This window comes from Taurulus bubalis (genome assembly GCF_910589615.1).
Source record: "Taurulus bubalis genome assembly, chromosome: 17".
NCBI lineage: Eukaryota > Metazoa > Chordata > Actinopteri > Perciformes > Cottidae > Taurulus > Taurulus bubalis.
This window is the reverse complement of record NC_136605.1, coordinates 17,247,892-17,392,070: the sequence shown is the minus strand read 5'-3', so window position 1 is coordinate 17,392,070 and position 144,179 is coordinate 17,247,892. Positions and strand designations below refer to the sequence as shown.

General features: G+C 42.3%; 4 protein-coding genes and 1 long non-coding RNA gene across 6 annotated transcripts in view; 4 read left to right on the top strand and 1 right to left on the bottom strand.

Moving 5' to 3' along the window:
- Positions 1–22,879: 22,879 nt before the first annotated feature.
- On the top strand, positions 22,880–67,010 carry shank1 (SH3 and multiple ankyrin repeat domains 1; the record flags this gene model as incomplete). The annotated part of the gene is made up of 26 exons (XM_079233095.1): positions 22,880–23,395; positions 33,857–34,060; positions 34,667–34,738; positions 34,990–35,098; positions 37,176–37,330; positions 38,109–38,276; positions 39,662–39,778; positions 40,334–40,411; positions 41,128–41,194; positions 41,482–41,651; positions 42,690–42,811; positions 43,412–43,560; positions 44,935–45,048; positions 46,065–46,140; positions 54,750–54,832; positions 54,958–55,082; positions 55,553–55,688; positions 55,806–55,886; positions 59,081–59,107; positions 59,212–59,268; positions 59,450–59,565; positions 60,409–60,532; positions 61,190–64,688; positions 64,930–64,941; positions 65,202–66,092; positions 66,923–67,010. The coding sequence occupies 26 exons, from the start codon at positions 22,880–22,882 to the stop codon at positions 67,008–67,010; spliced, it is 7,356 nt and encodes a 2,451-aa protein (XP_079089221.1).
- A 5,439-nt stretch (positions 67,011–72,449) lies between these two features.
- LOC306749925 lies at positions 72,450–74,261 on the bottom strand. Its single transcript, XR_013771188.1, has 4 exons — positions 74,196–74,261; positions 73,366–73,400; positions 72,778–72,824; positions 72,450–72,569 (listed from the first exon to the last, which is right to left on the bottom strand). It is a non-coding gene; the product is annotated as an uncharacterized lncRNA (long non-coding RNA).
- Positions 74,262–77,269: 3,008 nt separating this feature from the next.
- LOC306749473 (protein kinase C and casein kinase substrate in neurons protein 3) lies at positions 77,270–90,227 on the top strand. Of its 2 annotated transcripts, none has more exons than XM_079232774.1 (10): positions 77,270–77,797; positions 79,938–80,005; positions 83,976–84,132; positions 84,325–84,560; positions 85,413–85,568; positions 86,235–86,410; positions 87,158–87,278; positions 87,405–87,475; positions 87,567–87,646; positions 88,081–90,227. In XM_079232774.1, exons 2-10 carry the CDS (start codon positions 79,946–79,948, stop codon positions 88,188–88,190), a joined length of 1,167 nt encoding a protein of 388 aa, XP_079088900.1. In that variant the 5' UTR covers positions 77,270–77,797; positions 79,938–79,945; the 3' UTR covers positions 88,191–90,227. The 2 variants fall into 2 exon arrangements, with proteins under 2 accessions (XP_079088900.1, XP_079088901.1); XM_079232775.1 differs by lacking the exon at positions 77,270–77,797 and adding an exon at positions 78,160–78,270.
- Positions 90,228–111,114: 20,887 nt separating this feature from the next.
- syt3 (synaptotagmin III) lies at positions 111,115–132,077 on the top strand (the record flags this gene model as incomplete). The annotated part of the gene is made up of 10 exons (XM_079233497.1): positions 111,115–111,265; positions 116,453–116,839; positions 118,012–118,120; positions 118,887–119,063; positions 122,801–122,927; positions 126,164–126,382; positions 128,448–128,568; positions 129,937–130,108; positions 130,847–130,976; positions 131,988–132,077. The coding sequence occupies 10 exons, from the start codon at positions 111,115–111,117 to the stop codon at positions 132,075–132,077; spliced, it is 1,683 nt and encodes a 560-aa protein (XP_079089623.1).
- A 10,606-nt stretch (positions 132,078–142,683) lies between these two features.
- Positions 142,684–144,179, top strand: part of med25 (mediator complex subunit 25) — a gene marked incomplete at its 5' end in the record, with an annotated part of 16,986 nt that continues 15,490 nt past the window's right edge. Inside the window, 4 exons of the mRNA XM_079232991.1 lie at positions 142,684–142,808; positions 142,907–142,952; positions 143,085–143,209; positions 143,337–143,435. Coding sequence (XP_079089117.1) covers positions 142,684–142,808; positions 142,907–142,952; positions 143,085–143,209; positions 143,337–143,435 — 395 coding nt within the window. The remainder of the gene's footprint in view (positions 142,809–142,906; positions 142,953–143,084; positions 143,210–143,336; positions 143,436–144,179) is intronic.

Genomic DNA, 144,179 nt, shown 5'->3' with positions numbered 1-144,179 from the left:
TTGAAGCAATTATGAAAACACGACTTCTTCAGCTGTACTTCCTTTTCAGCAGTGGTGGAAGAGACACCGGGTGCTGGTTGTGCAGTAAAAGGTCCCCTGTGACTGATAAGTTATTATATTCGATATAATTAAATTGTTAAAACTGATGCTTCATTGTGTAAGCAGGATTTTACTGTTGTAGCTTGTCAACGTGGAGGAATGTGGAGCTTTACTACTCCCTCTGAAGAGCCACCTGATCAATCTGAGGAGTCATGAGATGATTAATGAGGAGGAAAATAAATAAACATTTATGCTACACAAATTAATATTCATACATTTTTGTTTTTAGACAAATACCCTTTTCAGAAATATTGGGGAATTCGGCCTCTTCGAGTCTCCCAGACTCTTCAGGGAAATAATTGTTCCATAGGGTTCCACCCCAAGAGCTGTGGTTCTACCCAGAACGATTTGCTTCTGAAGAACCCTTTCACTAGCAAGGACCACCCCACAACAATATGTTGTATGTCATGTGTTTTCTTGCAGTAAAGTCTTTGTAACATAATTAACAGCTGTCAAATAAATGTACTGTTCCCCCACTGCTTTACACCTTGTCTGCTCCATGCAGCGTTGCTTTATAAAAAAAAATACAGTAGATGTACATTTTGTGCCACATGAAATATCTTAGAGTCATTTTAACTCCCATGTTTTTGATTATTCCCTGCCGAGTAGCCTGACTTGCTCCCCATCTTGTGTACATTGCAATTCCATTAAACTCTAACTGCGTGCATGTAGCACATGTTCTTCAACATGTTCAGGACTCCGGGATCATAAGCTGTCGTATGAGCGTTGCACGGCAGCAGTAGCCTGTGAAATGGCTGACTGCGTTGCTGTTGTCGAGTGCTTGGACCACCGTCAGCAGTACAGCAGTCGTCCTTGTGGCGAAGGAGCAAGGAGACACACACAGAATGTAGCCTTGAAGAAGCAAGCTTCAGCTGGGAGGAGAGAGGAAACACATTGGGAGGAGAGAGCCTCAGAAAGGTGTACATTATTTCCCATGTGACAGATGACAGAGGCTCCAGATGACTGGCGACTGGCTGAGGTGTCAGTGCATTAGTGTAAATTATGACTGTAACAAAACCCTGTGTGTCTGACAGAGGGGGCTGAATAAATATGTCAGCTGCACAAGCAGGGATATTGCTCTTATGATTATTATGGCAATCTTTCTTTATTAAGTCTGACTGTCTCCTATTAAGGCAACTCCCCCATCTCCTTGTAAAAACCACAGTTGCTTGTGTGGTTTTGATGAAGCCCGGCAATCCTTTTTAGCTTTCTGCAAGTGCTTGCTGACTCTCATCTAATTAATACTGTGGGTCCTACTTGAGCCTGATGAACAAAACTAGTTAAACCCACCCTCCGCTACGTACAGACTCAATCAGTCAGAGAAACAGTGCTGGCAAATGCAGGCGGACTAATCAATGCAAACCCAATTGAAAGAAACCAATAGATCAGATGGTGTAATACTTTTGATACTGTGTGAGAAAGTTACCTCCGCATGAGTCATTGGCTGAATGAATGCAGAGGTGGACAGCCCCCGCTGTGGAGGTTTAATTTAATTCACATGAGTTTCTAAATGCCCAGCTCGCAGCTGATGGATGTAATGTTAATGAGAGACAATAACGTGATGGATGGTGATAACACTATAATTATTAATACCACTTTCAAGAGCGGAGATGTCAGGGTTTGTCACTGTGACCTTTGAGTTGTAGACAGACTGGCACGCCACACCGGAGATATGAAGCCATGGCTTTTGCTTTACTCATGTTAAAAGTGTGAAACATGCAGCCACCATTGGTATTTGTGAGCAATGTTTTTTTTAATCCAGGTGCAGAGGAAAGCAGATGATATCTCGAGCTGCAACGATTAGTCAATAGATCAATTAGTCGATTGACAGATAATTAATCTGCTACATTTTTCCTAATTCATTAACCACTCCAGTGATTTTTCAAGCAAAAATGCAAAACACCCAGCTTCTCGATTTGTGATATTTCTTTGTCCTACAATTTGGTAAATGTAATATGTTTATGGATGAAGTAATACTTTTGATGACACCACCTTGGGCTCTTGGATACATTTTTTTATTTTGTATTTATTTAACCAGGAAAAGCCTTTACAAGAGTGTCCTGGCCAAGACAGCAGTAGCACATTAAAACAAAGTTTCAGTCATACAACATAAAACAGTGACAGAACATTTGATCAATTAATTAATGAATCAAGAAAAAAGTCAAATTGATCAATACAGATAAATGTTAGCTGCAGCCCTGAATTATAATTATTACTGTATAATAATTATAGCTTGTGCAAGTTTATTGGACTCAAACGCAACATTTCAACCTCATCACGGTCTTTGTCAGGAAAATAGAAAACACCACGACAAAAGGTGCAAAAACACAAAACAAGGCACCACAGCTTGAGCTCTATAGATCCCCAACTCCCTAGACATAGTGTTTCTCGAGAAGAGAGAAAAATCCCCAAACTGAAAAAAACGTCACTATTATATCACAGTGGAAGACTTGCAAGATCAAATAGACCAGCATAATTATGGAAATTCTTCAGCAGAATATACATAAAATATGGCAAGATTTATAAGACGTGCTTCTCAGAATGCACAGGGAAAATAAATCCCTGTTGCAGTGTCATCAGGGATTCCCAAAAGGTTTGTGTTGGAGAAGCCTTCATGTTTCAACCTTGTGATACAACCAGGAGCTGGAGAGCATCCTATTCATGACTGGATTCAGTTATATCTCGTCAATATTTGACATGCAGCGAAGCACTCGTCAACATCAACTAACCAGACAGTTTTCCGCCAGGGAGAAAATCCAGCAGATGGTTTTCTTTTCGGCAGGTCTTTTCACTTTAAGGTCCACCAGAGTGTCGAGCTGGCCAGCTCAGACTTTATAGTTCAGCAACAAGAGGGTGATTGTAACTGCTGAAAACACGTCTTCTCTGTGATCATTGTTACATTGATACATGATGCTCCTCCCCGCTCTCTTCCTCCTCAACCCCAACATTTAAAAGGGTTTTAGCCCATCAAAGTCGTGAGTCGAGTTTGACATGCTTCACTCATCCCTGATTGGTATAATGGAGTTGATTTCTACTTGCTATTCAGTTCAGCTCGTCAGTAGAAGGCTCCCTCTCCACCCACAGTCCTCCCCTCCCTCACCCCTCTCTATGGTAATAAGCATTGCAGCAGTGGCTTCCCTCATCCTGTTATACACATCTCTTTCATTCCTAATTCATATTTCTCTCTCTATGTGTGTGAGAGAGAGAGAGAGAATACCCATGTTGGCTGCACTACTGCAGATTGAGCTGTTCTGTATCTTTGCTTTGGAAATATGTTTTGGTTTATGGATGGAATATTTAAAAACAAGAAATGTTACTCAAATTGACGTGTGTGGTTTTGTTGTTTTTGAAAATTATTGGACAATCATTTATGTGTGCGTGTTTGGTGTGTGCATCTCTGCACCGCTGGGTGGATCCCACTGTGTTCTATGGTGCTCTCAGTTCTGTGAGAAGGAGAAAAAAAACAGAGTTTTTCACAGCTAAGAGACTAACTCCAAAACATCAAAGACACAGAGAGAGAGAGAGAGAGAGAGAGAGAGAGAGAGAGAGAGAGAGAGGGGGAGAGGGAGAGAAACAGAGAGACAGAGAATGGGAGGGAGGGGTATGCCCTGTATCCGGGTAATGATGGAGGAGAAGGAGATGGAGGGAGGATGGGGGACATCGAGAGAGCGAGAGGTATGGGAGGGGTGAGGGAGAAAAACCAACCAACCAGTTTACAGGGAGAGAGAGAGAGAGGAAAAGAGAGAGGGAGGAAAAGAGAGAGAGAGAGAGAAAGAGAGAGAGAGAGAGGGACTCTGAACATGCTGAAGGGAGGGAGGAGGGGAGGATAGCGAGTGAGGGATGGGGAGATTTCCGAGCGGATAGAAGTGTTACTACAGAGCTGCTGCTGCTGCTGGAGGACGGGCTGGGAGCCGAGGATAATGCTCCATTCCTCAGCGTACAGCGGCATGCCGGACACCTTGTGATTTCTCGTGGCGGCGGCGGCTGTTGAGGAGGAAGGTCTTCATTGTTGCAGCAGTGACTGTCTTTTCTTTTCTTTCCCCCCTCCTTTTAACCACAGCCTTCTTCATCATCTTCCTGCTCGCCCCTCCTCACTCCTTATTCCTCTGCAACTGGCAACCGCTGGGCTCCCCCTCCTCTTTTTTCTACTTCTGTCCCCTTTTTTTCCAGAGGAGGGATTTCTGTATTTCATCAGGGATTGTAGAAGACAGTAAGAATGTTTTCTGTCTTTTTCCGCTTTTCAGTTTTCTCTTCCTTCAAGGAGACATGCATGGTGGACAGAGGGATGTGCATGGCAAAGCAGAGGAGAATACAATGAAATGTTTGTGGAGAGATAGTGTTGGTGTCAAAAGGATGCATGTGTGTGTGTGTGTGTGTGTGTGTGTGTGTGTGTGTGTGTGTGTGTGTGTGTGTGTGTGTGTGTGTGTGTGTGCAGAAGAGGGTGGGAGGGGGGTTTTGCATGTTCAAGTTTACTGCATTGATGTAGCACATTAACTCTTCTCTCACATGGCGGTAATATCCCAGCTTTAAACTAAGATGTACAGCAGTTGCACAAAATAAACAATTGAAATGAAAATCAAGACAGCTCTGAATGGATTTGCGACGCACAGGTACAAGGAAGGCAAATCAAGCAGTGTTTGCCGGTGGATTCCTCCTTAATGCCAGCAGATGAATACTCTTTCCCAGCTGTACAGGGAGGCAGAAGAAGAGGGGACAAGAGAGAAAGTGGGAGAGGAAGCAGCTGTGGTGAGGGACACAGATTTGTAGACGAGGCACGACAAGTCAAGACAAGACAGGGAATCAGCACCATCAATAAAATCATAGACATGTAGAAGTATGAGTGATGATGCTTGTCAGTGCTTGGTTTTATCGTGGTGTCAAACTGATAATCCCTCCCACATACATTTCTGATGGTCTGCTGAACGGCTCACCGCACAGTGTTCACATTAAAAGGGTAACCAGTGCATACAATCACCCAGTAAATCATACTTTATTGAATGTAGCATGTAAGGCAGAGCATGCATGGACAACCATGGACATAGATGCACCATAGCATTAAAAATGGTGTTGAACGATGCACTCAGCAGATAAGTGTTCTGCCACACGTTAAACAGCAGATGAGTCTGATGTTCAAACTGCTGTCTTCTCGCTTGAGCAGCTGCCTCAACAGGAAAAGGGTCACCCTGCCAGCAGGGAACATGTGTTTGGTCTGCCCCCGTCATTATCTCTCCACCTGAGTTTAGGCTATCCACAGATGTTTTTGTCTCCATTGAACACAGCCCATAGGAAGGGGACGGCTGGTCACTTTACAGGGCGCACAACATTACACACAAGCTTCTGTAGTGCAATGTTGCACAGAGCGGCAAAGGAGGATTCCAGCATAATGTGGCAGAATTTAAAGTTAAACTGTGAATAACTTGTTGTCTGAGGTGCAAGAGATGTGACCGTGTGCTCAGCTTCGGTTTCACATCACCCCCCCGCCCCCCACACACACACACAGTCATAGTGACTCGCACATGCTATTCATGCTCTGTATGTGTCGCCTCAGGCACATGGAGGTAGAGGATGGCAGAGCAGATCATCAGAGAGGACAGCCAACATTACACACCATGAGGGCAATTTGTAACAGTGAAAACATTACCACCAGTCCATTAGTGGTGGATTTGGAGAAGCGTACCGTCTATATTGAAGTGCTTTTGACAATGTGTAGTGATTATTCTGTTCGGTGCTGGTGTGCAACATACATGACTCAGTCTTTGCTTTGAGTGAGGCTCTAAGTTCAAACACACTCTTCACACACTGATGTCAAGCCGTTGCTTCAACTTATTGCAGCACAGCTCTCCAGATCAGTTTCAGTGGCACTTCCTTTGCTCATATTTAACTGCCAAACTCATTGATGTTGGATAAAAACCAGCTGCACTCCGTTTCACATGTATTTGACCATTCTGCAGTTTCTAAGGCTGAGTGATGGGTGATGGAGGCTGGAATGCAGGTCCCACTAATCACATGTGATTTGACTGATTTATATGATAATTATCTGCTTTGTGATAGAGGACAAGACCAATGTTATTTACATCTTGTCTAAATGTTCCAAGGGACTTTAAAGATTTCCATTGCGTTGTAGTAACGATCATATATTGGCCTTGTTAATGTCGCCTTGTTTTTAGCTGCAGGCTTACCCTTGTTTACTCCATTTTATGAGCCTCAGTAGCCAGTCCAGTTACACATGGATAACAATATAGTAGTTTTTTAAATGAAAAGTAGTAAAATAGGAAGTTTGACTTTTGTAGTCCAGCAATAATCTACAACTGGGATTGGATGCCACATTCATTAGATCTCGCTCCCTAGAGGGTGCTGTTGAGAAACTGCTGACATTTTCAGAATAGGGGTCAAAGGTCACCGTGTGTTATTTCAGGAATAAAACGCTTGAGATTAAGGTGAGAGGACTTTTAGTGTCTTTCATCTCAAAATGGAAATATCCGGCTCCTCCGTGTTTCTCTTCGAGGCTTTTGGGTTTATAATGAAACACTTATTACCATTAAAAAGTATGACGGGGGAGCTAGAAAGTCTTAACGAGGCAACATGTGGTTGTCAGCTTAGTCGCTAGCAAACATTCCCAGTTGGTGATGCTTGTCACCTTCTCTCAGTTGCTTGTCATGCGAAAAGGAAATGAGGATGACTTCAGTATTATTGTTTTTGTATTGTTCTCCATATGTTAAATATGGATTAAAAAAGGCACTTATATGATATGACGGATGTGGAAATGTATTTCCCTGTTAAAATAACATAGACAACCAACCCCATAGTGTGTTGCTACCAATCCCGCAATAAGGATGATTGTCTGGGCATCAGGATGGTCCGATTTATACGAAGTTTGATGCTTTTGAACGATGGGAGAAACAGACACAACTTATAGCATTAAACTGTAGTCTGTTGGTCCAGGGGTTCGGCCCAGTTTGGCTGAGTCCAGCACAGTTGTGTTCGACTCCCTGGGAGCTCAATTCATTTGGAGTTGATCAGGTTCAACGGGCTGATGCAGCCGCTGTTGAGAGTTGATTAACTGATTGTCATGTCGTTTTGTACTTCAGATGCTGTGTGGCACAAAGAAATCAAGTCAAGGTCCAGCAAACAGCCATGATTTGCCACCCGAGCAGATGAATTAAAATTCAGCCCACGTTAGCAGGGAAATACCATTAATTCTTTCTTGATCGTTAAGTGGTGTGGAACACCACACTTCAGTTCCACGACACACACAGTTGACATTTCCATCCGTGCAGTTTCCTCTTCAGGAATCTCTGCTTGCTTCTCATTCAGTTCAAAAAGTGAGGATTTATCAGGATACTGCCCTTACCTGTCTGGAAGAGGAACAGCAAGCCTAGACGAAGATACATGTTGATTTGGGAATTATGAACTAATGGTTTTATTTCAAGCCGTGTATATTCAAGATCCTTTTCCACAGGGCCAAAGAGAGAAAGACAGTAAATGTTGGGTCTTATGGACTGATGTTCAGTTGCTACTTGTCAACGTCTTATTGTCAGAGCCTTATTTTCTCTGAGTTGTTGAGCCTTTATAGTTTTCCTGTTATATTTGCCCAAGTGCAGGGAGTGGAGCTTAACTTTCTTTCAATATTTGCTACGCTGCTCAGGGGGAGATGTAGATCATAACTCCAGATTTAGCCATCTCGCTAATGCTCTCACTCCTTTCTCTCTCTTTTTTTGTCACTCATTCCTTCTCCCTCTTACTTGCCGGCGGTATAGACCGCGGATCTGGGACAGACAGGCCTCCCCTGCGCTCTGTCCTACTTCAACGTTGTCCTCTCTCTTGTTTCTCCTTGTTTCTTTTCCTCTGTCGTTTACCTCCATCCACCTATCTCTTATGAGTTGCTCTGTTTACCTTGCTATTAATCATTACACTGTCTGCGACTATTCATACCAGAGTGATGGTTCTGTCTGGTGTTAATAGGCTGTCAGGGTGTTTGGGAGACAGAGGCGGCGTCAACAACAGGACATTTTTCTCTACCTGGTGTGATCTAGAAAATGAATGCCATTAACATGTCTCCTTTGATTTGTAGTGCTCAAACTGCTCCGTTAAATGAGGTCAAAGTCCCCCATAGCCCATGGTTATCTGTGAGGGTTTGTATACTTTTACATTTTAATTCATACTGTGATGTGTTTTGTTTGGATTGTCTTGGAGTGTTTGTGGGTGCTGATCTTTCTATAGATCAAATGATAGCGTCCACTTCCCTTCAAACTAGAGCAAACTATGCAGTATTGGAAGCCAGAATTATGCTTTCATATTATCACAGGTATATTTGTATATGTTGGCAGATAGGCAAATAGCAACGGCAGCACACAAATGTTTTATGCTTCAATTATATTCATTATTGGATGCTATTTGTTAACGTCAACATCCATTATGGCATTTGTGGTTTGTATTCATATTTTCATAATAGTTATTATCTATAATATTTTCATTTTGAGTGATGTTTACTCAGATATGTACTATTATTAGTAATTATTTTATACTATTTGATGGTAAAAGAATAGTTGTACTGTAAAATATCCTGCTGTTTGACTGATTCTGTGAGGTTGTACTTGCGTTGAGCTAAATGCTACATCTGCATGCTAACATGCGCAAAGTGACAATGCTAGCATGCTGTTAGCATTCTAGCCAATGCTATGTAGCACTGAAAACAAAGTCATAGTTGTGCAGGTATTTAGTCGTAAACCAAAGAATGACCTTATGAGAGTGAGTTATTATAATTCAAAATGCAGTGTATCTGACAGTTGTGGGGTTGTTTCACGCTGGACCACAAATGTCAACCTCATGGAGGTACGAGGGGAAAAGTCAGGGTATCACTCAAGTCATACTTACTGAACTGAATGACACACAACAATTGCTTCACTTTCTGTGTACCCAAACACGTGTCAACACTACTATCAGGAGCTGGAAGTAAACAGTAATGCGGTGCTGCGTTGTGATCATGAAGTAGCAGAACAGCCATTTTACCCTAAAGGCAATTTTTGAAAACTATTTTGAATGATAGCTCAATGACAACTTACTTAAAAATAAATTGTGGTTACTATGGTGGATGATGTGTTTTTCAGGGTATTTTCTATAAGAGCACAGATCCGTGCTCACCTCAAAGTGTTTTGGTTGTGTATCTCTGTAAGTGTGTGTATCTGTCTCTGTGTAGTCGATGCCCATCCAGGCTTTGGTTCCCAAGAGAATACCCCCCCCCTCACAAACACACTCACACGCTCACTTTCTCTCTCTTTCTCTCTCACTGTATCTGTAATGCTATGTTGTGCTCTCTCTCTCACTTTCTCCTCATAAACAGATCACATCTGTCCCGTTGCAAAGACCCCATTCATGGTAATTAGGAGGAGGGGGGGCAGACTCCTCCATGCATTATGAACTTACTCTCAGTTTATTAGGGCTAATTGCAGCATTGAGAGGCGGAGAAGGGGGGTTGAGTGGGGTTTTTGAATTCTCCCTACAGTCACCGCTGCATCATCAAAGTGGAAATGCTATATTTAGCAGCAGCAGATGCATGGCAGCAGCGGAGCAGTGCTGGCCCAGGATGATGATCAGAGTGTAGGGCGGGGTATGATTTGTGTGTGTGTGTGTGTGTGTGTGTGTGTCCGTGCATGATTGGAGGCAGTAGCATAAGCATCATACCCAGGATCTAATGCTGCATTCAGGTCCTGTGGGAAAGACAGTCGATGTGAACTTCTTACCTGAAAGCACATCTTTCAGCTGGTAAATATCACTTGGAAATAAAGGGATTGGATATATTTGTATATACAGTTGACGGTAAAGAGTGAAATTGGATGTTGTTTTCATCACTTAAAAAGACAACAAATGATTTTAAGAGTATAAGCTATTGTGGTGCAATAATCAATTGGCTATATAAAGTTGAACTTCAATAAAAAAAAGCCAGATAACCTCAATTGTGATTCTCTATGTGACCAAGTACATTTGCTGGAAATCCTTAATTTGTGAGAGCAGCACTACAATCTGATGTGAGCAGCGTTACAAGAGTATCTATCTAAAACAAGTGTTTCATGTTCTTTTATCTGTGAGGGGCTTACTTGATTAAACCAAACAGTGATACGCTGATTATGCCATAGATTGAAGTCAAATAATTTTTCATCATGTGATTTCATTTGGCAGTTTCAAATAGACATGCAGATTCTTGCAAATCAAAGCCTCTCTGTCCTGCTCCATATAAGTGTATGATGTTTCAGTGAGTAGTTAAAGCTGTCCATATGCTAACATTAATGTAAAATAGCTTGTCAGAACAATCCAGGACCTGGGTGGTGTTGTTGAGATTTCTGCTGACGTTGCTGTCACTGTGTGTGACTCGCCGTTTTGTGCACAATCAAATTGGTGTCAGCTTTGCTACTTGTGATTGAAAGGTGTCAAGCAGCATGTCTTTGTTTTCGTCAACCCTGACGGTAAACAGCTGCAGCTGATGAAAAATGCCATCTGCCTGCTTTTGACTCCACAGTTTTCTAATGTGATTAGCTTCGACATTACAAAAACAGTTTATTAGTTCTCCCCCCCTCTCTCTATCTCTGCAACCTTTTTAAACAACAGTATTACATCTCAATTTGTTACTGCATCTCAGCAAAAAAGAAAAAAAAAAAAGACTAATTCAATTCACCTCCTCTGAGCTACAGCCCTCTGCATCCATATTGCATTGCAGTCTTTTTCAAACAGTAACTGATCTGTCATCAAGATGCAATGCGTTATTTTGGGTTTTCATGCCCATTCTCCCTCATCGCTTGCCTCCTCCTCCACCAATGAACTTGTCATGGACAGAAGTGTGTGTTGGTGTGTGAGCATGCACCTTATCTGCCTGTTTATATGTGTCATTTTGCACCAGCAGTAGGCAGCAGTGGGTGTTTTAAAGTTCATGGGAGATGATGAATCGGCGATGTTCGGGCCAGGGAAGGTTTGGGCTTCTTGCTGCATTAATAATGGAAGCACAGCTGGCAGTATTTATAGTAACAGTGGAAGGGGGCCGTGGTGGCGTGAATGCTGGTGATATATGAGATACAGTACATCCTGCCAGCTCGCCTGGGCATCAGACAGTGTGAGTTCCCACACAGTAAGGCAGAGCTGGATGTGACATGCCGGACAGAGAGTGAGGGGTCTGATGGTGACATGTGCACAGATACACACACATACACATTCACGGCATGCTCAGACTGACATGCATACGTTTGCAGCCAATACAACACGCGTCAGCTTCTGATATCTGCAAAGTTTCATCAGAGGAGGAGAAGAAAAAGAAGAAGCTTCTTATGAACAGAAATTTGTTGAGTTTGACGGTCCAAGCTATAAGAGGAGAATTAGTAGAAGAAGACACAAGCTGGAAAATGGAGAGAGGAAAGCATGGAAAGTAACAAGGAAGATATAGTCCATAGGAGACATTTGATGTGGAGCCATATTGATTGGCCTGTATAGCTTAGATTAAAACAGTGAACATGTGATGGTTTTCCCCCTCTGAGGCTGGAGTTTACATAGTCTGATTGAATCTCTGGCTGGCAGTCGTTGGGCTCCTTCGGCTTCTTTTGTTACTTATCTGTCACTTTCAGGGCAGATAACAAGAAACACAGGCGACAGTCACACATCAAAAACGGCCAAGTCCGCAGTGGATTATTCAAATGAAGGACAAGGAGGTGGACCTGTTTTTTGTACACGACAGCAGGGATGTGGGGAGATATCATGCATTAGCTTAACTGTGTTTCAGTAAAGATAGCAATACCCCAATGTAAAAATACTAATGAAAGCCCGACACTCAAACGGTATTATAAACAGACTACGCCAAATATCAAGCCAATAACATGTGATTGTCCTGTGAATGTTACTTATGAGAGTAGAAATGTCTGCTACATTGTGCCAAATCTTGACTGAAATGCATGTTTCATTGTTAACTCAGTGTTGACGATTAACTGCCATTTGTTTAGTCTGTAAAGAAGAATCCCATCCCCTTTGCTAAGCACAGAGTGGGAGAAAGAAGCATTTAAGTGATGTGTCTATTTGGGATGGTGTATCTGTCGGAGGAAATAGATTTTCCATTCAAAAGCCTTAAAACGTGAAACCACAGACCCTCCTGGAAGAAGTGCTGATTCAGCTGCTGCTGAACCGCAGGGAGCTAAAAAAAAAAACTCCCCCTTTACTCGGTCAAACAAGGCTTTCTAAAACCATGACAGCTCTGTCCGGCTTTTTGGCCCTTTGCTCACTCCTCACTACCTCATTTTGTTAGACATGAGAGTTTGAATCACAGCTCTCATGGTGTCTCCTTGTTCAAGGTGTTTAATACCAACCACCATTTTTTTTTAGCTGCATGCTCATCACAACCCCAGTTTTGGTCAACTCCCAGCGGGTCATGATCAAAACCTCCATTGCTACACCGATTCTGCTGACGGTTGGTGTTTTCTGACAGGACTTCAAAGGTTGTTCTGAGGAGAGATGCAAAACAGAAATCCAGCAGGCTCCTGTGCACGTGAACCAGTGAGACATGTGAAGTTGGACGAATTATTTGCTTCCTGTAGAAAACACAAAGGGACGACCTGGAGGTTGCCACACTGTCAGGCCCCCATTTGGCACCTGCAGCCGTGAAACAGCATCCACCTTTAATATTTCACAGCCCCTCGTATGTTCAGGCCGTCTCCCCTACAGCTACTCCCATTGTGGCTTGTTTATTCATGAGCTCCCCATGCGCTGCCAACTCATAGTCCCAACTTGGCCCTCGGTGCGGCCCCAGATATCAGCAAGTGGGTCCTGCCACTCAGAGCCGAGCCACCACTTCAGCTCTTCAGCCAGACAAGAGAGATGAGTCTGTTTTATTTCGGATATTACTCAGTGCTCTGAAACAGGCAGCATATGTAGCTGTAAGCAGAAAACAAACACAGATTCTGAGCAGTTCCACTGAGATTTAGTGGCGATGACGAATAAAGTTGATTAATTAGCAGGCTATTTAAATGGGATCTCGGCTCTGTGGCTCCCCAGCTGATTGACTGTCTTCGTCTCCTCTGCGGAGAATTAAGAGGCTTTAACAAACACTGTGGCCTCTTACATGCATGCAGAGAAATACTGTTTGTGCTGATACAAGACTGCTTTATTGTGAGTAGCGCTGAAACAATTAGTAAATTAATCAAGTCATCAATTGACTGAAAAACATTTTAATCTTCTTTTACACTTAATTTGCATCCGGGAGAAGAATAGATGTTCAGGTTTATGCTGAACATGTAGGGATTTCTAGATCATGTATAACAATACAACTTGTACTTCCTGTTCAAATAGCAACCTCAGAGACTTTTCTATACATGCATGCCTCTTGCACAAAGATACAACATCATAGTGATTTGGTAACTAACCAAGCCTACACTGTGACTTTAAAGCAAAGGATAAGAGGGCTAAATTCAGTGTAGATGCACGTCCTTTTTTTAATCTCTTGCAGTTAAAAACAAAACTAGAATATCCTTTACAGTATATTATACTATTGCTGCCAAAGCGTTTCAAAATAACAGTTGAATCTTGTTGCTCAGTCAAACAAGGGTTGCTTTGTGTGTAGTTCTGACATTCATCTGCTGTCAAGATTTGACAGCTCCTCGTAAACAACTCGACCTCTGTTTGATCAATAGCTAAGCAAATGAGCTATCCTCTGGAGAAACGTTGTCGTAGCATTTGTATACAAATTAATATTGCAGGTGACCTATGCAGTCCACAAAAGGAAGAGAATAGAAGCTTGAAGGCAGCAAAGAATGGAAAATATGTGTACATTTCTGGTGCTGATTTTTCTGATTTATCTGGTCATGCTTTAAGCCAACATTTATTAAACTGAGTTTAGTTGTCTGTAAAACATGATGTGGACCGGAAAATACCCTATTAGTCACAGTGTTGTGAGGCAAGGTTCGGTAGCCTTAAGAAACACCATTTTGATCCACAGGGAAATAGGCTACGAGGTCACTCTTCCCCCTCAGGAAGAACTTGCGCGCTCATTTCTTTCTTGTGTCTTTATGTAGCTTCAGACACCCACTCACATCTTCACTATAATTTAATGTTGTCTATATATAGGGAGCCCTCTGGGAATTTGTTTTATTGCTTTTCCCCAACATGTCTCTAAATCCTCGTCCTGTACTACAGTACTGTTTCTTTTGATGCTCAAACGTCAGAGAAGCAGCATTGGTTAGATGTCTTCAGGCTTATTGTCAGCATGAAAGCTCTTTGATTTTTTGTAAGCATAAATGTGTTGGTGAGTGTTTTTCAAATGGAGTGTTTTGCCTTTGTTTACATTACAATATGGGTTTAAGCCACTTTACAGTCTCAGAGTAGGATGCTTGAGTATAGGGGGCCAGATGTTTATAATACATTGGGGTTTGTATGAAGGCCAAAGCTGCTCTGTCCACTACTTTGGTCTATTCAGTGCAATGAGATTTGCTCGTCTGGCACATTCGCCCAAAAATGTCTAGCTTCCGGTTTACTTCTGGGGTTATGTAGCCCACTGAGCGTTAATCCCATCATACCTCTGGGTCAGCTGGGCCAATGAAGCAATGAGAATGAGCGAAAATACTTTTCTGGGCTTTGGAAAATTTAAAGATTTCACCCACATTTCTTACAAATATACAACACAAAGGGTGATAATGGATCATGTTTGTTGCTAAAGGTGTGCTATCAATAATTCTACAGACTATTGTACAATAATGATCTATGGGGAAAATAATTTTTGGGCAGCAGGGATTTGTTGTTGCAATATCACACGTGGTCACTGGAGAAAATAGGAAGCATTAAGGCTCAGCAAAGGCGCCGTATTCAGTTATTATATTAGATGGTTAAAACATTCATGGTTTCCAGGGGATGAATCCTATTTGTAACAACTTAGAAATCCCTTGACTTTATCCCTAGCGCCATCTTCAGGTCAATGGTTGGTTTATGACCAAATATCTGCTAAAAAAATAACATTCATGTCAGCTGTACTTTGTAGTTCGCGCTAGTTAGTAAATGTTATCAGGCTACATGCTAAACTAAACATTATCATTGTTAGCATGCAGGTGTTTGCATTTAGCTGTATAAGCACAGTATCACAGAGCTGCTAGCATGGCTATTTGTGCTCCTGTTGGCATGATGAGTGTTTGATGAGGTGGGTGAGTATCGGGTGCACAGAAGGGAGATTCTGGGACACAAAATGTGTTGGTCTTCTTTTCATAGTTGTCTTGGGCCTAATTCTGCAAAATCTGCCACTATGAGAACATCAGTGATGCTGTGGTGCACCCCGCCCTTTCCTCTCAAACTCAAACCAGGTTCCTCCACCGGTGCTCACCCTAGTTTAAAGCACAAGGGATGGTTACATCAGAACATGCGTAGAACAAGTGGCAGAACAAGTGGCTTCATTCTCCTTTGCTCTATCCCTCCTGGGTACCTGCAGTTTAGATTGATATTTTCTGTGACGTACAGCCCCCACGTGGACGCTTTAGTGCTGGAGGATGAGAGGGTCAAAATTTACACGGACATTATTAGCTTTTACCCATCTGTATGCACAGCTTCATGGGAGGTTTTTGTCCATTTGTGTGCATCAGAGTGCCAGTTTGTGTGTAGATGTCAAACAAGGAGGAAAGGAAATTGGCCGTTCCAGTTTAGTGGCAGGAAAGTGGGGCGATCTGTTCTTTGGAAGTTTCCCAGTGATATTTCCTGGGGACCAAGACACTGGAAATATCTATCTTTATACACGCAATGTCCTACATACTGTGAAAGAGAGGGTGAGCCAGAGAGGAAGAGAGAGAGAGTAAGAGATGGAGTGAGAGAGCACATGATGATGTGTGTTTGGGAGAGATAAAAAAAGAGAGAGGGAAGGAGGTTAAATGTTACGATGCTGGTGGGATATCAGTCTTTTGATTGCATCACGCAGATAGATGGATTGAAGCTTAGGAGAACTAGGTCAAGACTCTAGCAAGTCACCTAACAAAGTTACCTCATTCTCCCTCTCACTTCTGTGACATGAAACCTCTCAAGTAGAAGTGGAAATGCTGCCTCATTACCCCGTTTCATTTTCCTCATCATCTTCTGCCACCAATGGGTTCAAGTGCTGCGTGATGGTGCATATGAAACAGGATGTGTTTGGATAACATTTACACCTGGCAACTATGTCTTTAGTTAACAAACAGAGATCAAATCCATCTTTCCCTTGCCAAAACACAGATTTGCTAAACATGTCACTTCCCCCCGTGAGCTTTCCGTCTTTTTAAACAGATGTTAAATGTCTCATCTCGTTCCCCATCCATGAATATCTTAACATTTCCTTTCTGACAAGTGTGTTACCACCCAAGCCACCAGCCACCTGTTTCATTTGTTGATTTGAGTGCATATTGGGTACATTTGTAATTGAGCTCACAATTTACTACAAACAATTATAATTCAACTATAAAAGGGAGAAAAATAGCAGAAACCATTTTATGGCGAAAAACCTGTTGTCTTTCTTTTTTAGGTCAGTTTAAATACCAGGATGAATCAGTGAGCATCAGGTGTCTATAGGGACACGCATAAAACATATCATGAAAACTATGGGAAATATATCTACTATGTGATTTATTACAGCCAAAAGATCAACAATGAATGACCAAAATGTTGTGTCACATGCTGTAAAGGGCTACCAGTAGATGGGTACGGTTCAGAAATAACTTTACTGTGCACACAACAGAGCAGCATTTCTACGCATCATCAAAAGTAAAAATGACATAGCCTGTGGGTGCATAAAACGCTGCTGTGCCTTATATCTGAGACTCAACAACAAACACTATTGAAAGCGACACTGCAGACAGAACAGATCAATGTAAAAGCTGTCAGATGTTTGCATGTTTATAGTAAATGTGCCAAGGCAGGGGTAAAATACAAATGTGTACATCTCTGAGTGGCCATTACTACCTTTTATATCTTAGCATGAATATTAAGTTTAGGATATTTACCCTGTCCTCATCGAAAGGAATAGTTTTAGGAAATAAGCTTATGAAGCTACTGCCATTAGCGGTTTAGCTTATCTTAGCATTAAGACTGGAAACTGAAGGGAACAGCTAGCCTGGTTCTGTCCAAAGTTAATAAAATACATATATCGGCAGCTCAGTCAAGTCATGGCTTATTTAAAGTGAATTACGACATGGAAGTGTTTGATTTATGAATACAAACCTCAATTGTCCTATGTAGTCTAGACTGCAAGTGCATCTGATGTGTTTTTCACTCACAAGTCTCCTTCAACAGATGCACTCTTTCTTTAATCTATGCAGCTATCTGCACTGGCTCAGCACAGCTCATCTGCAGTTCACTGTGTAGCGCTTCATGTTGATCTAACACTTTCTCAAACAGTCAGTCCTGCTGTGTGTTTATTTACATTAGCGGTTAGCTCTGTTAGCAGTATTAGACCAGTTCTACAAGCTGCCATTAGCCAACATTAGCTAACAGCCAACTAGCTCTCATCTTACCGGCATGAGAAGATGCACGTTGTATTCGTACATACATATACAAACATAGGCTACATGCAATTATGTAGGCGTACAAATCAAGAGAGGAACAATCTGTAAAGTTCTGAAATGTGAATCACTGCAACCCTGAGAGGCCCTTGAGCAAACAGTGATAAATCAGCACAAAGTATATGGACCCGTACAGCGCTTTTCTAGTCTTCCGACCACTCAAAGTGCTTTAACACTACATAACATCATTCACCCATTCACACACATGAGAGGGGCTACCATGCAAGGTGCCACATCAGGATTATCAACCATTCATACACCGTAGGCGCAGCTGCAGGAGCAATTTAGGGTTAAGTGTTTTGCTCAAGGATACGTCGACATGGGCTAGCGGAGCCGGGGATCGAACCGTCAATCCTCTGATTGAAGGACGACCCTGCTCAGCACTGAGCCACAGTATATGCTTCCGATCCAGTATGCAAGATTAGCCATGGACAAACAGATGGACAGACACAGAGATTCACACACATGACTAAATACATAATCTTATGGCAGAGATAATATCAGAAGAAATAATATACAGTACAATTTAATAGAAACAATGTCACGTAACGTGCTATAACTCGTAAAAACATATCCTGTTAAATGTTTTAACAGGATATGTCCTTGTGTTAACTTCTCTGATTGCTTGAGGAGGCGAGGGTTAGCAGGGTTAATAATATAGTTTTAAGTTGCCGAGCTCAGTGAAAGTGTTAATGATGTGACCTCAAACTGAAACAGCTCTCCAAGGAGAATGACAGAGAATAAACGAGAGATAAAGATGTATGACATCAAGATATGAAGAGTAGGAGATGATTATCACTTGTTGACATTGGGCAATATCTAATCGCTCCATCGCCCTCTTCATCTTCACTCAGATAGACACACATAAGCTCACACACACACACACACACAGAACATTCATTATGACGGTCTTTTATGTGTGAGTCATGACTTTTCTCTCAAGAACTGATTATCACTTTCTCTCTCATAATTTTCCCTCTGTCCAAAAGTTTGGATTCAGCCTTCTTTTCTTTGCTGCGTCCATCAGGATCGCACAATATCTAATATTGCGTTCATATTTTTTTCAGCCTTGAAAAAAATATTGACGCAACTAAGAATGCATGACAAACAGGTCTGTCACGCAGCCACTTTCAGAGGGCTTATGATCACTGTGTGGTGTGGGTGGATTTTATTCACCAGCCTCAAGGTGTCATCCTGTAAAACCTGCAATGAAACGTACCTTTGCCTGCTTTAAGGAGCGTAAAAAACATTTAATTATGTCTTTCAGTGGAGCCTTTGAGCAGCCTGTGAGAGTCTTTTCTACAAATTCCACAAAAAACAGGAACTCCTTTAAATTTTTTGGCATGAAAATGAGGATAGAGGCCAAATCTAAATACAATGAATATCAATACTAGCTCTGTTTCTTTTGGCAACTTCTACCAAAAAAGCTTTGGTGATGGTCTCACGGTGAGCCCACATTCCTCCTCTCTGGCTTCCTCCTCTTTGCTCTTCATCATCCATCCCTGCAAGTTCAGGCCTCTGATTTCACAGCAACCTCTCATACTCAAGTCTTTTTCTCGTTGTTCTCCATCAATGTTCCTTTGTTTCCCTGTTTCGTCCCAATATCTAAATAAAAAAAATGCAGTTTTTTGTTCTTTTATATCCTCCCTCTCTTTTCTCAAATTATTACTCTCTCCTCCATGTGCCATTGTCTTGTCTCTCTGGCACCTTTTCACTTTCGATGTGCTCTTTTATCCCCTTATTTAATCCCCTTCATATTTTTAGCCATACTTGCGGTGTGGATTTATGGATGTCAAGGTCAGTCGGTTTGTCAGCTCTCCTTCAGTCTGTTCCTGATTGAAATATCTCAAAAACCTTTGGATGATTTGACATGAAATTTTGTACAGACATTCGTGGTACCAGGAAGACACATCCTACTTTTCCTTCAGCGTCACCATTGGGTTGACTTTTGGGGTTCAGGGGGAAATATCTTGACATCTATTTAATACGTTTGTTTTTCGACGATCACATATTCGTTTACAATCAAAGTGCGTGAATGGGGAGGACGAAGTGATGGATGGAGTCAAGCAAACACATACAATCTGGAGACCGATGTTTAACGTGGCTGTAACTTCAGTTACATAACAATTGTACTTTTTTAAAGCCAAACATTAACCACGTGTTTAAAACTGCAAAAGTAATCGTAAATGTAGAGGACATTTTTTCCCTTCGAAAAGTAATGTAGAATTCTGTTTACTTGTAGTACTTACTTTTACTTTTTTATGAGACAGGGTTGGTTTTTCCCTCCTCTTGGTCTCTCTTACTGTTTCCTTTTCTCTCTCTAATCACACCCCTCTTACCGGACTGCTTCCCCCTATGTCCTCTTCCCTGTCCTTCCTTCCCCTATCTTTGATTGCTCAGCACTATGCAAAAATATGGATTGTTCACTTCCATTCATTATCATATCTGCTCGAGGTAGCCCTCCCTGGTTGGTGAGCTTTCTGACAAGACTGAACCAACGTTGCTATTTCTCCCGCTCCTCCCCATCTTTGTCTCTTTGCCCTTGTTTCTTTTATTCATCATTTCCCTCCAACAATTTAGTTTCCAGCCCTCTTCTCTTCCCCTGTCGTCTATTCCCTCTTTTTAAATATTCTCACAAGCTTGCTTTAATTTTTATCGTTTTTTCCATTTTTCCAGCCATCCTCTACATTTTCAGAAACAGCTTTCAGTAAGAGTCCTCATTAATTTATATCTACATTTAAGGGATGCTTTCAAACCTTTTACAAAGCTTTATACATGCAATACAGCTGTAGCAACTTTATAACAAGAGCCCAGTTCATACTGAGTTATGCTCATATACTGTAATATATTTTTAGGTACTTCCATGTCAATCAACTTTATACTTGACATACTGCATCGTTTGCTCCACTACATTTATCGTATGGCTGTGGTTAGTAGACATACATATTTCACATGTAAAACACAGGACAAGATCATAAAATAAGGTTTAATAACCCAAAAGTGCATGTTTAGTAGTCATATTTATATATTTATAATATTTAAAAGGCTAATGCATCAACAATGATTAATTCTTTGTCCTTGGTTGTCAAGTGTTACAAGTCTCCTCTCAGGTTCTTGTCTATTTTAGTGAGTGATAGTCTGAATGTCTGTTAAACTTCTACAGTTTGCTCCACACTCGTCTGCCATCTCATTCCTCATAACTGCGAACAGAAGATTGCCGGCTATATGCTTTCAAAAGTTGGAGACTGAATCGCTGCCAGAGATTCAGTATTTGTCACAACTGTACTCAGTGTGTTTGTGTGAGAAGTGAGGAGAAGTAGAGGAATTGAAAGAGAGAGGCGACTGACATATAATCTTTAAAAAAAACTCAAATTGAACAACTTGCTTCACATTCAGGCTCGAGTGAAGGATTGTGGCAAGAATTTCAATTTCTGTAAAGCAGTTTTATTTATTTTAGGTATTGCCTCCACACGGCACAAACTTTAGATGCATGAAACTGGCATCAAATCAATAATACCTGATGGTTGCATCATAGAAAGTTGTACAAATCTCCCCTGACTCCCATGAATAAGATCTGAGACATAAAAGGAGCATTGCTTGCCACATGCTAGGTCCTGTTGTCCACCCTTTCCTTTTCATTTTCTTGTGGCGCTTCTTCATTTCTTATTCTTCCTTCCTGTTTCTTGTCGAGCTGGACAGCTGGTAGTTTTATCTCATGAGGAGACACTTTTTTCCCCTTCACAACATGGCTTTGATTCCCTGTGTCTGTCAGCTGCCTCATCACAAGCAACACACACAAACTCAACTCATGTAGCCTCATTATTCTGTACTTATAAAGATGAAAACAAACAACAACTTGGTACCGTTTATTTTATTCCAGATGAATGTTTAGATGAAATATTGTCATTTGAAATTTTGTTTTGTACAATATTTTTTTTTTCACCGAACACTGTTTCAATCAGCCTTCAAATGCTTTTATTTATCTAAATCTATCTAAAAAATACATATTTTCTGTCAGTAGAACAAAAAAATTGTACTTAAGCTTAACTTGGTTACTTTCAGATCAGGTGTTTATTTGGGGTATTCTTCAAATCTCTCTGCTGATTGGTCAGTCCTCTGAAGCTTATGTTTAACATCCTGCTGTTTGGTTCTGTGTGGAGCTGTCCACAATGTAGTGGTGCTGAAAATCCTGAAACTGCGCACAGAGCCAACCAGGAGCCACCAGGGACAGATCTGTTACCTTGCTCAGCTTGTACTTGAATACTGCGCTGCATCTCCGATGCTCTGAAGTGGCTTCTCGGCTCTCTCAGGGGTGATGGCAAGAGTACGAGTGTATAGTTTATCACATAAAGAGGTGTTGTCCATTTCAAATGTCTATAAGATGTGCAGTGATGAATAGTTGCCGTTTAGAGTTCCACCAATATATTCGTTTACTGAGGTGGATGTTGGATTTCTCACACAGCTTTAAATTAACTAAAACAGTCTCTGCAGCTTCAGTGTAACGAGACTTAAATCTGACATCTTTGTTGATTACAACCGACAATACAAAATACCCACCCAGTAATTGCTTCAAATTGTGGATGTACAAGATGAAAAGAAAGACCAGTTGATGTCATTATCATGGGGTCGCCCTGCTACAACGACAAAAAATTGAACATCAACGTCTTTTATATCTCCTTTCTCTTTCAAAGGTTTAATTCTCAAGGTTATGATGTGAATAGACCTCTATAATTCTTCTTTACAGTTAATACAAAGTGCTAACTTGTGCAGTAGTTCCCTCTAACGCAGTACGTGTCACAGCAGTGCTTTCTGTATGAGCATATTCCAATATAGTATAATGTTACCCGCCATAGTGCTATCGCTCACAGTGAAATACTGATACGTTTCAAGCGTCTGAAGGTTCAGTCATCTGCAGGCAAATCTTGAGTGTAACAGTGCAGCAGGATGTCTGAATGAGTAGCGAGAGCCTGCAAGCTGGAAATTAACAGCATAAGTGAGTTAATTTATCCATGAGGTGTGAATAGTATGTCATCGTGCATTGAGGGTTGGAAGGAGTGTATGTCTGCTCCAGAAACCAGAGTTTGTCAGAGTGATGGAGGCCTGGATGCAGCTGGGAAAGAAACTTTGTACAAACTTCTTCTGTAGTTTGTCTTTGTCTCTGTTTTCATCACGTCTTTCCTCTTCTCCCCTCGTTGCAGTGTCTCTCTTGGAATGATGGTGTTGCCACAAGTGCCGCCCTCTCTGTCGCCATGACGATGCCGTTCAGCCCCCTGTCCAGCGACGAGGAGCAACAAAGGATGCTGGGAAATAATCGACATCTCTATCCAGGGGCAGAGGACGAGGAGGAGGAGGAGGAAGAGGAGGAGGAGGAAATGGAAGAAGATGAGCGTCACGAGGGCCAGGAGGAGGAGGAGAACGGCGAGCTGGAAGAGGAGGAGGAAGACGATGAGGAGGAGATGGTGGAGGAGGTCAGGCGAGGTGGCCTGTCGCGGGTGGGCAGGGGCGAGGGACACAGGCAGCCAGGTAAACTGGCCGGAAGACCCGCCGGGGACAGACCGAATCGGTCAGGGAACCCGGGACACGCCACAAACCCCTATTCGGCCAATCCGGGACCTACGCACCAACAGCCAGCCAATCACGTACAGCAGCCGCCGCAGCAGCAGCAAAGGAGGCTGAAGGAGCGCAGCACCGGCACAGGGTCATCTGAGGACACCCACGTTGCTATGATGGTGTTCCGCATCGGCATCCCAGACATAAAGCAAACGGTCAGTGCTGTCACCGCACACTTCACACACATCACGGCAGCGACTGATATGTTCACAAACACAGCGGGCCACGTCCCATTAGTTAAACACACTTTTTTTTTTTATTAACACTTTATTATCAATTTCACCACTCAAAGAATGAAAGCTTGTTGTATTTCATATTGGTGCATACATTCCTGTATACTTTACAGGAATGTTTAGTTTTTTTAGTCCAGTTTTTTCTGTTTTTCATTATCAACATGTATGCATCGAAATTCACATCAGTTTATGAGGTCTTTAACATTTGGGGACTTTTTTGCACTCTCTGAGTAAGATTAGAAGGTTTTAAGGCCAAAATCAGCATCCGGCCAAGCCTTGTTTAGCACAGAGAGTGAAAACAGGGGGAACCATATTCTCTACCAAAGTTACACAAGCTGAAACTTATTAACTCACACATTATTTCTTGTTCGTTTAAAAGTATAAAAACAATAATTCTCTGTTTTACGGGGGGTTATGTCCTGGAATGTGTCTTGGCTGCAGAGCTCAGCCAGCTGTTTCCTCCTGCCTCCAGTCTTTGAGCTAAGCAAAGCTACCTGCTGCTGTCTGTAGCTTCATATTTACAATAGCGATATGTGAGTGATGTCGATCCTCTATTCCAACTCTGTGAAGAGAGACAACAAAAGTCCCTAAATATCGAACTATTCCTTAACATAAATTGTGTGAATAAATACCTGAAGTTCTCAGAGGCATCTGCTTGACATCATTTCTGTGACCCTGCACATGATGAGTGGGGGTGAGAACTGGGTGAGTGGATGGATTTCTGTGTCTGTGCCATGGGGCCCATCATTTCATAATCTGACCATGACAGCATGTGTGGTCAGTTCAGTCAAATCCTGCAATGGGCAGTGCTCCAGAAACACTGCACATCTCAGAGGATTGGATGTATTACATCGATTAGATTCTCTTCCTTTGTCTCTTTCTCTTGGTCTCACTGCATCACCAGCAGAAAACTGAGGAAAGTGCAAATACTCAACAGCAGAGTGAAAGATCTGAAAGGGTGAGAGAGACTTTCAAGGTGACCCAGCTCCAGAGAAAAAGAGAGGGAGAGACGGAGCCAAAAACCCATGCAAGAGCGATCACAATGAGAACATGCAGGCAATAATTTGAATAAAAAACCCCACCAGAAGACTGAAAGGATTCAGAGAGTCAAAGAGAGGGAAGTTGAGTTGAAGAGAGGAAGCTAAAATAGGGGGAAGCGTTGCCTCCGGCTTAATGTCGCCAAAGAGCTTCTAAATGGTGCGATAAAGCCTGCCGTGAAAAGCCCTTTTTCGGTGTGACTGGTTTTAAGAGAGCTGTCCAGAATCATGATGGACCGATCTGCCATCCCGCTCCATTTCTCTGATGCGGTCTTACATCACATCAGTGCAAAAACTTCCATCAGAAGTGTGTCGTAATCGGCCTCACGGGCTGGAGACGTAGCTGCCTCCATGCACAGTACGCCATTCTCCCATTCTTGAGAAATTAGGCATTAGATGCCAGACACCCAGTCATTTTTTCCTCCTCTGTGCTTTTTCTGATGAGCGATCCCTTAAAGTGAATCATCTCAATTGTACCGATAATTGAATTATGAAGAAGCAAAGGAATGCGAGGGGCTAAAGCTGCATCCAAGTGTGTGTTCTTGTGCAGAAGAGAAGAAGAAGAAAAACAGACGAAGAGGAAGAGGAGGGAGGAACGGGGATAGAGGAGAGAGTGTGCGTCTTTGCTCATTGCCAGATTAAAGCTGAACCAGACTGCCTTTGTGTTCGACAAACAGGAGGCCGGTTTCCACAGACATTAGCGGTTCGTCCTCTTTCTCTTCTCTATCAAGCGATCGGGGCTTCTGTGATGTGTCGGCTTTATACATCATCAGCAAGAATTAAACTGCAAATGAAATAAATGCATCTGTGAGTGCCTGTGTGTATGCGTGTCTATATTGTATATTTACCATCCCAGTGCACTATAAATGCCTCGCTCAATGCTTCTTCCTCCCTCTTGCTGCCGTGTGATTTATTATTGATCTATGCATGGGTGTTTTCAACAGTGTGTGTGTGTGTGTGGATACCCAAGTGTGCTTGATTCAGTGTTTTTAAAACCACATTAATAATTCACCACTCCCTATTTATTCAAACAAATCGGCATCAAAGTTTAATTGTGAAAAGATGGATAAATGGGATTGCTTGGGATGAGAATGCTCACTTAAGCCTGGGGTCAAATACTCAGATATCGCCTGATGGTCACATGAAGACATGGAGAGATAGAATGGGGCACACACACACACACACACACACACACACACACACACACACACACACACACACACACACACACACACACACACACACACACGGGTGTTTGGAAGAGGAGGCAGAAAGAGGCTGAGGCAGAGTAGATAAAAGCACAAAGACGAGGATAGCGATAAAGGTAAACGGAGGTAGACACAGATAGAAGCAGATCAAAGTAGATTGATGTAGAAACAAGGTATCTGAGGAAAGGCAGGAGAAAGAGATAAAAGTAGATTGAAAAAGACAGAGTTAGATAGAGAGAGATTCAGGTGGATAAAGTGAAGCAGACAGAAATAAATAAAGGTGGAATGAGATTGAAGTACATAGGAATTGGAATAGCGAGTACAGAAATTGTTAGGTTGCTTGATATTGACTTTTTAAGATGACTTAAAGCACTATTTTTTGTTGATTTCCTGTAACTTAACATTGATAATATTTTCAGTTTTACAATAAGTGTCTTCTAATCTGTGCTCTGCTCAAAATTAATCCAAATTAATTTGAGAAGAAATACTTTTGTTTTAACACAAATTCTGACCTGATCTTACACATTACACCTTTAAAATAAATGTGTAACATCTGTCAAACTTTCTCAAACTAATCTACTTCCTCCTGGTCTACCCCTGCTGTTTAGGATCATTTAACAAAATCAAATACAAATATAACACTGAAGTAAATTCTAAACATTTTTAACTATACTCTTCATTCTCAAGATTGACAATCACATTAATTAGACTAGCTGGCCGACTTGGAGGACACATGTTTTACAAAGAAGGGCCATGATGTTCCCATGATGTTCCCATGATGGTCCACATGTGTGTTGAGTAACTACTTACGCTCGCACTCAGAGATAAATATTAACATATGAACGCACTAAAACATGACCTTAAAGACTTCATGCCAAGATGTACTGACTCAGTACGTACTTTGTTACTCCGCAAGGTCATGAGAGTTATAACCCACCATCACTCTGACATTTTATTGTCTCGCTCACTCACTCTTCTGTCCTGACTCAACCTCTTCAGGTCATTCTTCACTCCGTCTCTTATTCACATCCCGAACATTCAGAATAAAAACCCTCTGATCTTTTTTTCCCCCACTGGTTCATTTCCTCCTCCTCATCCTCCTCCTCTTCCTTCACTCTCTGGTGTTGGGTAATATCACGTTACACTCCCAGTACATTAGGTTTGTTCTACATGTCAGCTAATTCACCCTCAATAAAATCTAATTGATTGTTAATTGTGTTGTAATGAGACGAGGGAGTGACTCGAGAACGCAAATGCAAATGTTATGAATAGAAGGGGGAGGATTTTGAGTGACGTAAGTGACTCATGCAGTAATGCTGAGATGACACGTAAACACACAAACACTGGTAATTAGTGATATATCTATATATTTGTTGGCAGAATATATAGCTATACAGCTCTATGTCAGATGTTTGCTAATAAGGCTTGTGCATCCCTGAAACGATCCAATTTGATGCCCTTTCATTACAGAGTTACCATCGAAAATTGACTTTGATATGTCAATTTATGTCAATGTTCCAGTCGTACTACTGCTCACCAGGCTACATTCATACCATTAACTATATATTTGGACTGATATTGAAAACATTATTCGAAATAAAGATGATATTATAGCAGCTATATTCGTTTTGGACGAACACTATTGTCACTACAATGAACAGCTACTCAAAAGCCGTTTTCTTGTATATTCATGGTTTTCATACCACCACAGTGTTCTCAGTGTGTGCCTGGCCGGCCAGTCCTTCTATAGTAGAAGCACGTAGATATAATTACCTATTATTCCTATTATTATTCACTATAATAATACTATTTTTGTAACTTTCTTGAAAATACTATATGCAGTAAATGTTTTGGGCTGTAAGCCAAATGATTTGTGTTATTAGAATACAACTTGCAGTTTCTGTGACAAAAGTTCTTGACAATATTTTTCAGTTATTGAGCAGATTTGCTATCTTTACTGCATTCATTACGTTTTATGCGTATTGCAGAATATGTTTGGACATGACAAATGCCCTCTGACCTTTGACAAGAGGTCAGTGTTTGTTAATCTCTCCTGAAACGTTTCCACGGAGCCCTCAGAGGAAGCATCTGGTGGGCTTTACCCAGTGGCGGGCCATGGATGTTCTAACAGGGCCTTTAGTGGATCAGCTGTTCGCGCCTTTGCTGCTTTAAAACTCGCTGAACAAATCCGTACACGCCTACTGGGGCGACCTCTCTCAAGGTACTGTCAATCAAGATGGCACTGCTGGTGCACTGACAGAGACCGCTACTGATCTGTTTGTACTACCAGTCTGCTACATTTGTCAAGAGGAGAATTGGGCCATTGCTACATGTGGAATGAATCCAGGGTTTAGTAGTCAGTCTTTTTAGGTCAAGCTCAAATGTGGTTGGATGGATTCTATCGTCTTATGCCGGAGACAGAGACAGATCGGGGTGATATGTAGAAAGTTATTTTGCAAAGTTGATGTCTTGTCCCATTTTATCTGCTGAAGGTCGGGGAACATCTGGCAAACCGAAACTGTGTTGAAGAAAACTCATTGTACAACCCCTCAGTGTACCCAGGAGGCACCTTTTGATGATTTGCAGGTCAAACGACATCTAGAAATGGAGCTTCATTTGGTCACAAACTGTTTGTATGTGACATATTACAGTTTTTTTTACAGCATTTTGCATGACTGTATTAATGCAGGGACCCGTTTTGCATTGCAATATCACCCTTAAACTGTAGTTTTAAACACATCACTAACTCAGTGATTCACGTATGAGTCATTTCAGTCGGTGCTTGAATGATTCATTGTTAGACTGAACTACCAAAAGGCATGTGAAGTATGTTTTACTGTTAAACTCAGTGATGGAAATTAGCCAAGTCTCTTCACTAAAATGCTGTGCTAACTTACAATTTAGAGGTACTTGTACTAGTATTTCCATTTTATGTCACTTTATACTTCTCCAAAATATTTCAAAGGGAAATATTGTACTTTTTAACGCCACAATATTTATTTGACAGCCATAGTTACTTTGCAGGTGATGATTTGACTTCTCTGAATTAGCTCTGTTAGTGGATCTGCATGCTCCTCACTGATCCTTCCTCTTCCACTGGTGGCTGATGAAAAAGGCACTGGTCCATTAACTGTGCACTCAGTGACAGTCAGATATGTGTTTCACAAGAGGTTGATATGATCCTGCCACAGCAGGATGTCGAGGCAGTTTTGTTTGAAGGTTTATTAGATTGTCAAACTTGCATATATGCAGTCAAGTTGGCGTTTGCGTGCCGAGCGCATTAAACAGCATGGAACAAATTATGTTTTCTCCACAGTTTGATTCGTGCAAACTCTGAAGTATAAGCAGCAGCCCCTCAGGCAGGAATTGCTCTCACAAACAGTTTGGAAACACACACTCACACACACACACACACACACACACACACACACACACACACACACACACACACACACACACACACACTCACACAGACAAACATTTATCAGCGCCTGCTTAAGATACGTGATATTTTCAGACTCCGAGATGGTGTCCACCATGCCTCTCAACTGTGAAGAGGTTGTATGTTAATGACAGGGTGAGCTCCAAGGTGAACAGAGGGGCAGAGATAATAGAGAGGAAAGTATGGGGGGGAGGAGAGGAGGGAGTGCAGCATGAGTGAGTGAAAGTGAGAGAAAGACAATGGAGCGAGAACACTGCAGAGTGGGGATGACAGGACTGCTTTAAAGAAATTAATTTGCTTTCTTGAACTGCTGTAGGGGTTGTTTAAAAGCGAGGAAGAGAGTGAGATATGGAGAGGAAGTGGACTTAAATGGTGACATGGCGGACGTGTGTGTATGTGTGTTTAGTGGGGGGTTATTATTTCCCCATAGATCTCATTAAAGGCTTCTAGTCCCACTGCACTTGCCCTGCAGGAAAAGACCAGAGGGACAGAGATAGAGAGAGACGGGAGCGACTCTTATTTCTGCATATAAGTGACAGAGCTGTTCCAGAGAGAGAGAGAGAGAGAGAGAGAGAGAGAGAGAGAGAGAGAGAGAGAGAGAGAGAGGGGGGAGAATATGATAGAGAGAGAGATAGGCAGGGAAGATGAAGAGCAGCATGGACAGAGTGAGTGGGTGTATGTGAGTGGGAAAGTGTGATCACAGCTTCAGGAGACAAGACTGAGAATTTTGGTCTGCATAATAATACAACCACAAGAGAAACAGAAGGGTATAAAGCTGCATTAATGTACTGGAATTAATTTAGAGATTTATAATATAAAAGCTGTAGCATTAGTGTTTGTCTTCCTTTTGTTTAACAGACCCTTTTACAACCGACGTCAACAGAAATATGCTTGTGTTGGCGTTTTTCATCCATGCCATCCAGATGAGTTAGCAAGCTATTAACAATAAATTAAAACTGTTACCAGTATGTTTTGTTGATTGGTTATTTAATTGTCAGAATCAATATTCCAATAGCAGAATTCCAACAGGGAGACAACCGTTTCTGTTAGAGTTTACAAGTTAACTGGAGACTTTAAGCTGTGTCCTCATAAAAGCCTACAATTAAGGATTTTTTACAACATATTTATCTGTTCATTATACGTGAATTGAATATTGTGGAATGTAACACCTTATCCAGACTTCCTTTGCCACGTGTGCATGTGCATCATCAACTCAACTTAGTAGCAGTTAGACAAAACAAAAATATGATGACGCATGATGTTATGATGATAAACACACTGAAATAAATAGAAGGTCTAATTGAATATATATTGTGTATTTGCATCACAAATGATCAGATGGAGAAGCTGAATATATACAATATTTTACATGAAAAGGAAATGCTAGAAAAACGTGAAAGAAATCGCATAATATTCTATAATAGGCTAATAATATATGCATATAATATATTACCTAGGATTGTGAATGGAGAACTTTTACTTGGGCCTTTTTGTAACTTTGCAACTAAGCCCTGATCAGCCAGAATATGAGCACGAACAAGCTTGAATTTAAAGTTAAAAACACATTCTGCGTTTGTGCTTTTATATTTAGTTACTGGAACAATATTGTCATTGTACAGAGACAACATAAACTGATATTAATTTAGACTTACTAAACTCTCTGAACAGTAGAAAGCACCACAAACACTCAACTATTGTGCAACATTTGAGGTTTAGAACAAGTTGCGAGGCTGTATGTGACTATAGGCTTGATTTTTAATAAAGCATAGTTTATACTATTGCATTACTAGTAGGAAAACAGGGTGAAACTGGGAAAACTGGCCAGAACCATGAAGCATTCTGAAGAACCTTGTAGGGATGAATCTGCGATGAGCCCTAATTGGCTGGCCGGTTAGAAGCTGTAGGATCAATCATATTCCTGGAGGTATACAGATCAATAAGCATGGCTGCCTCAGTAAAACCTCCAACTACCTGAAGCTTCTTATAAAACGAAAGCAAAGTCATTACACAAATTTAAATCTCAATTATTTTGTGATAATTATCAGTGTTGATGATTGCTCAGGTTGAGTGTGGGAACGCACGATAACTGAATCCTTAACCTTCTTTCTGTCCTGCTGTGATTGTGATTAATTTTAGATCGTTTGCCTGCATCCTTTATGGGGACTGTAAGTGCAGTGTGTAGGCTAGTGTGTGCGTCTGTGTGTGTGTGTGTTGTTGTGAAACATAATCTAATACCAACAGACAGACACACCTTTTCATCCTCTTTTGCTGTCATAGTCAAAGTCTTAGACATTTGCCTCCCTTTTACTCCACTGTATTTCACCACACACACACACACACACACACACACACACACACACACACACACACACACACACACACACACACACACACACACACACACACACACACACACACACACACACGTCCATTCAAACTGATGAACACTCATACACAAACACATGCACACCCTTCCAGTACCCCATCTCCTAGGGAACACAGGAATGTCTCTATGGCAACAAGCTGCTTGCTCCACTAATGAACCGGTTGCCTTGGTAACCGGGTTGGCTGTGCGCGAATGGAGACACTGAATAAAATAGAGGGAGAAAATGTTATGTTACTCCTCTGCAAAAAAAACAACAATGCAGGTTTTTTTATCTCTTCATTGTGCACACACGCACACACACGCACGCACACACGCACACACACACGTGTGTCTATTATGTGTTTGCATGAAAAATATTAAGAGAGAGCGAATGTTCTGGGAGAGAAGAGCCGGTGCAGTAATGCAGTAAGAGGCAGCCGGCTGTCCTCTGCATCGGCCAATCATCCTGCTGTTGCCTCAAGGTCAGAGAATAACCCGACTCCACTCTGGGCAATGAGAGGAAGAGAGATGAGGAGGGAGGGAGGGAGGAGTAGGAAAGAGGTGCCAAAAACCTTCTGTCAGTAACGTCCCACTTTGTTGACTGAGCCTCTGAGCTGTTGAGCATTTGGCCATTCACGACCCCAGCGGAGACATTTACAGCTGCACCAAATTGCCATTCAAGTCCTTTATGCAGACTGTGGACCCTGGGAATCACCAACTTTACTCCGAGGCTGTCTCCCCCTGCTGGCTCACAGGAGGAACTGCAGTCATAAAGGTTCGAGCCACGGGGTTGTCTCTGGGACAGTCGAGACCTCTACAAGGAGTGCAAAGATAAACTTTGGTCACAAAGTGATTCATGGGACAGGACTTAAGAAAGATCGTACTGATGCACACGATGTATAATCTTTTTTTCCCAGACTTATCGGGAACAGTCAGTGTTTGTTTTAGTTTAACCCAGTCATGCTTCTACCAATCATTCAAATGAAACAAGTGGTGGAAGAACTAGTCAGATGTTTTACTTAAAGGTTCTCTATCGGATATTCTAATCAATTGGTGACAGCTCCTTTTTAATCCACAGATGAGACACAGAGGTCATGAGACAGGGCTCAGTTTAAACACTACATGTACTTTCGGAATAATTGTGGATTTTCCACAATTTTGTGTCCTTTCCTTTCCCTTTAAGTTCTGCTTCCTAACAGCTGTTTCTTCAGGTTGTTTCTATTATGGCCTCTAGTCTGGCTTCTGCATCTTCATCGTCCTTAAGATCAGTTCTTAAAACTCAGTCTCACTGATTGCTTTTAATTATTTAATACTTGTCGTTGACTTTGCTTTTGCTGTCTTTTCATAGTTGTAACATGTAAACTTTTAAGCCCCGCGCCCCCTATATAGGTTGAATTTGACACATGATAGTTAAACTGTGTAAAACATTACAATAATCATGAGCAAATATATTGATGCTACACATCAAATTAAACAAGAGAACCTGGGCTACAATAATTAGTCAGCCATTTCAACACAACTCAAACACCAACTAAAATAATTATTAAAATATCATAATCATAATTTTGTCACGAGTCAGCCCACTCAGCATGTTTCCGGAACTAGCAACCGGTGCTCGGTGCTATCAGAAAAGAAAAAAGATTGCAAAAAGCAAGACAATTCCACACAGATTCCAAATCTGCTCCAAAGCATCACTGAGATATGAACCAAAGAACACAGCAACATGAATCACTTTATCGCTTTACAGTCAGCAAATGCTGCCTACCTTTGTTGATTAGAAGAAGAAAAACGCATTTTCCCCAGTTAATCCACACTGATATAAGTGTATTGAACACCATAAGTAATATACAAGGGAAATATAAGGTTTGGTACATGAGAAAATTCAAACGGCACAGATGGCACAGATTTTGGAGACCTCGCCTGAATTCTCTCTGTCCTAAACCCTCTCTAACGTTGTTCTGCTTCACTCAAACTTTGCAGAGAGACTGTTCACATATTGTGCTATGATTTGGGAGAGCTTTAGACCTTAGTGAGGCATCATTTCAAAGAGATAATCATCCTGAAAGTGCTTTTTTTAGGCGGACCTGAAACTTCTATTTTTGCTGTGTTTCAATCTTTATTTACTCTTAACCAGAAACATATATACTAATATTTACACATCTGAACAAAAGCTCACATGGGTTGCCTTTATTATAACACCAGGATTATTCAAATAGCCCTTGTGGTTGCAAGAGTTTGTATTCCTTGAATCATTCCTTTATACATTTAGAGTATCCCAGTCAACCAATGCTCTCTGAACTTAAAGCTGAGCTCCTTCTGTCTTTCCTGTAGAAATGTTTGCGGTTCAACCCAGATGCCACGGTGTGGAAGGCCAAGCAGCAGGTACTGTGCTCCCTGACCGAATCTCTGCGGGACGTCCTGAACTATGGTCTGTTCCAGCCCGCCACGGACGGCCATGATGCCATGTTCCTGGAGGAGGAGAGGCTGCTCCGAGAGTACCCACAGTCCTTTGAGAAAGGGGTACCATATTTAGAGGTACTATTCCAGTCTTGTATATACAGTTTTACAGCATTATCAGTAGATCTGGTTCAACTTTGTGCATCCCATCATGTGACCAAGGTTTACTCTCCATCTTTTCGTATTTTGAAGGATCCTGGATGGCTGAAGTAAAAAACTGCATTATTTTAAGGCAGCGAGACGACATACTGTAAATGTTCCGCGTGTCATCTAAGCTGATAAAAACCCTGGTTTATGAATTAAGTTTCATGCACGTTTCTTAGAGGAATGTCACGGAACTGTTCAGCTTTACTGCTCTGTTTAGTGCAACTGCTGCAAACTGCTGCTAATCTCTTATCCAGTCTGTATAGTCATCTTCTTTCATGCTACATTATGACCCAGTGGAGGCTTTAAAGCGCCTTTAAACTGCTGTAAAGCGAGACCATTTCTCTCACAGTTCTTGTCTACAGTGAAGTAGAAGAGGGGGTTTGTATAGCGAACCACATAAAGCTTCTCTGTACAATAAATCTGCAGACCCCATTTTGTGGATCTAGGCCAAAAGGAGAAAATCAGAATTAAGGACAAATGCCCTCTGTGTTAGGATTAACTCTCTGTTTCCTTTCCCTTCTCCTCTCTCGAGTTTAGTTTCGATACAAAACCAGGGTGTACAAACAGACCAATCTGGATGAGAAGCAACTGGCCAAACTGCACACTAAGGTATGCAACCCATCTGTCCTGAAGTAGGATCTCTGAAGGGTTTCAACTGCATTTTAAACCATATAAACGAGTCCATTTAAATCAATACAGTATGCATGTCAGTCTATCTGTGCACGTGTATCTTTTCCCTTTGTTAATGAATCTATACTGTACAACGCTTTAATGTGATCTACTGCACTGTACCTTGCTTGCACATACAATATTAAAAGGAGTTCCCTATAATACAGCAGCACGTTTATCTCCGCATGCAGGCTAGCCTGAAGAAATTCATGGATTATATTCAAACCAGCGCTGTGGACAAGATGACCAAGTTCTTAGACAAAGGTCTCGATCCCAACTACCAGGATGCTGACACCGGCGGTATGAAGTGCCTCACTTTCCTACTGTCTATCATCTATCTATCCATCCATACATGACAATTACAGACGATTGTATTGCAGTCAATTGAAAGTTAAAATGGCTTAAAACAAGAATGATGAAAGAGGGTTGACGTTGATGCTGATTTCCCTTGCTACAGCTCTTTTTATCCATACATACATCTAAACACCCACATATTGCTGGTGGCCAGCAGCTTTGTCTCCTCCTTTCTCTCCCTCCGTTTTCTGCCCTCAGCTCTGCAGTATGTTGGTCTCACACTTTGTCAAGGATCTGGGCCAGTGCTGTTTGCAATTTGGTGTCTTTTCTCGGATCCTGTTGGTGCTTAGGGGGCGCAGCAGACGGCTCATTTACAGTCTGGGTGTGCTGCTCTGTGTGGCTCCAGCCGCTGTGGGAGCAACGTGTCACAACACAAAACACAGCCTGCCATCATGGGTGTGAGACACACTTCCACTTCAGAACACCGGGGGGCAACAGAGAGCTCCGATGAACCCACTCATCACGTGGGAAAGACTCCGCATACACACTTTACACCTGAAAATGATACTTGAGGTGGTTATTGCTTTGGATATCAGGGTTTGATTTTGAAGGGTAGAAAATGAATTGATCATTTTAAATCAATACATTTAATTTTGAATTATTCTGCAACAACCTTTAATTAAAACAGCTCAGGTTTAGTGTAAAACTCACTCAGTCTACATGTTTAAAATAGCTGTTCAATCAAAATGTCACAGCTTCACATGGTTTCCTACTTTCTTGTCTGTGAGGCTGTGTCAAGGTGTTCTGACAGTTAGTCCATGAACTATTATTTATTCGCTCAAAAGACAGCTGGAGACCCTTTTTTTTCATTTGACCTGCCTGTCACTGACACGTTTCTTCCTGCTTTTCCACCCAGCCTCCCACTGAGTGCCTTTTAATAGGACATAAAATGACATAAAATGACTCCACAATATTCAGAGTGGCTGCTGTCAGCAGGCGCTCACTTCCATCTCTGCCAAGGGAACTGTTTAATGGGCATTCCCCGAGTCGTCCCGACATGGCAACTTCAGAGGAGGTGCAGTCAAAACATTCCCCCAAATTGTTTGTACCTGAGCTCCACAGAAGCTGTTTGAGGATAAAAGCCCTCAGTCGTTTCCCTCTTTGCCAACAACTCTCCTGTCGCCATGGCAGCCTGTTTTTTACTGGGAACACTTTCAATGCTTGTATTCTTCTTCGTGCTATTGAACCCTTTTCAAGTTCAACTGTGTTTAGTGAGGTTAAAAGTGTTGTGACACAGCATTGGTTTCATTTGGAAATAATCTTATTGAGCTTCTTTGCTGCTTTATTTGATGCCAGCATAATTGGCAAAGTGTGGCAAGCATCAGTGGGAAAACATTTTTTCACAGGTACATTCGTAGAGAAGCTTGTATTTTGCATTACATTTTAGCAGGGGTGAATTTGAACAATTGCGGGAAACTTTACAGTTGGCTAAATTGTCTCAGGGTGTGTTGTGTAACCTGGAAATGATTAATAGTAAGATCTAATTCCTAATGTCCACCTTTATAGGTGATGATGTTTGCATGGAGTGAGTCTTCTTTATACTTTCTGTCAGAACTGGGATTCTCCTAAATTGTTGCAGCAATTTGTGTTTAAATCCATGCTGTAACGCAATAAAAAACGTCTGATATTTGGAGATATCCGCAAGAATTACATTTTTCGGTGATTGGATGGCGAGCATTTCTCTTCTGCCCAGAAACTCCCTTATTATCACAATTTGCCATACACCGTCTAAATGCCCCGGGTCTCTAATTTGTGGCTATAAAGTTGTTTTTTGTGACATTTAATATGTTTTTTTTGTCTAACCTGCAAGGTCAAAGCTGCAGGGGTTCAAGAGTATAACCTCAAAGCAGGTAGAAGAAGAGTTTGAGGGCAAACAGTAGAACTGTATACAAGCGACCCCCTGGGAGCAAACAATCTGGGCCAGTGTCGTCCAAATGGTTTGACTTCCAAACCAATCCTTCTGACCATTAAAAACTCTATTTGAATCTGTGTGTGTGTGCGTGTGTGTGTGTGTGTCCGCCAGAGACTGCTCTTTCCTTGGCGGTGCAGTGTGAGCCGGGTGGAGGTGAGACTATCCGGGTCCTGGTGGATGGAGGCGCTCACATTGACTTCCGCGCCAAAGATGGACTCACACCCGTACACAAAGCTGTGCGAGGCCACCGCCATACAGCCCTTCTGGTAAACATGCACACATCGTTTTCCTTTTATAAAAAATGGTGTTTACAGGTAATGAGTTGTCATTGTCATGCTAGAAAAGGCAAAAAAAAACTACACCAGCGTAAGTAGCTGCAAGATGAATACTTGCCCTGAAACCCATGCAGTATTATCTCCATTTGTGTTACTGTACAAGCAAACAAGCTGAAGACAGAATATACAGACCCTCCCTCCCAAGCAGCAATCAACACCCAACCAAACTATATTATTCTACTCAGCCAAAGAGAAAAAAAAGGACATTCAAATTCAGATTGCCTGGTTTAAAGGTGTGTAGCACATTTGCATTTTAGGAGTTTGTCCAGAACTTTAGCTCCCATATCGTCAAGAAGACAGACACCTGTAGAGGGAAAACTCATTCAGAGGGAGATAATTGCATTTGTTATATTGCCAGTCCATGTTTTCCACAAAGGAAAGAAACAGCTTTAAAGATTTACTGCAGACTGTGATTTAATACTTAATGCTGTCTAGCCTGAGGAGCTACATGACCCCTCTGAACCCCCGGCTATGTGTTCCCTTTCTGATTAAATATTTCATGAATATTCTTCAGCTTGAAGTTGGAAACCACCGTAAAATATTTTTCCATGATGCCTTTTTATTTTTTTTATAATGTGAGCTCATAAAAGTCATCATTATTTTATTGCATTGTAATGCTTGCATACTTTGCTATTCTGCCTTATTGTTATCATTGCTGCCAGCTTTGGAGAACAGCAGGAGGTTGACCTCCTCTGCTGTCTTTCTGCAGGTCCTGCTGTCTCTGGGTGCGTCTCCGGACTATAAGGACCGGCGAGGGCTGACGCCGCTCTACCACACTGTGCTGACAGGGGGCGACACCTCCTGCTGCGAAACACTGCTTTACCACCACGCCAAACTAGGCATCAGGGACGAGAACGGCTGGGACGAGACACATCAGGTGTGCATTGTTTGGCGTCTTTAAAAAGGGATTTTCTAAATCAATTTAAGAGAATATGAATGGAAATACAGAACGTATTTAATCAGGTTTAATGTTGTTCTTGCTGTGTGTACAGTTCATTCTAAACTAAATTAACAGTAAAACTTTTGTGAGAGGACGCTTGAGGCAAAACCTTTAAATCTAATGCAGTCAGGGGCCTAATTGGTGTCTATTTGGGGCTTGTGATTTGAAAGCACCGAAAAGAAAAGTGCCTTGGGGTGTTTGGGTTTTCAGTTTCCGTTGTTTGTATTGCACAAGTGTGCATGTAGCCTATTTGTAATGTACCCGTGTACTCTGTGTTCCAGTGTCTGTGTATGTACAGCCTCTGTGTCAAAACACATTCATGCCATGAAACACTACACCTCTCTTCATTTATCTCGGACCCCTTTCACCCTTCATCCCACCCGCCTTGCTTCTGTGGCCTCATATTGCAGCAGTGAAGTGGACAGGACAAATCAAGGTATCGGCCTCTTCCTCTCAGTATGATCCCCCACACTTCATCAGCGTCTGTCTCTTCAGCTCTCCTCGCCACTCGTGGCCTCCATCTTATTCTGTCTCTGCGTGGTGTGTTGAGTGGGATTTGACTCATACGTTTAGCATTGACATTGATAATTTAAGCCTTTTTGAGTTGAGCTTTTTCAGTTTCATTTGGATAAACTGTATGTAACACTGAAGCAACCAGTAAAGCCCAGTGATATTGCACTTTGAGGTTTCTCTAGGAAAGAAAATAATCGATGAGATGTTTTCTTATAAATGTTTTTCTTACAATGCCAAATAATACACCATTAAACAGAAGCAGTCTTGCTATGATTAGCTGGAGTTTCATATTTGTTCCCCACATATTGATCCATTACATCCAGTTATTGACTTAAAATAAGTTCAAAGTGTCCTGATGTGTGATTGCAATGGGGAGCTCCCAGCCACTCTGATAGGAGTATTGCATATGGCCACGGCATAAATGATACATGAACATACATTTTAATAATCATAACAAGTATCCAGTTTTGATTTCCACTGTAAGATGTTGCTGTGTGTGTGTGTGTCCATTTGATGATGGTTGTACCATTGTTGTCACTTTTGTTCTCGCTCTGTTTTCTCGCCCTCTGAGTTTGGAGGTGGTGTTAATTAAATGTGGTGTCACGTAATAACTGTCACCTTGTTCCTCTCTCTTTGTCACTGCCTGTTCTTCATCCTTGTTTGCTTCTCTGCCTATTTGTTCTCAAACAACCACATACATCCTTCCTTTTTGTTACTCTTTGCTACATTTTATTTTTCCCTCCTTCACAAACTATTTGTATTTTCCATGTGTACCTCTCCCCCTCTCTTTCCTGTTCATCCTCTCTCAGGCCTGTCAGCATGGTAACTCTCAGCATCTGGAGCACCTCCTCTTCTATGGGGCAGATTCTTCCTCCCAGAATGCCTCTGGAAACACTGCCTTGCACATCTGTGCTTTGTACAACAAGGTAGACACACCTTTCATGCAGATCAAATGTCAGCTACGATAGAGTTGGGATAATGGAACACATTAAATCGTTGAGTGTTCAGTGCAACAAAGTGAAAGCTATGAATGCTCCTTATCTTTGTTATATAATTGATGCATCTTTTTAGGTTCGGCAAAATACGTATCTTCCCAGCAAAAACAATTAGATCAGAGAACATTTATATAGATATTAAAGAATACTAAACCCACCAAATGACCATTTGTTTGTCAATTACTCACCCTGTGTTACCTTGAATTCTTGAAGAAAACATACTTTCTGTAAAGCCAAGTCTTTATTTTAATTCATCAAGAAAAACAAAAGGAATTTAAGGTAACAGAGGGTCAGTAATTTAAATAAAAATGCTCAATTTGGGGTAATTTATAACATCATAGCACGCCTATAATGTAGAAAGAAGGCAACACTGCTTTCTAAAGCCACTGCACACATGTGAACACATTACATGCATTTCTACATTAAGCAGCAATTATACAATTGATATTGTGTATAATGTACACTAATCAGTGCTGTTTGTTGCAGGAAAGCTGTTCACGAATTCTGCTCTATCGCGGAGCAAATAAAGACACAAAGAACAACAATGGGCAGACCCCCTTTCAGGTAACATCTGAGTGCCTGGCTGGGTAATTACGCATGTTGGGTGGTTGTGTGGTTTAGTGTCTTATTAAGTTAACGTAGCAGAAAGTGCCAGGGCCTAATTTCCCTTTAAACCATTATTGTGCTGTGATGCACACAGAGGTCCCAGGTGGCAGGATTGTGTGTGACCCCCGTAATCTAAATATATTAACTCTGTCAGTGCAGAAAAAGCTGCAGCTGAGGCGATCTGTTGTGTTGTGTGTGTGTGTGTGTGTGTGTGTGTGTGTGTGTGTGTGTGTGTGTGTGTGTGTGTGTGTGTGTGTGAGAGGAGACAACAGGGAGAAACCATTGGAATTTGCCGGATTGTGTGCTGACCTATAGTTTCTAAAACAAAAACATCAAAAGTATTTGTGCAATGTTGGAAAGAACACAGAAATATGGTCTCACACAAGAGTACTTATATGTGGTTGCTGTATTATAATTTTTCAAGCAAAAAAAGCCCATGTAAATATAATTGTAAACATGCCACCAAGGCCATGAATCTGGTTTTCATCTCTTGTTAAATTGCCCTTAAAGGTGAGAAGTTTACAGCATGTTGAAACTACAGAAGTTATTAAAAGCACCCATATAAATGCCTACTGTAATTACAAGAGGACTAGTCAACAGTTTGTTCCACCATTACATTTTGTGCATTCAGTTGCCATGTGACTGTATCCAAAAAAGATGTGTGTTTTTATCAGGTGGCTGTTATGTCCGGCCATTTTGAGCTGGGAGAAATTATCAAAAACCACCGGGATACAGATGTGGGTAAGTAACGGAGGCCTGGATATGTGTAGTGTCCTGTAATGTTCGACATTTTATTCATCTAAAATGATACATTGGATCTTCACAAGCGGAATTAGGTTTTGAATCATCAGGTTAAAGGGAGCAGCAATGAAAAATAGAATTTAAGGAATATAGTCGAGCATCACTGGAATTCTAAAGAAAAAATAGATTATGAAGCGGTGCAAAACCGCTAAAAGTAGTAAAAAAGAAAAGAAAAAAATCTGAAATAATGTTCACCTCACTCTTTCCTGTCTCCACTCATATTCCAGTTCCCTTTGTGGAGTCTCCAAAGTACGCCCCCCAGAGGCGGGAGAGCACCCGGACTCTGACAATACCCCACCCGCATCCTTTCCTCCGGGCCAACAGTGACAGCAGCATGAACTTGCCAGACTGGATGGCAGTGCCCAACGCCCCAGGGACCAACATCGTCTCCGTGCAGGTGTGTGTGTGTGTGTGTGTATGTGTGTGTGTATGTGTGTGTGTGTGTGCAGGTTCAATCAGATGCAATCTCACCTCATATGGCTCACACGGTCGTCATCAGCAGGCTGGGTTTGCTTTAACTGTCGATATTTAAACCTTCTTCTAAATATTCTGGAGCCTTTGACCTCAAAAAATAATTTGGAGCTACTCCCCAATGAACACCTTTAAACATTTACTGATTGGGTTATTATTACAAAAATAATGTTATGGATATTAATTAACTCTCAAGTACAAACTGCTCCTGGGTTTGATTGACTTCAGAAGGCTTTTAAAAAGGTATTGTATGTAATTGCCTAACTATCCATTGCATTATCCAATTTGAAGGGACATCATACAAAGTAATGGATGGTTTTTATCAACATCTAGTGGTAAACAAGACTCATTGCAGCCACTCATACCCAGCTTTATTGCATAAGCTATGCGTGTACATATATTTTAGTTATGGCCAATGTAGCAGATAAGTAATCATGCTGAGTAATAGCCCATAAACATACGCCATGGAATAAAAGTACATCATTTATATGGTATTACATTGCATACATTTGATTGTATTTACCATTTTGTGGTTGTTGATCTTATTATATGTAAACATTATCAGCTTTTGAAGGCAGAGTCAGTGGCATTAGGAGAGTTTTTATAGATAATCATAGATATGGAAGTCATAAAAAACGTTAAGTTGTCAGAGTGATAGAAAAGAAGATACTGTAATAGAAAAATTTAAAATGCACTGAAGTTAGTTTAAGTCATCAAATTGAATGTATTTAAATAATACAGAAATGTTGAAATAAAAACATAAACAATATAAAGAAATCAGCTCCATTAATCACAACGTAATAAATAATATATATGTGCGCCTACTTTGTAAAGAATTTCCAAAATTGTAACTGTGATTGAATATCATACAGCATGCAGCTGCAATCAGTTGATTTGAAGTCATACTGTGAACATCCTTCATTATATATGATTCTCCCTTCCTCTCCCTGCCGGTCCCTCTCAGGGCTACAAGCACACAGGAACCCTGCGGAGCTCCAGCAGTCCCAGAGGGGCGAGGACGCGCTCTCCATCCCGAGGAAGGATCGGAGACAAGGAGGACCGGAGCAGGCAGAGTCGGAGACAGGGGTGAGTTGCAAAACATGACATCGAAGAAATATAACCTCTCTTCTACTTTTCTGACTTTGGATATCGTAGGTTCATCTCGGCTGATTACAGTGATAGTACATATATTTTTTTAGTGGTGTTGTATGAAGTACTCCTGCCTGCTTCTCCAAACTGGGGTTTGCTGACCGCCATGCACTGACTATGAAGAAGTATCTTATACAATCCCCTTCAAAGTACCTTTGAGACTTTCCATTTAATTTTCTGCAGGTCTCAAAGGAGCCCTTAAAGTTTTAGTTTAAAATCTGGTTTCTCCTTTGTTCTTCCAATGTTTTTGTTTGTGGTGCAATCAATCGATAGGGGTAACAGAAATCTCAGGCTGACTTTGTAAAGTTTGTATTATAGTATTACTATTGTTCAGGGGAATTCAATATCTGTTAAGTGAGTTTGAGTACACAAAGTTCATAAATTAAAAAACACTGAAATGTGACCTGCTAGAGAATCCTTACTGTTCAGGCACATTTTGGGTGAATCCTAAAATCCTCATTCTGAAGTAGCCAGTTACCTTTCTCTCTCTCAAAAAAAGAAGAAGTATTGCATTCATCCTGCCTCCTACCCCCCCAGGCCTGCTCCTGCCAGCACAGCTGGACAGACTGCAGGTCAGCGGAGACGCCTCTACAGCGCTGTCCCGGGACGAGTCTTTGTAGCTACTCGATCTCACTCTGCCCAGGGAGAGCGCGAAATCAGCTTTAGTAAGGGAGACAGGGTCAAAGGTGAGTACGTGCATTTTCATGTCATGATACACTATGTCTCTCGTGTGTGTGTGTGTGTGTGTGTGTGTGTGTGTGTGTGTGTGTGTGTGTGTGTGTGTGTGTGTGTGTGTGTGTGTGTGTGTGTGTGTGTGTGCTGTAGCATAATATTGCATTTTGTCTTCCATGTGAGTCCAAAGTGATTTTGTAGGCAGTGTTCGTGAGGCTGTTTACACCTGCTAAACTACTAATCTCCACATGAATCAGACAGACAGCTTTGACGTCCACACACTTGTAAGAGCTAATTTAATGCGCATTTAGAAACATGCAAAGCAACATCACAGACACTTTTTTAAAGCTTTTCATGTAACAAAAGGTTTCATGTGCAGAATCCCCCTCTGTAGACAATGGCATGGCCCCATAAAGGTCCTGATATACAGTAAGAGCTGCTGACTGCAGAGTTGAGATTTAATTAGCAGCTAACGTAGCTAAAGTATTTTGGACGCAAAGTGAGAGGCAGCATTCATTTAGTAATCCACTGACCACAGTACCATAGCAACACCATAGTGTAGATAATACTATCATCCAAAACAAACACATCACAGTTGTACCATTGGTTTATTATTATGGTATGAATAGCATCTTACCAAACAAATGCTTGTTTATACAGCTAGCCTTTTGAGCATCCCATTGACGTTTTATTTGTACCTGACTAATATAAGTCAGATATTCAGTCACCTTTAAACTCTGGTTCAGCTTTTCTGCATTTTGTCATACGTTGTATAGAGACACGGTTGATCACAATTCACCCATTTGGGACGAGTTCAGAAAGCCACAACCTGCCATTTTACATTGTTTACACTTGGTTTCCGTCGTTAAGCTAAGCTAACCGGTGGCTAGCTATGACTTTATATTTAACAGACAGACAGATATGACTCTCAGCAACAAAGCGAAAAAACATATTTCACAAAATGTCAAACTAAATACACCAAAGATATTACTTGTAAAATGTTAATGACATAAATGCTTGTTCAGGAGATACATGAGTCTCAGACACAGACCAGTACCCAGGTCAGATCTAGGTGTCTTCACATGAGTTTGTAAAATGGCCATGTCCTAACATAAGTGTAAGGTCTCTATGTATGTTTGTATTCAATGTCTGCAGGTATGAATATGTGTGTGTTTGTGAGTGAGTCTATGGTGTCGCAAGGTATGTATGTCTTGGTGAGTATGGAGGCGGTTTGCATGTCAGTGTGTGTCTATGTTTTGTTTATTTTCTGTCTGTATAATGTTGTTGTCTTTTTGCATCGGTTCCTTTTTCATGGTGTTTGTGTTGGTGCATGTTGTGTTGCTTCTTCCTGATATGCTGCTCTTTCCTGACCCCCCCCCCCCCTCTAGTGTTGAGTGTTGGCGAGGGTGGCTACTGGGAGGGAACGGTCAGGGGTCGCACAGGTTGGTTCCCCTCTGACTGTGTGGAGGAAGTGATGCTTCGAAGCCAAGACAACCGATCAGGTGATCAGCAGCAGTCACACACACTCACACGTGCACACCAACACACGGCTGGCTAATCCTGAAAACACCCAGCACTTAAAAAGCTAAATATCTTTTAACCAGGAGTTTCATATTTACCTTATTTATTTATTTATTTAATTTTCAACTAATTTCGGTTTTCACAAAAAGCCTGATGATGCTAGTTTTAGTAATATGTGACAATATTTTAGGATAATAAGCTCATATGTTTTTGTATCAACGCCGCTGGTGGTCTGAGCACCTCACAGTGACAACAAACTTCAGGAAGTCACAACCGCATGTTGTTTTTACACTTCAACTGATGAAACAAACAAAGCATAACGTGTTAATTAGTGAGCTTGAGAGATGCTGGGAGGCTGATTTTGTCACTTTTGGTCAGAATCAATCTAGCCAACCTAAGGTTTCCAGACCTTTATGCTAAGCTAAGCTAACTGGCTGTTGGTTGGAATTTCATATTTACTGAACAGAAACACTGCAAAAAAGTGAATAAGTGTATTTCTCAAAATGTCAAACTGTTGCTTAGTTCTGTACATTTTGTATGATTTTAATTATTGATTAATTTATTGATTATTACTTTGATTGATTATTACAGTCAAATTATAATGCAATTTGTAATGACTTATAAGGCCAAGTATCACTTCAATATACCAGTCATTATAACTCTGTGATCCATCCCAAAAAATACAGTGAGTGAAGTATTATGATACTTATAAGTCATTATAAAATGTTTATAATGTGTTATGATTGTTGTTATTCAACTATATATTAATATATATGAGCACTTGTAACTCAAATTATACAGTTATTTAAGCAGATTATAACGTTATAAGTATGGTTATAATGCATTATAGACATGGGAGACATAGATAGTGTGACCAAATATTGTTATAGGAATAGTATAGGGTAATTACAAAAACAGTACCTGCTGTATAATAAACCTTGCATATAGATTACATGTAACTGCAACAAGCTGATGGCCCTGTGATTTTGTGTTTCAGAGAGCCGTGGAGAACGAGCCAAAAGGCTGTTCCGCCATTACACTGTGGGATCCTATGACAGCTTTGACGCTCCCAGGTAAGAGTTACTGTACTTTGCCTCTTGCCAACACTGATGCACAGCAAACTGAAGCCAGTTTTATCAAAAGCAAGCAGCCACCTGCACAGATCTTCGCAGGTGGCTGCAGGTGGGGCTCTGCTTCAGCTCATACGGTTAAGGGTATAGTAGGGTTCATTTAGGGTAAGGTCACTCCAGAATGGTACTTCACCTGCCAGAGGGCTATTTGAGCTGAACACAAGGGCACTTTGGGGCACTTGGGCTGACAAAAGAGGCATTTGGATGCTTCAGTGCCTGTTTGATGTGACATTAGGATCAGAATGAAGCATGAAAGTATCCCATTATGACACAGACACGTCCTGGTTAAATGAAGGTCAAGGGAAGGGCAGCTTGACATTCAGATTATTGCTCTACTGCGGCAAAAAGGGGCTTTCTGCCGAGCTAAAGAGTATGGTGTAACTTCTCCATCCGCCCTGTGGGTACTGCAAGTCAAGCGGACAAGCTTTTCATTATGACCCTGCTTCTCCAATGTTTAGACTCACAGCACGTGTTGAGAGGGGATTTGTTTGTACAGCAACATACTGTACACATCTATTCAGATCGGATGATTCATGGAGTGATTCATGCGTTCCAGTGGTGCTTTGATTTGTGCGATGTGTTGCGAGTGATTCATGCGGTAGGATGACGACGTGTGAGGGTTCATTGCCTCAGGTCGAGAAGATGATCCGCCTGCTTTCATACGGGAGTCATCCTCAAGGAGGCACATGTTTACCAGCTGTGTTTTGACTAGCTGGTTTTGTTTAGTGTAAGCTGGGCAGACAGGCAGGTCTTTTGTCACATCAGGATTTTAGAGTAAGTTTGTTCCTTTGTGTGTCTGTCTTTTGGCTCTGAGGTGCAAAGCTGCATTGTGGGGCCGCAATTTTAAGGTGGGCTGAACTTGTCGGTGATGGTGCACATGCAATTAAACCACTCTGATGACTGAGATCTGTTGACACATGAGGGGGAAACTCTCCTGTATTGACTCTGAATGGGACTTCTCCTCATTTACTCAGGCTAATATAATTCCCTTTAATGCCTTGCATCTGCATCATGGTGAGCGCGGCATCGCTTTGAGGCAAACTCATTTCAGTGTCCATGACTTGGTCTGAGCAATGAGAGAATTATTTACATAGAAATAAAGCCATTATCCATCGCATGTATTATTTACATGAAATCACGCCTTTCCCTCGTTTTTCCTTCTCTTGCTCATCATCATTCTTTATCATTCCTTAACTTTTTCTTTCAAGCCTGCTTTTTTCTCTCTCAATGTTTTCCTTTCTCTTTATCTACATCTGCAACTGTGTTTCTCTCTTGTACATGCACACATCATCATTTATTATTAACATGCTTTTCATCAACAGTGACATTTAATGCAATCGTTGCACTCAGCCATGCAAACTCACTCACATATATTTTACACGCATGCTACACACACACCATGGATAATTAAAGCCGTGTACTGCGGCCTAGATGGAGCCCAAGACTATTTGTTTGGCCAGGCAGGCATTTCTGACTCAGAACCGCCCTCACATGATAAGCCTACTTTCACAGCCTTTATCCCTACATGTAATATCTCACCTATCCCTTCTTTAATTCCTCCGGATTTGGCCACATATCTCTACCATCTCTGCATCCCTCCTGTGCTTTCTATTAATCACTGAATTGCTAACCCCCCTGTACTTTTTTAATTTTCTTTCTATCACCCTTTCTCCCCTGTGGTGTCTCCATCTGGAGGTCAAACAGTGAAGGGCACTCTAAAGGGAGAACAGGGCGGGAGAGAGGGATGAAGAGGTTGCATGAAGGAAGAAGAGCGTTCTGTGTTTGTAAATGGGTGAAAAGAGACATATGCATTGTTTTTGTGTGCAAGCAACAGGGGGGCAAAGCAGGTTAGAAGAAAATGGGAAGAAGGATGTCCTCTGCCATGTTTTAACTTTGTTCATATGATGCTAATTATTTTCTTTATTAGGAATGGTAAAGTCAACACTTGGATGGATTGCCATTGCCAAATATTGTACTGACATCCTAGATAATGAATGCTATGATCCCCTGACTTTTCATGTCATGATATCAAGTAAAAATGTTAATTTCTTCTTAAAGAAATGACATTTTGATAAACCCATATTGGTCCCTCTCTAATAAACAAGTCATATTATCTGCCACTCTCTGATCCTCACCTTCTTATTGGCAGCTGGATATATTTGGTAGCCTGGCTGTCACAGCCCAGGACAAGCCGTGACGTTAAAGCAAGGCGTAATAACCAAAACCTGGCAGTCAGAGAGATGCACTGCGTTACCTTGATAATGCAGTGTGACAATTGCATTAATAAGAACACAAGGAGTGATGGATATGATGACTCAGGACCAAGCGGTGGCAAATGACGGACAAATGGAGAACTTTTATGAACGTCTGCAGCACTGTTCTCCGCAGATGTATTTTAATCACCCCGCATGTTTGTCCTCATCCTCCACATAACCTCCTCTAACCCCGACAGGATGGCTGTATTCATGCTCCACAACTTTTCCTTCCATGGTATAAATCAAAAGCCGAATTCAGTGTGCTGGAAATATTTTCCACCACTCTGGTTTGTTCTGTGAGCATTTGGTTGTAGAGAAATGTTTCTACCTTAACGGTTTTAGCAGCACTTGTGACACTGCTGTTCTCAATACAATAGATGAACTGATCTCATCAGATCTCTTTGTCATCGCACACAGCTCAGATGCTCTCAATAAACTCTACACAATCTGTACATGCAGCTGCTCACCTCCCAGGCCAAATGAGAACATTGTTGGACCAACATTGGGTCAAATAAGGACAAGCGTGCACACAGAGTTTGGAGAAGAGATGCAGAACACCTGCTACACAGTGCTGTGCTGCTAGTTCTATCTAGTGAGACATATGCATTGCTTTATGCTTGTGTCTAGGCAACACAAAGTCTCCTTATTTGATTTTTTATATTTCTCCAACATGTAGGTCTTCCCTTTATTTGACTTCATGCTGAAATCTACAAGAAGCGACAGCATTAATTAAAGAGTGTGTGTTTAGGTTTGGTCATTGTATGAAAGAGATGCACACACAGTACAGGACGCATTAGGCAGACATACAGATACACATAATCACACAATAATGTGAACCTTCTGTCAATGCTTGTTTGCGCTCCTGCTCCCTCCCCCTTCTCTCTCTCTTTCCCTCTCTCTCTCTTTCCCCCTCTCTCTCTTCATGCATGCACAAACACACACACACACACACACACACACACACACACACACACACACGCACACACACTGTACACAGAATCACAGCGGTATAGCTTGACATGCAGGGAGAAAAACCAAAAGGCAGAGATGTGAGAAGAGAGGGGACAGGAGCTGTGATCATCCTCGGATGCAGGAGGGAGGCAAGAGGGAGAGTCATAGAGAGGAAAGGACGGAGGGAGGGAGGGCAAGTCGACGGAGGACAGCTTCGACATACATGGAAGGAGGCTCTGACTAAGAGATGATGTGAGTGGCGATTTGAGAGAACTCTCTCTCTCTCTCTTTCTCTCTCTCTCCTTCTCCTTCTCCTTCTCCTCCTGCTTTTCCTCCTTCCGCCACTCACCCGCCAGCTGTTTCTCCGTCCTCTCTCCTCTTCCTGTCTGCGTCGATGTGTCTCCTCCTCCCCCTCTTTGCCTCGCTCTACCCGCTCATTCATGCTTTGTTTACAGCAAATGTGAGGTGACTGTGTGTGTATGAGTGTGTTCATGTGTGTGTTTGCATGTTAGAGGTTGGAGAGTAAGCAAAAAAAAGGGGTGAGGTTGTAATAATACTTACAACATTTGACTTGTCTTTTATCATTATGTCCCATGATGATGATGATACCTGTTCAATCGTTTCAACTTTAAGACCAGCATATAATTTCAGCTAAGACTGTACAGTCACATCCATTTTTATGAATGGGAAATCATGACAATGATAGATGGGCAGACGGAATACTATACATTTAAACCATACAGTAGAAAGTGCAGGAGTGATGAGAATGGATGAAGGGGAAGAAGAGGATGGAGAAAAAGGAGGGAGAAAAGTGTTGGTGGTTGTTTATGAGTTGATAGTATTAATGCATGCATGTTTGGACTGTGTGTGTGTTTGTGCATGAATCCCCTGCGAACAAACCCTATCACCTCTCACTCTCTCTCTCTCTAAATTACCCAATTTCTCTCTCTACTTTTCTTAAACCACCTTATTCCCCCTCCCGCTCCCCTTGCTCCTCTTCTCTCTCTCTTCTCTCTCTCTCTCTGTGTCGCAGTCACAATGAACCATCTCCATCTCTCCCTCTCCCTTTCCTCCTCTCTCTCTCTGTCTTAAGTATGAAGGGGTTGGGAGAGCTCGGCCCTCTCCCTTTCCCTTCTTCCATCTCTCTCTCCTCCTCTTCTTCCTCTCCTCCTCCTCTCTCGCGGCTCGCGCTTGCTGCTGTCTCGCTGGAAGACGAGAAGGAGCAGGAGCAGGAGCAGGAGAAGGAGGAGGAGGAGAGGGAGGGGAGGAAATGGCGATGGGGGCATGCGGCGAGGAGGATCTCTCCCTCTCCCTCTCCCTCTCTTCTTCTTGGCCGTCGCTCGGCCCTGTGAATAGGAGCGTCTGGTTCATTTACAGGTACCTGCCATGGCTTTTTATACCCACTACCCTCCACTCCCTCCCTCCCTCTCCCTACAGGGATGCATGCATGTGGACATCATAGATGGCAGGGCAAGATCTTTAAGATAGATTGGCAGATGTTGCAATGCATGCTTACAGGCGGATGTGTGTGATTCAGTGTGTCTCAATGTGAATGTGAGTGTGTGTGATGTATGTGTGTGAAGACGGACGAGAGCTGCTGCTGCACAGCCCGGCGTATGAGCAGTGCAGCCGTTCTGTGTTTGGCTGTACGCACAGCTGTGTGTGTGTGTGTGTGTGTGTGTGTGTGTAATTTTCTTTCTCTCTGCTTTGAATCGCTCTCTGAACAAACGTCCTCTAGCAATGCTGCACCGACAAAAGTGACAAGTGACACTGCTTTTACTGATGTGCAGACTGATTGCGTGTTTGTGTGCATGCATGCCTTGTGTATGTGTGTGTTTGTGTGCGTAGATGGTGTGTTTGCTGTTGTCCATCAAAAACATAAAGCTCTTGCAGGGACATTTCTCTTCTTCTGTTGACCGGTTGATTGCATGTGTTCCTGAGCGTACTGTGTGGCGTGTATGTTTAACAGTATGTATGTGTATGTGAGACACAGAGAGAGAGAGAGAGAGAGAGAGAGAGAGAGAGAGAGAGAGAGAGAGAGAGAGAGAGAGAGAGAGACTGCCGACAAATTGGAAACAGTGAGGGAGTTTTAACGATGCAGCATGCATGACAAGTTCCAGCTTCTTTTTCTCACACCACTATGGAAGCCTCCGTGGCCAAACCTGCTTAATATCTCAGCTTTTAAATATGCAACATGAGACTCACTGTACGCTGTGCTGGATTGTCCAGCTCGGTCACTTGTATCTCAGACACTGATGACAATATTGGGTCGCTATTACTTAGGAAGCAACACTGAGCGGCACTGTGACTGTGTTCCAGTCCAGTAGCTGGATCCTCTGAAGGATGGAGGCCTAAGGGGCTGAACCTGCTCTTCTCTCTAAATAAGTGAGGTATATTGTGTCACAAAGAGTACAACTAGTTGTCTACATGTAAAGATAAAGTTCAAAGTTTGTTACTATCCGACAAAGTATAAATACCAGTGATGAACTGAGATTAGTTTATTGATACACAAAGTTGCATTACAAGTTGCCGGGCAAATAGTTTCCATATTTAAGTTGGGTTTCAATACCCTGTGTTTACAACATGACCACGACTATTTGGGGACAATTGGGGTTTCTATGGATGCACTGGCCGAGAGCAAATGTAGGCTGCATTACTTAGCTGCACTTTGAGGAGCATTCAGTCCAGACATTTTTCAGACTTCAGAAGATCCAGTCACTTGCGGCACAGCAAATGTCACTTAAAGCTGATGACATCCTTGAAGACGGCAACGCCTGAGTTAGTTGTATGCGTTGGTTGGATGGGATTTGAGGGATTATTGCTGTGTGTGCAACCCCCGAGGACACCGACACACAGATACCGTGAGTGAATACAGCAGAAGCAGTACAACAAAAACATGACAGATATGATCTGACACATCTTCCAATAACCAGTATTTGTAAAAAAACAAGACAAAAAAAGGCACTTGCAGTTGCCAGATTTATTTGTTCACATCGCGAATGACTCGGCTTTGCGAGTGTCACTTTGTTCTCACTGATTTTTGACCGTGCAAAAGACTCTGAGTGCATCTTTGCAGTGGTCCAGTTTTCTTTAGGCGTATTCTACGCTGTGTGCTGCTTTTGGTGTCATCTCTGTTAGGGAGTTGTCGTTCTGATGAGTTCATACTGCTGGTTACCAGGCACTTAGCCTGATAAGGCACTGTTTGTTTGAAATAAAGAAAATCAAGAACAAGAGTTATCATCGGCTTCAGTGACGGGGTGTAATAGTTCTTTGGAGTATTGTGTTTGAGGCATTTAATGACGCTGTCCCTCAAATAAATGTCTTTTTGTAGTGTTAATCCAGAATATTTACTGGGACTAAGCACCAACAGTGGAAAAAGAAGTGCAAAAATATGATCGGTTGTTGATGGTAAAGTTTCCTGAACCAATATGTTTGCTGTCTGTAAGCATAGAGCGACTTGTTGCTTGTGTTGCCAGCAGAGACAGCTCAAACTAACATCTACGATGTAAGGTTTCCATTTCTTTGTACCTATTTTCCAATAGTAATGCACTTGTACTCTGTCCTACCTTAAAATGTGTATGGATGTGTTTGTGCATACAGTATGCACTTGTGTATTCACTCGGCCCCGCAGAGCGTTTGAGGTCTGGGAAACAGAAATGGACAGAAGAGAACAAGAATAACAAAGAGACAGAGCCTTGGCAGAGACAGAGAGGCTGTCACAGCCTGTGGAGAGAATCACACACTCAATAGACTGAATTAAAAAGATCATGAGGGGAAAATGTGATTAGAAAAAGATGAGTAGAAGTTTGAAGAACAAGGGAGGGAAGCCAGTGTAAAGAGACGTATGGAGTAGGCGGAGCCATTAGGATGGAAAAATGCCAGTGAAGAGAGAAAGAAAGAGGGATGAACAGATGGAGTGGGCTGGGACTATTTTGATGCACGATGGAATTGTAAGCATGTAGTTACAGTATGTTACAGCTGACACGGTATACATACAGACTCACTGACTGGCTGAATGGCTGTTTGGAGGCATTCATAAGAAGACAAGAGTCCATTAGCGGTCGGCCCTGAGAGCCGGTGCTGTTCCTCAGACCACAGTGGTATCAGCTAAAGTGGCCGAGAGTTCATTTGTGTGACTTGTCTCACCTCTCCTGCTGGAAAGATTATTTTTGAACACCGTTTCATGCTGTTGGTAGATTTAATTGGTTACTACACACAAAGTAACAAGTCAAAATGTGTGGATTTAACCATAGTCATCAATCTGGTTTGCCTTACTTAATTGTACGTTGCATACAGTGGTGTAAGAAGTACCATGATCCTCTATTTATGTTATTTATGTTTTTTCCCCTTTTTTCCCTGTGAAAGGGTTTTTACTATCTTTATTGGGGGAGTTTTTCCTGATCTGATGTGAGGTCCCGGGACAGGGATGTCATGTGTACAGATTGTAAAGCCCTCCGAGGCAAACTTGTATTTGTGATGTTGGGCTATACAAAATAAACTGAATTGAATTGAATGTTAGAATACATAAATACAATACAACGCTGTAAAGAATACTCCATTACAAGTCCTGTATTAAAAATCCAACTTAAACGAGACACATTATCAGCTAAATGTAATTAAAGTATCAAAAGTAAAAGTACTTGTTCTGCAGACCAACATAATATTATATATTGCATTGTTAAATTATTATTACTAAAGCATTAAAGCTCAAGTACCATTTAAAAGTTGTATCTGGTTGAGGTGGAGCTAGTTTGAACTACTTTTTATACTGTTGGGTAGTTACACCAAGGCCACAAGGTAAATCCTGAGGGCCGTGAGATGTGGTGGGAAAGAAGAAAAGGTTTTTTCCTGTCCTAGCTCTGTTTTTTTAATTGACAAATATAAATTAAATACACTTTTTTAACTTCATTTTTGAAGATGTCGTCAATGTATAAATAATATAAAGAAAAACGAGGTACATAATACAACTATGTATATTACTAAATACACAAATGCAAATACATAAGTGCCCACAGATCCGAGTTTTAATCCGATAAACTGAAAACTGAAAACTTTCTGCATAGTACTGGTGATGATGTCATCAAAAGGGGACACAGGAAGTGTGAAGCAGACAGCAGTGGGGAGGAGTGGTGTAGTTGGAGAAGGGTAAAGTAACAGAGCAAGATATTTGTTGTGATTTATGTATTTAAAAACTTGACTTTCTACCCATCATTTCCATTGATTTAAGGCAGAAAATGTCCATGTTTTCTGTCTTTCATTTCTGTCGTGTTATCTCTCTCTCTCTCTCTCTCCACCACCTCTCTCTCTCCCTCTCTCTCTCTCTCTCTCCCTCTCTCTCTCTGCTAGTGACTATATAATAAAGGAGAAGTCAGTGCTTCTGCAGAAAAAAGACAGCGAGGGTTTCGGCTTTGTGTTGAGAGGGGCCAAAGGTAAGAAATGTGAAATATTCACAAACATCCCGCCTTTCAAGCACGCTCACATATTTAGATATGGTGGTTCAAATCATACTTTATCACATGCATGATACATTCTTATATTTCCACGGGGTCTCCAGCTCAGACTCCTATCGAGGAGTTCACCCCAACCCCGGCCTTCCCCGCCCTGCAGTACCTGGAGTCGGTGGACGAGGGAGGCGTCGCCTGGAGAGCCGGTCTCAGGATGGGGGATTTCCTGATAGAGGTGCTACCATGATTTACCACAATGCATTATGGGTTGGAATAGAAGGCACTGACAGATCCTTTAAAGTTCTCTGAACCGATACAGAACTAGAACGCAAAGGTGCACAGTCCTCTAAATGGGCGATATGGGATAGATGATGTAAAATCTTCATCTGTGTTTCTGTTAAAAATGTTTTATTTCATCAAACTTCTGTATTTAAACCTGAAGCAAAAACTCTATTGTTTTATCCCATTGTCCAAGACCTCACTTTACCCCAAAGTTCATTAAAAGCTGTTAATAGGTTTTTGAGATACTAACTTCTACCAGCCTGTAAAAACGATATAAATATATATTTCAGTCATATGACTGAATAGTATATTGATATAGTTTTACAGGCTGTTACAGGCGAATTAAGTAGAAGGAAAATGGTATGGATGGAAGATGGCATTAATTAAACTCTCTGTCCCTCACTGTCTCTGTGTCTTTCCCAGGTCAATGGTCAGAACGTGGTGAAGGTGGGTCACCGACAGGTCGTCAACATGATCCGGCAAGGTGGCAACAGCCTCATGGTCAAGGTGGTCATGGTGACCCGCAACCCCGACATGGAGGAGGGTTCGAGGAAGAAAAGTAAGAGTCTATTTCCGGCCCCCTCGGGTGCTGATGTAGGTGAATGCTGGTGGTACCTGACCATTGTTCTTGAACAGCTTGACTGACCATGGCTGCCTCTTTCTCCCTCCCTTCCAGTCCCCCAGCAGAGTAAACGGCTGAGCACTCCGGCTATCGCGTTGAGATCCAAATCCATGACTTCTGAACTGGAGGAGATGGGTAAGAAATCGGCATGGATACACTTTTGGGGGTGAAAAGAGAAGAATTACAAGGAAGGAAGAGACAGACAGTTAGATGTAGACAAATAAGAAAGTGCCTTAATGCTGAAGAGGGGGAGAAAAAAAGCTACTGGGAGGAATAGATTGAGGTGATGAGGGATGATGGAAACAGTGTGAAACCAGAGTGTTGGGAGTTGCTATAGATGCTGAAAGTGTGAAGGGGAGTCGAGCGAGGTCTAAATTTAGACAGCTAAAAAGTAGTTAAAGATAGTTACTCAGTGAAAGGAGAGGGACAGAAAAAAGAAGATTGGCTTCCGCTGGGGATGACGGTGTCAATGCATTTCACTGTTCTTTCAGAGGTTCCACACTGTCACTTCCAGCACCCCCACTACAGGTAACCCCACCCAGAAACAGTGTCCGCTCTCCACCCTGTGATCCCGCTCTCACTGCCCGCATCTCTTACCTCTTATCCCCCTGCACCCCCCCACTGCTCCCTGGCCCGCCCACAGCTTTAACCCCAGCGCCCACAGAGCAGTCTACCAGCCCCTCTGCTCGACATGCACACACACACACACACACACACACGCTCACACACGTGCACATTCACACACTCAGCAAGTATTTGTTGCCACGGTAACACTGCAGGGGAATGGACATCACCTGAGGAGAGTTTTACGGGTGACACAAGCATCGCGGCTAAGTGTCTGGTCGTCATGTGTGTCTGTGAGCAAAGTTGCAAAATATGTCCTTGATCATCTTTTGTTGAGATCGTCTTTGATTCATTTGGACAAAATCGCGCCAAGGATGAAAATGATTGAGATGAGTATTTATTCAGATAAAAGCAACTTTTGTTCCAGGTCTGTTGCTATGGTGACACACTATGTGTGGCTATGCCATCACTATTTGAGGCAAAAATAGTGGGAGGAGAGTGCACGGTGAGGGTCAACACCCCCATTTACGGATCAGGACGTTGGCAAGTGTTTTATAGGGCGCTGCAGGAATGAGACCTTCACACCTGGAAAAGAATCAGCATTTCTGCGCTTCCGGTCCATCGTCTCAAAGTCAATCGTCTTTTTCACTGGGTTTTTGGTTCAAAGCCTGAAATACGGTCCGTAGTGAGCGTAAGAGATTTTAACGCTTTGATATAAAATACGTCACCCCACTCAAAAATGTTTATCTTTAAGGTATTTGCTAACTAGAGGATAAATGAGTCTACTAAACGTCATCATGTCATTACATGACCGCCGTATCGTTCTTTAATAGCCTAACGTTAGCTTTTATATCTGCCGATTGCATGCATGCTTCAAAAATCATTAAAATGCCGTTCATTTGTAAAAATTATCTTGCTGAACAAAACTTATAAGTATTATAAACTTACAAACACACATCATCCCTGCAGAACTCTATTGGTGATTGGATTATATTTTCTAATTTTCTAAATGTTTATGTCGCTGTCGCTGCTGTCTGGTTCTGGGCATGCCCAGTGAGCAATTGATTATGTATGAAGGCTGATGACATCTGGAGCTGCTGGAGAGGAGAGGAATCTGCAGGGCTTTGTCAGCTGGTCTTTCACTATTTAAACTCGCCCAAACCGATAAACAAAAACAACTACCACGAGTCCTGCCCTGCCGCTGTAAGTCAGGATCTGACTCAAATGTATCCAGAGTGAAGGAATCAGCCCTTTGCTTTATTCCTCCCCCATCTCCTCCCCTCACTTGCCTCCTCTCTGTGGTGTATACCTCACCTGACCAGCACAAAGCATGAGCACCCAGTCTGAAACACAGGGGCCAGCTTCCTGAACCCCAAACTCACCTCCCTTCCACCATTAGTGCTCCCACTATACACTATTATCTAACCACTAGTGGTAAACAGTACCACAGTATTAGGCTATTGCCTTTAGGTTTGAGGTATATCAGAAACAGTCCCACCATTAGTGTGTACACCAGATAGCATTCTCAAGATGTTTGAGATGTCCCAATTACAAAAATATTCATCAATATTGTCTGGTAATATAATGTGTTTTAGTTTAAAGAAAATCACTGTGGGCTGATAAATTCCAAATTCCATATCAATATTGATATCCGTATTGACCTTTTAAAAATCTCAGTTTTAATTAACTGACAGAGTCAGTTTGACTCAATATGAAGTGCATTGATCAATAAATGTCCCAAGTTCCTCGAGATGTGGTTTTTAAAATGTGCAATCACACACCTTATAATAACTTAGATTCTCTTTGCTCCTTGTGGATCAAGGTGAAGGGAGCAGAGTGTGTGATGAAGCCATGTCAGCCCGACCATATGCTCATTCTAATTCATTAGAATTCATTTAGCTGTGACGCCTATTTAACCATCTCACCTCTGTGATTGGTGCAGTGTCCCGGTTCACCTAAAAGTCATGCTGCAAGATAACAAGGACATTAGAATGGAAACAATCCTGCAGTGAACTCGAGTCCACAAATTGTTGTTCTCCAGACAATAATTTCACGCAAGTGCTATTTAAATATGTTTGAACACAAACTATGGCTTAATTTTTTTATATATATATTTGTGCAATGCAGATGTGAATAAAAGATGAAATGAGGACAAGTTCAGAACTATTTCATGCTTGATTTTACCATTTAATTTAAACTACACATTATGATAACAGCTTGAGTATATGTATTGCAGATAATGCTATTCCTATTCAGGCCACACACAAATGCTCACTCACACCAGTGAATGCAAACACTAAAGGGTCACCTTTAATTCTTCCTCTTAACTCCCCTGTAGACTTTTTCCTTGACTGTTCACTGTTTAACCACCGACTCTGTCTTTCTTTTGTCTCCTTTGTCCGCACTTCACCGCTGGCTGCATCCTAACTGTTTAACAGTGGAGAGAGGTGGGAGTCAGCTTCACACTAATTCCACATTTGTGTGTGTGTGTGTGTGTTAGAGCGAGTAACAGCGAGTAACTGCAAGGCGCATACTGTATGTATGTGTGTGTGTGTGTGCAGCATATTTACTGTAACATAAGTGTGCATGCATCAGCTGTCATAAAGTGTGGGTGTGATGTACGTTCTTGTGCATCGAAGATCGAAATGCCTGGCGAGGTGACTCAGTTTGTCAGGCTCCAGGGAATATAATTAGTATTCACTGTAACAACGCTATCGCACTTTCACTCCTGCCAAAACTTAAGTCTCCTTTTGTCCTCTTTCCAGCTGCTACCCCTTGGAAAAAAAAATCAGGTATGCTCCGGTACACCCTCGCTTAAGGCATTGTATTTATGTCTCTCTCAAATGACTTGGCACTCGCCACTTATTGGGCTTATTCTGACTTTCTTTTCTTTTAGAATTCGAATCCTCACACGTTACAGAGAAGAAGAGGACAGTCTATCAGATGGCTTTGAGTAAGGGAGCTCATGTTTGTCAGAGGATGTTTCCGTAGTCTCTTTCTCTCTTTCTTATCCACGTTCATCAAGTGTGTCCCTTTCCCCACACTGTTTCCTTCCTTTTGTCACTGTCCATTTTTTTTTGTTTCATTGCCGTATGTCCCTTTCTCTCTCTCTCTTTCTGTCTTTATACTCTCAGATAAACTCGATGAAATTCTTGCAGCAGCCCAGCAGACAATCAGCACCAATGAGGCGCCAGGGACACGGGGACAGGGGCCAAAGAGAGACAGAGGAAGGAGTTTCTATGGCAATGAGGTGTGTATCATGAGACATCCTACATGTATTTCTATATGTGTCCTGAGATATGTGTGCGCTCCTGTGTTGATTTGACATGTCACCACATACCAACATCAAAATGTTAAAGATCCCCATTTACTGAGACTTTACATATACACACGTAAGGCAGGTATTATCACCTGGCCTGTTATGAACAACATACGGACCAACGTTAGATCAACACAAGAGGCACTTTGGTATGTGTAGTCCAAAGATATGTAATATGCTAATGCATGCAGCAATATATTATGTTTCATTAAAAGTCATAAAATGTTGCAAAAACCCTACTATTTAAAACATTTGGGCATAAACGGTCCTGCTTGCACAGGTGCGCTACTCATCCATGTGAGTACCGTTTATGTGTTTTAAGGGTTTTAATTAGTACGCTTTTAGCTACAGCTTTAGATAAATGAGTCTGGGCTTATACTGCACAAGTTTTGTGTCAGAGTTTTTAAACAGATGTTTTTCTATAGTTTTGCTGATGTTTAACGCGGCCGCATTTACTTGAATTCATCAATAATTCTCTTCTGCTTTGTATTCTTCGTTCTCTGTGGAGGCATGCAAGAAAAGGTCTTATTAAAAAAAAAAATCATGTTAACACAGTGCGAGTTATTGATATATGATCATTTTGGTGGTGACGTATTTCTTGAAGTGTTAATTATAAACCAATCGTGCAAAGGCTCTCCCTCATAGTGTCAAAGAGAATTTACACCAAACTCGGCAGCTCCACGTCTCTTTCTGTATTATTTTTGTTATCCAGCTCCCACATGTCCTGGACGATTCTCTCCACTTTCTTTCACATACACCTTTTTGGCTTTTCAGCCAAACTACGGGGATCAGTCCGGGATGGGGATGATGTCGTCAGGGTTGGGCCTCGGCTATGACCGTGGCCAGTACACCTCAGGTCACGGCCCACCGCACGGTATGCTGCGGCAGAAATCCTTCGGTGAGGCTGTCTGTTTTTCCTGTCTGCCCCTCCTTCCGCCTGTCTGTCTGTCCTCTGGACCAGTTGAGGTCTACAGTGTGCTGACCTGTTTGTCTGTGGCCAACAACGTCTTGTCTCTAACCAAACATGTGCACACTTTGTATCTGTAGCTGATCGTATGTTTTACACACGCCTGTTTAACTTACTATAACTGTTTGTTTGTCTTGCACTCACCCTACTACTATCTGGTATATCCAGTAATGCCACTAATCTCTGTTTTATTCTGATTGAATATTTTCTGGTTTGTTGCTCACTAAAGCTTTGCTACTCTTCTTCTGAAATAGTAATGTGCTCCCTGGTGACCAACACAACCAATGCTGTGTGATGCTACCCAGTTGCTACTTGTTTGTGAAATACAATACATAGCACTAACTGACTTACCTACTAACAGACAGGAATTGAGGACAGACTCGCTGGCAGGTAGACGGGCAGTCAGATTTAGACAGACACTCTCATAGATTACCCTCAGTTCCATTTCCGCTCTACTCTTATTCGCCCCAAAATCTTCTTTTCTTCTTCATCAGCCTCTCTTCCGCTCACTCTACATCATCTGTAAGACCGGTAAATCCCTTTTTCATCCTAATTGTGTTTTCTCCATTTGTAAATGCTGTGCTGCAGGAGGGGCTGATGAGGAGAGGCAGTTCCTGAATCCTCCAGCCGTGAAGTTTGCTCGCAGTCTGTCAGTGCCTGGCCCAGACGAAATCCCTCCTCCTCCCACCACAGCTCCACCAGAGCCTCCGTTCTCCTCTGCGCCGCCACTAGGTTGGAGATCAAAGTCATCCCAGCAGCCCGTCTCCGTGTCCCAGTCCACATCCGCATCTGCCCACTACCAGGCCTACTCCCAGCCAGTGCATTTCACCCATGGGGGCAGGGAAAGGGCAGGTGGTTCTAGCACTGGCCCCGCTGGTGGAGCGGTGGACCACACAACCTCGTATGCACACGCAGTTTGCCACACCGCTCAAAGCAGGACTGCTTCGCGGAAGGTTGCCTATTCTGGGGAGCCTCCTGGAGCTGGCACAGGGGCTGGTGGAGGGGCCAAGACAGCAGGTCTGAGGAGAGGCTACAGCACCGCCATCCCACCATCCAGCATTGCCACTGTAATGCCCCAGCAACAACAGAATACCCAGAGCCAACCCCAGCGTACAGACCGCAGTGCAGCTGGGGCTGGAGCCAAAGGAGGGACCCGGAGAGGTAAGGGACCCTTGATGAAACAATCCAAGGTAGAGGACCTACGCCTGGGCCAGGGTACCCTGGGCAAAGGCTCAGTGGAGAAAAGCTCCATCCCCATCCCCACCATTATTGTCAAGGCTCCTTCAACCAGCAGCAGTGGACGCAGCAGCCAGGGCAGCAGTGTGGAGGCCGACGCTCCTGCATCAGGAGAGACCGATGAAGCCAAAACACCACACGGCCCTCCTCCCTCCACTCCTGCCCCACAGCCCCCTGCCCCGCCCTCCATCCCAGCACCGCCGCCTCCATCCATGCCTTCTATGCGAGCCCAGGAAAATCTGGACTTTACCAGCCAGTTTGGGGCTGCCATTGTTGGTGCAGCTCGCCGAGACAGGGAACGGTTGCATGAAGCCCGCAGAAAGGGCGCCTCCTTGTTCATGTCTGCTGATGAGGATGTGAGTCTCGGGGGAGTGAGTGATGGAATAACAAGGACTCAAGCGTCACAGCAACAGCTTAGCACACAGGAAGGTTCATCAACACGGCTGCGACCGTCCAAGTCTATTGACGAGGGCATGTTCTCTGGGGACACGTTTATCCATCACACCCGCAGTATGCCTCCTGCCTTTGGCCTTCCTGAGTACTCCTCACCTGTCCCGGACTATCAGCCTAAGTCTGTGCCTACTGACTTGTACACAGCAGCAGGCAGGCAGGCAGCGCCCTCCAGTACAACCACCTTCATTCACCCTCTAACCGGAAAGGCCCTTGACCCCACATCGCCACTCGGCCTTGCCCTGGCTGCTAGAGAGCGTGCTCTGAGGGATGACAGCAGGTTAAGGAGGGGCGCAGATCACCACTTCACCCGCCAGATGTCGAGTGCAGGGTTTCCTTCATCTACTGTCACCTCTCCGCCAGTGTCGTCCACCGCCCAGTCCTCCAGCTCCTCTTACCTGGTGACCTCGTCTTCTCTGGCTGCTACCACAGCCACTGTTGGCCGCCCACCCTCGCCCAGAATCCTGAGAGGGGTTGGGAGTGTGTGGAGTGAGGAAGGCGGTGGAGGAGAGAGGGAGCGTGAAGGAGGGGCTCGTGAGGGGCTTAGAGTTCGCTTCTCTGAGGACAAAACGGTCCACACGCACCACTACCAATCTCAGCCGTATCAACCGACCTACAAGGAGAGGGAGCGGGAGAGATCGGGGGAGCGGGAGAGGTCGAGGGAGCGGGAGAGGGAGCTGTCGAGAGATAGAGAGAGGGACAAAGAGAGAGAGAGTTACATGAGGAGGGCAGAGCAAGGTGCTGCCGATAGCTCTGCTCAGCAGGGGTCCCACCCTCAGCAGCCTGCAAGACCCTCTTTTCTCAGGATGGAAAGTCAAGCTGATGCCTATGTCTTGTCTCTCACCCCTCCCTCACCTCCACATACCAGTACTCAGCAGACAGCGAACACTACTGGGAGCACTGGGTCTGGTCTGATGGTCCTTCCTCCCCCTGCCCCCTCAATTGATGCAGACGATGAGTTTGTCTTTGCGGACCCTCTCCCGCCACCATTACAGTTTGCCAATAGCTTCGACCGGGGACTTGGGGGATTATCGGGGTACTCACAACACGGGATGCGCCCAAACAGCCTGTCTTCCCGCCAACAGCAGGCCCCACCCCCTCCGCCTCCACCCCCTCCTCCACCACCACCCCCTCCACCCCCCATAAAAGAACCATTTGGAAGTGGGTTTCCTGCACATACACCCCTGCCTTCTCCTCAGGCAGGAGACTCCACTGCCTCCAGCCTCACATCTTACGACAGTGAGGTGGCTAACCTGACTCAGTCCGCTCCCTCACCCTCCCAAACGTCGCCCAACCCCCCACCCCCTCACGAGCCCTCTACACTGCAGCCCACCTCGATGACGGGACCTCCGCCTCCCCCGTCAGTCTCCCCACCACCTCCTCCTGGATCCTATCACAGACCCTTCGCCATGTCCCATCCTCACCACCTTTACAACAGCTCTCATACTCCTGGGCGCTCTTCCCCCACGCCTCCCCCACACACAGTCGCACCTCCCCTGGGCTACCGTGGTGCCCCAGCACCTTCCTCCACTACTGCCACCTCTGGTCCACATAGGGGCACTTTCTCACATGCCACGACCGTTAGCTGTGCCGCTACAACCGCTGCTGCTGCCACCACAACAAGCACCTCCTCTCAGCTCTACCAGGAGCGCACACACACCACACATACAACTTCCTCCACCACTATCACGGGCGGTCGCAGGGCAGGGGAGCACCACCGTCCTCACCCCGCTACCAGGAAAGGAGAGTCCCTGGAAACGGTAGTGGACTCTGGAATTGAAGAGCTGGACAGCCGTAGCAGCAGTGACCACCACCTGGACAGAATCCTGGCCGGCGTCCGGGGAGACAGGCTGGACCGAGGGGAGAGAGGAGGACGGATTGGAGGAGGAGGCGGGACAGGGGAATCAGAAAGGGGAGCAGATTTTCTGGAATCTTACATGAGCTACCTGGACGGACAAACTTTTGAGATGCAGAATGCCACAGCAGCAGCCTCCACCTACCCAAAAGCGAACAGGTTCAGAGAGGGAGGCCGCACCAGTGATCTACACAGACAGACCAGCACCGCTCCTGCGTCCTTTCACTCCCACAGACGAAGGGACGAGCAGGAAGACGACGAGGAGGGAGTGGATGAAAGCAGCCGCGACGGGTACGGGATGAGGGACATGCAGAATTTGGGACGTCCCATTTCACCATACTTTGATCGCCCTCGTACTCCTGAGATGAAGCCTCTCTGGGGCGAGGGCCAGATGGCGGGTGACCAGTCTGCGGCGCTTTTAGAGGGGAAAAAGATTTACCCTCCTGCATCCAGTATGAAGCCCAGCATCATAAATGAGCTGAACAGTAAACTGCATCAAAGAACCAAGGAAAGCTGGGGCAGCCAGAGACCATTGGGCAGACACAGGTAAACAAAAGTGAAAACTTTGTATTTATGTTTTCGGTATCACAGCATGAAGTGCATTTTTTGTTGTTGTTGTTGTTGATCATGTCTCACGTGTTTCAATGTTACCTCCCAAAGTTGATGTTCAAGCCTTCTGTGATGAACTGTGTTTTGTCTGTTTATGTCCTGTCTCAGTGTTGTGTCTATACTGTGTAAACTCTCCTCTCCTTTTATTTCTCTGGCGTTTCCCATGTGTTTCTCTCAGAAGCAGAAACAGGTAATAAAGCCACTTCCACACAACATACAACTTTTATACCTGCTTGAAAACATGTTGTCAGACAGGAAGGAAGGAGAGAAAAGCGTGTTAACTTGAAACATTTATAATGTTAACTGATTTTACTAAATCAAGATGTTGACATTATGAAATGATTTTCATCCTGTGGTTCTAAAAAATAGCTGGACAGTGTTTTGACCAACATTTCATGTTCTCTCTCGTGCTTTTCTCTTGCAACAATTTCTCCCTCTCTCCATTCACAGATTTTCAGAAGACTCAGCCTCGGCTCTGAGCCCCCCCATAGCTCGATCCCAGTCACCATCTCCGATTTCATTATCGCAGCCATCGTTATCTCCATCCCACAGCCCTGCCCCCCAGTACCCTAACTGGGGAAGATCCCCATCTCCTCAACCTCCCGCTGTCTCTCAGCCTCAACGTTCACATTCCCCGCTTTCCCCAACATCTTACGCCCCTTACCCCACTTCCCCAAAACACAGACCTGTCTACCGAACCAAAGCCCTAGAGTTTCAGTTCATCCCCAGTCGCGAGTCCCGTAAAGCAGAATCACACATGTTCCAGCGAAGGAGGGCGCCCAGCCCTCTCATCTCCCCGTCAGAGAGGCCCAAGGTGGGTCCACCACGGCCATCATCCCTTCCGCTCCTCCCCACCACCCCTCTTTACAGCGCAATGTACGACCTCCGAGGTTCCATCACGCCGCCATCACCTGGGAACCCTCTTGGAGATCCTTACTTCTCACCCTCTCCTCCCCTGTTTGCCCCCTCTGGCGCCCCCCCACCTCCAAACTCAACCTTAGTCGTCTCTCGATCCCTCTCTCCAACTCACTTCCTGGCTGGGACCTCCTCTCCGCCCCTGCACCCCCTCCCTCCACCCACATGCCTGAGTTACCCCCATCTACCGCCACCTTCCCCGACAAAACCTTTTGCCTCCAAGCCGCTGCCCTACTGGACCAAGTATGACGTTGCAGACTGGCTAGGATACCTGAACCTGGGTGAGCACAGAGAGCGTTTCCTGGACAACGAGATTGACGGCACCCATCTGCCCTCCCTCACCAAGGACGACTTTCTGGATCTGGGTGTGACGCGTGTAGGCCACCGAATGAACATAGAGCGGGCCCTCAGGACCGTAATGGACAGGTATGGTCGCAATTCTCCATCATCATTGACCACCTTAATTATATAGAATTGGTTATGTGCATTTCACTCACGGTTACATTTTTAACACTCAGTTCTCATTACCAACATACAATTTGTATGGCTTTTTACGACATTGTTTATGACATACTTTATTAGGACTTCTTATTGGATTTTTTTTAAATAACATACTATCATAAGACTTTTATATGATATTTGTTTGTTATGATATGTTTGAGATGACAAGTTTTTGGACCTTTTTATGTGTAACTTTCTTATGACATTCTATGGCATACTGCTATAGACTTTTTTAATGTTAAATAGCATTTTAATGGAATACGGCACTTACTTTTTTTATGGTATTTGTATGCCTTTTTATGATATTTTTATGGGATAATATACTTTTTAATTACATTTTTTTTATGACATACTATTGTTATTCCCCATCTAGGGGGGGGCTGAGACACAACATAAACCAGTCCCATCTTTTCCAAGTCTCAAACAGCCACAGAGATGAATTACTAACGATGAAACAACTTAGTTTATTTAGATGATCATAGTCATAGAGTGAGCCAATCCTAACCTGAAGAAATAAAAGACACCACAATACAAGTACTAACATGTATTACTCAGATTTTGGAGAGAAAACATGGTTAACAAATATGTCAACTGGTAACGCATGTGCCAAATCCACACAGAGCCACCATACTGTCGTAATGAAACAACCAATTATCTCCATTTTAAAAATCACAAGTCACACAGGAAAACAACACACTACTGTGCTACAAACACCAAATCTAACTTGTGTCCTATGTCTGTTCTTCTGCCCTCAGGCTTGCCAGTAGCCCATTTCCCATTTTGGTTCTCTCACCTCGGGATGGACAGGCTGAGAGGAGGAGGGACGACGGGAGTCGGAGCTGAGGTTGCAAACGCAGAGGCAGCAAAGGAGAGAGAGGGAGAGTAAGAAGGAAGGAGGGGTTGGAGTCAATGAGGGAGGAAGTCACAACTGCTGCTATTCCTAGTGGATTCACACAACAAATGCAGGGGGGGGGACAGATTTCACACAGAGAGCGACAGAAAGAGTCGAGTCCCAAAGGGAGATGGAAACACAGTGATGGAAAAAGGGCTGACGATCCATAAAGACACCGGCTGGCGCTCCCGAGTTGTGGCAGGCTGATATACACAAGTACATTCCCCACATGCATGCACCGCCACACCAATCAACACACAAGTAACACAAACACACTTTCATCTCCAAATGCGTACGACGACACTGTGACTGCAGCAGATTTTACGAGTGAAGAACAGAGATGAAATCGAACCAAATACTCGAGAGGAACAATCAAGAGCTAGTCTGATTTTAAAGAAACACAACTGAGCTCGCGAGCTAGAGAAGACGGTAAAGGTGTCATTAATCATGCAGCCATCTTGTTGAATAGTCCTCTTACCCATCAGAAACGGATTGTTGCATCAATGACAACTCCTTCCCGTGTGAGTGGATGTTAGTTTTAAAACGTATCTGAATTTCACTGCGGATTAATTGAGGGTGAATGTTGGTGAATGTCTGCAGGCGAAATGCTTTTTTTCTGCCTGGATGGTGAACGTAGGACGACGCAAGGCCGTACATCATGACAGCTTCCACGTCTGTTGTTAGAGGTGATGAGGGCGCAGACGGACGACTGGCTGTGTGTTCAGCTTTGGTTGGTTATGTCGTGTTTTTACCTCACCACTGGTACACTGCAGGTCCTGTGATCAGGATCTTTTGTGTTTCTCTATAGCTCTATATCATCTTAAGTCTTATAATGATATATATATATGTATATGTATATGTATATATATATATATATATATATATATATATATATATATATATATATATATACATATACATATACATATATATATATATACATACAGACTGGTCACTGTATTACAAATTTGTAGCAAAAATAAGTGCCCAGACCAAGAGAATATAAGAAAAGAAAAGAATCACCGTTACACACACACAGGCACCCAAATTACTACTATACATGCCTGCATGCAGACACCAACATGTAGACACACACATACACACAAGCACTTGCAAGTGATTGTGTTAAGAGTTTATGGGACACGTATATAGACACACTATATGTTTGGATCCGAGATATACTTATACAGAAGGAGACTGACTGTGCTTTCCACTGTTTGGGCGGCACACGTGACAATGTGAAGAGAAATCCCCCCGAGGATTTGATTTACGGAGAAAGACTTCCTCAGCGTCGAGGCAACTGTTGTACAACCATTCAGACCTTCCGTTCGAGGGAGACTGGAAAGGAGAGGGGAGGGGAAGAGGAAAAACTGCCATTTTCTTGCTCTTTCCCACCCAATCCCCCCTGCTCCTTACAGGAGTGGCCCCTCCCTCTCTCTCTCTCTCTCTCGCGACAAAATCCAGGAGGAAACAAGCAGCCACCCGGCCGAGGGGATCTGAGAGAGATGCTTATATCAAGTTTTAATACTATGATTGTTCTTACAATTTTTAAACTTTAAATGGGAAAACTGGACTACTAATATTGATATGAAGAGATTTATTGTTACTATTTATCATGATTTTCATCGTCCTTACTGTTATTATAGCTTCAGAGTTCCTGCTTTCTGCCTTCTGTTACTGATGTGTTGCTCTGGTACAGAATGTGTTTTCTGACTGTGGGAGGACGATAACTGTGCTGGCTATATATAAATATATATGTGTATATATAGGTATTTTTGAACTGAAAGAAGCATATTATTTTGTGCACAGTACCCTTAACATTGCCTATAAGTGACAAGAAGCATTGCAACTTGAATATGAAGCACATTTCAGAAACACTCTCCTTGCTGTTTTGCTTTTTGTCAGACTGTGAAGCGATTATCAAAATGACATGTTGGCATTTATGGCCTCAAAATATGATTTCCTCACTCTTTTTAAAAGTTATTTGTCACTGAATAACATGCAGAGACTGAAAGTGTTGCAGCTGTTTCTCTGGGGAGGCCCCACCCCCTTTTAGTTGATCACACACACACACACGTCATAATGTCTCAATGTGCCATATTGCGATGAAGTCCCTTTACTTTCCCATAAGCTTCCGCTGCTCATTCATATCTCATCATAAACTCAGTCCTGCTATTCTCACTGTTGCTGGGATCAAACATAAGGGCTCTCTCGTGACCTCTCTACCTTGAACAACACTCCACCTCTCCTGCGTTTCACATCGGGGTCATCGGTGGGGAGTTTACTCCCGGCCCTGCTATGCTCAGTCTGTTTTTGCAACAAAAAAAAAGATAAATGAGTTTTCATATTTCATGTGCACCAACACACAGGCATGTGAATGTGATTCAGAGAGATTTTCCTACACAACTGCTTTGTGCCCGATGGTCAAGGAGAGTATTTAAATGAAAAGGACATAACAATAAGGACGATGAAAACAATGGTCATCTAATTATGGTTTAAGATGTAAAAAAAAAAAAAGTCTCAAAAGTTCTAAAGAATCTCTGTCTTCCAAATAATGTTTAACATGAAAAGGTACAATGTATTTATTTAACGGTTCTGCTTTCTATACAGTTCGACTTGTTCTCTACATCTTGACCTGACAGCATTTAGAGCTCCAGTCTGTTTTCCGCTCATCATTTTCATCTCCTTGTTTGTGCAAAGCACCTTCTGCAGCTCATTGTTTATTACCACGTATTATGCAACGGCCCTATTTCTATTAGCAACTGTGGCTTTTTACGTTTCCCTTTAAAGGTTTTGAAATAATTTTCGACCAAAGGTTATGTTTCTGAAAGGGTGAACCAGCAGAATGTGACTTCCGGTCCAAACTCATTGCACAGCCTCATTCTGCTGGTTTCTCTCAGGTCTCCAAAACGTTGCTAATGTAAATAAGGCAAAAATAATAACTTAAGATAAGACTTTCTGAATAAAATTGGACTGATACAATTACGTTCTGATGAAGTGACGGCTGAGCTTTAGTAATGTCTTTGCACTTATTTAAGTTATTATGGAGATACGGTGGCTCATTGTTGCTGTCAGGAGAAACAGATCTGAGGGAATCGGTCAGACTCTCTAGAAAGCATTTCTTTTCCTTTAAGAGATCTTTTAAAAAATGAGAATATGAACTGATGAAAGGTAACTTACAGAATATACAGCTCTGAAAGAAATTAAGAGACCACTTCAAAATGATCAGTTTCTCTGGTTTTACTATTATTTATATGCGTTTGAGTAAAATTACATTTTGTGTTTTATTCTACAAACTACTGACAACATTTCTCCCAAATTTCAAATATTGTCAGTAGAGCATTTATTTACAGAAAATGACAACTGATCAAAAAGGATGCAGTGATTTCAGATCTCGAATAATGTAAAGAAAACAAGTTCATATTCATTTTTAAACAACACAATAATGTTTTAACTTTGGAAGAATTCAGAAATCAATATTTGGTGATTTACGATCACAGCTTTCAATGCGCCGTTTCCTGCTCTCCACCAGTCTTTCACTTTGCTGTTGAGGGACTCAGCTCGGCTCCGTTTGATGGCGTGTGACCGTCCATCTTCCTCTTGACCACATTCCAGATGTTTTCAATGGGATGCAGGTCTGGAGATTGGGCCACGACAGAGTCCTGATCTGGTGGTCCTTCATCCACACCTTCACTGACCCGGCTGTGGCATGGAAAAAACACTCCTCAGAGTCGGGGAACATTGTCAGAGCAGAAGGAAGCACGTTTTCTTCCAGGACAACGTTTGTCCTTCACAAAGACACATCTGCTTTGCTCCAGCCTCGCTGAAGCACCCCCAGATCACCATCGATCCTCCACCAAATGTCACAGGAGGCTTGTAGGCCTCTCCCGGTGTCCGTCTCCCCATTAGATGACCAGGTGCTCCTTATGGTCTTCTGCAAACCTCAGCCTGGCTCTTCTTTGCTTCTCGTTGATGAACTTTTATTTCTAACTCTTTTGCCACTTTTTTATTCCAATTACTTTTGAGGTACCACTAACTGTTGCTGCCATCCAGCTGGTCCTATATCAAGAGGATAGTGACGACCACAGCACTGGTTTTTATACTTTTATTCATTAAATAAGAAGTGGTTGCGGTGATCACCTGACCAGTACCTCATCAGGTGCGCCTGTATTGAAATTTAACCGACACTGGAATGCCATACACGTAGAAATGCTGATTTAAGAACAATTTGAAGTGGTCTCTAATTTTTTTCAGAACATACACACATACATTCATATAGACATATATGAATTTCAAATGTTTTAAGAGATAATACATTGTTAGAATTATAATAAAGATACAGAAACCAAGTTCTAGTTTTTGTTGTTGCTATTTCTTGAATGAAATGTTTCTTTTCCACCTGGAGACTGATATTCGGCCTGTGGAGCGAGACAGAGGTTTCTAATCTACTCACTCACTTCATAGGGCTACATTTGTCAACAGCCCAGCAAATAGTTCTCAGGTTACGTGAATTTGGGGATGGCACACTATTGTAAGAGTATATATAAAGAGAGTTTATTTTTTCTTCTGTGCAAATGTGAAATAATTGCATATCAGTCAACAGGCTCCTTTTACAATATGTTATCAAAAGGAGCCAAACTATGCAAGAAACTTGCACTTGATAATAGAAGCTTTTAAATAAAATGTATTTTTTGATTTGCATCATGCACTCACTTGAAAGTGGGAGATCTTGCTGCAGTGATCTTTAATCAGTATATTGTCTGATAAATACAGATTAACTTCTAGGTTTGAATGAAAGTTTAGTCGGCTCCACTCAGTTGAGTTTCTAACAGATCATTTGAGCCACTAAAGTACTGTTACATTATTTATAAAAAGTTCTAGTCTCAGCCAGAGTATCTCGTAACAATGTGCACAATATAAAACACTCCTTATATTAAAACCCCCTAAGTATCTAATTGTATACCACCACCATCACTCCATTTGTACTGTATAATGCAAGTATTTAAGTGATTTGTGAAATATTTCTAAGTACCCTGTCGGACATATATTAAAGTTTATTGCAGTTAGCCATTAAGTATTGTATTAATACCCTGTATATCCTAAACCAGTGGTCCTAAACAATCAAATCTGGTGAGTTACCAGCTTTGCCGATGTTAGTAAAACTAAAAACATTTAAGTTAAACTTTAATGAGTTCACATGTGGGTTATGTCATTTAAATTACAAACTATAATCAGTACATTTAAGTACGAGGTTCTCACCGTTTAAAGTCAGTCTACAGGAAAATTAATGCATAAATGCTGCAGTTGAAGTAGTCAGTGACCCCAACACAGAAACATCAGTTGAATGAGCAGTGCCATACTCTGAAGTATTTGTAGAAAAATGAAAAATCTAATGTGATAAAGTTTTGTTTTATTAATCAGAGCAAATACAGGACAATATTAAGCTTTGGAAAAAGAAAAGTCACATTGCACGGTTCTACGGCTGATGGCGTCTGGAGGAAGATCAGCATCTGAAACAGCAAGGAAAAGAAGTCAGAACAATCGTATTTCTACACAGGTAAAACATTTTTTGCAATCGTCTCTTCAGAGCCTGCCGTGTCACGGGCAGATCTGCACTTTTATCATCACTAATTATCGGAGCCCAGTGCTATACATCACAAGAGATCTGCATTCACACAGTCTGCTATTAAAGCCAAGAGATGGAGCATCATGACATACCTGATTTAAGTCCAGTCTGCGAGGAGTGGCATCACTTCCTGAAATACCTGAAGAAAAGACAAGAGCAACAGTTAGTGTGTTGTTATCGCTAACACTTTTGACCAGCTTTGGTTTATTTTCTCCTCAGGAACTCTGGCTTGTCAGGGCCAGAGATGCACGTTCTCTTCAAACGGACTCAGAGCCCAGTGCAAGTCATCAGGGGAGAGAGACAGCTAAACCCACCCTCCACTTTGAGTTCAAAACAGGAAGGAACGTGCGTCACAAAAAAACATTTGGATGATGTATGTATAATTAAATTATAAGTTAACGATACTGAACAGCTCACGTTAACGCATCTACTCCTCAACAAAAAACCCAGACCACCCTGAAGAAGGGCTCTTTAAGTCTGCTCAACAGATGTACTGGTACTACACGTATTCGAGTAAATCATGTACTTGTTGCTCTCTATTGGTCACAGTTCGTAACTGCACCACTGTCAATAATTTAGAGGAGTTAACTAAATGTGTCTTCCTTTACATTGGTAGTGCTGTTGGTTGCCATCAAAGCATTTATAATAATAATAATAGAGTACACAAACATAATACACACCTTTGGACCCAATGAGTGGTACCACTTGTTAAGACCTGAAAAGGGACAAAAGCAAGTGTTACTGAATTATTATCACTATGACCTCTGGCCAACAATAATGTATTAATTCATTTTCTCCTCAGAAACGTTGGCTTGTCAGGGCCAAAGATGCACGTTCTCCTCAAATAGACTCAGAGCCCAGTGCACGTCATCAGGGGAGAGAGACAGCTAAACCCACAACATGTTGCCGTTTTAATATTAACGACATATCTTGTAACGTTTAGATACACAGAGCCGCTATCATGTTGTGATAACAGATTACTGTGATAGTTAGCTACCATGTTAGCTACCTGGGAGTTTAGCCTCACCACGTGGCGGTGACACAGGGTTTAAGCTGCGCCTGTCGGGCTAATTCAGCTGTTATATACACCGGAGAAACCGGCTGTAACAGTCGACAAAACGGACCATTTACATCAGTTGACAATACGCTGTCATTGTGGTGTTTTAGCACCAGACAACACGTGGCCTATAAGTGGCTCATGTGCTTCAGGTCGGAGCCACGTGTGGTCGTGTAAAATTCATTCAATGCATCAACCAAGGTAGATTTGTATGTGTTATTTCATTAACTTCTGATATCCCTCAACGTGTTACTGCAAACATCTTTCGTTATAGTTAATCAAACCGAATGAACGTTTAAGTAACAGCAATGATCTATGGTATGAGGCTAAAACAGTTCGCAGCAGTGAATGTTAACGTGATCCATCTAACGTCGGTTGTAGAACTGCAATATTAATCTATTATATGCGATGATTAAACAAACTAAATCTCATAATAGTAAAATATCTTCTTACCAGTAGCACGAGAGGTGCTCCAGTCGAGGCGGACAAAAAAATGACCGAAGCCTCTTTCGCTACTTCGGTTTTAAGAAGATCGGTTAGCCGGCAGCTCTAAAGAGCATTACCGCCCCTAGTGGACCGGAGTGGGCCGTTGGAAAAAATGACCAACAAACAAGTCAAAAATTATCTCTGCTTTATTAACCTCTAATTATCTTATTAAGGGGCTATTAAAAATATACACTTGACTGTCGATTTTCAAATAACTCAAGAAATGCTTTGAGATGCCCTCCAACCGCCACACATCTTCAAAGTAACCGGAAATACAGTATAATGTGTTATTGCGTTTGACTAATGGGTTTGACTTTATTTCTCTGTAACTAACGAGATACATATGAGATGACCTCTACGGGTTTAAGAGACCTTACAGTTGTGTCAAACACAACTATGGACAGTGTATAAGAAGACAGAAAACTAATTAGTACTACTTCCAAATAATATTTTCAAAATAAAATAAATTACAATGGAAGTAGTTACGCCCAGTGGCCACCAGAGGGCAGTGGCGCTCATGGGTTTTATATACATTGGTGTTGAACTTGTCAGAACTGAATTGAGATACACATAAAAGATAAACTGGTTTAAAAAACAGCATGTTTATCTCTGCATTGTAATGTAACTTTAAAGGAAAGATGAGCTGTGCATATAATTACCTGCAAACAGTAAAAGCTTTACAGAACAAGCAACCAGCCTCTGACCCTCTCTGTATATAGAATCATGAGTATTTCCGCCCCCTTGTGGCAATAGTGAGGAACGGCACCTGCACTCTACTAGTAAAGTCAAACGCAACACAGTAGTGCTTCCGAATGAGACTTTCAAAATAAAACGACTCCAATAGGTATAGCTACGCATTGTGGCCACCAGAGGGCAGACATACTCGTCAATTCTAAATACGTGAACATTGACATTGTCAAAACTAAACTCAGGTAAAAGAAAAGAGAAACGTATCAGGATTAATTAACAAGATGTACAACATTTATCTGCATTACATAGTAACACAATCATTACATTACAAGTAGCCAGTCGCTGAGCAAGACAACCTGCATGTATTTAGTATTTCTGTCCTCTCAGAAACGGCAACGGCATTCTTCCAATAAAGTCAAACATTATCCAAACTAAAACAATGTTAAATAAATTAGAAACACAACAAACCTTACAGCATATTTCTTCACTAGTGAGTACATTTAAATGACAGTTGTGTTGTGCACTTAATTACCTTCTAGCAGTACACACTAATACAAGTAGCTAGCCTCAGACCCAGACAACCTGTGTATTTAGAATTAGAATTACGAGTATTTCTGCATATATTGTATAACTAGCCTACTCCTGTGCCCCCAACCATCTCCGACGAGACTGAGTGCAGTTAGTCACTGTGGCCACTGGAAGGCACAAACACTCATCATACTAGTTCACATTAAAGATTAAGTAGAAATAAAAGAAACAAATTATCAGGTTTATTACAAATTACTTTTGGTGATATTTTAAAACCACGCATAATTCTATTCCATCTAGTGGTCCCACCACGCAACTACGGATATTTATCAAAATAAAGTTGCAGTTATTCATTGTGACCAGAAGGGGTATGACACTTCCGTTGAAAACTTCACAATAAAAACTTGCAGACAGTTATAGTTACACAAAGGTGTAGATGTAAATAAAGACTATTACAGCAGGATACACGATAAAAGGCGTGACTGAACTGAATATAAGACCTTACAAATCAGATATGCTGAGGCGAGATGTATCAATGCCTCAATAAACAGAGCCAAATATAATTAAAGTATGCTGGTGGCTTAAAAAAGGGGGTGTATAATCTGCCAAAATATTTGAAATGAGATCGACGAAATTAGTTTGAAAGAGACCCGTTCATGTGATCGGACTTTAAACGAGCAAAATACCGAGGGTCCCAACAGTGAGCTGCACGCCCTGTATCTATATACAGATCTGACTCACCGGTTAACGTCCCGCATTGAATCACTCTTCAGAGATGTAGTGCAACAGTTTAGCCAGCAGACATCCATTTTGAATGTTTGAAAAACTTATTATGAAGCCTGGTTTGATTCATATGTTTTACAGATTTACACTTATGTCACATCAACGTAAACAAGATTAGCGCACTTGCCAAAACATTTGTAAACAACACTATTTTTAAGTGTACTTGTTGCACTTAATTTCATACAATATGAATAATGGACGGCTTTAAAGTAAATAATGATTTTGGTGGAAGAGTAACAAAGTACTTTTGTACTTTTACGACCATCATCATCAACATTTAAGGATTGCATCAATACATTTAAACAAAGTAAACATGTGTCTACTTCAGTAACACATTGTTTGTAGCTGACCTGAAGTAGAAGGCCGCTCTGTAATCACCATAATATTAATTTGATCTTTTCCTAAAGCCTTTACATGTCAATCTATACTGTATAAACATTACTGACCATCAACTTTATTCCGCTTGCTGCCTCTTATGGTTATTATCATTTTAATCACAAGATCTACAGTGTTGTCATGATACTATCCTTCCAGATGTGATTATAGGATTACTAACACGGGATTACGGTTTTAAGAGCAGGTTGTAGTTGGGCGTAAACAGTTGCCGAGTTATTTACATGACAAGTTCTGACACGACAAAGTTTCACAAGTTCAGCAGCAAGAAGCAAGAGCAGCACATGTGAGTGTGAACAATTCTTCTTCAGGGGTCTCTGACTTCAAAGGATCTCTGCATTTATTACATACACACACACAAAAACACACACACACATGCACACACACACACACACCGGATGCATCCTCCAGCTGTGGAGGCAAGCTTACTGAACTATCCCGAGGGAGTGTTGAAGGGAGGAAGAGGGGGTCTAGAGACAAGCACATGGAGTTGTCCTTATCTGGTCATGCTTCGTGCTTCTTTTGTAAAATAGTAAAACATAGTTTATAGCCCAGTTGACACACACACACACAAACGCACACAAACGCACACGCACACATACTTTAGCTGGTGACTCAGCTATTGTGACTCACCTAGACACACACACACACACACACACACACACACACACACACATACACGCACACACACACACACACACACACACACACACACACACTGCCTCATTAAGACTTCTCTGACGGAGGTGAAGCGACTGAATGAAAGAGAAAAAACGAGACGATCTTCAACAAATGGTGGAGTGCAAAGAACAAGAGTTTCCTGCAGCTGTTTTGGAGAAAGAGAGAGAGAGAGAGAGAGAGAGAGAGAGAGAGAGAGAGAGAGAGAGAGGGAGGGAGGGGGGTGTGAGGGAGGAAAAGGAGGGAAGAAAAAAAAAAGAAGCCAACTCATCTGACACAAACAGTGGGCCAAAGAAAAGGGAAGAGCAGGAGCAGCACTCCAGGACGAGTGGAAAATCAAAGTTGGAGAAGAAGAGGAGAAGCGTGAGGAAGACAAGACGGAGAGAGAGAAGGAGCCTCAGAGTCTGCACAGAGATTGAGCTGGAAAAAAGTTTGAAGCTGCCCAACAAAAGAAGAAAAGGAGGTTTGAAGCAGAGAGGGCCCCAACAGTTACAGAGGTAAGAAACTGTGAGCCTCCCATGGCTGTAGCTGCTGTCAGAGAGATCTAAGGGAGGGACTGAGCTCCTATTTCTGCTCTGTGCGTTCATTTGTTACTATATATTTCCTCTATGCAATGTGTGTGTGTGTGTGTGTGTGTGTGTGTGTGTGTGTGTGTGTGTGTGTGTGTGTGTGTGTGTGGTGAGTTATGTGTGACAGATGAAACGAGGACAGGGGGAGGAGTGCAGGAAACAGGGGTGAAAGAGTTGGTTGGTTGGAAACTCCAGATGGGATCTTATAACACGGAATACCTTCAGTCTCAGTCCGTTGTTACGCAGATTTAACATGAAAAGTTAGAGTTCTAGATACTGGGAGGACTGGGTTGAGACAGGACTATTGAAAACTGGGGGAACAAATTTCCTGTCGGACCTGCCAAGAGATTATAAAAAGTCTGGAGGACCCCATGGTGGAACTAGATCTGTGCTGGTAGGTGGTAAGTTATCCAGTAAACTCTGTGTGGACCTCATAGGGCAGTGAAGTAGTATTAAAATGAACCAGTCCGGCTTTTCTAGATTTTTTCATATATACATATATATTTACATATAATTATTTAAAAGACATATGTTATTTACATTTTCAGGATAGAGAGGCCCATCCCAGCCTTTCAGAGGATGTGTAAATGATTATGAAGTCTATGACATGATCCTAATGTTTAGAAAAGTATACAATCATATTTGAGAGGCATGTCAGTAGATTACAGTTGTAGTGTAAGTGACTTGCTTGTGTACTTAGAGGATGAATATACAGTTGGGATTAAATTCCCACAGGCATTTTGCTGGTTTCATGAGATTGGAGACGACTTAGTATAAAACTTGCAGGAATGCAGAAACTTATTTGACATTAGGGACAGCAGAGCTCCCCACCCCCACCTTCCTCTGGAAACTCAGACACAGTCCCCCGAGGACAGCAAGGCAGCCGGGGGACAGGAAGTCCAGGTCAAGGGTTAAAAGGGAGGCGATCCCTTATTTCTCTGACCTCCTGCAGAACACAGGGTTGTGTAATCTACGAGACCTCAGCGTTCAGAGGATCACGACAGTAAGCCGGGGAAGATCCAGGCAGGGAGAGAGAGGCCTGGCATTATGCTGGAGCATGTGATGCCCCGTGAACAGCAGGATGTGGAGGGAAATCATCGAATCTAATTGTGAGCCTTTGGAGAGAGAGATGGCTGCAGGGAGGAAAAACAGGCCAGACATGAAGGCTGTGTCTGGGTGGAGTTCAGCTCCGGGTGCAGCGAGGGTTAGAAACACCAGAAGGCAAAAACTGCTGTGTGCTGCTTAGATATTTAACTGGAAAAGTATCTATTTTTTTTTTTCGAGTGCAACGTCATTCAAAGATCTCAAGTACTTCATGTAGATCACTTCATTTTGAGGCAGACATAACTTTTTACTTGTTTCCTTTCTAGATGAGCGGAATGACCGGACGCCTATTTATTTTAGGATAGCTCTTGTTTGAAAGCTGGATTGCTGGGAGAAGATACTCCATGCTCTGATGTTGTTACGACATGCCTAAATGTACTGTACACACCATCCTCCAACAGCAGCTACAACTCTTCAATGGGTCTGAGCCTCCATTAAATGGCCGGTCATTTATCTGAGGGCATATCGAGTGCTCTCCTATCATAGAGCCTCAAAGAGACGTACGGCACATTAAGACAGGGATTCCCAACCAGGGACTTGCACCCCAGGAGTTACTTCTGCAGTTGTACCCCCATAAATACAATTAATGTTGTATTAATAATGAAATGCACACTTTAAAAGTAATTCATATCAATGCATTTGATGGTATCTGTCGGTTGAGAGGTCGTGGTTTCCTAATGGATTAGTGGTGACTGAATTATGGAACTGTAAAAAATGTGGGTTAGGACATAACCATGTGAGAATACAAGAGCATATAATAATAATAATAATTATAATAATAAGAGTCACATACTTTACATTCACTTTCTTGAATAACCTCTGGTGAACTGAAATATAGCTTCATGTTTGAGATTGCCACTCAAGAAAGGCTCATATTATAATATGTATTACAAACATATCACAGACAGATTAAAAAGAAGAAGATACATACTCTGAACTAATCACATGCTCTTCTCTCTCTCAGAGAACAGGATGTCGACTCTGCCATCAGACAGCAGCGTTGGAGATGCCAACAGTCGCAGCTTTTGGATGGTAAGAGTGTGTATTTTGTGTGTGTGTGTGTGTGTGTGTCTTTCGGGACAAAAAGAAAAAGACGGATCCAAGTTAGATTTCCCCCTGGAGCCTCGGTGACCTTCCTTTTCAAACCAGACGAAACAGTTAGTGATTCAGTCTTCGTATCAGTGTGAACAAGGCTGTGCTTTGATTTTTAGACGTGAATAGTGTACCATTGTGCACTCTGGATTGATGTGGATTGACTGCGCTCTAAGGGGGTTTTGTGATAGTGCTCAGCTCATCAGGTGTTTGTTTGTCTGTGTTTGATCGACAAAGTAGTCCATAAAGCGCTAGGCTCGTTCCTCTGTGGATCCAGGACACATCCAGGGTTTTTCCATTTTCACTGCCCTCTGTGACATCATTGTTCTGCTGCATGCTGTGTTTATGTGTGGGTTCTTCTGCTCGGTGTCTTCAGCTCCTATGCAGAGATCTTTTACCTTTCTTTCCTGATGTTGTCCAAAGTGACTTCCTGAAGTCTAATGAGTTTAAGGTGTGCTGGTAGGTGGCCTTTGATACCTTCAGATAGAGCCAGCTGTTCCAGCTGTTTTGAGTCTTTGCTAAGCTAACCGCCGGCAGCTTCACATTTACGGCACAGACCCGAGAGTAGCGTTGATCTTCTCGTCGATCTCTTGCAGGAAAGTGAATAAGCTTATTACCCAAACTGTCGAACTTGTCCTTTAAAAAGAAAGTCTCAATCAAGTTGCTTAGTAAGTGACACAAGTGGTGAACTTTACTTACAGAACATAATGGGTGCAGTGTCTTATTGACAGGATATTGTTCATATAAGATGTGTTGGCTTTCATTCCCAGTGCTCACCTCAACATAATAAAAAAACAAATGGAAATAAATTAGCTTCAAAGAAATGAGTGACTTAGTAAATAGAAAGTTCTTCATGTTTGACAAAGAAACAATACATTGCAGTGTTATCCTGAGTGAAGCTTTAGATCTATCTTCAGCACACTGGACCATTTCATTGAGAATTATTCACACGATAACACATGATGAATTACACTCACAATAAACTTGTTGATTCCTGTATTTCATCATCATCTTGCTTAAGTTTGCTTTACTCCAATTCAGCACCAGTAATACACATCAAACTATTTTACCGTTCTGCATATGAACTGATCTGCACTCTGTTTACAGCTCGGCTTTTGCCGCCATGTTTTTAAAGCTGTAAACACTTCCAACATTCAAAGTGCCCGACTATCTAATTTGCGTGTTCGACCGCTTTAATACCGGCTTTGTTTCTCTCGTATGGCCTCGATGTGCAGCTCCACCTTTATCTCTTCCATCCTATAATTTTGCCAGCTGCCTGTTGTGTTGGATGTTTGCACGCCAGTTCTGGTCTGCTCGAAGGTCTGTCTGTCATTAAACTGCAGACCGAAGCTCTTTTGTTTTGGATTTGCAAAGTCACCGCCACTTTAAGAAATTAGCAATTATCGTGCATTCTGTAGAAGTGTACGATACTAATAGATAGCAGCAGCTGTGCTGCATCAGTCTCAGCCCCGGGCCCATGTTATACTGTCCTCCTCACTCATAAAGACGTTCTATGATGCGTCTCTCTTCACACATCCTTTTGCTGTTTTCAAGTACAAAAGAAATGACGCTGGTGTTTTTTAATATCTGCAGCAGACTCTAAATGTTTGACCGGACTGATGAGCCTTGTTATTCTTTTAGGACAAACATTTCTGTCTAAGCTGGCACTATTTCTATAATATTGCTACAGTTACTGCTAGTACTGTGACCATTAGCAGCTCGGTAACTGCTAGCATTACTTCTGCTATTAGTCCTTTATGGTTTTGATATGATTGGTTATAGACATGAAATGTGATTTCTTTCAATGGAGGCCTGTGGCCATTTTCTCCGATTCTGCGTTTTATGGCTCCGACAGATTCTCTAGTAGCGGATTTGCATCGGCCTCAGAGATTGGTTAACTGGGTCTCTGCAGCGTTGCCGTTGGCCTCAAACTGGATTCCTCAGCTGTTTCTATTTAATTTTCAGACGAGTGAGGAGAGTCAGCGCAAACCACAACGGCAGAAAGAAAGAAAGAAGAAAGAGAAGAGAGAGAGAAACAGAAACAGCAGGCCTCTAATGGGAACTCTTCTGATTGATTCTGATTAGGGAAAAAACAACAACTCGTGTTTCATTCAAAGCATCAAGTCTCCAAGTCTTTGAAGGCTGTATGAAAATATATCACCTTCAGTTGTTGGGGGACGTTTTAATACATATGTATTCTGACTTCTAAATATGTTTAAACTATGTGTGACAACCAGATAACTGTTGAATCTAAAATATTAAAGCAAAAATATAGGCAAGAATAATTATTTATAAATATCACATACCCTAAACACAAATAGCTCAATAAATATTAACACTCTTTATATTCTACTGGAGATGTCCTGCATATTGATTCATCTTTTTTTGTTTGTTTTTGGTATCTATGAAAAGTATGCAGACAGTTTTAGCATCAATTATAAGACAGGAATACACCTGTTTGACAAGTAAAAAAGATCAACCGTGAGAAACTCCTGCTCACTTTGATCCGTCTTACTTATACGTGTTCTTTTTATGGTATTTGCAATAAGCGCATTGCCTCAGATGATTTAACACAACATGGCGGCATATATGGTGTCCAGAAACTTCAGCTGTCTAAATATGTCAGTGGCGAACAGATAGAGTCCGACAGAAAGTGAAGAAGAGAGGAGTGAGTGCTGAGGAGGAGCTCACGCCGGCTGCCAGGAAAATTGCAGAGAGATTTCCAAATACCACATCCACAAACAACACATTTGCTCCAGATATGTTATTACACTCAGGGCCTTTGCATCTACTGCCCTCTAGTCTTCCTTCTCCGTCTGTCTTTTTCATGGCCGGGCCTCGTCCTCGTGTCCGCTGACCGCGCCCTGTGCTGCTGCCGGCATTAGATGTTACCACAGGAAACCTAATGCCAGTAAAGAGCCACTTGTAGCACGTGGGGCTTGACCTCAGACGGCTGCATCTCCGTCACAGCTGTGTAAGGAGATGCGCATGCAAGCTGGATTTTGTTATGACTGACTGGCAAGATAATGTGATACGGACCAATATACGGACTGTTCAATGTCAAACCGGTGTAACTAATGACATAAATAATGGCTGCATACCATTTAGCTGTGCCGGTTCAAAGATGTGTGCACGCTGGTTAACTGGCACAGCAACTGGGCGAATGGAATGGAACAGAGCAATGATTAAAGGGATAGGTAGACGTTTCAGGAAATATGCTTATTCACTTTCTTGTTGAGTGTCTGATGAGACGCTCAATATAATTCTCACGTCTAAAAACTAAATAAGCAGCTGGATCCAGCAGCCTGTCAGCAGAGTGGTATCAATCTTCTCATTTAAACCTTGGCAAGAGTGTAAAAGTGCTTCTTCCGAAAATGTTGAACTCTTCCTTTTAACGTTATTAATCACAGAAGCACAGCAGCACAGTATTTCTTTGACAGGTGCTACATAAATAAGGTTGAATTACTGAAGGGAGCAGTAGTGCTGCTGTTAGCCTATTAGTGAAAGGACTACTGCAACTAATAATAGCACTGCGGGTTGTAATGCTTGGAGCAGTAGTAGAAGTTGTAGATGTAGTAATAGTTTTAATATATTAATACCACAATCATTAATAGAAGTAACAGCAGCAGTAATGGTATAATTATTGACACTATAAGTAGCAGTAGAAGTAATATTGGTTGTAAGTCTAAATCGGTTTATCGTCTACATAAACTAATGTCGCCACTCTGCCAGGATTCAAATGTGAGCAGATGACATTTTTAACGTGGCATTGACGGTAAAGCCAAAATGAAAACAAACCGAAAGGCTGTAGTGAATACTGATTATGCTATTGGGCATTAATATGAGGGATTAAAATGCTTGTTCATGTTGTGTGAACAGTAGATCTTCCTCTCTCTTTGTGTCCTGGCAGCCTGGGAACTACCATCCCACTGTGAAGCGAACAGAAGATGCCTTCCAGGCCTGCAATGACATCGTGGCGTGTTTCCAAGAGCGAGCTCGTGTGGAGCGGCAGTACGCCCAGCAGCTCAGTGAGTGGAGCAACAAGTGGAAGCCAGTAGTGGACACCAGTAAGTATACTGATGGTTTTGTCAACACATTTTACTACTACGACTGTGATCTTACTTTTTTTTAAGAGATGCTAATATATATTCCAATTAAAAATAGTCGCCGGTTATTGTAATTATTTCTAAAGCACAAAGAACATTTATTATTTAACATTTAACATTGTCCTTCTGTGTTTCTTTGTTCTCTTCCCTCAGGTCCGCTATACGGATCTATTCTGAAGGCGTGGCAGTGCTTCCTGTCCTCGGCTGACCGGCTGGCCTCCTTACACGCCTCCATCTGTCGCTCCCTGGTGGCAGAGGACGGAGACCGGGTCCGGACCTGGCAGAAGGACACCTTCCACAAGAAGTTGTTCGGAGGCTTCAAGGAGTCCCAGGACATCGAGACGGGCTTCACACGTGCTCAGAAGCCGTGGGCCAAACGACTTAAAAAGGTCTGCATTTTTTCAGATTCAAAAGCCAGGTTTGGTGTGACACTGATGATATAAAGCTTGAGTCTGATACTGATATAACATAGAGGAAGCCAGGCTGCACATCTTCTTTAAATATGTAAAGTGCCTGATAAACCCACAGGGAACCTAAATTCAAATGAAATTAAACAGCATTTTCTTTTCTAAAACACACTCTGTAAATAACTTGTGCTGTGATCTCTTTGAGAAACAATCCGTTTTTTTCATAGTGCTTTATGAAGAAAAAAAACTCCTCCCTACAAAGACAAAGTGAATTGCATTAATGTGTGTGCAAAGTTGCAGCAGCAAAACCTAATATCAAAGAGGAAAGTACAGATATGTATTATACAGTATGTTATGTAAACAGCAATATGTGGAAGAAAAACTATACGTAAAGCCCCTGAAAGCTTGATTTTAAATCCTTTTTCTTGATTACATTAAATATTCAATACTAAATAACAATACAATAACTGTAGTTACACAATCTGGGCTTTTCTGTGATTTGAGAGCAGCGATGGACCAGAGGACATGACATCCATCTAAAGCAGAATTACATATTTTCATCCCATTTCCATATACACAAACCTTTAGGGAATCAATACTTTGTAAAATGCAATATACAAATGGATACTCATTAAGTAAAAGGCCTCATGCACCACAATGCTATTCTGGGCACGAGCTCAGGTGCATCTTAGTTTTCAAAATGATCCTCACAGGTTGAATTGCTCTTGAACGGATGATTGTTGTTGTCCTGAAAAGTCCATGCAGACAGACACACATCCTGCATTTTCCTCATCCATTTACAAGATGGGACGTTGCGTTCTGGTTCCTCCACAGCTGGATAAAACCAGGAGGGCGTACCACAAAGTGAGCCGCAAGGAGCAGGCAGCCCGGGAGCGAGAGGTACACGCTAAGGGAAACCCGGACGTCGCCATCGACAAACAGAAGAAGATCCAAGAGGAGAGAGAGCTGGCTCAACAGGAGGCCGAGAAGGTCAGCAACATGTTTCATTGAGTTTGGAGGATTTTTACTGCGTCTGTCGACTGGTCTCCTTCAGTTCCAGATTATTGACTGATTTGTGTCAGTGATTACAAGCACTGTGGAGTCTTTGACCGCTAGTTGTGCTCTCAAGCAGCGTAGTCGTGAGTGGGTGCCCTGGGTGTTGTGTCTCGTGCACACACACACAAACTTGTGTCGATGCAGCACACTTTCACGCCGCCTGATTGAGGTTTCCAACCCAAAAAGCAGAACATTGTTTGCTGTGAGTCACTGGTTCCAATGCATTATTTACTCTGCCCAACTGCAGTAACGTCCATCAAAAGAAAATAAGGAAAAGAAAAAAACGTCCATTATTTAACGTATTCGTGATTTGTAGAAATGTACAAAGCCAAGACTTTTTCCTGGCGCCTGGGCTGGCTCACAGATCGGCAGTCGTTGGCGGTAAGAAACCTTGAAATGCCCCCAAAAAGTCAGGCAAGAACAAAAAGAGTTTTGTTCAAGACATTTTTTCACATTTTGTTGTCAATATAGTTTTAGTTTAACTTTTGCCGAGGGAATTAGGGTTGGGGTTAGGATAGGGTCGGGTAACATATACCTTTGTGTGAGTGTCTATGATGTAAATCCAGTGAGAAGTGTGTGAAAGTGTGTCTAAATGTTCAGGTTCGTGCCCGCTATGAAAAAGTCCTCGAGGAGGTGAACCGCTACGCTCCACGCTACATGGAAGAGATGGAGTCCATCTTTGACCAATCGCAGGACGAGGAGCGAAAGAGGATCGTCTTCCTCAAACAGGCCTTTCTCTCCATCCACAAGCACCTGGACATCACCAACAATGAGAGGTGAACAACTATGTTTTGCGTGTGTTTGTTGTGAGGTTGCTGTCTCTGCTGATTAGATGAAGATCAATGCAGTGGGGAAACAGGTGTGTCTTCAGAGCTAAGCATGTGAAAATCAATAATTTGACTTAATTCATCTCTAATCAAAAGCTGTTCAGCAACATATGGCACGACTCAGTGACTCACTTCTAATATATTAAAGGAATTAATAGCAATGAAAGCATTTTAATTACTTTATCAAATCTGCAAGGGCCACAGGGGGGTATAGATGATAGAAATGATTTACTCTATTAATCTGCTGAATGTTTGGGTAACACTTTACTTTAAATGCTCTGGATGACAGTGCAAGTATTATGTGCCAACTAGAGGTTTAAATGTACTTTAGTTAAAGTATAAGCATCAGAGGACCATCAGCACACTTACGTGTAACCATTTAAGTGTAACCATCAGTTACACTTAAATGAATACCACCAAGTCATCCATCCATAAAGTAGTCATCCTCCTATATTCCTTTATGTTATGATTATACAATGCTCAGTTTAAGATGCAGAAGTTTCATTTCCATTTATGTACAATTACAGCACCAGAGACAGTGGAAGTGTTTGCACAGTACATGCGATTGAAATGTCAGTTGAACCATTTGAACTATAGCAGCTCTGCGTTGTATTTATTGAATGGAGTTCTGCTTCACCTTAAATTTTTGTCAATCTCATTTTGTGTGCTTTCATTTACTCTCCACGACTTATTTAGTGTGAGGGCCGAGTACAATGAGCTCCACAACACGTTGATGGCCATCGATGAGCACGAGGACCTTCGCTGGTGGAAAAACACCAACGGGCCCGGCATGCCCACCGACTGGCCTCACTTCCAGGTATTTCAGCTTTTGTCCATTACATCTTATTACTGAAATGGTTCAATTTTAATTTAAATTCATATTATTCAGTTTTTGGGTCTGAAGTTAAATGTTGAGTTATTATTTTTTTCAAATGTTTTTTAGGAATGGATGCCCGAAAAGAAAAACAAAAAAGGGAAGAAAGAAGTCGAAAAGAAAGGAACAATAGAGAAGAGGTGAGTATTTATTATTTATTTAAGGGAATTGTTCTATGAAAGTTTTTGTTTTTACACGATCTGATTGTTTTTCTGTGCCTTTCTCTTCCAGTGTGATTATTGGAGGAGTGAAAGTACGAGCTATGTATGATTACGTTGGCCAGGAGACAGATGAGCTGTCATTTAAAGCAGGTAAACAAACACGAACAATCCTACACGACTTACCGAACTGCACTCCTTAAAACTAATATGCAGAAGCCTACATTATTGTCTAAGATTATTGTAAATTGTTGAGTAGTTGATCTGCAGAAAATTTGATCTGCAGAAAATGTGATAATCAAATATTTTGTCATTGGTCATTTAATAGTTTAAATATATATATACATATGAGATTTATATATATATATACATATCATTTTGTTTAACAATTCACGGGTCCCAACCTCTTACATGTGAATATTTGTTTCTATGATGGTATTTAAAATATCTTTGGGTTTGAACAAGGAATCTGAAGACGTCAACTTTAGCACTGGAAAACTGAAATGGTCCTTTTTTGAGACCAAACTATTAAGCGATAAAAAAGTTGTTAGTTGCAATCCTAATTTTGTATTTCTGTCTCCCTTCAGCTGAGGAGTTTTTGAAGATAGAGGAAGAGGACGATCAGGGCTGGTGTCGGGGGATGAAGGACGACGGGTGTGAGGGGCTTTACCCAGCCAACTACGTGGAGGTGGTGTAGTGAGGGCATCGAGACCACGTGCTGAGTTTCACTGTGGAAACCACAACCTGGTTTAACGTCAGAAACATAAAGTCAATGCTGGAAAGAGAAACACCAAGTAGCTGTGAGCCAAAGATCTGGTCTGTGATGAGAGTACGATCTCACTAAAAGATGATATTTTAGCATACAGAGATTTTTTTAAACTATCCAGGTTGCGTGATCTCTTGAAGGATTTTGAGAAATGTTTTAATATATACAGTATGCATAGACCACTTGTACTAAAGCCATATAATAAGCAATGCTTTAATGTAAAAAAAAAAAAATGCTCTTACGGTATATAACTAGTTACTTGGTGCTGAAATTGCTTTACTGGACTGCTATTTTCCTTGACCTGTTTTAATTTCTTTACACCTCAACACATTGCTATTAAAATGCTCACAAAGCCTCTCAACATATGAAGAAAGTAACTCAAATACTGTGACTCTGATTAATCTAAAGCACAAGTGGAGTTAGCTTTATAGAAGTAGATCACCACAGGGCCTGTGTTTCTCTTCGGTATGGGAACAGTTTGACATTTTCAGGAATATGGTTTGCTGTCAAATAAAAAAACAGGAGATGGGAAGATTGATTTTATTTTCATCTCTGTGTGTCAGGTATAGGGGTAACACACATTCCAGAAACTCCAGTGCTCTCTTATTTTGTGTCACAATCAATATAGCATCAACTTGTATTATGACACCTGTGTGAAAGGTTTGACACAGCAGACGAGCCTATAGAGCAATATCACCCAGCTATGTAGTTCCCCTATAAGCAACCTGCTTGTGCTCCCAACTCGTCAAACGCTTGACGTCTGATGAGAGGCCAACCGATCACTCCAATGTTATTAGATGCGCTGAGCAACTAGCAAAAGTGTAAAGCGTGAAAAAGTCCATAAGGGGCGGGAGGAGAGGTTTTTAGACCGTTTTTTGTTTCCCCTGTGAAACAATGTTGACTTATTTTACCTTAGTTTTGTAAGGTTGCTTACTTAATACTTAAAACATACTTGTTTTTATCCAAAGCATAATCTTTTCCTAACTCTAACCAAGTAGTTTTGTCATAAAAAACTAAGTAAACCTGAGATTGCTATTTGAAAAAGAGACCGTAAGCATGTAATGAGCGTATATTGACACGCTGTCCCTGACACATCCAAACCTTCTGTTCTGCCAGAGCGTCATAGTTTAAAACGTAGGGCCACTGACCAAGCGTCCGTATTTGCAGAGTTGGGCGTGAGAATGTGCTTTTGAAATGGCCTTTTGGGTTCAGTCTCACTGCTCTTATCAGTGTTGTTTTCAGCCCCAGCAGGCTTTTCCCCCGACAGCTTTGGAGTTGTGCATTCTTTGGGGTGGATAAGGCTCAGAAGGAAGAGTGGGTTGCCCATTACTTGCAGAGTGGGTGGTTCAATTCCACACTGAATCTCAAAATTGCTCCTGATAGTCAGACCACTGCCTTGCATGGCCTCTCCACCGCCATCACGCTGTGTGAATGAAAGGCAAACTGTCAAGTACCAATACAATACAGTAAATAAAAGCAATATGAGTGCGGCCCATTTATCATTTTTTTCAATATCAATGAGGCAAGGCGAGGAGCTTCTTTGTATTAAGCCAGGGCCCATTATCTACGAACATCTAATGGTCAAAATGATCTTAATTTTAGGATCATCTAAGCATTGAGAGGTCCAATCATGTCTCAGACATAAAGCTATCTCTGCACAGAAGGTTTAGAGATATTGCTCTTCTTCATCACCATCTCAGTTTGACGCCAAACATTAATATTTCATGTCAGACTGTTCCTTTAATATAAATTATTGGGGAACAAATAGGTTTCCTGTCTGTCTGTATTGATCTGTTGATACTATCGTACGTGTGACGCTTATCATGGAGGGCATCTTTACCAAAGTAAGGACGCTGCTGGGGCTGCCTTCCCCTTGTCCTCAGCCTTCTTCCGTATCTGTGTGTGTGTGCTGTGTGTCTTGTAAAGCTATGCATTTGCAATTGTCTTTTGGAAATAAAATTTGAAACTTGTAACAAACAAAGCCAGTATTATTCAATATAGGATGGAAATAATGGTGTGTGTGTGTGTGTGTGTGTGTGTGTGTGTGTGTGTGTGTGTGTGTGTGTGTGTGTGACAGATTGTTGTCGTATATGTGTGTGTTTGAGTTTGTGAATCAGTATGCAATCATCCTCTGGAGTCCTGAAGTCTGGCCTGTGGATGCTATTACAAGTACAGAGCTGTCACACACACACACACACACACACACACACACACACACACACACACACACACGCACACACACACACACACACACACACACACACACACACACACACACACACACACACACACGCACGTCATTCTTAAAAGCCTTGTGTCCGTGTCACAAGAACTGTGTCCAGGTCAAACGCTGCTCTTTATCTTGATGATGTCACCACAGAGTCAGATGCAGCCTGACATCAACACATGGCCATCAGCCAAGCAAACACACACACACACACACACACACACACACACACACACACACACACACACACACACACACACACACACACACACACACACAGTTTATGATTGAGCTAGCCGATAGCGAGAAGTGCAGTGATAAATTCTGGTATATTGTTGCACACACACACACACACACACACACACACACACACACACACACACACACACACACACACACACACACACACACACACACACACACACACACACAAGACACAAACACTTTTGCAGTAAAGACAAGCAGACAGGAGTGTGTATGTATGACAGGAATGTCTGTTTCCACAGGAGGAATGGAAATAATGATGTCAACCTGAAAGGAATTTCCTCACCTGCTGATGGATCTGTTGCTTGAAGCAGATGTAGACTGATCTTTGTTCACAAACCTCTGACACCTTCTCTCTTCAGTGCTGTGCCGGAGAACCGTTAAAAGATGGAGAGTACAAAAACAAATGTTATAATCTAGTAAAAAAATAGCAGTACAATATAAACATACTCTGTTATGCGTTAAGTCCTGCAATTAGATTGTACTTGCTCTGGAAAGCCGAAAGGAGCTGCATATTGAGGCGATCATTATTTGTATATGTATATGAGAAAGCCCTTTCACATTGTCACATTTCCATTTGTAATTGTTATTATAGAAAGAATATACATTAAATATCAGATATCATTATTAACGAGCAATTGCAACTTCATCGGCACTTTTGAGAAGTATAATAAAATGACAGACACTATGTTCTTCATCGATCTCCCTCGGCGCTGGACTGTTTCATTTTATCGCGCCCTGACAACAGTTAGCCACTGCGAGGAAAGAACAGGCAGGTTCGCCCAAAACAATCCATCAACAAGAAGTTCACCAATGACTAAACCCCTCATGACACCTAAAAATACACTTTAGCGAGAGAAGTGGCACGAAGGCCACGGGCAGTTGTAGACTGGCAAGTGGGGAAAAGTCACTTTGTCATCCTTCATCTTGTTTTCAACGAGCCGAGGAGTTCATTTATAGGGAATGACAAACCAAGTCCATGACCTGAGAGCTTGTTTTCCGCAGTGGAGTGTTCTGCCAGCTCTGTTAGAGTAGATTGTATTTGCTCTTGGCTTTGGTCCACCCAACCCTTAAAAGAAATAGGTTATTACCTGTAAACACACTGCCAATCCGGAGTGGTCATCTTCAGAGAAGAATTTATTTGCTGGTGGAAGTCAAGCCTTTCGTGACGAAACTGAGCCGCGATCATGCTTCATGTAAGAATGATGTAAACAACACATGATGAGAAACAAATGATGAGGAAGTTAGGAGCTCTCTCTCTCTCTAGACGTTGCATTTGGCAGCTTCACATGAGGGCCACGTTAGACATAACACAGAGGGTTGTAATTGGGAGTGCAGAAATTTGATCTGCGTCCAGGGCTCAATGTCTTTTTGTGCCACATTATTAGAGGAAGGGGAGTATGTTGTTTTTATGCTTCAGTTGTTTTACAAGGGAACATAGAAAGGATAAAAGCAATACTAAGAGAAGGAGACTTTCACAATTTCCTCAAGTAGCTTCTTTCAGATCCAACACATTGTGAATATCCATTTTAGACTTTTCCTCTTAATATCATACTTTTCAGAGTGAATTGGTCGCATCTCACCAATCTCTGAACTCTGCTCATTTACATTAATTAGCTCGGGCTCATTTATACTGTAGGTGCAATGTAAACACACACCCATTAACCGCCGCTTGTTTCTCAGAACAATAATGAGAGGAAACGGCTCATTTGCATGCTAATAGCCTCATGATATTCAATTTGATGCCACCGAGCTTTCAAAATACCAACTGCTGAACAACATGTGGACACCCACATCACTCCTTATACCTCGCCTTATTTTGCCTCCTCATTGCTAATAAACTAAAACAAAAAATCACTGTTTATGATCGCTCACTTAGGTCACTGTTTTTGCGTCCCAGTACAGAAGACAACGAGCTTGATGCTATCATATTGTCCAGCAGAGGGAGCTAAGAGATCAGCACGGATCCCTCAGCAGGCCTGTCTTGAGGAGAAAAATGCAGGCTGGGGTGGCAGCATAATGGGAAAATGTCTTTATTCCCTCATCTCTCACACGGTGACAGGCAGAACTTTAGGTTGCCATGGAGAGAGCTGCTGAAACAGGGCCATAATTAACAGAGCCACAGAACTTGGTTCAATGACACATTACATTTCGAGAAGTTAATGAGGAAATCACAAAGCTCCTCGAAGGCAAATGACTCTGTATATGCATAACGTGTACGCATGACAAATGTTCAAAGTCACATTATGAGGTGAATATTACTGTACAGTGCTGCGGCCGTTTCTGCAGAGCTAATAACAAGCATGTGGTCTTCCCTGCAGCCAAGGACTGGTTGTGTGTGTCTATGTTTTTGAGACTGTACGTGTGTAGAGAATGTGTGTGTGTGTGTGCATGATTGTGTGGGTGCTTTGACTGTGTTGAGGGGATGACTAACCTCCTTGTCAAGGAGACACAAAACATATGACAATTTTCTCAGTTGTCACACACACACTGCATACTCTCCAGGTCCTTGCTCCAGATGTACTTTGGCATCTCTCTCTCTCTCTCTTTCTCTCAGTCTTTCCCTTTGCTCTCCATAAGCGCCAGCTGCCCTCGGGAGGCTTCTGTCGCAGCTCAGGGCCGACAGTGGGCCTGCTCGGGGGTTAGCTGAGTCGCTAAGCACACAGGAGGAGTCGCCTAACCACCTGTAGGCCTGCCAAGAGCACTTAAGCACAAACCGTCTCACACAATTGATCTCAAGGATGTTTGGAAAATCCCACTTGACTCTCTTGTTTAAATAACAATAAGCCCCCCTGGAAATGGAGAGGCAAGACAGCGGTTAGAATGCCAAAGGTGCGAGGAGTCACAAGCGGAGAGCAGGGTTCAGGGAGTAAGCAGACTTTAGGCCACGCTGCAGACTTGCCAAGGCCGGAAGTACAGCCCTCATGCCCCAGCCTGCAGGAAAGACTCATCTGCACCAGGTAACAGGGTCAACCAAAGAGAGAGGCAAGAACACCTCTTGGTCTCTGAATATTGGCCTGTAAGCATGCTTCTCATTTTTATCTGGCCAAAAGATAATGAGCAATCTGAAAACGGTTATTCTCGCATTTCAATTAGCCTAATTAAAGACAGGGCAGCGGGCTCCTCGGAAGAATGGCAAGCGCTACGACACAGTGTTGCAGGTGTATGTGTGAGTGTGTGTGAGTGAGAGAGAGAGAGAGAGAGAGAGACTCTCCGAGGGCTTCAGCTGGAACACTGCATCAGCAGTCAGAGAATGAGAAATTAACCATTTGCTTTCTCCCCTCCACAGCCTGAAGCATTTACACAATCTGGTCAGCGCCCTGGCTGCCAGAGAAGATGCAGCATCACAAAGCCTCTCCATCAATCTATCATCAATCATTCAGATCACTGATTCGGTGGTCTGAACTCGGTTATAATTCTGGCCAAGGGTGTGTTTATCTCGAGCTGTCTGCAGTGAGACAGTTGTGCTATCAGTTCATTTTTAGTTTGTTTAATCGTACGGATCGGAAGGAGATGCTGGCAGTGAAAGAGTTAAGCGTAAGTTCAGCATCCACTGACAGTGAGAGCCAGATGGTCATGTAGAGCCCTTACAGTGACATGGGCCTACACAGCTCCCCCTGCTGGAACACACACCTACACACACACACACACACACACACACACACACACGCACACACACACACACACAAACCCGAACGCACGCGTGAACATCTCTGGCAGATAGCAGCGGCAGTGATTCCCAGGTTATTTACCCATCTATCTCCCCTCCCTCAACTCTTCTCCCATTTCCTCGCTCCTCCTCTTTCCATTTCCCTCGGTCTCAGTCTGATGGCCAGAGTTAATTGGCTGCTGTCTAATTGCTGCTCATTAGCCTGAGTAACCAAACATGTGAGACGTAGTAGACACAATCTTCCTCCGGCTCTCACTGTGCTGTGTTTTGTTTGTTAATTCCCATTCCTAGTCATCCCCCAACCCCTCCTGTGGCTTTCTGCGCATTACATAGCTTTGTTTGTCGCTTAATCTTTCCCTTTGTCGCTTCACTCACCCTGAACTGGAAAACATTTGAAAGACAGAGATGAATAAGTTAAATGCCAAAGCCAATAAACACAACATTTTCCATTGCAGGATGGCATGGTACAAACATCTTTGAAACTCAAGAGACATTCCCTTTCATGCTGGCCTTCTATGCTGTATTGTGATGTATTTAATGTAAAAATGTTTGCTGCGTAATCTTCTGCCACTCTATCTCCTTTGCCCCCATAAAATGTCTCATACACACACACACACACACACACACGGGACCCAGCATATAGATTTTTTTTTTACACACAGCTTTGAAATCCTCATAATGTACAAACACTCACCCACATGGGGAGACACACATCTGAAAGGCCGGCCTCCTCACCCACACCCGTTGGCATTTGGCAGGTTCTCTATATTTGGGTAGTGCCCCTCCCATAAGCCAAGCCTTCTCAGCTCCCCTCCCTATTTAATCTATGTTAGAAAAACCTCAGGGGTTTAATTCCTTTCTCAAGGCAAAGTGCTTTGCTGGCATAGCGGCCAAATCCATACACAAGTAGTGCATCAAGCTTTAAAGTGGACATCTCAACAGCGGAGCAGTTTAGTCAGAGTGATCTGAAATATAGACCATAGTGTGTTACTGCAGGAGGAGATACAAAAGAACAAGAATTGGTCTCGGGCTGCTGCTGTCCTCAGGGAAAGTGGAGGACAGTGGTGAAAAACACTGGAAGCGGTGAGGAGAATTACACAACATGCGTACACACACTTAGTTACACAGACACAGACACACACACACACACTCGCAAACCTTGTGATATGCCAAGAAGATTATTTACTCCTCAAGAGCAGGCCCTAAATGATTAGATTAGTCTCCTGGCTCTGTGGCTCCGGTAGCACCAAGAGACAGGATGTGATGAGACATTACTAACGTTCGAGATGCACCGCAAGAAAGGATGGGACAGTAAATATGAAGTAAAAAAAAAAAAAAGACGAAAATAAAAAAGAAAGATAGAACATCTAAAAATATTAGATTCATCATCCCCGAGCAGACTCTAGTGAGTCAGACCCCTCCCTCTCTCCCACCATACAAACGGACATTTGCAGCCCTCACATATTCATAACTGAGACCAACGTATACATTGTCCAGTAAGAGAATCAGAGACATTTAGAGATCTTGAGCTACGTGTTGAGAGGTCGTCTATACAGACACAGTCAGTGACAAGCTGGTTAGTGACAGATAAAAAGTCAGATACTTAGACCAGAGTTAATCTGACCAAAAACAGAGCTAAAAGAGAGTGGATTTTGGATTTACATTCATCAGGAGGACACAAACAATCTCCAAATAAATGATAACGCTGTAAGAAACTGTTCCTAACACATTTGCCATATCAACTTAAACGGCAATGCATTGTTCACTTGTTTCTTCTGACCCCAAAAAGGCAAAAAAAGAAAGAAAAGAATCCGTTATAGTTTTCAAGAAATGCTCAGAATGCCAGAAAAAATGGTAACTTAGGAGGTTATGTTATGTAATTACTAGGTAATTAGGTAAACAGAGTGAATGGAATACTCTAAAGAACTTTCATTTATTTGGAGTGTGTTTTTGGCCACCTGGCAAATGTAAATGTCATATTCCCTCTCCTGTTGAGCTGAAGGGAAATAGAGTATGGGTGAAAAAGCGACCCCTTTCATATACAAGCAGTCATCTATTCCATCGATTCAGAACAACAATGCTTTAACACTGAAATAAATGTAACAAATAAGGGAAAAAAATGCAAAAGAATAGTCCAATTATAGAAATTCAAACAATTCCAGGATAAAACGTAAATTGTGAGTTGATGTTCAAGATTTCCAGTTTCCTTCTGAAGCTCCTTGAGGCTTTTCCAACATTTTTAGGGCGCTCAATGCTGCCTCACCAACTGTTCTTCTTGGATGCACAATTCAACAATGCAAGCCTCTCTCTTTCGCCCATCACACAAAACCCCCAGTGCTCAAAAATCATGTTGTAAAAATCACTGGAAAACTGCTTTTGACATTTCTCAGAAAGAGCCCGCTGCCGTGGCAGCAAGCCACGGAGGCTCCACACTGACCTCAGAAGTAGCAGATTGTGTAAGACTCTTCTTAAAATCTCAGCTGCTATGTCCTGCCACAAGGGTTCACCAGAAGAATTTGAGGTTCCTGACCTTAACACATACTGCATACGGGGCCTGTCCAAACAGCCTCCGGCTAAAGGGCACGGAGGCTGGAAACCCCCCAAAGAGCCTGGGCAAGAAGCTGCACTGACCTCGCTGAGTTTGCTGGAGGGGATTTCTGCCAGATGCTCTGACTGTGCTGGTGATGTTGCATTGAGGGGAACGCTGCAGAGTCTTCCTCCGCTGAAGCTATCCGAAGAAAACAAGAATCAAAGACATAAAGAACAAAACTATTAATTAGGTAAACGGAGCAAATGGAATACTCTAATGAGAAACTAAAGTGGGTGATGGGTGAGTCACAACAAAGACAATAAAGAGTAAAATAAGAATGAGAGACAGCTAGAGAAAGAGAGAAAGAGAGAGAGAAAAAGAGAGAGAGAGGTGGGCGATTGGTCCTATGAAAGAGTTGTCATGGTAACAAGTGATCATGATGAGGTTGAGGATGATCAGAGAAGACTTTTGAAAAGAAAGTGACATACAGAAGATGCATAACGTCATCAGACAGGAAATGCCAATACAGGACAGAGTTACGCCAGAGTTGGTGACGTGTGATGGAAACTAACTTAAAAGTTAAGTTTCACAGTTATGTTTTAAACTTGAACAAACTATCATTTAATTTACATTACATTAAGCTGATGTACAGTCGGCCTACAGCAAATCACCTCTCATGGGAAATATTATTTCATTAAATAATCAACCGTTTCATTTATTAAGTGGGCTCTTTGTGTTACTCTTTATTGCAAAATTTTAATTTATTTAATTAGTAAATTCAGTCCAAATATTTTGTCTTGTCGAGGCTCAGCGTCCATAGTGTGAGCAGAACGCTTTTATCTGCGCTGGTCGGTTCAGTTCTGCTCTGTTGATCTTTTCTATGGGCCCAGGACCTTTTTTTTGTGCATATTTTGTTAGTTGTTTGTTTACATTTGGGGAAGTAAAACCCTTTTTGTTCATCTACCTGTGAGTCCTCATGCCTGCCATCTTGGGCCACTTGGCATCACGCAATCGCACGAGATGCATTCATTTGGATGCAATCAAAATTACACAATGCCTAAAAATTACACACCAACACTGTTCTCTAGACATGACATGTACATAATGAATGAACCTTTAACATCTGTCTGTTTGTGTTTATTGCTCTGTTGGAGCCTGTTTTTTGGTGATGCTTCCTGGTTCTAACATGTCAGCAACAACTTTGGTGACTAGCCTACAGTGATATCATAACCGATAGAAAGTATGACCACGACGGTAAAATTCAGTTGTAATAAATTGTTGCTTGCCCTTAACTCCTTGTTGGACAGCACCCTGTCCTATTGTTTTGCTGCAGGACTTTGTTTGGCGGAAGTTAAATTCTATGTTCTGTTTTGTTGGTGCTGTTGAGAAAGTAAAACCTAGTGAGCTATGGGCAACTTTGGATGTCTGTCCCCTTTGGCAAGACAAGACAGAGCAGACAGACAGAGACACTGCTCTTTAGTGATGTCTGAGTCTGTCTCCTAAGTCTTTCCTTCCCAAGAGGTGCAACTTTCCTCTCAGAGACCAAGCTGCATTCCAAACCTTTTCTTTTGACTTCATTACATACTGGAGATGCCCTTACAAAGTACGTACCGTTGCATGCAGTATGCAAACAATCACATACTACTTCATCGTAACATTGCGCCTTGAACTGACATCTGTCATTGAGGCTTCTGGCAATGAGCTGGCAATAAGATGTCATCAGGCTGTGGTCTGTCGGTTCTCTGTCGGCGGCTCAGACAATGTGACGTATCTTCCTCTAGAAAGCCGGAAAAGCATGCTGGCATGCATACTGCAAAATCAGAGCCGTTGCAGTCGGACATCATTGTATTTCTTTGGCCTAGATGCATTGGGACAGACTGACTCTTTTTCTGGCATACTACACACTTTGGTCACATGGGTATCGGAACACACTCGCAGTCTTGAGTTTGGGAACATGGATGAATTATCGACGAAAACCGCAGACGGCTTTGTGTGTTCTGCCATCTAGTTGCGCCGCTATTGCTGCGGTGGCCAGTCCTCCCAGTGAGCTACTAATCTCTGCTGTCTGCTAACTGTGTTACCTGGGGATGTTCAGTCTCTGTGCTCATTTCAAACAACACATATGATGGACTGTATGTGTATAGGGATTTGAGCAAACCTGGATTTAGGTGACTCATCATGAAGGCTCAACCTTTGTCAACAATGGTGTATGGTTCACCCTACTTCTGCTGCAAAAGAAAATCAGAAAACCAGCTCCTAGGTAACTAAACTAAAGACTAATATTGTCGAAAATTGGACAACTAATCTGAGACGAGTCACAGCGGAGACCAGTGGAAGAAAAGCCTAGCCAGAGCATCCGTCTTTCTGCACCTTTATTTAGGTGAGCTACCATGAATCAGGCAGTGAATCATTAGGCGATGGAAATGGAAAAAAAACACACAGGGTTGTTTATCAACCTGCCATGTTTCTCATTCCCTCAATTCTGTTTAGTTTTTGACAAATTGTGATTTGAACAATGCAATGTATCATGAGAATAGAATATTGGAGACGTGTAGCAAACTAACCTCCCTCCAAAATATAATGACATTTGACCTGTTGTGGATATTCCTGCGTTCTTTTAACACAGACTTTACCACCGAATTCTTTAGTGTCGGCAGCCTTCAGCTGGCAGGAAACATTAAGGAAACATCAGTTCAACACCTTGTTTGAGTTCATGTTTGACCTTGCAGGTTGTCTCTCCAATGGAAAAATCCATCTAATCAGACAAAATAATCATCAAGTAGACTGGAGCCAATCTGCATCCTGTGAAGAGCCATGGCCGAGGTTCAGGTGTGTGACGCCATGACACGAGATGCGAGTGTTATCCTGAAGAGCATGTTAGCATAGCAGACCTGAAGAGTATTTCTTCATTGAAAGAAGAGCAACAGCACTGAAGGCTTTTCTTGGCGGACAAGATGTTTTTGCTCTTACCCCCCGATGATTCATTCATAACCTGCCAAGCATTCTTTAAAAGTGCCTGCTTTTTTTCCAAACAGTTTCCAATACTGGCTTGTCAGATGGTTCTGTGCTGCAAACCATCTGGTGCATCAAGGAATATGGCACCACAGGGTTTCACAAGTCTTGTTGACCACAGTTACCCCTCCAAGAAACATGGTCCGTCCTTTGTGTTTTGGTCTGATGTGTCTCTTTATCTAGAGGAGGAAGATCAGGATACCAGAGGCCCGATAACAGCAAGACCTGCCCTCCCACGATCCCACTTTACTTCAGGACCTGCCTGAGGTCCTTGTTGATGTCTGCGCGACATCTACACCCTCACCAGCAGTTACGATACTATTCAATATCATGTTTAACCAGAACCGGTCAAACCTACTTTAATCAACAACCTTTCTGGGGAAAAAGTGTAAAATGACACCTGTGAAAATATATTGTGATGTGGTCATTGTGATACATTGGAGGAAAACACTGGCCTCCTTTACCTCTATCTTTCTTCGACGTTTGGCAGATAAATGTAATGCTCTTAATATTTTATATCAAAACATAACATTTTGCCTTGTCAAAATACCACCGTGGTCTTAGTCACTCTTAATCTCTCTCTGTGGGCTCTTCTCCCCCTCCAGCATCTCTCGGTCTACTTTTCTTAATATGTCTGCACACGTGTGATGTTTAGATGCATATAGCCACTGAAAGGGCTTTATAGTATCCAAGTGTGAAAGCGAGTGCCTCAGTGTGCTTGTGTGCACATGCAAGAGTGGATAATTTGCACCATGTATACGAGGTATTGTCATGAGAGCGCCTGTTTTTAGAAGGATCAAGGTCTCTGCTGTCAGCCTAGCTTTTAGTTCTCTCAATTCCATTTGTTTAACTTTTTCCTCTCTATTCTCCTCTCCTCTATTCTCCTCCGTATACTGATTCCCTCGCTATGCGTCCCTGTCCTCTTCTGTTATGTGTCTCAGCCTCTCTTTGTGCTCCGCTGTGACAGTTAACAGAGGTCACTGTTTACTCTCATTTATCAGTCAATCATCGCCAGCCGCGGGGATCCAAACACAGCTATTTTTCCATCCTCCATCCTTCTTTCACTATCGCTGCTACCAGAACAACGACGAAGACGATGACAAAACATTCTGATGTGTTAATTCAATACACTACGTAGGATATGGTTTTTTATTCTTCTTCCGTTTATTATGATGTCTGCCATTTCTCAGGCAAACGTGTGATGACTGACAAGATAACATTATTTTTTGTCAGTGTGACAAGTTATTAGTAATGCGGCTGGAAATAGATTATTATGTAGCAAGATAATAAATCGGGTAAGGGACTCTCGAGATATTATTTGTCCATTTGGTGAACTGTTAGATACAAGGAGTGACATGATTTTATGATCTTCTCAGTGTGATAAAATCTCTGATCTAGATAACTAAATGCTCAGCAGGGACATTGGTCTTGAATGCTCTCTTAATGTGACCCTTTTTAGATGAGGATTCTAAATGTTTTTTCTAAATCTTTGTCTTGATGTTTCCTCTCCATTATCATCATAAAGACCACAAGATCACATTTGGATTCACTTAAGCTAAGGTAATTCAAGTACCCCTCCACTCTCGTTTGCCAATCTAATGACTGTAATTAGCATTTTTATGAATAAATAACAGTGTGCATTGAGAATAGATTTTGTGCCAAATGCATGTAGAATTTCCATGCCAGAGTTTAGAATCGGCCCTGGATGTTCTCTGTGCTGTGTGACCCATTAAATGTTGTCTGGGCAGTCTGTGAGAATGATTAATTCATCGCTGTGCTGTCTTTAAATATGAAGGTGCCTCGACAACACAACTCACAGTAGGACGACTTCCCTTTTTGCCAATGAATTATGACTTCACAAGCTTCTTGTTTAACTACATAACCACAAACATTTTGTTTTTACTTTATTAAACAAATGTACTTATTTGAACCCAAACCACCATCTTTTCCTAAACCTAACAAAGTAGATTTGTTGCTTGAACCTAAGCAAGTTGATTGTGAGCACAGATGCTTACTTTGAAAAGACAGCGTGTGCATGCAATGAGCAAAAACACACCCAGAACTGACACCAGAGGGGTACCTGGAGCGTCGAAGTTTGAAGCTTTATGCGGCTTACCAAGCTGCTATATTTAACAAATTGGAGGTGAGCATGTCTGACAGCAACTTTTTGTTTGGACTATTTGAAGAGATTTTGGTTTCTGGATGTGATTTGATACAGAATTGGACATCTGGATATCAACACTTCTAGTTTCTAGTACATTCTCCCATTGCTTGACGTGCAAATTAAATTATAATTAAAATACAGTTTTCTTCATTTTATTGGGTGACTCCCCTCTGGGAATAAGTCAAGGACCCCAAAGGGCCGCTCTGAGGAACACCACTATAAAAACAACCACTTTAATACAATGTCTAAACCTATCCCCCATCAACCATAGAGAGATTCATTATCTTGCCTGTGATGTTACCATAAAACCCAGAACCATCTTTATGTGCCCCCTCTGCTTTACCTGAGGCCTGCCGGAATAGCATGATCTAATTGTGACTCCAATAAGACTGTCTCACTCTAACTAGATCATCGCTCTGTATACCTCAGCTGCTCTCCTCTTTGAGGTTTTCAAGGCGCGCGCACACACACACACACGCACACACGCGCACACACGCGCACACACGCGCACACATACACACACATACACACACCATCACCCATACACATTCAAATAGACTAAAAGCCATGTCCTTTTTTGGCTCAGAGCCTCACACTGGCCATCGATTCCCTCTCTGCTCTGCACCGCCTGACGTCTGAGCAACACCTTCGCCTCACACTCCCCCATCCCCACCTCCTTTCATCCCAGGGATGCTTCCATAAAAAGGAGAAACATTTTATTCACCCCCACCCCACCCAATCCACCCACCCACTCTCCAGTGGCATCGCCAGGAGTATTATTATCTAATCACAGCTCAAATACCAAACAAGATCCTGGGCCCTTCTTACCCACCCATGTGCCCTCCAGGCTGAGAGTGGCCATTACCCACCACACCATTCCCGGACCCCCCCCCCCCTCACACACACACACACACACACACACACACACACACACACACACACACACACACACACACACACACACACACACACACACACACACACACACAGGCTTTCTTTCAACACGCCCCACATACATCAGTATGTCTTTAGCACTCGCCGGCTGTACAGGCAGTGCGAGGAGAGACAGAGTATTAGTATTCAGAGCACAGGGAGGAAAAGAAAAAAAAAAAGGAAAGGGAGCGAGCGAGCAACCGAGTGAGAGGGAGGGGATAGTGAAATAGAGAGGAGGAAAAAACACAAGGAGTTTGGGGGAGAGGGAGGGGGGCAATATATGAGGAGAACACAGGAAACGGGAAGACAGAAACATCATATTGTTCATTTCTCTCTCACAGTCTGCCATCCCGTTTGCGGGGCTCATTGCTCGGTGCGAGAGAAAGAGAGAGAGAGAGAGAGAGAGAGCGAGAGAGAGAGAGAGAGAGAGAGAGAGAGAGAGGAGGGGGTGGACAGAGCGAAAGAGGGCGGAATGCCCCTTTACAAGCGTCGCATCTGACTAAAACAGCGGAGAGGCTCGTAAATCCTACATTGGACAGAGAGACAGTGGTTTCTGCAACACCAAGGTAGGACGATATTCCCTTTGTTACCACTGTAACCAGCATGCATTGTGATATCTAGGAGCTGTGCGTTATTCGCATCATACCTCCTTTGATCCAGCATCCCGCACTGGGCTCTGCTGAATATGCCCTAAATCTAGCAGCATGTGTCTGTTTTCCATAAATACTTAATGTATATTATTCGTGCAGCGCCCAGGCTCTTCTTCCATATTGCATTCTGCCATTGGTAGGTATGTCTTGAGCATATAGAGGGATCCATGTTGTGAAGGCAGTCATAGGCTTGCTAGCCTAAACAACATATAACAGGCTCGTCTCTTTTTCCCCCACACTGTTTCAATGGCAGCTATCCTCACAGAGGATGATGATTGAACTTTTATTTTCTCTCTCACGCAAACGTTATAATGTGAGATGAACAAACAGTGGGGTGCGCGCACGAGCACGCAGAAAATACACAGAAGACAGGTTGACGTGCGTAAGACGTGCGTAATTCCCCCTCCACCCCACCCACAACCCCCCTACCATCAAAGGCACAGTCGCTCACACCACAGAGGATTATAATTATGCAAATGGTCAAAAAAAAACAACCACTGAGACACTCTGACTCACCGACTCTGACATAGCGGTAGGTGAAAAATGAAGTGTGGACGGCCTGCTGTCTGTGTGTGTGTGTGTGTGTGTGTGTGTGTGTGTGTGTGTGTGTGTGTGTGTGTGTGTGTGTGTGTGTGTGTGTGTGTGTGTGTGTGTGTGTGTGTGTGTGTGATTACACTCCCCGTCTGTAAATAGGTCCCTCTCTGCAGCTCCACTGGCTGTGCAAGAGACAGGAAGAGCAGCACCAATATCCCAGGGTTCCTGGTTTGCCACTTTCTCTATTTCCTGCCCCATGCTATATACTTCTCAGACACTTGCAGCTCCAACAGGCCCAGAGTGGCAGTAAAGGTGTGAGTCTGAACAGCAACCTTTGATATGTGTGAATGTGGGATAGAAATAGACAGAGATATGACTGAATGTGAACGGCTGTTTGACTGCACGTTTGTAAAGATACATGGTATAGCAGATATTAAGGCTCTCTCCTACCTCATGGTACTCATTTGCTGAAAGGGTGTTCAGGAGCTATAATAGGAACAACCTCAAAGCTGAGGCTCGGCAAAGCTATTACCTCTAGTCAATAGACATTAATATCTCCGTGCTCAATCTTGGCCTTATACGGCGCCGTCTCTGCCCCGGCGAAACACAGTAGTGCTCCACTGGAGTAACCAAGAGATGTGTTGTAGTAGCCCTATCTGTTTACCCCTGTGCATCAATCTGTCACAGCCGAGTGAGCAGAGAGGAGCGATGATAGCATTGTCTCAAGCAGACATTGCCGTGGCCTCGAAAGGAAGTGATGCAAAACAAAAAGGAGGATATGCCAGCGTCGGTGGAGAGAGGTCGTGACCTCTATGAATCAGGGATAGTTCTGACGAATCCAGGATGATCTAAGGGTACATGAATACATTGATTTGTGCTAGTACACAACATGATACGGCCCAGCAGGGCACAGCAGAGCAGACAGCATCAAAGTCTAAAACAGAGAGGAGCGGGTCACATCGCCAAGTCGCCCATCTGTAGATTATAACAGACTGGAAATGACACGGTATTTAAGAAAATACTGCCCATGCAAAAATTGCCGTAAAAGTGCGGATACGGGAATGTGAAGTTTGCTTTAACACTTAAGCAAATTACATTGAAGCGCAGAAAAAACAAGACAATAACAAAAGCATTCAGGGAAAGGATGAGCGTTTCAATAAAATATGACTTCCAGGTAAAAAATAAAAGAAAGAGCGTCGCAGCAGATAGGAAGACTTGAAAGCAGGTTCAATGAGATCTGACTGAAACATCCTATTAGGTGTAACCAATGGATTAGTCTCTTTTGTCTACAGAAGCATTACGTTCTCACACAAAAAAGGGTCTGACTGTTTCTCAGTTACATTTTGCAATTATGAAGGTTTTCAGTTTCTCTCCATTAAAATAGTTAGACATTTTACCATAAACAATAATTCCTTTTAGATAGAGAAGCCAAGAGTGAAAGATACTTTTATTAAGTGAATAAGGATAGGATCTTAAACCTGATTGTTAGGTGAACTCTAAAATGTGATTCAGAAGAACCTCAAGCCACTACGACTGTTTCACTGCTAATACTAATAATAGGAATCCAGTTTTCTCTGAACTGGAAAAGCTTAAATTGTAGCAGATTCATATTTCACGCAATTGATTTAATATAAACACACACATGATGATATGGGGTTGCAATAGATCACAGGTGTGTGGTAAGCATCTCAAAGTCTTCTACTTCTTATTCAGCAGACAGCAGCATTTCAAATGCCTTATCACTGTAATTCCCAAGCCCAGCTGAGGTGTGTGATTCATCCTTCAGAGACAGATTTCACGTACAGATTTCAGATTCCAGTCGCACTCTCTAACATGATCCTTGTTACTGAGGAACCTGGTCCCTGGGCTTTATCAAATTCACATTTGCCCTGCTCGAGGATTATTTTTGTTGTAGTTTGTAGCTGTTTTCTGAGCAAGAGAGAAAATGATTGGAATCCTTGTTTGAGGAGTGCAGAGCCAAAAAGAATAAGAAAACACGACTATACCCGAAAAAGAGTGCATTCGATATATGATTAATATTTATGGTGTATGCCCCAGCAATAGGAATACTGTGTCGACTTGTTTTATTCCTCACATTTTGGGTGTGCTTCCTCACCAAAATTTTATTGCGGTTGTTGGATTTTTCTTTCTTAGCTGCCTGTGCACCTGAGGGCGACTCCAAATCTGTCCTTCCAGTGCAAATACAAGAATGAGCCCTTCATTATAGGGGGATACAAATATAAACGTCTCATCTGCTTTACACCTATGAGCTAGATTTAGGATGTAATGGCCGGACTCAGCCATTAAAAAGTAGATGTTTAACTGATGCTGTTATCCTCAGTGATTAACAACAAGGGCCAGCCAGAGGCTGAGTGTCTTACTCAAGAACGCCTGTGTAGGGTTGATCTCGCAGCCTCTGATATGCCCTTGAATTTGGGTTTATATCCATTGACGCTGACTGGTTGTTTGATCCCTCATTCTGGTCCAACTGGCCTTCCCCCCCGCCCCCCATATCTAACCCATGATCTAATTGGCTGGTTTATCCCATGATTGGGCCTCGTTCCCTTCTTCTTTCACTCATGCGATTGGACAATATCTCTGGATACTGATTCTCCTTTCTGTGTAGTGCGATTCGACTGTGACCTTGCTCGCGGTCCTGTCTCCTCCGCCCAATCGGACAGTGACCTTACCGGTCGACTGGTCTGTGTTGTGGTGTATTTGTTCCCTGAGATTATTGATCCCAGGCAGAACGGCAGTCAATGGAGCGTCTGTGGGTGGTTTAGTGTTGCTCTGTACAGTGGGAATGTGCGTTTGTGGGCATGGCGCAATCTGAGTGTAATGATTTGTCAACATGTTTCTGAAGGCATATTTATCTGTGAATAACTAGCCTCGGTAAATATTTTGCTTGTTGTAAATTGCAATCCCCAAACCCTTTATTACCATTGTTGCTGTGTCACCCCTTCGCCGCCAGCTTCCTATGTTTTTTTTCCTGCCCTTCTCTGCTCCTGTTTTTTTTCCTCCCTCTTTATCTGTCTCGCCTCCAATTTAATGTCAGCATCTCTTATATCCCTCTCTCTCCGCCTCCCTCTTCTCTGTCTTGCCACCCAATCGTTCTCTGTCTGTCTGTCTGTCTGTCTGTCTGTCTGTCTGTCTGTCTGTCTGTCTCTCTGTCTGTCTGTCTGTCTGTCTCCTACATTTCTTCCTTGCCCCTCCCTCCATCCTGATGCTCTCACTGGCATTTGAGGCGGCCAGTTTTGTGCCAGACAGCCATTCCTCAGATTGAGATATCCTGGGTTTTAAAGTCACTCAGACAGATTTACTATCTTAATGGGAGAGAGTGGTTGGGGGGCGAGAGGAGGGCGCGTTTAGGATGTAAGGTCTGCACGGCATTTTGATTTGTTAATTTCTGATTCATTTCTGCAATAGGCTGAGCTGAGATGGACAGGTGGATAGACTGCATTATGACTATCCTAATGTGACAATCAACTTTTCAAAAGAGACAGGGACAGAGGGCGAGCAAGAGAGAAAAAGTGTTTCTCTGTTTTCAAGAGGACAGGGAGAAAGCTTTAACGGGAGTGGAAGCATTTCTTGTTTCGGAACTTGTTCAGAATGAAATATGTCTTTGCCTAATGCTGTGATTGATGGATGGGTGGGAGACAGATGGACACATAAGGAGCGCTTTGCTAGCGAGATGCCACTCAATGCACAAAGACTGACGCTGACGTTTCACAGAACAACATACATCAAATGATCAATAGTCCTTCCACTGTCCGACGAGGCACCTTGCTTGAGGAATAGGTCCACTACTTCACAAGGACAAAACAGCTCGGTGGGAAAGTGAGCTGACCTCTCACCGTGAACATGATTTTGATTTATTTTCCAACGTGCGCCACAACTTGTAGAAGATTTTTTGGCAAAACATATATTCAATACCAGGGATTTGCAACAGATCTGTACTATTAGGCACCTCTTTGCATACATTCTCCTCAGTCTGAGTCCCTGGAGGCTCACAGACTGTGAGAAGCTGGAGTTTGGGCATTGACCTGCTTTTATTTAGACAGAATGAGTTCAAAAATAAAGACAGTATGCTAAAGTAATCTAGTTTCCCGTGGATGAAAGGACAAGGAGCGCACGACTGAATATATCTGATTATACCTTCATCTCGTGTTTTGGGAGAGTTTGTAGTTCTCCAGACTGTGGTGGTGTTTTTGCAGTTCATCGGTCTCCATCTTCTTGTTTCTCTTCACCTTATTGGCTGATTGATTATAATTGTGTTTCAGGGGATGTTGGACAGCTTCAAAAGAGTCCGCACAAAGCCGACAGTGGGTTCAACTCTGATGCTGATGTGTTGGAGAGACCGACTCCAGTTGGAACTAGATGACTAAGAGCTCATCGCTATTCCCAACTTGATGTTCAGGAAGAGAAAGGCTCTTGTCTGCAGGCTCCCGTTTCTGGTCTTGGAAACATTAGGGAAATAACAAGCTATGTATGCACTGCAAGCATAATTCCACATTCCTCAGCCAAATCTATTTGCGAAGACAATTTTACATGTAGAGTGTCTCCGCTTGCAAATTCAACATGGCCTAAACCTCAAGAGTCAAATTCAATAAAGGTAAGACACACAAAACATTGCTTTATGACATTCTTAAAGGCACAAGCAGTTTCCTAAAAAAACAATGTACAGGCTCTTATAGAAAATTACCCCTTTCAATCATCACTATGATTTTCAGATACTCTGTCCTCTGACAGTATTTTTAAATGTTTCTCTGTTTTTGGTCATTGACCTCAATATAAACGTAGAGACCAGGTGCAAATTGTAAGTTACAAAAATGTCACACACTGATAAAAAAACAACATGCAAACATAGCAAGGCAGAATTAATACATTTAATACAATGGATGTATTACGGCAATGCATTTACTTAATATTTAAAAGAGAAGAAACCAGTACTCAGTCTCTCTCACTGTGTTTGTAGTTCTTTCCCATATTTGTGTTTTTTTTTTGTGTGGGATTCCACACAAGACAGCACATAATTACCTAAATTACTCTGTAATTACAGTAAAGAGTGTTTTGCTTTGAAATACTAGGGGATGATTGACCCAATGGTCAGTTTTAGACTCCCGAGGATGTATCCCGAGGACATCATTGACAGTAGGGCTCCTTGTAATTAAGTATGCACCACATTGAGTGAGTAAGCGTATGGTATTATTCAAGCAATAGAAAATGAAAATTAAGGCTTTTACGATGTAGTGTGTCCATTTATACAATTTGAAATTAATATAATAACTCCGTACAGTCATTGTAGCAAGGTTTGTTTTAGGAGCACTATAAGGCACACAATTTCAGGATGAATGTAAATATACTACTTTGTAATTCATAACTGGGTTAATTTATTTATAGTGTATGTGAACTATCAATAGGTGATAATTTGTGTTAAAATGAAAATTCAATGACAAGCAACGTGAAAAAGTTACTAATAGTGCTGAACAAACTACAAACCAACACATCTGAACAATTGTGCAGCTCCACATAGATTATAGCTGCTTTTTGAATCAATTCTAAATACTTTATTAGAACCTTCAGGCTAGGTTAAGGCTCATTAGCTAACTGCTATCGTTCTTCTGGCCACACGGAGACGAGATGGTGATTTTAGTTGCCCAGGAGCCTTCTGCTGCCATCCCTGTATAATGGGGGGAAATGGAAATGAATGAAGGCCCTCAAAGCATTGAACAAGTGATGTTTAAAAATTGCAACAGCAACGTGTCCTTGTAAATTAGGATAATCCACACACCTCCCTATACTGTTTTTTTTGGGAAGTCATTTCTACCAAGTTCGGTTGGGCAATATGTTTAAATGTTTCTACTGGCCAGCGCAGCCCAATTACCAGTATTGCCAATATATTCACACAGGTAGTTTCAGCTGGGAAATCAGCTCCTGACCTCTTTCAAACTCGACTGAAACCACAAACCAGTCTTGATTAATCCAAATATCAGCAACTCTGGTTTAGTTGAAATAAATCCATATTTCACCGAGTTAAATACAATATGCAGGCTCTAGACACATTTGTTTTCTATCAGTTTGAACGGCCTTCGTTCTCCGGAGTCAGACCATTTAATTAACTAAATAAAATGACAAACATACCTCCAAAAAACAACCGGCCATGTACTCAGCCAATCGCAGATATATTGGTCCAATTGCCAAGCCCATTACCAACATTAAGACCTTTAGTTTGTATTTGCGGCAATGCGACTAATAGCTATTAAAGATAGATAGATAAGTAGCTTGTGGATAGGGAGGAAGGCTGATTTTTTAATGTAACTTTTGCCAATATTAATGCAAACTCCCATACTTAATCATTTAGTTGTGCTTGCAACAAGATCCAATTGTTTCACTCCTAACACAATGCCAGTTGTAGTAACAATTGCATACTAAAGTGATATTATGTAGCACAAGGGCCAATGATGTATTAGGGACACACAGATGGTTTTGGCGTCAGCGTTGTCTCTTAATGGATAAGGTGACCAACCTGCCAAAGACTTGATTTGTACACTTTTTTGTCCTTCCACTCACTTTGCCCATTTCTCTCCCTTTTTATCCTCCAGGGAAAGTAAGAGGGGTGGGTGTCGCTCAGTCATACATGGGGACATCCATCTGGTCTCTGTGATCCAGACCAAGGCACCCTGCAGAGCCCCTCGTGTTCTTCCATTATTGCCGTTGCCCCCTCAGCCTCCTCTTCCTCTGTTCACACCTTGCAAAAGGTGGACGGGCCAAAACTCTACTTTGCCTCTACTACGCCGTCCGATAGGTGAGGGCGGCAAGGGCTGCGCTATCATTGGCTGACTGCCGGTGAGAGTGCGATGCGGATTGGAGGATGTCGGGGGACTGGGATGAAGACCTGTGTAAGAAGGCGTTGGTGCTGGTGGAGGAGCTGTGCTTCAACTCCCCGAGAGGTTACAGCCAGAGTGAACGCTGCCAGGAGTTCAGCTACCTGCTGAGAGGTAGCAACAGACAGCTGGACACAGGTAACGGAAACCTATCATCAGTCTTTTTTTTTTTTACAATGTCTGCATTTGTTAAGACTGACTCCTTTTAAATATAACAAGTAGGAAGGAAGCTTTTCTCCTGTTTGCTCTCAGAGGATTCAAGAGTGTAAACAACAGTCTATCCCCATGCTAGCAGCTCTTTGAGGCTGTAGGCTACTCTGAGGCACCGCAGTGCTTTGATGCTAACATCAACATGCTACCATCAAACCCACAGGACAAATTACACAAAGTGGCCAATTGGTTGAACTGCAACTTCTGGATCCATCAGAGGCTTACATTGTAAAAGAGACATTTAGCAAATCAATTTCCCAGTACAAACACTAGAATAGCCCGTATTTATATAATTAAGTCGGATTACAACACAAAGAGGGAGCGATTTCACTATCTGCTCAGGTAGACATCGCTTCACTATAGCTTTGAATTGCAAATAGTTGGTGCTATAGGCATAATAATGCTCTGAATATTGTATAGAGAACATTCAAAGCAATATTTCACCCAAAATGTACCATTGTTATATCAAAAGCTATTTTCAATTGATAGTTTTCTTCTGCAAAAAGAACAGAGTGGCTGTGGTCAGCTGGATTCATGTCAGGTCATGTTCTCCAAAGATAACTAGCTTTTAAAATGGAAATAGTTTCATAACGACATTCGGAAACTTCTCAAACACCTCCCGCAGAATACACAGCTGCATCTGCCTACATGCTGAGTGTTTTCCATAATTTAAAACTACTACAACTGGCTTAGATTTGAAATGTAATATATCCAAGCAGACCACTTTTGCTAGTATATGAAGGAGGCAACTGTGAACTTAATAGACACCTTTCCAGCCTGCAGGGGTTCTTTGATACTTAAAAGATTTGGGGAATTGCTTTGAGGGTCTGATCACCCACTCAAAAGGAATTCACTTAATACGAACTCCAGTGATGATTTTTACTTTCCCATTATGGTCTGAATCAGGCGTTTGCACCCAAAACATACTTAGGGCATTTTAGATGTGGTATGCGGTAAAATAATATTGTCTCCAAATATTGTCTTTCAAAATCTTCAGCAGACATATTAAATTATTGCTTCAGCAGTGGCGGACACATACAGCAACATGACATGTTTTCTATTTTAAGGTATGAGAAGGCAAATGTTAAGATAAATGCTCATATTTAGAGATTGTTATAAGTACTGCGCACTCAGAACAAACAAACGGAGAAATGAAATATTCATCTGCTTAATTCAAATGTCAACGGTACAAGTTCATCCCATTTCTCTGAGCCCCAAAAGAGGCTTGGTAGAATTATATGGTTGTTATCTCAGAGCTGGATTACATAATATATATATTAATAAAGAACATATCATTTGTTTTTACAAAACTGAGTAGGTGTGTCATGCGCAGTGGAGTGTATTGTGTGCAAAGTATTGTGTGTGGGTTCTCATTGAGGCATTTGGAAGGGCAATGCACTGTTATGCAGATTAGCGTGGATATCTGTGGCTCATTGTAGATTAAACAGGATTGGCTGCGTGTTCCCTCTGGAGATTTGGATGGCTCTGTGAAGAAATGTCACACCATGGTTTTAGGCTTTGGCCCCCTTTGCTTACCAGCTGTGGTTTGCTGACGGAAGTCTCCGAAACCCTCCGAGGATGGCGAACGGCGAAAGCTGTCAGCGAATGGCCTGTGTAAGCAGCGGAGATGTGTTTGATGTGGAGCAATGTACGACTCCCAGAGGGCTTGCATCAGTCCCTGATTGACAGGAAGCCTCGGCCCCTCTTCACGGTGCACTTCAGAGGCCTTCTACCCACCCACCTATCCGCCCGCTGAAACGCTTTTTATGCTTCGTGGTTTAGCGATGGATCTTTGGCAGGATCAGTGCTCATGAAGGTACAGCGACGGCCCTAAAGAGAGACAAATGGAGGAGAGCGGCTTGGCCCCCGACGTTGCCTGTGCACGTTTGATCACAGCCGTGTCTTATCGGCGCACCCTGATCTGCCAACCACACACAACCTACGCCTCCTTGCTTTGTTTTCCCCCCTCCAGATCAATACATTAACCTTTCTTATCCTTAAACCCCTCCCCTTTTTAGGTTTTGCTCTAAATCATTGTCATGTTGTTTTCCTCCATCGCTCTGTTCCTGGGCTCTATCTTTCTCTCTACCATTGCCCTTTTTGGGTTCTACTTTTTCACACATGGCGCGGTAGTTGCATCGACTCTATAAACCCTCCTCCCTTTCTCCCCCTCCCCCTACCTCCTCCGAGGAAACAAAAAAAGGGGAATAAACCCAGTCAGCTTAAATGTCTGTTCAACATGTGCACCAATCTGTTTTCAACCCTCTCCCTGTCTTTCCAGGCCCAGCCGGCCGTTCTGTGGTTTGGATCGTTTTTCATTTCACTCCATTCCCCTTCATCACTACTGTCCCGTTTTCTACTTCATCCTAGCTTCCTTTGCCCTCATTTCCTCTCCTCCCGCTCCATCACGTAAAGCCTCTCCTGTCTCCTGATCTCCATCGTCACATTCTTTCTTGCCTTGCTCTCTCCTCCTTTTTTTCTCCCCTTCCCATCCCTTGTTCCTCACTTCCCATGCTGTCTTGTTCACCACCTTGACAGATCGATGTCGCCCTCACCCATCCCCCAACGCCGCGGCCCCCCCCCAATCATATCTTTTGAACAAGTGCTGATTAACGACATACACAGACTGATGAATAATTCACCAAAGACAGAGCGAGGAAGGAGAAGCAGAGAAGAGGTGGGGAGTGCAGAGAAGGTAGGGGTGACGAGCAAAGAGACAGTTGCGGAGGAGAAAGCATGCTGAGACAGACAGCATGGGAAAAGAAATGACAGCGAGGAATGAGGAGTATTTGAGAGGATTATATAGAGGAGCGAGTGAAAGAGAAAGAGAGGGTAGGGCCTGTGGAGACAGAAGGCGAGCCAAATTCCAGAAGATGTACCCCAGGGCTGGAGGATTGGCTGCTGTTGTCTTGTGTTCACTCATTTGCTCTCAGCCTGGTTGTCAGCCTGTTAAAGATAAAATGTCATTTACTTTTGTGTGATATAACAGTGTTGATTGCTCTGTAATGCCCATAAAGACACTCTGAAATTAATTGAAAAGAAAGGAAAAGGGGTTTATAGAAAAGGAGGCCCTTTTTTGGGCATCTGGTCCGGAGTTCAGGGAACATTTTACTCTGACGGTAAGACATTGCTGTTCTACACCAAGGTGATGATTGGCCTGCCTGCAGACAGGAAGGATTGTTAATTGGTGGCCCTCATCTGGACAGCGCCCAAGATGCCGAGAGGCAAAAATTCCAGTTAGACGCTGTAAGACGGGAAAGCCTACTCGGTTTGAGAAATCTGCACACTCTATCGCAATTAGTCCTCTCGGTCTACTTACAACCTATGAATATTCATGTTCAGGGCTGTGGGCCTATAGTTCATTTGGGCTCTGATTGGTCCTTTTGTCAAGACAGTCATCAGACCCAAAACATGCTATTTATAAAAAGACTTCAAATGGCTCAGGAAAATTATTAATATTCATTGTATATTTAGTTTATTTATTTATAAATATTCATAGGGTATTTACAAATGTATGAATTCATAAATTTACGTATCATAGGCTCCGACATGTGCAGTTGTGCACTTCTTCAGATACAAAAAAGTTCCTCACAGCTCTGCGTGGTGTCGACTCTTTTCCTGCAGCTGTTGCTGGAACTGTCCGGCTGCGTGGTGCTGAAATTGCGCTTTTCTTTTATTCTGTACACTTTTTCATTCGGATGAGTCATACTCCAACCCTCCCCACACACATCCTCTACAGCCCCATATTCACCATCCCACCTTATACCCCCCCCCCCCCCCCCCCCAAGACATTACTGAGGGTGTTTGTTCTCAATCGTGTCCTCCCAACCCCTACATCGACTTCTCTCCTCCCCTAAGGATATCCCCTCTGCCAGCATTTGCCCCCATTTTAAGTAGAGGATTTAAATGTGGGATATAAGCTTCTGGGGATCGTTGCATCAATTTACGCCTACAGCGGGTTCCTTCTCCTGCACTGTGATTAGTGACAGTGTCGTGATGCTTTTGATGGTTTGTGTGTGTGTGTGTGTGTGTGTGTGTGTGTGTGTGTGTGTGTGTGTGTGTGTGTGTGGATTATTGATCTTACAATGGCTTACTGTTGATTTGCTGGGTATTTATTTATGAATATATTTAGTCATGCCAGCAGCATGGGATAGATTATAATGATGGGTTTTTACAGACATTCATTAGTCCCAGACAATGAATCATGCGGACTTTAATGATCCCCTGACTTATTCCTCCAGAATCACCATGAGGTTCACGCTTGTGGTTTTGAGTGAAATGTCTCAACAACTATTGGATTTGTTGAGGCTGCCCAGAGTATGTTTGTGCTGTACAATGTGGGACACACAGCTTCACCCAGTTATACGCAGTTTCCCAGTCTTTGTTGTCCCTGCATTTCTTTTTTCTTTGTGCTAATTTCCATCATATTCTGACAAAATCTGCATAGCTTGTGACTTTTTGGTGATTCACCATTTTCAAACAGCCCCATGATGACAGCCGCTCTGCTTTCTCCACAGCCATTGGATGAAAGACAGATTTTAGAAAAAGGTCTGTCCCGCAGTGGTTTGACTTTTAAAGACCAGAGCCAAACTAAATGGGGCACATTGTCTCAATATGTGAGATCTAGGACAAGGGATGAAAATGCTGTGCAGTCCCACATAAATGGGGACGGCTGCTCTAGATTTGTTGCCATTCACACCCCTCTCAAGGTGAACTGTAATAACTTTGGTAATCCCCAAACTTTTCAACTAGCACCATCTTTAGGTCAATTTCTTTAATTGTTAATATTTCACATTCTGGTTAATGGCTAACAACAGCTTTAGCTATAACTTGTGTTTCATAATTAGCAGGTGTTCACAGTGAACTGGTTAACATTATACCTTCTAAACGTCATCATGTTGCCATTGTTGGTGTGATGTTAGCATGAGGCTCAAAGCACTGCTGTGCCTCAGTGCCACCTCAGAGAGCTGCTTGTTGGTCTTATTAAAACTACATTCTCTTCTCTGTGTAAACACTTCATGACACTAAGGCTCCCTTTTGTCCATTGAATCTTCTGTTTTTCAACTCTTTATTTTCTTGTCCCTCCCCTCCATGTCTTCCTCTGGGCCTCTGTAGAGATCTCTGTCAGTCTGCTGTCCGTCATCGTGACATTCTGTGGCATCGTCCTCCTCTCCGTCTCCCTTTTCGTCTCCTGGAAGCTCTGCTGGCTGCCATGGAGGGACAAAGAGGGCGGAGGCCTGAGCCTGACATCGGGGTTGCTGCCTGGTGTGGGAAGCCTCGGAGGCACCGGGGGCTCGTCACTCCTACCCCCCCTGCTGCAGAGGAAGGAGGGCCACTCCTCCTCCTCGCTCTACCCCTCCCTGGGCCAGCAGGGCCAGCACCACCCCCATTTCTCTGACCTGGTGGGGTTGGAGAGGGGAGAGGTCGGAGGGGTGGTTGGGGGGCCACAGGAGACCCAGGAGCCGTCCTACCTGGACATGGATTCCTACCCCAACAATGCTGGTGAGAGAGGGAGCAAGTTCCTAGAAATGAGACACTAATCCCTGTCTGACTGCAAGAGTAATGTAATGCCTCGGTCAATAACTTCTCCTTTTAATACACTCACATGAATTTTATCCTGACATTTTACATACATATAGTAAACATAATTAATCTCTGCTGCAACAGTGTGATGAATACTGTCCGTTATTATATTCAATGTAATGTGTATATATTAGTGCATTGTTACAGGCCTAATCTCTTATTACACTTTATGCATTATACGTTATATATAGGTTATACAGGAGTATGTGGCTTTAAGAGGATGTTTCAATTCTATCTGTATTTTTTTAATAATTAATTTAGACATATCTTTTAAAGTCCCCATTGCTAACATGTTCACACACATTAAGACATACTTATCATTGACATGTTTCTGCCCATCTGATGAACTTAACTCTTGTATTCAGTTCTCTTTTAGCTCTGCTTTGGCCTCTTCAAACCTCTAAAAAAGCTTGCTAGAGCTGTCAAGTAGACAGAAAATTAAATATGAACTATTATGAACTATTTTTAGAACAAATGTTTAACTTGCATTCACCAGCATTTTCACTGTTTTATGATGTTTTATTAATCAAACAGTTGCACTTTAATAATTCTTAGTGGCAGCCTTAACACAAATACACAAACATATTGATTAACTGAGCTGTGAGAGATCCTTCTCAGAAAGCTTGTGATGATGAAGTGGTTGGAATAGACCGATCAAGCTAAATAAGCAGCGTTTAAGAAAATAAATAAAAACTTTCATAAACTGACACATGTTTAAGGCCTGATTTTATGAATCAGTTCAGGTAATAGTGTTTTCACTCTGCTGTCATTTATTCTGACTGTCAACACTGTTGCAGGTTGTTAATCACTATTCACAGTAAAATGTTGATGGCAGTTCTTTCATGTGTTATATGCCTGTCATGCTTGCTCATGTTCTGCTATTGTAAACATGTCTGCTCATTCCTTCCCTTCTGTCTAATGTTAATAACTGTTAAATCAATACAAGACAATCAATGCAATCAATGATGCTGACACTGCATGACATAAAAAGGCATTGATCTGAGCCGCTGTAATGTCGAAAGCCACAGGAGCGCTAACAAAAGAGACATGCTAGTCATTGAGGATTGTTTTGTCCATATTACTCTCTTCAGGAACTCTGAAGTTGAGTCAGACGTCTCCAGATGTCCCCAACTCAGAGGTTGGAGCCCAGCCCCACAAAGACCTGCCCAACGCTCACTCGCAGCAGCAGGTCACCTCCCGGTCAGTATCGAGGGTATTAGTGCTCTGGGCTTGTATGTGGGTTTAAAAGAGTGCATTGTGTGCATTTTTCTAGTGTAGTAGTTGCAGGTTGTGTGTTTTTGTTCTTAAGCTCAGAGATGTAGTGGTGGATAAAAACTGGCCTGAACCTTAACCTTCAGGGAGGGGTCATGAAAGGAAAATCAATTGAATAACTCATGTTAAAAAGAAAAGAAAAGGAGGGCTCTACCTGATGAGCACACTGATTAAGAACATACTTGGTTGTACCATGTTGGCTTTAATCTTGCTCGCCTCTAATGAAGGCTTTTGAGATCTGTAACATCTTTGATTTTGTTTTTAACCATATTAGTATTTTACTAAGCTCCATCTTGAAAAACATTTTTTTTAATTGATGCTAATATTAGATATTTGTCCAAAGCCCAGTTGTACTTCATTTTACAAAACCAGAAAAGATTCACAGAGAACCTTTCACAATTTGTAATAGATCGTAACTTGTGTTTTCTGTGGTTTGTACTCCAGAAGCACCGTCATCACACAACTTATGATGCATGCATCTGTAAAAGAGGTGTGTGTGCAAATACATGTGGGTGAACTCCATTTAGATGTTTTACGCTGCATCTCAGATTAAGCTGCCGAATCACACTGTTGCATAGCATCTTTTTTTTGCTGTGTGTGTGTGTGTGTGTGTGTGTGTGTGTGTGTGTGTGTGTGTGTGTGTGTGTGCGCTGTACTCTTCACTTAATATTTCCCCTCTAATGTGTCTGTTTAGGCCCAAGCCCATGACTCACCAGCTCTCCAGTCCTGATTTCCACGGCGAGGAGAAGGAGCAGGTAACCAGCATCGGGCAGATCAAACCGGAGCTCTACAGGCCCAAGGGTGACCTGGGCGAAGGCAAACAGGGCGACAACTGCGGCAAGATCAGCTTCCTCCTGCGCTACGCCTTCAAGTGAGTCAACGAGCGCGCAATTAAACAAATTATTCGCTGTGTCAGGGGCCTCTAATTTAGACTTTTTTCATGAACAAATCATTGTCACAATAAATTAAAGATCTCAAGTTTTACCGTGAGCAATGAGGCCGTTGCATCATCATCAGTTTGGCCTGAAGAAGCTGCACCAGCATGCTTCAGGGAGCTCCTTTGATTCGCACACCTCCTGCTTTGATCAAACTAGAAGCTTGACTTTTCAATGGTTCTTCTTTTCCATGTCTAATTGCTGTAGCACCAAACACACAGGCTGTTTTCATTCGATGTTCGTACTTATAAAAGGGAATCACTGTAATTTGTATACAACCCATGTAAGCGTGAGCCAGGGCGTGCAGGGCTGCAGCTCAGGAAGCCAGCTGACGCAGTATAAAGAACGACAAAGTCTGCCTTGGGAGGAGGTCAGGATGAATGGATGCGTTAATAAACACATGCATTTCAGGCAGGAGATCGATGTTTGTGTCCCATGTGAAACCAAAAGCCAGCGTTGATTTATTTTACTGTATTTTTGCTACGTAACTTACGTACTTAACTAGCGCCATCAATGTAAGCAATGTAATAAACATACTTATTTTAAACCAAACCCTGATATTTTCCTAAACAAGTAGTCTTTTGTTGGCTAAACCAGTGTTTTTCAACCTTTTTTGAGCTGCAATAAAAAAATCCCACGGCACACCAACAACCAAAAAAGTACAAAAATGTCACAATGTCATAATACAGCATATATGGTAGGTAATTATTGCGCTACCTACTGGCATGGAAGAGTATGTAATTACTAGGCCAGCCACTATATTGCAGGCTCAGACGCTCAACAATGGAAAATTATTTGCAGCGACTAAATAATATTCTTTTGGGCCGATTAAGTGAAATTGGACATTTTCCCACGGCACAGCTGACTATCTCTCACGGCACATTGGTTGAAAATCAGTGGCCTATACAACAGGTTCTGCATTGTAGGGAATTGAGTGTGAGAGAATGAGGTATAAATGGGGAAAACACCTGCCAACATACCATTAGCATGAGATGTAAAACTAGTTGTTGTCTTACCTGTCGTGTCTTTTGTTTATGAAATAGGAAATATGAATGGCACAGATTGCTGTAGTTACTTTCTTTTTGTTCCTTTGATAAATCTTCCTAGAATATTCTCTACTGGAGAAGTACGTCATTGGTGGGTGCCATGCTGGGAGGACTGGGCAACGGGAGAGTGTGTATATGAATTGTGTGTGGACTGTAAGTCAGGGTGGTTGTGGGTTGTGGGGAGAAGTCTGCAGCTCGCTTGCTCGGTCCGTCTGTCTGAGGCTCAGCTGGCAGTCCCCAATTTCTGCCCGTCCCGACATGAAGAAACATTACAAGAGGCGAAAGTGCTGATGGTCAGAAAAGAAAGGGAGCGAGAGGCCGTTTTAGTCATGAATTATATATGGCGAGCCACTTTAAACAGCAGCTCCTGTCAACGCATAATACCACCAGAGTGTGTTATAGCTAACGTTACAGATACAGAGAATTAGCAAGGGACGGCCAGAAAGGTTAATGATGAAAATTATTCACGCGTCCCCATTTATAAAGTCACAAGATAATTGATGTTACGCTGTTAGTTGCCTATCATTACACTTGAGACGAGTTGTTTTAGTGAGAGCAGTGGAAGAGAGGGAGTGACTGAGGAGTCGAGCAGACAGGTGTGGGCATGTTTGCAGATACACACATGTAGAGGTGTGTGAGCACTGCAACCTTGATACAATTGGTATGTTAATGTATGAGACCCGATGTTGGGGCGTAACAGTCAGAACAACGGTGTCAATCTTCCACGGATCCTCTGGGAAAGCCATTTCTATTGACAATCCCATTAAAAGCTGACACATTTCCACTGTGGGAATAACAGCTGGCTTCCGGGCATTGTCTGCCATGAATAAGGTCGTGAATTCCCTCCCCCCCATGCCTGAGCTGTAATAGGTATATTCTCTGCAGCATGCCTGGTGGATTGTGTGTGAAAAGCTTGTTTCAAACTCACGTCTGGTTCGGTTTTAAGACGCATGAGTGCAGGAGAAACCTGCAATCTTGTTTTTTGTAACAAAACACTAATGAAGGAAAAAATGTTTACACAATCTTCCTCTCATTTCAAGTTATTGTGCATCTGAGCCATACTGGCTAATCCTGGTGACCACCAACATGTCTCAAAATCACACTGGATTTAAGATCTGAGACACATATTTAAATTGGTCACAGTTTTCTCGTTAAAATGTTTTTCTGGCTGAGCTGGAAATGTAATTTCCCCCTGATTTGATGAGATTGCAGAGTGGCCATGTTTATCCGATCGCCTTAATTGGATGTGATTCAGGAGGTAAACATGTGTCCGGATTGGCCGTGGTTGTATTGTCAACAAGCGTATCTTATTTGTGATTGGTGCAAACGGACAGAGCATGTTATAACCGCCAGGGTCACCGCTGGCGTTCGCCCATCTGATCATTCCTCAGCTCCAAAGTTCACGCTGCCCTCCTAAAGCAGTTAATGAAGTGCTGACACACTGGTTAACACGGGGAGACACAGTCTAACGAGGGCTGATTAAAGGCCTCCAAGCCGTCTTCATCTTCTCCTGGTAATTAAATACATAATGAACGATGCGTGAGTCGCAGCGATGACTGTGGATGGAGCATTCGAATGTAAAGGCGTTTGTACGATGTGTGCTCGCGCGTGTGTTTATGCATATTTGTGTACGTGACAAAGAAAGAGTCCTGCTACAGTGCTGGCATGCACATTAGTGAGTGAGTATGAGTGGTTTGTAGAGGATCAATAGTTCTATTTTTAGAGAAAAGCTGCTGGTCGTTAAACATTTTTATGCCAATTATCCCAGAAAATGCAGCCTAATGTAATATTCTTTTCTTTTTGACTTGTTATTATTGTCAGTAAAATAAAGCCCAAAACTATTTTTTTTATTTTGCCACAATAAATGTATTAATTGGCCAGTCGGTTGGCAAAAAAATATCTTCAACCCTTTTGATGATTGATTAATTGTTTGAGTTTTAAAAATAAAATATAAAACTCCATTGGTCGCTGCTTCTCACATTTGAATATTTGGTGTTTTTCTCTGACAGATTAACTTTGGGGTTTGGAGTATTTAACAAATACTATTAATAATTGTATGTAGAAGTAGTTATCATCTTGTGAGACCCCCAGTTTCCTTTAGATATAAAACAACAGCAACAATTATACAAATATAAAAAGTTAAAAGTTGATGACAGATAGCAGACGCTTTAGTGAAGGCCAATTTCAGCCCAATGCTCCGTGGGTTAAGTTTGAGTGGGAATCCTGGTCCGTGGCCCAAAGTGATGTAGAATACAGGGTGTTGAAGATTATTAATGAGACAAACTCTCTCTCTCACTGGCCATACATCTGTGCTTACATTTAACATTGCTGATAGTGCAGCCATGATACAGCTGCAGGGATGACACACAAACACACAAACACGCACATGCTATTTTGGTTGTTCCTAGCCTCGGAGACACGGCACCTCCCACACCACTATGTGAGTAGAAAGCCTGCAGGTGTGTGTTTGTGTGTGTGTGGGCTGATCCTGTCTGGGACTCATAGATTATTTGTGTAAATTTGTGCGACCCCTGACATTTTATGCCTTTTTTATGAGCATGTGAAAGTCTAATGGAGTTTGCTCTTGTGTGTGTGTGTTTGTTTGTGTGTGTGTGTGTGTGTCTCAGTACGGAGCAATTGGTGGTGAAGATCCTGAAAGCTCTGGACCTGCCGGCGAAGGATGCCAATGGCTTCTCTGACCCATACGTGAAGATCTACCTACTGCCAGACAGGAAGAAGAAATACCAGACCAAGGTGACTCTCACGCCCACACTTCACCCGCATCCTGAGTGGAAACAAACATTCAAGCATCATCACCGGGTCTGACTTGCTGTTTCCTGCTGCTCGGATGACCCGGCCTACTCACAGGGAATCATTACAGTCTCGCTAATCTGGGGCATAATTTATTCAACATAATATGTTTCAGACTATTACAGGGCGTCGCTAATCAACTTCTCTGTGTTATTCTGGTATTTGAGGACAGTAGAGTCAATGTTTTAGTACATTTCGGGACATTCTGTACTAGGAAATGTACCCTTCGCCCTCAAAATATCCTCCTCTCATCTCATTTACTCTTTCAAGATGTAAGAGCTCGGAAGCCTTTACAGATGTGAGTTGTGGTTCTGTTTTAACCTCATAAATATCACTGCTACTTTTGCAGTTTTGTGGGAGGGGTGGGGGGGGAGTATGCAGCTTTCATTGACAAAGTACCAGCTGTACCAGCTTGAAATGTCTCCCCTTTGGTTTCCATCCTTTGTGTGACTGTCTCCTGCAGATCACAAAAGCCCCTTCAGCCATTGAAAAGAGTGAATGCTTCAATCATTTGCATAATACTGCTCCCCTTTTGTTTAGACTGTGGATGATTGTTTCATTTCAGTCACATGGAATTTTTACACCACTCATATTTTGCCAGGCTTTTATCCCTTTAACTCATTTCAAAAGGGAAACAGACGTCACCTAGTTGGAGCTTTGTGTCTCTGGTTTCTAAAGGCACAGTGTCTCCATCAGCCGCATGTTTAATCCAAAACTAACAAGTAATCATCAAGTGCTAATAAGCCCGAGTGACAGACCCGCTCACGCAGTGACAAAAGTTAGATTTGGAAAATCAAGTGTGTGTCACGTTTTAATTATGAGCAGCTTTATTGCATGACAGCATTTATATCAAATGCTTTCATAGCAAATAAATCCCACCAGTTAATCAACAAATAGTGCGGAGGGGAAAATGACTTGGAGATGGAAATTGAAACGCCGTCTGCAATGTGTTAAAACATGATGAGCAGGAAATTAATCGTCAGATGGCGTTTTCTGATTTAAAATGATCCATTTTATTTGACTCGTTATCGAGGTGACGGATGGAAAAGGAAGGAAAACAATAAACAATAAATACAGTTACCAAAAGGAAATGTGTGGTGAACGTTTTAAAAGAAAGAAAGCGTGGACCTGTTACGTGTTGGGGAACAACATATTGAGCTCTAAACGTAGTTTTATGTCTTTCATTTCATTTTATCGGGTTTGATTTCTTTCTTCATCCCTCAGGAAAAGGAAGAAATTCACTTTTCTTCCTCTTGCTGAGGAATAAGGTCAGACGGTGTGGTAGAGGTTAATTATGTTGCTCAAGGTCGACGGCACATACGGCAAATCAAAGCCGTCTGGAATTCCGTGTCATATTTTTGTAGGAATGCAAATCAATTTAAAATACAATTTCATGACATTTGCATGTCTGTCTTTGCTACTTTCAGCACAACGTGATTCATCCTGCAGGCAGTTAATCAAAGCTTTTATATTCACAACAAGTCTCGGTTAGCTCTTCTGTGGGGGAAAACATCGGTTCATAGGAAGTGATGCCTTTTATGTTTCTAATTTGTTTTGGAAGAAGAACAGAGTGGTGTTCAGAAACAGAAAATGTGCCAAAAAAGCAAAACAAACATTTCTTTATAACTTAAAAGATTCAGTCCAGGAAATACCACATCAAGCAGAGCTCGGTGCCAAACATTTTACTTAAAAAAAGAAAAAGATAATGAGGATCTTGTCGATTACTGCTTTAGGAAAACAAGTGTGTTGACCAAATATAGCTCCGTTTTTTGTGCCACTTCGATAAGTAGAGTTTTATTGTTTTTTAATGTGAGACTTTTGCATTAACGGTTAAGTTTGAGTCACAGAAAAGAAAAGAAGCACGACAAACTCCTGCGGGTCATTTTACTGTGTTTTATAACACAGAATAGTCAATAACTCCCCTTTTCTGCTGGTATGAAAATATAATGGTTAGACCGGTGACATTTACTTTACTGGGCAGCGGATGGAATATTTTTCAAACCAGCAAAATACAGTCTTTGTAGATTCTGGATGCATCTTCAAAATATCATTACGTTTTGTCAAACAACCCACTGTTGTTCAACATGAGACTGGAATTCAATCATCAATGCAAATGCCTAAAATATAAAAATGATGGTGACATGAAAGACACAAACTGGGGCTAAGCCAGAAATAAAATTTGATAACGCTTTCGATTATAGCACACAAAGTACTGTGTAATTATTCAGATCTGGCAATAAGGGCTTTAAAGGCAGGAAGAATGTGGAAACAGTGTTGATGCTTCAATTAATTAGATATAGTTTAATTTAATTAAGAATTATGACATATTAACAAAACATTCTGAAGGGAATTGTAGTGTAAGGCGTTTACATATATAAACATATTTTTTATAATTTAGTTTGCCTTATTTTTGTTGCTGGGGAACAAACATTAGGCTAAGACTGGGAAGAGGGGGATATATGTGTAGCTATAACCATGAAATAGTTATATGTGTATATATATATAAATATAAATATATATATATATATAAATATAAATATATATATATATATATATATATATATATATATATATATATATATATTTTTTTTTAAATAACAACAAAATACAGATACATTTGCTTCTACTCTCAAATCTGTTTATTGGACAACGCATGTGGTCAGTTCTTAATAAATTGACCAAATTCAAGTAATTTTTCTCCTTATGATAGATAGATAGATAGATAGATAGATAGATATTGTATTCATCCCCAGGGGAAAATGTGTTTGTAGCAGCAGCAAGCAAGTTACAGAGTAAACATACAAATATTAAGTATGAAAATAATCAATATATACAAAACAATAAAATAGCCGAGCAGAACATATGCAAATTATACATGAGTAATTCTAGCTCTTTACAATCTAAACAAAGCATTGATTAGTGTGGCGAGAGCATCCCTTGTTACAGTGCAAGTCTGGGGTATGAAGGCTTTAAAAGAAAGTAGTCCCATGTTAGCAACCTTTTCCCTGTAATGATACAGTAGGGTTGTTATTGGGTAGAATACTGTTGTTTGGTCCCTCCTCCTTCCATGTACTAATTCCCTCGTACCAATTGGTGTCCCATACAAACAGAGTCACTGTCATGTGTGGTATTTAATGTAAAGTGTTCCTACATTCTGTCTGTCTGTCTCCCCCTCTCAGGTCCACAGAAAGACCTTAAACCCAGTGTTCAATGAGACGTTTCAGTTCGGCGTGCCGCTGAACGAGCTACATTCCAGGAAGCTGCATTTCTCCGTGTACGACTTCGACCGCTTCTCCAGACACGACCTGATCGGCCAGGTGGTGGTGGACAACCTGCTGGACTTCAGCGAGGGCAGCGGGGACAAGCCCGTCTGGAGGGACATCGTGGAGGGCACCGCGGTAAGGACACGGCTCGGCTGCGGGAATAGAAGAATCACATTCGTTTGAAGATTAGATTAGATGAAATTGGAATGAGCCTTTTGTGCGATATCGGCCCGTTGCAGATTTAAATTATGGGCTTGTGCAGTGGTAAATAAGATGGAACCAGAAATTGAGTTTATCATACATGACACACGTGACACTTTCAATTCTAGATTTCAAGTAGAGGCGCATGCATTCATTGTATGCAAATTAATCTGCATTACAGTTTGGAAGAAATAGAAACATGAATGAAAAATGCAATGTATAAAAATCGTCTTGCAGTATAAAGCCAAATGGATTTGTGCACACTTACGTATAATATAAAGCAAATATATGAATATGCTGTTGTTGACAAAATGTGCAAAATGCCCTGCTGTGTTCTTATTAATAGCTGGACAGAGGATGTACATGCATACACAGGTCTCAGATTTATAGTATACATTATATTCAATTCACAGATATATATATATATATATATATATATATATATATATATATATATATATATATAGTTATATTTATATACGGCATGTACACAATATGCAGGTTTTGTGTCGTACAGTCTGCTCATCTCAACAGTGACTTTATTGAAGCAAAGAAAGGCCAAATCTAAAAAAATACTGAATTAATAACTTTTTAATTTAACCCCCACTGTATGTTCAAATAAAAAATAAAACACACCTAATTTATAGCACTGAAATATTCAATTTAGAAACACATGAATCTGATTGTGGCTGTATCCCCTATTTGTAAAAGGTTTGTTTCAAGCAAAGTTTTCCATTAAGTCAATAGCATCCTCCAAGTCAGCATATTTCCAAAGATATGATCAACAAGCTCCTCAGTAATTGCAAAGTAAGAGTATTAAGTAGGTGGTGGCTGTAATGAATGACTTGGCCTTGTGCAACATGATGTCATTATTTAATTAGGGCCCACAAATAAATAACAAATCTAAAACGTGAATTATTTCTCGTGCACACAAATAAGTACATTTTGATCTCGATATGTATTTGTCTCTCTCTGCGGCCCCTCAGTAGAAATAAGAATTCAAACCACATATATTCAGATCGATGATTTATGAAATACAATATTCCAATGCCACGCATTCATAGGTAATTACATTTTCAAGATTAAACATCTTGTGGTAGTTACGTTTTCAGTTTCTTTCAGGATTCAAATGATTATTGTCTTTACTTTCACATTACTCAGGGCGCCGTGCACATTGCTGTCTGATGTCTGAAGATACTGTGTAGAGAGGATGATTAGAGCAGAGCATATGTTCTTCAGACTGAAAGTGGTCTGCAGTATAGATCCATTCAGAGTTTGGTAATGCGAAAGCACAGCTCAGGAGAGTCCAGAGAGATTACTGGAAAGGCCCGGCTGGCCACTTCCAAACTTTTTATCATGCAGTGCCCAAATAGATTTAGATGAAATATTCATAGAACGCTATTAAGAAATTAGACAGAGCAAAGTCTTAAATAGTTTTGGCACGGATATTTCATTTATTTAATAAGTTTAAAGCATCAGCCTCTTAGCGTATTTCACTGTTTCACCCGGGGAAGTATTGATCAGTGAAGTTTAAAGCCACTAAGAGAGTCATCGTGCCACAGTGACCTGAATCCCACCAGTGGCATTACCACGATGCCACGGGCACCACAGGCAGCGAGAAGACCAGTATATGGAGGGCAGGGGGAGAGAATCGTCACCTCTACTTAACACTTTCCCCACTCGGGGACATCGACAGATTGGCATACGATTCATTTACAGTGACGGCACTTCGCCTCTGCCTAAACACTCTGCCTGTCCGCATTAGGATGCCTGCTGTCACCCGCCGCCCGCCACACATGTCGTTCTTCTCTGGCCCCAGACGATCACACAGCACAGAATGTCTGTCTGTCTGTCTGACTCTGTTTCTGATGCCATGTGTGTGTGTGTGATCACAGCGTCCTTGCTCAATTTCTGATCCCCCCTGTCTGTCTCTGTCTGTGTGTGTGTGTGTGTGTGTGTGTGTGTGTGTGTGTGTGTGTGTGTGTGTGGTGACCTACAGGAGAAGGCTGATCTCGGGGAGCTTAATTTCTCGCTGTGTTACCTGCCCACTGCAGGCAGACTGACTGCTACAGTCATCAAGGCCACTAACCTCAAAGCCATGGACCTGACTGGCTTCTCAGGTAAAGGATTAACACATGCACGGACACACACACACACACACACACACACACACACACGCACACACGCACCATGTGGCTGCGAGACATCCAGTGAGCAGTCTGATAAAGCCGTGATAACATTAAAAGGAAATGACAGAACAGCTGTCTAAAAAGCAGCCACAGGTGACACATGTAGATTCCTTGAGTTATTTCAGGTTTATGGCTAATTCAGACTGGTCCAACATGCAGTAGTCATTTTTTTTTTCAATTGAAAACATAACAAGCACACATGGTGTCAGTTTCTTTGAACAAAATAATACTTTAAATGCTACAACAGTCTCAACAGACCAGAATGCAATGCAGCTGCAAGATACAGTGAGTTGCATTTGGACTGAGGAGTGCACCCCCATCTTTTGCTGTAAAACCAACAAGTTTGTGGAAAAAACAAAAAGGTTTGGCAGGTTTTTCAAAACAGAATAAATCACTAACTGAAGTAGAAGTAGTTTGAAGTATGTTCAGGGAGGTAAAAAAGAAGTAAAAGATCATACATCTTTGCTAAATAATTCCTGAAGTGCACAGAGCATCGACAGTTTCTAATTTTGAATTCAGAGGATTAAAAAAAGTTAGATTTATACTTCAAGACATAGAAGTGGAGTTATGCATAATACATGTACTACCCAACGTTATAAGGTTCATTACTTACAAACACCAAAACCTGTAAGAAATGAGTTACAATGTGTTCTGTAGCTCTAATTATGACTTCAGTGAAAAGACAAAAACAACAGTTTTACCCGGGAGACTGATGTTAACAAACGTGATCGCCAATGCTTATATGGAATTAACGAAGATATTATAAAAGGTTTTATTCTTTTGTTATCCTTCACTTACAGACTTGATTGCAACGGCCTTAAGATCTCAAATGATAATGACCGCACGGCGTAATTATTGCCCCAGTGATCCCCAGATAATTGCGTTGCCTTAAAGACGCTTTAAAATGAAAGCTTAAAATGGAGTCGTGGGTGTGTGTGTGTGTTTTCCTTGGCTGCTCTCACCGAGCTGCACATGTTGAATGGATCACCGAAGTGATTCAACCTGTGCTGCTTTTCTCCCTTTGTGTTCTTAATCCAGCTTTGCCAAGGTGACTTGATTTTCATGCCTTTTATGTGTTACAGACGCGGATACCTGTGAGCACAATACCTAACAGCGTTTGCAGGAGTCTCCGCTTATCTTTTTCTCTCTGCTTCCTCCCCATCTTTCTCCGGCTCCCTCTCTGTTTGCTCTTCACTGCCTCATATCCTTCTCGTCCTTCCTTCTTTCTCCCCCACTTCTCCCTTTATTCCTCCCTTTATCCTTGTCCTCCTCTCCCTCTCTCTCCTGTCTCTCCTCCAGACCCGTACGTGAAGGCCTCTTTGATCTGCGATGACCGAAGGCTAAAGAAGAGGAAGACCTCCATAAAGAAGAACACACTGAACCCCACGTACAACGAGGCGCTGGTGTTCGACATCCCCAATGAAAATATAGAAAGTGTATCCATCATCATTGCCGTGATGGACTATGACTGGTGAGCGAGCTGGGGTGTTGTTATATTGTAGCACGCTCCGGGGCCTTTAAGATGAAGCTGATCATTACTGTGAAGTGTGCTGCTGATTGAATGTGTGTCTGCGCACGCCAGTGTGATGTTTGCTGTCGCTTTTCGGTCCTCTCACATTTTCGTGGTGTTGCGGCTGTGTTGAACACGGTGAGGGCCCCCTCATGAGTCAGCCTCCTGGTGGACGCTCCCTGTTTTACATAGACAAGCACCTCATGAATAAGCATGATTTATGCTAATGGTGACGGGAGAAAGCGTAACCCTGCCAGTGTTTGTCTGTCTGACGCTTGCAGCAACACTTGGCTGGTTGATGTGTTTGTGTATAGATGCGCCGCCTCCCTATTATGTGGTCTGCCCTCCTTTTGGCATCTCCATAGGTGCGTGCGTTTTTATGTTTGCGCTCGTACCTGCGTCCCCGCTGACATCAAGCTTGTATGCAGGGTTGTGTGTATTTGTGAGCTGCTATTCAATATCCTTCCTCAGCAGCTGTACTCTTTTCCTCGTACTCAAGGCTGATAAATGAGACTCTGTCTGCCTGTTTCTTACAAGCCCTGTCTCTCTGTCTCTGTTTCTCTCCCTGCTTTATTATGTCCTCGCTCTCTCCCTGCCTCCATTCTATTCGCCTCCCTCTCTGCCTTGTTCTTTCTCTCTGTCTCTCTCTCTCTCGCTCTGCCTCTCCTGCCCTTGCTTCCTGCCCTTGCTCCATGTCAGTATTGGTCATAACGAGGTAATCGGGATGTGCCGTGTGGGCAGCGAAGCTGACGGTCCAGGGAGGGAGCACTGGACGGCCATGCTGGCCAATCCACGCAAACCAATAGAGCACTGGCATCAACTTGTGGAGGTAATGAGCGTTGGATCGTGTGTGTGTGTGTGTGTGTGTGTGTGTGTGTGTGTGTGTGTGTGTGTGTGCTTTCATGTGCCATCTCCTACCACATTTGTTATGTTCAGTTCTTCTGTTTGTTCTGGCCCTGATAACCAAAAGGATTTGTTTCATTTGATTATTGTTATCATTTGAAGTAGTGAAAGCAGCAGCAGTAACGTTTTAAGAATAGCAGCAGTAGTAGTGATAATATACTGGTACCGAAACAAAAAAGTATCATATTCACATACAAGTTTTTAAGTATGAGCAAATCTTTTTACTAAATGTTCAAATAAAATGAGCTCCATAAACTGAACGGACCATTATGTAGAACACATTTGAATTACTTTATATATTTTGGGGTAATTAATCTGCAACAATGAATCGTGTTTAAAAAGCTAATTGTTCTGCTTGCCAAACCTTAATCAAAAGAAAAGAAATGACTAGCTATCGCTGTAGGTGAGTTATGAATAAAAATGTTTCCCTCTGAAATATTGTAGCATAACGCGGAATACGTCTCACATCTAATATTGTAGACATTAAGCTTATTTTACCTAATTCATTGTTAAACCATAACATTTCTTTATAAAAAAATGTATGTGAGGATTAAACAAATGAGATATTATACTTGCCTCGACCAAAGCAAAAGCCCATGTGCAAAAGCCCAAAATACTTAGAAGTCAAAATATCTCATAACACTTAATAAGATACAATAAATTAACAAGTAACATTTCAATGAGATATGGGGACTTGTTTTTAGATGATGCATCTTGGTTATCTTGTTAAGCAAAACAATACTTAAGTATTACAGCCTTATTAGGACACTAATTCACATTGCTAGTGAAATGAAACCAGTGTAAATATAAAAGCATTTCATCAACCTTTCATTTAATTTCAACTCATTGTTTAAAAAGTGATTCTTCTCATCATGAATAATTAACTTCTGTATTTCCCGGGTGGAATTTGTATCTGTATTTCTGTATTTCCTTGCAGGAAAAGGCAATTGGTACGTTCGTGTCGAAGACTGCTACAGAGTCCTCCCCGAAGCCGAACATCGTGGTGGACAGTCCTCACTCCGATTAAAACTGTGAGCTTCTCCTTGCTTTGATCGGACATATTGTTTTCTTTCTCTCTTATCTGTATGCTTTCACACGTACCGTGTGAGTATTTTCTCGGCAACGGTGCATTGGAATTGATATCATTATTCCACATAAAATCCAATTGCTCCATGATTTCTGTGCATTTACATACTGTGCAGCAGATGCTCTCCAGTCAGATTTACACAGGAAGCCTTTGAAGGCATGGCCTGTAATAAAGTAGAGGCTGTGGTTCCATCAGCTGTAGGAGCTCTAAAGCAGCGGCATCTGTATAATCTTGATGTTATGGGTTATGTAATGCATCTCCCCCTCCCTCCACGCTTACATTACTGCATAGTGTTTATATATTCTCTCGCCCCCTGCGGTCTCTCTTGCTTAATCTGCCTCTTCTCCCTTATCCTCTTTCTTCAGGTCGTTATCATCTCTCCAGCTCCAGACTTTCTTTTTCTTTCCTCTCATCTGTGAATAATTCTCTCCATCAAAGAAAGAGAGACGCGGAGACACTGCTTGTGTCCAACTGCTAGTGCTGTTTTGCTCCTGCTAATGAATCCTTCAAGTCCTGTGCAGAACAGACAATATCCATCACAAGCTACACTTTGAGCATCAGACACCTCATCGACAAACACATGCAGATAATAAATGGTACAGTAGGACTGCTTTCATTACTGTAAATGTGGGCTCTAGCAAGGGAACCGACACACACACACACACACACACACACACACACACACACACACACACACACACGCACAGAGAGAGTTTGCAGTATGTGCATAGTTCATGTGTGCTTCAGATTAGTGTAGTATTTCATCTAGGACGAGTGTGATGTAACAAAACATTTCTCTCTTGAAAAAAAAAAGAAAAAAAGAAAGCCATCCTAGAATGGCCTTTTCAACCAGGACCAAAGGTTCATGCCCTTGTACAGACTTTAAAAGAAGAAAATCACTATGTCGATATTTTTCTTTGCAATATTGGTGTACAGCATCTGCCGTTACTGTATGGGAAAACATCTCACACAGTACTTGGCAGGACAAAAAAAAAATTCGAGGTGGATTCTCCCGGCCATTTTGGACGCCTTCTCCAGGCTCCACGTCCTCTTGTTCCAGACTTAACTCGCTTATTTTCCACAGACGACAGACGACCAAGCGTCCAGTGGTCTTTATTGATGTCAGAGGAGTGAAAAATGAGGACAGACTCATCGGTTTAAGCATGTTACGCAACCTTGAAATGTGTTCCTCTTCCTCATGCTTTTTGTCACCACCCTCATGGTGCTCATCGGCATCAGTTTTGTATTATCATTTTGCTCTGTTGTTTGTGTGATACGACACACGTATATCCATCAGCAAAGGAGTTTATTCATCTTTTCGGCCCACTGAAGATGCGATGGTGTGACTAGTTGATCGTCCTCTGCTTTCTGGCCAAACTGGCAGACTTTTCCTAATGTAGGACTACACAGGTTGAACGCAACCTGCCTTTAGGATCGGACCAGCATCTGTTTGGAGTGCACTCGCCAGAGGATGGATCCCACAGGGAAAGATGTCACCACTCTGTTTTATTTTTCTATCATTCCGGGACTGTTTTTCTTTCCTCTTCTCAAGAATTCATCGTCCAGCTTCAACAAAAAAAAAAAAATGATTTACCTTCAAGTCCACATCATGTCCCTGACAAAACGTTAGAAGGACACACATGTCCGTATTGCTTTTATTAGGGTGTTTCCGTGTTTGTGGGCGTGTTTGTTTTGTATTTGTGCGCGTCTGTGTGTGCGTGTATGCCTGTGTGTCACTGTGACCTTGTGTGTGACACGTTTCCGTGCTCACTCCCTCCCTCGTCCTTTTCTGTCTTTGCCTCCCTCACTCCCCAAATCCCGGCATCCACGGACACAGAAACGCTTGTCTCGGAGCCAAATGTGTCTATTGTCCCGTGTCTTTACAAGGAGCCATTTTGTGTGCGCGTATGTACGTGTGTGTGTGTGTGTGTGTGAATGTGTGAATGTGTGTGTACTATACGTGCCTCATTGCACTAGGTTGGGAAACACTGTCTTTCATAGACATTAGTTGGTATTGTGTATGTCGTAATCAGAAATCAGCTGCCAATCATTCAACCCTCCTCTCCTCTCTAACCCTTTGCCTGATGTAAGTAACTGTGTTGATTGTGTACTTCTTTCAGTAATGTGTGTACTGTATGTCCGAAGGAAAAAAAACAGATGGCACAGTGATCGAAAATGGAATTGTTGGGTTGTGTTTACGTGAAGGAATCATTTATTGCGGCCTACAGATAATGACAAATTTAGATCCCCTCTTAAAGCAAGACGACAAGGAGGAGGTGTTGTGAGAAAATGAGCGGCTCGAATTTCTGCACTTCCTGTGAAAAGCGATACAGACTTATAAAGCCACGTCTGTCACTGCTACTACGACTACTACTGTAACCTCAGCAAAACAACAGTACAACACCTCACTACAGCTTCTTGTATTGCTATCGTTGCCATTTCTCCCTCTCATCCTCTCACACGCCCGTCTGTGCAGGAGCGAGTGTGTGTGTTTCGGGGTGGGGATCTAGTTTTGTTCTCACCAGCGTGCTTGATCGGGTAATACGGGAGGTGACACGTCCCGCATCATACCTGCAAGTATTCTGTGTGGTTTGCCAGCTGGGGGATTATCGACCGGCTTGTATAAGTAGATATGATATTGATCCATTGGTCCATAATTCTCTCTTTCCCAGCCTCTCTCTCTCTCTCTCTCTCTCTCTCTCTCTCTCTCTCTCTCTCCCTCCCTCTCTGCTGGTGTCTACCCTATTTAGTCCTTGTGTTACTGCCTGGTGATAGATTACAAAGCTCATAGTGAAACCAGCACATTCCCCCTTATTCTCTGCCATCCCTCTCTTTCTGTCTAATTACTGTCTGATTACTCATTCTCTCATTTTGTCCTACAGCAATCCCCCCCCCGCTCTCACACACACGCACACACACATACGCACACACACACTCACACACTCTACCTTCCCCCTCACCTATCCATGTCTCTCTCTCTGCTTTTTTTACATTGCTCCCTCTGCTATCCCACATCCCTCCATCTTGCCCTCTTTCTTTCTGTGTATGACACCCTCCTTCCGTCCTCTCTATTCTCTCTCGCTGTCTTGTCGTGTTAGTGCAGTTCTGAATGGTCATGGGGAAACATGTTTGCATGCTTATATTAACATGAATGATGTCAACTTGATGCAATGAAAAATTATATAAGTGATGCTTTAAGCAAAATCTGACAATGAACTTGATACTAATACTACTAATGACGACTAAATGGAGACCCAGAAATTGTTTATCTCTGTGGTCGAAAACAACGATGATGAAAAAACATTGTTTATGCTGTATTTATCTTTCTTGAATTGGTATTCAATTTGATTTTCAATTGTTTTTTATATATAATTTATTCAAGAGGTTTACTTTTTTATTGGTTAAGGCTGAGAATTTGAATGAGGGGTTCAGTCAGGGCGATTGTTTCGGTCGGGACAGCTGTGCCAGGTCGCAGGATATTGGTGAATGTGTAAGTAACAGTGTGGCTGAAGCAATGATCATGGAAATAAATGATATGTATCATCCGGCGGCGTGTTTCTGACTTCTTTTCATCCACTGGGTAGGCAGGAGAGGTGGTGAAGCTACTGTCACACATCCCAGGCAGTGTGCTATATTTATATTATGCAAGGCCCTGGGCATTTCCGATGTACACAGTCTATATTGGGAGAAAAGACACTCTACCTGGACAGAAGTCTGAACCCAACTTTTTTTTTTTAGCACTAAGCTCTCTGACTTTCTGCTGTGCATTAAGTCGTGTGTAATTATTCAGCCACTTTGTCATGAATTCTTTATTGTGGCCGCATTTTGCCTAAATGCAAAATGGAGCACTGCTGCCTGCCCTGTGTGCTTTGCTCAATCTGGCCTACCTATTTCTACACTGTCTCCTTTTATTTTTAAAACACTTATATTTGTCATGTGGATATTATCTCTTGCTGAAGCAAATATCTAAACCAGTAGTGTGACCCGCAGCTCCGGCACTTCAGCAGAAGGAGGAGGAAGACCGAGATCAGATGTGCAAGGGAATGGCAGAGAAGGAGGAGCAAGAGAGGATTAAACGAATGAAGGAGGATGAAGAGCGGGAGAACGCCAGAGTGGAGGAGGAGGAGGAGGAGGAGGACACATGTGGAAAAACCTTGAGAAGAGAGGGGGATAGCTACATGCAGGATGTGTGTGGATGGAGACAGGAGCTGGAGGAGGATAGCTCCGTATATAGACACACTCATCATGGGGGCACCGGCAGCATACTGACAGTGGTAACAGTTCAAGAAGAGCGAAACACACTCACACACACACACACACATGCACGTGACAAGGCACCATGCTAACGCTGTAGACTTTTGAGAGAAAAGTGGAGGGAGGGGCGAGGGGGGGCTGCTGTCTCCATGGCAACGTTCCCACCGTGCAGAAAAAAAAATCATTTAGTCGGAAAGACATTTCACTCAGTTCAGTGAGCTGAAAGAGGCAGAGAGGGAGGGGGAGCCAGTTAGAGGCTGGGGGAGGTGTGTGCACTAGAGCTGTGTGTTTCACACTGGAGGGATTTATCTAAAGTAAGCTGGCAGCAAGGCATTAGCACTTATTGCTAATATATATGATTATTATCTTAAGTCATTATGATTTCCCTTGCATCAGAAATGCAATTTAGCTTGGGGTGATACTGACGTTGTCTTGACATCTGCCATCTGAATGTACATCTTTATGTAACATGTTTAAAATGCACTTATACTATGACACCACCTACACGTTGTGAAAACCTTTCGTGACTGAAAGTCCAAACTTTTGTTTCCTCATCTTAAAAAAGCGCTGCGCAAAGGGACTCTGACCTTTTTATGAGAGTACTTATTATGCCACGTATACAGTTTTTAACTTCTTTTTTTCAAACACTATAAATAATACCCAAAACCTTTCAAAATAATAAATTCAATGAGCGCATGCAAGTGGAAAGCTCAAACAGCAGGAGTATTAAAGTAGCTTGCCTCTGCAGTGTTTTAATACAGGAGCTGACCTTCTCTAGAGATTGCTTTCATGAATAAACTTAATGAGATTCACCTAACAAACAGAAACTTCTGTGAAACATCTTTTGACATTTAACCTATGTTATCGTGGCCTCAAATTCGGAATGGGAGTTGAAAACCATATTTGAGCCCCCTTTCATAACTCAAGACTGCTACTGCACAGCACCGGCGCCATGCTGGATAAGAGCCCCAGAGACTGGCAGGGAAGGGTACTAGCACAGCATCCCAAATGCTCTGGGTCCTTCTGGTAACCCATTTGTGTGGATGTCAGTGTATCAGCATGCTGGCTGTGATTACCTGTTGTGGGCCGACCATCTGGCCCTCAGCGTCCCAGCTGGGGGCCACAGTCAGGAGACGGATTGTCTTTACCACACCACCTGGACCTCGCAGACATGGAGCAGCCAAGGCAGTGACCATACTTCTCATTCATATTTCATTATGTAATTCTCTGACCAACAAAGAAACAAACAAAATGCAAAAGAAAATAAAACATTGTCTGGTTTTCCAAAAGGCACTTCAAGAGAGCAGGCTTTCTGTAATTGCTTGGCAACTGCTGACACTGTGTTGTGGAAGTTCAAAGCATGCAGCGAGACACACTGTATATCCCTCAGAGCAGCATAAAGCATCAAGGGTGCCTACGCATACACATTCTCGCACAGACACATACAAATATTCACCAACCATTCTGTCAGTTTAATTTGGCCACGTAGCTCAGTCAGAATAAAAAAGCTGTGTGTGTGTGTGTGTGTAGTTTCATTTTTTTGCATCCAGGAGGGCATAAACCTTCCCTCAGGGAATGTTTTCTTAGGCCCTGCTTACCGGCGGTTGAATGAAAAAGCCTCTTGAGCCCACAGCTTCTCGCTCTCCCTAGAATTTGGGTTAAAGTGATAAAGAGCATTGTTTCTGTGGGAGGTTTTGAATTTGATGAGTTCTGAAGCCCCTTGCTCAACGCTGGGCTGAGCTGACTAGCTGGCAGTGCCACAGGGGACGAGGTGCTATTGTTGGACGGACCTACAGAAACAGTGCCGGAGTGTTACAACTACAAGTTAGCCGCTGGTGCATTGTGCTGATCTGACAGCAGGTTAGCATGCTGATTGCTGCTGTAGTCATTACGCTGTTTCTATTTTCAGCGCCGCTGAGGTTTTGGAGGGGATGGGCAAGTGCTGAGGAGACGAGCTGAAATGGAAAAGCTGTAATAGGAAAGACACACACACCATCTAAACATGAAAACCAGGTTCAGTGTTTCAGGTTGAAAATCAGCAACATTTTATGTCCATTTAGATATCATTAAGATAATGGTTAGAGCAGTGGTTCTTAACCTTATTGGATGTACTGAACCCTGCAAGCTTCATCAGTGCATTCACTGAACCCTTTGTAATTTGAAAAATAAAATATGATTTCTTCAAAACATAGGTATATATTTTGTTAGTGCACAAAATGAACCATGCATCAGTTGCACACACAATCACTGTGTTCAAAGAACAAAATCAACAAAACATGAATTTCACACAAAAACATAACTCAATGAATATTTACTGCAAATCAATGTGACAAAAAGAAGAAAAATTGTGTGTTGCGGCCCGACATTGCTAGTGTGAACCGGGCTATACTGTGTGTGTCTTGACCCCTGACGAACCCCTGAGAGTGACTCACCGAACCCCTGGGTTTCGATCGAACCCAGGTTAAGAACCACTGGGCTAGAGGATACATTTTCTCAGAAAACAAAACAACAACAATTTTATTCCTAGGAGCCAATTGGAGTCTAATGTCCAGAGAGCTTTTATGTAACTTTACTCAATCTAAATATATACATACACATACCAAGGCCCTTTACGTTACTATCTGTAACTTTGCCTCTCTGATAAAGACCCGTCTACTAACTATAGATATTTGCTGACATCTTCTGGAGATTTAGTTCAACAGCATCCCGGGGATATCCAGAGTAGGCTGATCCTTCAATGGTGCGTGTTTCAAATGTCATTTCCCATTTGGGCTCACTGCAAGAAGCATGCTGGAGGTCACTATTTTGTGGTTCAGCAGGTCTTTCAGCACCATAACTCCTGCTGCTGTCCAGATAATGTCAGGAACGTGTTCCGTGTTTATGATTAAAATCTGTGCCCTCCAGACTGAGTATCAGACCATAAATGGCTCCACGTGTTTATTTTATAAGACAAATCTGAACATGAGCTTGAGCTTGATAATAAAGAAAACCTGATGATAATTTCTCTGTCATTGTACTCTGTTTAAGCCAGTGGATAATATGTAGTGCTAGTTATTTATATTACAATTCTTCGATAGATTCTCAGTTTTAATCTTAAAAAAGGTCCATGGCTCTGTCTATCTCAGGAAGGCCATTAGATGGTGACAACGCAGATGCGATAACAGATGACCTTTCTGCCACTGGCAGAGCACTTTAAAAGAGAGAGGAGCCAAGATAACATTCAGAGATGACCTCGTGCCTCCAAGCTTCATTTACTCCAAATGTGAGCATCTATTAGGTTCCTTTTATAGTATACACGCACTAGCAGCTAGCCTGATATGTGCAGCCACAGAAATAGAATGAATTGAAATTCAATGGATGCTCAAGACAGAAAGCTACCCATTTAGCTGAAGAATATTAGGCATCCGATGCATTCATCTACAAAATGAATGAAATGTAACTCAAAGAGACAGGTACACGAAAAAGACTCAACATTAAAATACACATAAAATGACTGTTTGCATGTCTGGGTCCTTTGTCTCATAATCAGGCCATGCCGTCACCTTAATTTGGCACAGAAGGGCTGTACATTTATTTGTAATTAAATTAAATTAGTTTTCTAATAATACTTTTTTTAAATTATATATATGGCGTAAAGCAAAAAAGCTAGAAAAGCTTTTATCTATAGTAGACTTCACTGTTTATTGTCCATACAGGTCCCTCTAAAAATTAAATCAGCAAGTTGATCAGACAACTTAAGAGCGTGCATCACTGTGCTCAGATCTCTGCACCATGGCTTCTTGTGTCTTATGGATTTACCTGCAGTGAAGGTTTCGGACCAACATCATTTAAAAGTTGCTGCAATGTTATGGACCGTCCAGCCATCTTGAGTCCTCCTCCAACTCGCATTGTTTGCCTTTATTTGGTGCTATTCATTCATACCACATGCACTGTAATATGCCCTTGTTTATTCAATTTGATTATGTTTTAGCACATTTGTATATTGTATTTCGTCTTATTCTTATTCAATCGTATTTTGGCATATTTTATTGTTTTGTGTGACCTGTATATCTTGTGTTTATGTGATGTTTTTATACTGTATATTGACAGGTGGAAATGAACGCACCTTACTTGCGATAGGAAATTGGTGACATGACAAACATGAGCTGATAAAGAAGATTGTTTTCAATACAACAAAAAACATTTTACAGTGGCTTGCAAACGTATTCATACCCCTTGAACGTTTCCACATTTTGTCACATTACACGCCACAAACAAATATATTTTATTGGAATTTTATGTGAACGACCAACACAAAGCGTCACACAATTGTGAAGTACAAAGAAAATGATGCATGTTTTTAAATTTTTTTCACAAATAAAAAACTGAAAAGTGCAGTGTGCAAAATTATTCAGCCCCCCTGAATCAATACTTTGTGAAACCGCCTTTTGCTGCAATTACAGCTGCAAGTCTTTTGGGGTATGTCTCTACCAGCTCCACAACTTTATCTCTGACCTGTCTGGTGTGTTCCTTGGACTTCATGGTCCTGTTTGCTCCCCAATATTCTCTTAACAAACCTCTGAGGCCGTCACAGAACAGCTGTATTTGTACTGAGATTAGATTACACATAGGTGGACTCTATTTAGTCATTCGGTCAACATTCAATCATTCAGCAGTCATCAGGCAACTTCTGAAGGCAATTGGCACTCAGAGAAAAGGGGGCTGAATAATTTTGCACACTGCACTTCAGTTTTTTATTTGTGAAAAAAAAAAAAAATCATGTATAATTTTATTTGTACTTCACAATTGTGTGACACTTTGTGTTGGTCTTTCACATACAATTCCAATAAAATATATTTACATTTGTGGCGTGTAATGTGACAAAATGTGGAAACGTTCAAGGGGTATGAATACTTTTGCAAGCCACTGTATAATAAAATACATCTATATTGGTTCAGGGATGCTAACTGTGGGAGGCAGCACCCCGACGCAGGACGTGTTGTATGCACACACAAAAAAGAAAAGAAGAAGAAGAAGCTAATCCCTACGTCACATTTTGTGGGCGGGTCGTTTTTGTTGTCACTTCCGTAAAAAATACAACAAATGGCTCACGTTAGCATCCTGTGTAGAGGGAGCTAGTTTCAAACTTGTTTCCCGATATACTGGTGTGGGTCTGAGTGGTCTCACGAGTCGACTGGCAGCCGCGAACCACCAGGTCAGTGCGCGTCACTTTCTAGCGGGAGGTTGGGCGACTTCAGGCCGCCGGGGAAGCACCGTAGCTCCCATCGCTCACTGACAATAAGCTCCACATCCCAGGGCCCGCGTTCACAACGCGTCCTTTTTTTCTGCCTTTTAATGTTTCTATGGCAACACTATCTCTAGTATCGCCCCTCTCGCGACCCGTTGTGCGGCCGTTGAGCGTCGCCTCTCCGGCTCTCCGGCTCTCTGGAGCCGCTTCTGTCCGGTTGTTTCACGTCGTTTCGCCGACAGCGGCAGTTCGGAGGAGACTCGCTTCACACTTTGTGCTGCGAGCGTGTCTCCGCTCAGTCTGACAGCCGCGACGTCACAGTGATGGAGGAGCAGTGACCCCACTACTTTGTGTCTCTGTCTGATGCAGACAGTTTACTACAGTCAGACGGGCTCAACACAAGCTTCTCCTCCGTTTACTCCATGAGGTTTACTTAAAAAGTTCTCCAAAGTAACTAACACAAAGACGCTAACACCTCTGGGATGAACTCGTTTTAGCGATGAACGTTTCCATGTAACGGTAGCTACTTGTCACTTCATCTCTCGGGTGCAGCTGCCATTGATAAACAATTATTGCACTCACTAGAATAATTATGGCTCAATAATACATGTAGTTATTGCACTAGTATGAATGTAATCATTTCACTTGTATGAATGTAATTATTGCACAAGAATAAATGTGATTATTTCATTAGTATGCATGCGATTAGTGCACTATTAATACATGTATTAGTTGCACTAGTATGCATGTAATCATTTAACTTGTATGAATCTAATTATTGCACGAGTATGAATGTAATTATTGCACTAGAATAAATGTATTCATATTGCTAGTATGAATGCTTGTAAAGTAGTGCTGCTCATCTCTCCTCTTGTTGTTGTGTTACTTTGCATTAGAGTTTACATTCAGGACATAAATGCAGTCCCTGGTGCTTACGGTTGAAACGCAGATACATTTCTTGCAGTGGAAACGCCCTAATAATATATGTTCTGCTGTACCATGGAGTCTCTCATTTAGACTTGCACATACATGTTCATTCTGTCCTCTCTTCATAGTGGCAGGTTCATGGAGCCGTCCACGAAGCCTGCGGCCAACCCAGTGGCCGATGTGGTATTTGTCATTGAAGGGACGGCAAACCTTGGACCCTACTTTGAATCTCTAAGGAAACATTATATACTGCCAGCCATTGAGTAAGAGCATTAAGGCACCCGTCCTTTGCAAAGTTATTCCGTCATTATTCATGTTGTCATAAATGCATCTGTCTTACTTTTTATTTGATTTACCATAGATATTTTAATGGAGGGCCCCCAGCAGAAACAGATTTTGGTGGAGATGTGAGTGTTTCACCCTTATTTTTTTAAATATTTGAATTCACATTCTTTGTCAATAGTTTCAGAAGATGAATCTTAGAAAAGTGTCTGCAAATATTGCTAATATACATATTCCTGTGTTTCCTTTGTCCCTAGTACGGAGGGACACAGTACGGCCTCGTGGTGTTCAACACAGTAGACTGTGCGCCGGAGTCATATGTGCAGTGTCACGCACCAACTAGCTCTGCCTTCGAGTTTGTGTCGTGGATCGACAGCATCCAGTAACTAATTCAAATGATTTACTTGATTTATTACAAAGTTGACAATGTTAGTCGGTTTCACATTGCTTTATTTCGTCATACATTATTTTGTAAATCTTCCATATGACCCTATTTTTGTTCCACGCAGGTTCATGGGAGGTGGAGCAGAAAGCTGTAGTCTAATTGCTGAGGGACTCTCGGTGGCCTTGCAGCTCTTTGATGACTTCAAGAAGATGAGGGAGCAAATGTAAGGCAGCCTTTTTGTTTCACTCTGCTCACTAATTCTATGGAACAGTATACACATTTTCAAAGTACAATCTCTGCCCACCAATGGAAGGATCATTAGCTAGCATTGCTCCCTTAAAAAGTGTTTAACGCTTCATTTATTACAGCTTGGACGAGTGTCCTGTTTGGTCATGGAGTGGAATAAGCTTCCAGAGTCGGTCTTTCTCTGCATGAGTTTCTTTATGACAAATAAATGAGGCCCTCGTCTGCAGAGTACAGAACTGAGTTACACACACATCACACTGGCTGATATACACACACACACACACACACACACGCACACGCACACGCACACACACACACACTAGAGATTCCTCCTGTAGCCCTTCCAGTTACCTCCCTTTAATGGGGTTTTCAGGGGTTTCAGTTTATGTCAATCAAATTCAGTTCACCAATGGCCGTAAATCATGTTTGCTGAGCAATTGTTCACCCGCAGGGGAGTATCAAGAACAGGCTGCACACTCTTTGGAGGTCGCTACGCTCTTTGTCAATATGATCTATAAATATGTCCTCTTCCTTGTTTTATGATCAGTGAACGTGTATATACGTTTTCTATGAATGAATAGTGTAATTCAAAAGTTATGGGAATCATGTTTACAAAGTATTTAAATCTGTCTATGCGATCAAGGTAACAGAACCTTGTTTATGGAAAAACATTGTCCTAATTAATTTTGTCGTCTTGTTTGACATCGACCTAAGGGCAAGA

What these genes read in the sequence shown, in the direction of transcription:
- LOC306749473 (XM_079232774.1), top strand. Translation starts at nt 79,946, where the DNA reads ATGTCGACTCTGCCATCAGACAGCAGCGTTGGAGATGCCAACAGTCGC. An exon ending in GGGCCAAACGACTTAAAAAG is followed by an intron (nt 84,561 to 85,412) that starts GTCTGCATTTTT and finishes GTTCCTCCACAG; the next exon opens with CTGGATAAAACCAGGAGGGC. An exon ending in AAAGGAACAATAGAGAAGAG is followed by an intron (nt 87,476 to 87,566) that starts GTGAGTATTTAT and finishes TTTCTCTTCCAG; the next exon opens with TGTGATTATTGGAGGAGTGA.